General features: G+C 38.5%; 3 protein-coding genes across 7 annotated transcripts; all 3 read right to left on the minus strand.

Moving 5' to 3' along the window:
- Positions 1 to 4,923: 4,923 nt before the first annotated feature.
- TBR1 (T-box brain transcription factor 1) lies at positions 4,924 to 12,713 on the minus strand. 2 transcript variants are annotated; one of them, XM_077181510.1, is made up of 7 exons: positions 11,879 to 12,713; positions 11,283 to 11,437; positions 10,830 to 10,951; positions 10,327 to 10,485; positions 9,412 to 9,473; positions 7,186 to 7,303; positions 4,924 to 7,080 (listed from the first exon to the last, which is right to left on the minus strand). In XM_077181510.1, exons 1-7 carry the CDS (start codon positions 12,568 to 12,570, stop codon positions 6,460 to 6,462), a joined length of 1,929 nt encoding a protein of 642 aa, XP_077037625.1. In that variant the 5' UTR covers positions 12,571 to 12,713; the 3' UTR covers positions 4,924 to 6,459. The 2 variants fall into 2 exon arrangements, with proteins under 2 accessions (XP_077037625.1, XP_054492656.1); XM_054636681.2 differs by having other exon boundaries at positions 4,924 to 7,303.
- Positions 12,714 to 16,758: 4,045 nt separating this feature from the next.
- On the minus strand, positions 16,759 to 63,450 carry PSMD14 (proteasome 26S subunit, non-ATPase 14). Of its 2 annotated transcripts, XM_054636283.2 has the most exons (13): positions 63,301 to 63,450; positions 60,001 to 60,050; positions 58,326 to 58,413; positions 55,395 to 55,446; positions 40,962 to 41,033; positions 40,517 to 40,636; positions 39,316 to 39,386; positions 38,195 to 38,345; positions 26,220 to 26,327; positions 23,018 to 23,092; positions 20,523 to 20,648; positions 19,315 to 19,377; positions 16,760 to 17,127 (listed from the first exon to the last, which is right to left on the minus strand). In XM_054636283.2, exons 4-13 carry the CDS (start codon positions 55,440 to 55,442, stop codon positions 17,029 to 17,031), a joined length of 933 nt encoding a protein of 310 aa, XP_054492258.1. In that variant the 5' UTR covers positions 55,443 to 55,446; positions 58,326 to 58,413; positions 60,001 to 60,050; positions 63,301 to 63,450; the 3' UTR covers positions 16,760 to 17,028. The 2 variants fall into 2 exon arrangements, with proteins under 2 accessions (XP_077037626.1, XP_054492258.1); XM_077181511.1 differs by lacking the exon at positions 63,301 to 63,450 and having other exon boundaries at positions 16,759 to 17,127; positions 60,001 to 60,044.
- A 31,295-nt stretch (positions 63,451 to 94,745) lies between these two features.
- TANK (TRAF family member associated NFKB activator) lies at positions 94,746 to 123,667 on the minus strand. 3 transcript variants are annotated; one of them, XM_054636378.2, is made up of 10 exons: positions 123,384 to 123,531; positions 122,682 to 122,820; positions 118,344 to 118,483; positions 115,178 to 115,286; positions 114,208 to 114,320; positions 106,353 to 106,532; positions 105,074 to 105,144; positions 102,815 to 102,933; positions 100,568 to 101,148; positions 94,746 to 96,251 (listed from the first exon to the last, which is right to left on the minus strand). In XM_054636378.2, exons 3-10 carry the CDS (start codon positions 118,440 to 118,442, stop codon positions 96,084 to 96,086), a joined length of 1,440 nt encoding a protein of 479 aa, XP_054492353.1. In that variant the 5' UTR covers positions 118,443 to 118,483; positions 122,682 to 122,820; positions 123,384 to 123,531; the 3' UTR covers positions 94,746 to 96,083. The 3 variants fall into 3 exon arrangements, with proteins under 3 accessions (XP_054492353.1, XP_077037628.1, XP_077037627.1); XM_077181513.1 differs by lacking the exon at positions 106,353 to 106,532 and having other exon boundaries at positions 123,384 to 123,667; XM_077181512.1 differs by lacking the exon at positions 122,682 to 122,820 and having other exon boundaries at positions 123,384 to 123,505.
- Positions 123,668 to 144,179: the final 20,512 nt, after the last annotated feature.

Raw genomic sequence — 144,179 nt, forward strand, 5'->3', positions numbered from 1 at the left:
CTCTTCCTCAATAGCCTGCATCTAATTCAAGGGAAAGTTTCCCTCTCCTAATGTAAGAGCAAACTGAGCTTCCAGGAAAGAGCTCACACAGAGCTTAAAGTAACACCTGTGTACAAGCCCCTCACGCTTTAGAAGCACAGTGGGAAAGCAGTGGGAATGTGGGGAGAGGGGAGATGCCCCGAGGGTTTGCCGAGGGGGGCTGCAGTGCGGGGAGCGGCTCTGGCTCTGTCACTCAGCTGGTGATGTGCAGGCACCGACCGCAGAGCAAGAGGCAAAACAGGAGCTGCTCCTGCCAGGCCCTCGAGTGGACTTCCCAGACAATGCAGGGTGAGCCACAACTTTCCCCAGGGATAGGGAGCAGCCACCATATTTCTGCAGTGTCTCCAGCAGGAGGTCTGGGACTGAAGGGTGAGAGAGCAACACCGATATTTTTGAGTTGGAAGTCAAAAATGTGACAGCAAACATTTCCACAAAGGGAAATAAGCTTTAATCAGGATGTTGATCAATCATAAAATACATATTTTAGCTTACATTTATGATTTCAGTTTAATTCTTAGTGGGTGGGTGTCTTCATCTAAACTAGGACACCTTTCAGCAGCATAAAATTTCTCTCAACTCAAAATATCCGTGTTGCTCTTTCACCCTTCAGTCCCAGACCACTATCTGCTTTCTGGATAAACAAAAGCAGCCAATGTGTAACCAAATATGGTTAAAGAAAGAAGCTTACTTACAAAACTGAATTTCATAGCATGGCCCACAGAAATTGACATGACTTTTAGAAAGTTTAATTTATGTGCCAGTGCCATCAGTTTAAAAAAAATTACTCAAACAAGCCAAAAAATTACATTTCAAATTACTGAAGTGGGAGCTTGGATGATGTGCTTTGGTAACTCATCAATGTTTCTACTATATTTTTTAAAAAAATCAAATTATTAAGTGTATCCTAAATCAGTCAGTCACTTCAAGGTACACGACTATCACAATTATTGAAAAAGGCCTTGATCCTGAAAACATTTATGTCTGTGAATTTTTAGACAAGTGAATAGTCTTTGTAGGACTGACCTCTTACTTTACGTTGTTCACACATATGAACTCATATGCACGATCAGAGACTAAGGCAGAAATACACATTTACAAGCTATCAACATTTTACCTAAAATGTCTCTTAAAACAGATTCAAAGTCATTATCAGCTGTTTCTTATTTAAAGCTTAATATCTGTGTAATAGTATAGACAGTTTTACACAGAAATATCTGAAGGTTTTCATCTTTTTTGCCTTTGGTTTCAAAAAAAAAATTGGCCTAAAAAGTCATCTTAAGACCAAGATCATTCATACTCATATCAAGCCCTTAGAATTAGAAACACTCCAACTATGAAAAATCACAGTGATAGCATGAATAAAACATCGCTGGCTTTATTGTGTAATATATTTTATAAGGTCAAAAGTTACATCTAATCAGCAATGGCAGCCTTGGATTCTAATGGATTCATAATTATCCTACATCCAAGAAGTAAAATATTACATATGTTCAAAAATTTAAGAGTTAAGTACATATATTTCAAACAATATCTGGCTTTTTCAGGCATAAATCTTTGAACAAATGGGCTTCAAGGGACCATGCTCTGAAATAAGCGATGCTTCTGTCTGCATTTCCAGATTAATACCCATTCTGATAAAAGCATGAAATGTTACCAGTAAGCTGTGTGGCTCTCCAGACCTACCACAAATATATTATCTGGAAAGAGCTGGGTACTGAATGCAAACAGTCTGCTGCCTTCCCTCTACTTATCACTCTGCTGTTTCAATATTTTTTCTTTGACTTTGCCCCCGTATCTTAGCAAGTGACACATTCCCTACTGAAAACCACATTTATGACAAGTTTTAATGCTTGGAAGGAAAACTTGTGTCCATTCTGCACAGAAAGTACCTGGAAAGTGTACTTTCATGCAAAATCCTTTCTTTCTGCTTTTCCCAATACACACACATTCTTTTTTTGCATCACGGAGATTTTAAAATTGTCTTATGCAATTTAAATAAGATTTCCAAAAACAGTAACCTTTTTACAGGGAAAAATCAGAGCATTTCCAGTTGACAAAGTAATTTGTGAGGGCCATGCAAAGCACCTGAAAAAACAGACTGCAATGAAAACCATTTTAACTATAGCAACAGCACTCTGCATAATATTAAAAGGAAAATTATGCAATTAGGTCTCTTATCAGACTTATGAAAATTCAGACTATGCCATTTGGGGGAAAAAAAAAAAAGAAAAATCATTGTTCACCACATCTCCCTTCAGCACTACCTAGAGGAGGGAAGTGATGACCAGACAGTGAAAATTAAGAAGAACGTGTCCCACCTTATGCCTATTCTGCCAATCTGTCTCAGTTGTTCTTCTAGCTCCATAGGTTTACATGATTTTTTTCCCTAATTTTTTTCTTTTTTTTTTCTTTTTTCTTTTTTTTTTTTTTTATGCTGACAAGTAATACAAGACAGATTCTTGCCTTCTTAGGATCTTGCAATCTAGTTTAGACATAGCACGTCAAGTGGTGATGAAAGAAGGTTAGGGTGGGTTTGAAAAGATGAGGATTCCAACAGTAAACGATGCAGAGACATCAGTTTGGTAATGTACACATGTTTTGCATGATTCATTGGACCAAAATGGCCAAAGGAACTTAAAAAGCTGTCAAAGGCATCTTTACCTCTGACCTACCTAGTCATCCATCTGCTTCCTCATACTGTCAATCAAAACCCTCCCATCCTTATCACTATTCTATTACACACATTTTCCACAACCATTTCTCCTCCAGCTCTTAAAAAATATCTTAGCAAACATTTCAATCAGTCATTAAAAACCTTGTTAAAATATGCAATGTGTCATCAAATATGCATAGCGTACTCGTGCAAAATCTGTAGAGAGTAATGTATTACATTTGATATAGTATTAATGTGAAACATCATAGAAAGTATTACCAATAGGAACTTTGAATCACTTTCTACAGATTGAAGCTTGATTTTGTGTTATATTAAATAAAGGAAGGGAAATTTAATAGATTATTTTACACAATAATTAAATTAAAACCCATTCAACATACCTAGAATAATAATACAAACTGCACGTAAAATTCATGCAATTAATTGCTCTTCTAACAAATTCATACACGGGGCTTTGCTTCAACCAAACTGCACGCGCTTCACTTTAAACATGCCGGGTCAGAACCCGCGCATTCACTCCTCAGTGAACGCAAACAATTTAACGGGTTGGTAAACATATGTTTAGCAAATATACAGGTGCACCTCTAAAAATGTTATTCTAAAAAATTATAATAGTAATAAAGTGACCTACCGACAGGAAATAGCCTGTTTAACTTCTGCAGCCCTTATCTCTTCCAGTCTCTTGCACAAATAGTTATGGAATTATCCTGTCGAAATAGTTATGGAATAACATCAGCCACTCACGCACAGGAAAGAATTTTGTTCAGACCTGTCACAGTTACGTATTTATTCCAGACCCGCTGGATAACCCCCGCTAAATAAAACCTGGCGGAGGCTCCCTGAAAAGCGCTCTGTCCGGGGTGACTGCCCGGCGGGCAGCAGCCCCGGCACGGCGGCGGCAGAGGGGACGCGGGCGGGGAACGCCGCGGTGCCTCGGGCCGCTCCCCCTGCCCTCTCGGGGGGCAGCGCAGCGGGACTGGCAGCGGCCGGGGGAGCAGGGGCGGCTTTTGCTGGCCGAGAGCGGGGAAGGAGGGTCGGGAGCACGCCATGGGTTATTTAGGGTGCGGGAAGCCCCGGGCAGGGCGCCGGGACAGCCCCTCACGGCGCCGCGGAGGGGGCAGCTGGGGCCCGCCGGAGGCGGAGAGGTGCGGGCGCTGCGCGGGGGGACGCGTGCGGCGCCCCGGCCCCCGCTCCTGGGAAGAGGCGCTGGGGAAAGGCGCGCACCGCCCGCGCTGCTCCGAGGGGCGGTCCGGGGGCACTGCCCTCACGGCCCCTCTGCGGGTGGGGTCCCGGGGCAGGGCCCTGAGCCCGACGGCACCGCGGGGCGGGCACCGCTCCCCGCAGCTGGCACAGGCCGGCGGCCGCCCGGGCCCTCGAGGGCGGCGGAGGCGCTGGGAGCTCAGGGCCCCGCTCGGGGCCCGCACCTTGGCGGGGGTGGAGGGGACGGAACGCAATTGGGGCTCTCAGGTGTCCCCCGTCAATACCGCGGCAGGACAGAATACCTCTGACGGCTCCACACCGCGCTTTACCCACCGCGGAACCGAGAGCAAGCCCGGCCTGTTACCCCAGCCCCTGCGGACCCGGTCCGCGCAGGTGCCGGGCCGGCGCCTGTCCTAAAGCCCACAGGTGGCTGTCTCTACAGGGGCAGAGTCCCGGGAAGGTCGCCGAGGGAGAGGTGGCGCTGCAGGAGTGGGGGCTCCGCTCCCGCGCATAGGGCAAGCTGCTCCCCGAAAGGGGCCCCGCCTCGGGGGCACTGAGGGGCTCCGCCAGGGCAGCCCCCGCCCGGGCAAGGCGAGGCGAGGCTGCAGGCGGGCAGCGCGGCGTCCCTCGCCTCTGCTCCCACAGCGATGGCACCCCCCGCCCCGCGCCAGGCACCTCTCCCGCCTGCAAAATGCTGTCAGGGTTTTTAAGCGTCAAACACAGGGATAATTATAAACCTCTGAAAACCGACGGGGTTTCATCTCCCTCTTTCACCCACTGCAAACCTCCACGCTTGGCCACGCGGTATAAGCGCTGTCCCCTACGCTCTTCCACCCCCCCAAAAAAGGACAAACGCGGGGCAAGCGGAGCGGCTCCGTCAGGGAGAGCAGCGGCGGGACTCCCGCTCCAGAGCCCCGCGGTGGGCCCAGAGCGAAAGAGCCCCCCAGCCTCTTCCCCCTGGTCCCACCCGAGCCCTTACAAATCGGCGAAGTGCTTTTTCCAACACGACGTTAACGTTTTGCCAGGTTTATTTTACTTGTTATACACAGACGATACAAACGGGCAAAAACCGAAACATTTCTCAATGGAGCATGTACTGGTATAAATTATTCAGTTCCACAGACGTAACAGAACAAATATAAAAATCACAACATTCGATTTACAGAAGAGTCAAAAATATACACACGTTTATGACCCTGAATTTCTATTAGGAAATTTCCCCGTCGAGTGTAATCTAGACTGAATATTTAGCCCGATGCATATTTCAGTTCGTAATTGGTTTGTTTTTTTTTCTTCCATATAAAAATGCGTTAATTGTATAGATTTGCTACTCAAAATTCGAAGACTTATTATTCTGCTTCGCCGGGGAGGGAGTCCTGGAGGGATATTACTTCTCCTTCAATAGTATAATAAGAGATTTACAAGGATGATCACTCTTTCGATGTGCATTTGATTCCCCAGGAAGTCAGATCTCGGTTAGCTACTTTATGAAAAAGTCAATTCCAAAACTAAATGCAGTAAAATATACAACTCACAACTCATCTTCACTGGACTACACTATGGTTACCAACAATTCAGTCGTCTATATCTTTTTTCTTTTTTTTTTTCTTTTTTTTTTTTTTAGATTATTCATTACAAAGATTTACAGCAATATAAAGAAAGACGGGGGAACTGCAAAGAAATTTGAAAATAGTTTGTTAGCATATTTGGCACCTGCAGGGACCAGTAATGGATTTGGCACTTGGGGGCAGGGGAAGGGGGATTCCACAAAAATAATAATATTGCTGATCTCGAGCTGTTCCTTTCAAAGAAAAAATAAGAGGCGGTTAATTTTGTTTCCGGAAGGCGTTATGCCCCTTTAATCGACTTTCCTATGAGACGTATTTCTGTTCTTTTGAAGGGAAAGCTGAGCTATTCCTTAGCTGTGTTAGCCCAGGGCGCCACGTAATTATTTCATGCGAGGAATTGGAGAGAAAGTGAGAAACCCATTACCTGCTGCTACAGCTATGGACCACCGACATTTCCAGAGGCATTTAGGAAGAGTGTTTACCTGGGGAGGGGCACGAGGAAGAGGGAGCAAGGAGCGGGGAATGGGGTAAAGAAATTTAAACAGGATCTAAGTTCTGTGACTTAACAATGAAAACAAAACAAAAAAAAATTCCAAACAAATAAATAAACCGAACCAAAGAAAAGTAATCTGTTACAATAAAATAAATACTATGTACAGGCATTTCACAGGCTGTTTTCCCCACTATTACTGTTTCCCCTAGAATCCATCCGTGGTAAAAGGAAGGAAGCGCTGTACGATTTGAGAGTCTAAGCATCCTACTGATCAGTGGGTTTCGGTGCGGCAGTGCCCCCCGCGCCCCCGGGGCGCCGCCGGACCGGGCCGGGCGGGGAGCGGGGCGGGGAGGCGGCGGCGGCCGCGGCTCAGCCTGCCTGCCTCCCTGCCGGGCCGGGGCACGGATGGGGCAGCTAGGGGCGGGGGTCAGTGCGCTAACGCGGAGGAGTTATTGTGCAAAAGGACGGCGGGCCGGCGGCCGCGCCTAGCTGTGCGAGTAGAAGCCGTAATAGCCGATGTCCTTGGCGCAGGTCTTTTCGCAGTCCCGCTGGGTAAGCACCTCGCTCTTGAGGGGCGAGGAACTCTCGGACACCGGGGTGTCCGAGGGGGAGATCCGCCTCCTTTTGGCCTGCTCGTAAATCCCAGAATCGGAGGAGTCGATGGACTTAATGGACGACGGCGTCTCGATCCAGCTGGAGTCGGACAAATCTTTGGGCTTGGAGTCCTCGGCACCCGGCAAGGGGGACCGCTCGGGGGCCAGGCTCTCCGCCTCCTCCCCCAGGTAGGGGTTGCCGGCGGCCATGCGCGCCGCCGCCGCGCTGTTGGGCCAGCAGGAGAGCACGGAGCCCGACTTGCTGCAGTACTGCGGGGGGCTGCGGGCCCCCCAGCCCGACGGGTCGGCGTAGTAGCCCAGCGGCCGCCCTGCGCAGCCGGCCGCCTGCAGCGGCAGCGCCTTGACGCCCGCGGCCGCGTAGGACAGCAGCGTGGCCGCGTTGCCGGCGAAGTCGGTGGCCGTGTCGTAGGCGGAGGCGGCGAAGTCGAGGCGGTTGTTGGCGGGGGCGACGAACCAGCGCTGCGGCGAGGGGGCCCCCGGGTCCTCGGCTTGCTGTGGGGAGAGCAGCCCGTTGGTGTGGGGCACGCTGCGGTCGGCGCCGGGCCCCGGGCCGGCTCCTGCCCCGGGATGGAAGCGGGACTTGGCGTAGTTACTCACGAACTGGTCCTGGAGGAAGGAGCCGGCCATGGCGTAGCGGGCCCCGGGCACGATCTGCGAGCGGGGCGAGTCGTTGGGGGAAGGCGTCAGCCGGTCCATGTCGCAGCCCGTGTAGATCCTGCCCAAGAGAAGGGGAGAGAGCTGGGTGTCCGCCGCAGCCCGGCGCCCTCCTCGGCGCGGCACCCGGCCGAACGCGGCCCTCGGGGGACGAACGGGACGGCGCCGTCCCAGCGCGCTCCGGCCCTGCCCGGGAGCCTGAGCTCCCCTCCGGGCTTGGCCTCTGGCATCAGCAGCGCCGAGGGCCTTTAACGGGGAAGAGGAAAGACGGGGGCAAGCATGGAGAGCAAATCTTTCGGAACCGGTTGGCCATTCCTTGACGGGGCTGAGATCCCTCTCTCCGGTCCGAACCCACAACCCAAAGGCGTGGAATCCCGCGCGGTGACACGCTGACCGGTCCCAGCACACGTGCAACAGGCAGCCAGCCCGGTCATTTGCCGCGAGCAGCATGAGTGGCAGACTACGGAATTCTATCGGCTGTTTAACACTTATTATTGGGAGTCACAGACGAACCATCAACATTTTACTGAGTTTAAATTAAGCTAATCTTTAAACACCTACTGTAGGAAATGTAAAGCCAGACACTTCCAGTGTTCCCTGCTTGGCCTATATATAATTCTCCCATGCTGGGCTGCAATTTGCGATTATAAAAACTTTAATGGATGAATAACTACTATCTGTATTTAATTCAGGCTAAAACTGTGCTTTAATTAACCCTCCACGCCTCCTGGAATTTCTTATCCAAAATAAACTTGGCCCTTAAACAAATTCAACGTGCTAGACAACATTGAAGCTTCCCCCTCCCCCCCGTCTCCTTTCAAGTAACGCCCTATAAAGTTTTTTTCCTATCAAAAAGGGAAAAGCACTTTTGGCTGGGGCCGAAGGCCTTTCCCAAGGCCTCACATACTCTCGCAGAGCTCCCGGAGAGCAGCCAGGCTCGGCTGCCGCCCTCTGTGGCACCAGAGACCGCCGCTGCCCTCCCGGTGGCGGACCTGCTCTCCGCCACAGCCTCGGCGACCCCTGCCCCTTGGGGAAAGCGACCGCACCACAAGCGGCTCCCTGGGGAGAGCTGGAGCTCGGCCCCGGGCCCCTCTCGCACTAGTTCAGCTCTGGGCGTCGTTTCCACCCTTGCCCTGCAAGCCTGCTGCTGGTGGCTGCCGGACCGCGGTCCAGCGCAGAGGCTCAAGCAGGCGCTCAAGATACGCACGGGACGAGGCGCTCCAGGCCAATTGAGGCCGCTTCCCCCCACAGTTTATAGACGAAAAGGTTTTCCTCCTCAAAGCCGGGGGCCCGTCCCACAGACCAGAGCTTGCAGCGGGATAGCCAAAATCCCTGCCGTCTGCTCCTGCGGATGTACGGGCAGCCCTGCGGCCGCCACGTCCCGCTGCCCCAAGCTGGGCAGAGGGATGCCGGGCGGGTAGTACCCCAGGCCAGGGGAAGCCTGCCTGCAGGGCCTGCAGGCCGGGATTGCCCCATTTTTGTCCCGAGGGCCGCGAAAGGCGGCGGCGGGGGCCGAGTGTTGATGCCGCCCCGCAGCCGCAGTCGGAGGGGCACCGGCCGCCTGCAGCGCGGGCGTCAGGGCCGGGGTCAGACCGCTGGGGACGCCTCGGAGGCGGACGGGCAGAGGCAGAACAGGGACAAACCGCGATTAAAACTTCCGAGGCTTTAGCTCCACCCAGAAGGGAGAAGGAGAAAAAAAATTCAACCCCGGCGAAGAATAAAACGAGACGAAGACATTTCCCTCCGGACCCCGGCTCTGCGGACCTCGGAATGATGCAGACCCGGCGGGTTGCCGGGGACCGAGCCCCTGCTGCTCCGGTGCTTCTTTCGGAGCCCTTACGCGCAAGTGGAACGGAAGCTTGGAAAGAGGCGCCAAGATACGTGCCAGGAAAAACCAACAACAAAACCGCCGCAAGTGCCAAAGCGAAATGCGGACTCGGGTGCGGGCAGCGCGGCCCCGGGCGCGGCAGCGGCCTCAGGGCTGCGCAGGGCCTCGCCGCAGGGACAGCCCCTGTGCGGGAGCGGGCGTGTGCTTCCCTCCCGGAGGGCTCTAGAAAAGCCTGACATTACACATCTCGGTGTGAGATGAGCCAGCCCTCATCCTAAATCTCCCCCCTTTGACATGTGTGTGCAGCCGGCAGAAGGGTAGTAAAAATCCGGTTTACTTACGTGTCATAATTGTCTCGGAATCCTTTTGCGAAAGGGTTGTGATCTATTTTCAGCTGTGTGATCTAGGGAAAGAGAGAAGCAGAGCACACGTTGTGAAAGCCTGAAAAATATACCACACCGCAGCCAACACGTTTTTAAAGGACCAAGCTTTACTCTAGTCAATCATACTGCCTTTAAACCGTGAAAAATCAGCTCTGGCATGCTTATAGACTTCACAGTCTAACTTTAAGATTTACGTTGTTGTAAAAAGTACGAAAAGAATCAATATTTAACCCCATATTTTGAGATGTGTTCAGCATTCCTAGTGCATGGGTATGAATATGCTGAAATCCAGAAATTAGGCAAAACGTACCGCAGAACGATAACTAGGAGTTTGCATTTGCATGGAGCAAAATAATTAAAGCGAGAATGTGGACTGAACATATGTCATTTGAAAAGGGGGCACCAGTCTGTAGCAAAGCCAGACCACTCCGAAACGCATCCAGGCATTAACGAGCTTTTAATTTGAGGAAGTTGCTCCGTCACCCCCGGCGCAATCAATGAGGATGTTAATTGATCTTTGCAGACTTAAAGCTTAAGCTAACAGCTTAACAGCTAACTAAGCTGTTTCCGACTGGGAGATAAACGCTGCGGGCCAGCGCCCAGCCCCGGGCGGAGGGGCAGGATCGCGCCCATCCTGGCGGGAGGGCGATGCCGCTGCGGGCACCCGGAGGGGGCTCCTGAGGCGAAGGCGGCCCGAGCGGCTACGGCCGCCCTGGAGATGGCCAGGGAGGGCTGGCACAAAGCGGGGAACAGGGAGCCCCATCTCCCGGCGCCGGAGACCCGGGGTAGTGGGCAGCAGCCGGGCCATCCCCGGTGGGCTGCCTTGCGGGTAGCGGGGGGACCGCGAGGGGAATAAACCAGGGAGCTCTTTACATCGGTGTTTTGGTAGGCGGTGACGGCAATGAACTGCGTCTCGGGGAACGTGAATGTCTGCACTCTGCCCGGCTGGTTGGTATCCTCCGTCCCGTCTTCGTTCACCTCCACCACATGCAAGCGAGGTTGGTACTTGTGAAGGGACTGCAAAACCACCATCTGTCAGGCATGGCAAAAGGAGGGAGGGGGACGCGGGGAGAAAAGAAGAAATTAGAGCGAGAAGGACGAGGAGAGCGATGCCCGCTGGCCGCCGCCTCCCCGGGACGGTTGCGGACTTCCCCGGCCGCACCGGACAGCGGTGTCAGCTTGGGCAACGCGCTCGGGGCCGACGAGGCCCGTGGCAAAATGAAATGGGAGGACTTTCTCACCACCACCCCCCTTTTATTTTCACCTAACGACACGATCTAAAAAAAAAAAAAAAAATACACGTCCTTTCGGAAACGATAGGATTTTAACTGAAGAAATAAAAATAATTCTGGCAGCGTCTGCGTTCCCCCACTGACCTGCCCGTTGTTGTTTGATGCTCCTTTATTGTTTGTAAGTTTTAGTTTCCCAAAGGAGATTTCCTGACGCATCCAGTGGGCTCCCGTGTTGGGGGAGTCGGGATGCATATACACCCGGTTTCCTAAGCAAAACAACAAAAAACACAACCACATCACAGTTCTAGTCTGTACCCCGGTTCTGCTGCTGCATCCGCACACGAGGGTGAAGAACCTCGTTAAGTGGACAATATTTTACTGCCAAAACTCCCTTAATTTTAAACGAAAAGGATTAAAACAGCTTTTTCCCAACACCTTTTACTTTCTCCTCCACCCTCCTTTTTTTCTATTTTTTAAAAAAAAAATATCGTTGGCCCATTTGCGTTTAAGAAGTCGCCAGAGCCAGTCCGCAAAGGCATTAATTAATCATTCTCACCTACATATGTGTCGGGAAAAGTGTTAATTGGAGGAACTTGCCTTGTACATTGGTGTCCGCCTTGCCGCAAGGAACCCATTTGCCTCCCTGAAATCTCCAGTGATTGGGGTCCGCCAAAATTACATCCACAAAAATATTGTAGTGAGCCGTAGGGTCGAGACCAGAAATATTAAAGCTTAGGAAAGGGAACATGCGCCTATAAAAAAAAAAAAAAAAGAAAAAAAAAAGAAAAGGGAAAAAAAAGAAAAATAAAGGGAAGAAGGAAAGCAAGCCATCGGCAGCGACAGGCACACGCGGAGCACCCAGCCGTTGTGCTTTATCCTCACGGCTCCCGATAGCAACTGGGAAATAAAAATCAAAAGAAGCCCGCTCCCCGGAGTGCCGAGCTTTCCCGCGGGGAAGGGCTGAACGCAGCGGGCGCGGGAACTTGCGGGGAGGCAGAGAGGGCTGCCCCGGTAGGGACCGGCTCCGGCGGGAACGACTCCGGCGGGGACCCGCACCGGAGCTCCCGGCGACCGGGGCAGGGGCCCCGGTGATGGGGGACGGCTCCGCCGGGGCGGCGGAGGCTCCGGGCGGCTCCCCCGGCGAAGTCCGCGGCTCAGCCCCGACACCCAGAAAGGTCCGCGTGGTGGCTTACCTTCCCTGCTTCGTGATGATCATCTCCGTCTGGTGCCGGTGAAATTTCAGCCAGAGTGGCCTGTTGCACAGGTAGACCTGAGCCTTGCCGGGAACCAGCCCCGGCTGGGTGGAGGAGAACTGGTAGAAAGGTGCCCCTTGGTAGGAATGGCCATACTGCTGGGGGTACGGGTAGCCCGCCGTGGGGTAGCCTTGCGGAGAAGAGTTGGACAGGAGGCTGTTATAAGCTCCGTTGGTGATCACAGGATGATGAGCCATGTAGCGGCTGGGGCTGGCGATGGAGAAGGCTGGGTGAGCAGGTCCATGCTGGCTGGGATAAGGGAACATGGTACTAGGAGCAGAGGCAGCAGACTGGGGCTGGCTGGACTGAGAGAGCAGATAGCGATCTGCAGCAGATCCATCGAAACTGTGACGAAGCTCAGAGACCCCGTCCAAGACGGGAGAGAGTTTATTTCTCTGGACGTCCCCTGGTGTGTCCTTGGAGTCAGGAAAATTGTCTGTATCTGACTGATTCGTCATCCCCCTGGTAATTTTTTTCAAAGGTGAACTTCTCTCCAGGTTGTCAGTGGTCGAGATAATGGGATGATCATGCAAGGCAAGCTCAGATCCGCCTGCATGTGGGTAACTGCTGCTCACATTGAGAAATTTCTTGGAGAGCATGATAGAGGGAGAAAGACAATGCTCCAGCTGCATAGCTCTAGCACCACAGTAATAACCCTTCAGTCCCTGGATCTGAAAGGGCTTCCTAGTATCAGAAGCTAGACATCCTGGGACCCACACTAGGCAGAAAGCACTTCATCTACCAAATGCTTCCCAAACGTTTGATTTACTTTTTTTTTTTTTTTTTTTTTTTTTTTTTTTTTTTTTTTTTTTCCTCCCTTCCCAGGGAGAAGAGATTGGCCAATTGACACTATGCAGCAATCAGGAAAGACTCACTTTTGATCTTGCTGCTTGTGGAGAGGATGAAACGGCTTCTGCCATTGGTTAACCGCTGACAGTAATTTAATTAGATAGACATTAATTAGGATAATCACCTGGCTCCTGGTCGCGACGATCATGGCAAATTGAAGGAGATGATTTTATTGTGAGATAGAAGGAAGGGAAAGGGGGAAGGGAATAGTGTGTTTGCTGTGAGAGCTCATTATTGTGTGACCTTTCTAGCTTTTTTTTTTTTGCTTTTTTTTTGACTACGGCTGCAAAATAAATCCGAACCCTGCGATTCCCCAAATATTGCGCGCGTGTACCCCACCTTTGTGCGTCAGGGAGAAGAGCGGGTCCTGGGCGCTTTGGGGAGCGATGGCGAGGGGAGCGCGGGGCTCGGCGGCCGCTGCCCTCAGCTCACCCCCGCGGTTTGTCCCCAGCGGGGCGCAGTCCCTCTCCCCCAGCTCTTCTGAGCGATCCCCGGCGCATCGCCCCCACCCTTCCCACCCGTGCCTGTTTCGCGGGGGAAAATACACCCTCCGTCCCCGCTGACAGTGGCCGCGTATCATCTCTTTTAACTTCTGAAATAATCATAAGCCCCGCAGCCGAAGTGCCCTAATGTATTTGCCGCGATGTTTACGGGTTCTTTAGTAAATAAATATTTTATCTGGGAGCCGTAATGCCTGAGATTATCAGCAAAACAGCGTGGAAGGCGTCCACCTCCCCATCCGTCTCCGGATTTCTTTCCTCTCGGTGCCTGCTTTCCCTCAGTGACTCAGTCCCGCGGGCAGCTCTCGGGAGGGGCAGATTTCTGGCAGCGCCCTTGCCAGGGGCCGCGGCCCGCCCCGGCCGCGGGGTCGATCGGAGCTGAGAAACCCAAACCTCGATGGTGCTGCGGCAGGAGCCGCCGGCACCCTCTGCCCAGGGGGGTCTCCGCGGCCCGGGCTGCGCTCCCAGGCGGGCGGGGGCTCCCGGTGACCGCAGGGACCGGCCGCGGGTCCCGCGGGTGCGCGGCCGAGCCCCCCGCTATTGAGAGCGGGATCCTCCAAGGTGCAAGGATGAGCCTGAAGAGTTCAGGGGGCCCGCTCGCCACCCCGCCTTGGCCAAGCACCAGTCTCAGTTTCTCTTCCTAGGGAAGCCTGCCCGAGAATTTAAAAGCATGGGGTTTGTTTTTCGGCTTTTTTGTGCGTTTGGGGTTTGGGTTTTTTTGACCGGGCAGGAGCTCTCCTGTTCCATTTTTCTTAGTGTTGTCCCCGTAGTGGTTTGGACTTCAGGTATTTTACAGACCACATCTCTTCCCAGGTGACATCAGCAGCCAGCTTCAAATTTCACTGACAGGTAATGCAGCCTGAACCACCACATAATAAACTGAACCACGGCATAACTGCCTGAAGCCAGACTGAAACTTTGCAAACTCAAATCCAGAGAAGACTAGAACCAGGATGACTTGACAGAATGTGTATTTCACTGCTTTCAAATCCCGTGGCCATTTATTTTTCTGTTTCTTAACCGTGAACTACTTTGGTTATTTGGTGTTTCATAGATGCCGACATACACGCACTCTCTGCAAGGAAATTATTCTAATAAGACAATTTATGAAGCAAAAAGCAAGCAGTTCACTGTTCTACTCGAGTGGTTCAGCACATGCAACTTTCCATACACACCTTCTCTCAGTGTTAAGAAAACGGTTTCATTATTATCAGTTCTAACTAATGTTTCCAACACTTGTTTCACCAGTGCTCACCCTTCCCTTTCCCTGTTTGCAACAACAGAACATTAATGGACTTATACAGGCAGGAGATGGACCGAAATGCAGATAAACCCTCGGAAACGCTGCCCTGAATTGCAGAGCTACAGCCATATAGATGCAGAGCTGCAATGAATTCAGTGGTATACTGCCAATCACATGGAAGTGCTAATATATGCCAAAAATCTTCAGTGCACAACTCCTAAACTGGTATAATAGGGGGGATATGGCAGGTGGTGTTACAGAATCGTCATAGAATGGAGTGAGGTTTGCTAATACAATATGCCCGTCCTTCACGCTGACAGGTGACAAGGGGTCATGCTGCTAATGAAGGTCTGCTCCATTGCGGCTGGAGGCTCAGAAGGTGGCTGCTTGAAAATCTCTTTCTTCCTCCAACATCATATATGGGCTGCTGCTTTTCAGGTTACGGCATACACACAATTCTTCCAAATCCGCTGTGTAGCTCCTGAAGCGCTGGACAAAAATAAGGAAGGATGCCCCAAAAACCTGACTTTTTATTATTCATGTAACATCTTGGTAAATGGAAAATTGTGTCTCCAAGTTAAACTGAGGAGTGAATAGAAAGCAGGGTACCACAGCACAAGCTTATACTACGGGAGATCTGCGTCTCCAACAGACTCCCTTCAGCTACCCTCTGCAAGATGTACATTTGTCAAAATTAATTTAGAATATGTAAGACTCACTGGTTTGTCTCCCTGCTTACACCAGCCTCTCACGCATGTATACACTGCAGCACTGCGCTAGCTCCTCTCCTGTTCTGCAGTGCCATGTTACCCACGACCTGCCAAACTCTGTCTCCCTCGTGGTGTTACACGTGTGTGTGGGAGTAGAGAGCGGCAGGGATGCAGAGCCCCCCTGGCAGACGAGCCCCAGGGCAGGTTCCTCGATCAGCTCCTGCCCCGTCTCACCCCGGGCGCGCAGCCGGCAATGCGAGGCCTGACTGCAGCCCTCCTCAACCACCCGCAGGTTTGCAGTGGCAATCTCCAGAAAGAACTTCCATTTAACTACACGCAGGCAAATGTGGTTTGGTATGTCTCCATTTTCCCAGTCTGATATTCCACTGCCTACTGTGGGGGCAGAGGGAAGGCCATAAGGAGGGCAGCTGCAAAAATCTGCATGTTTCCCTCTGAAGTAAGTGCACGCTAAATATACTTTGAGAGAGAGTTAGTCTAAAATAGTAAATTAAAAGGCCTCAATAAGAAATTTCAAACAAAAGAAAAATCTTTGAATGGTAAAGTGTAAGTAAATATGGGCATAAGCCAGAAAATAAGACAATTTAAGTGTTATTTCCTTAGTATGCAAATAAGAAGTGAATTTTAAAAAAATTATCTTCAACAAGAGATAGTTTTGCAGATAGCCTGCCACTACTGTTGCTCTTTATTAAAAAAAGCCCCAAACCAACAGTAAAGAGAAAAAGAAAACTTCTGCCCAGACAAAATAATCAAATCACCATAAGCAACATCCAACACTTGAAAAAAAGAACCCTAACGAAAAATTCCAATCAGTCCCTTCCCAAAACCCAGAGTCACTCTCCAAACCCAGATATTTGGCTTTGCCTGCTTCAAACCAAGCAACCCACCTGCCTTCCTGCAAGTGTTTCCCTCTCCAGTCAGTAGAAATGGTTTAAAATGTCATATTCTAGTTGGGACTCTTTCCACATATTTATATATATGGACATCTCATGTATGTTCTCTCACAGGAGGGTGGGTTCATGTAACCTAGAACAGCCTCTGTCACTTTAATGTTTATTCTCAGAATACTGCTATTTATGACACTGCTTGTGAGAGTTCTGTGATTCAGTTACCAGCAACTGAATTAATTTTCTTAAGGTCAGTTGTCTTGTGTAGATATTAGGGTTTGAATAATATTCAAAGGGAACTGACAGAGGAATTTTCAGCATTTTTGGTTTTCTACATCCTCAGAATTCAGCACTATGATTTTTTTGTTTTAATCTCCATGAGAGTAACTGGCAATCAATGGGAGCCAAATTCCAGTAGAGAATTTTTGCTTTCCTAGCAATTAGTATCTCAGTAGTTTTACAGTGGGGGAAAACGAATGTTTACTAACACTTTTACTAGTTTGTTAATTCCCGCAGTCCTTTCTCAAAAAACACTGTCCAGAACTTAAGACAGATTTGTAAATGTATTTTTATTATGTTGCAACAATCAAAATATATATGTATTACTGATTTCCCCCCCCCTCCCCCCCCAAATATTAAATGAAAAGGTACTCAATTTTTCCCCCACATTGTGTTCTTGAATGCTTTGGAATCTGTGAGGACCTTGACATAAAGAAACTGAAGCAAATGCACAATTAGAGACTGAGAGGTGTTATAGTGCTGCACTTACATTGCAAATGAAGTCAGATGTCTCCGTTTAATCAAATAGAGCCTCAACAGTCTCTGTTTTGTATTAGAAACAATAAACAAATATACACAGAAAGTATCACCAATGGTAAATCAGTTATTTAAATACAACCGTATCCAACATAGCAGCTAAACACTGGACAATGTTTGAGGTCATCAGCACATCCACATGCTCTTCTAAATGACGTTTAGGGTCCTGAAATACAAAGGATGCCATGAGAGGGATGACTGAAACACGTCTCTGAAATATTTTATTTACTTCAAGTCTATTTAAGATGTCTGTGAGTTAATGAACACAGGCCACTAATGCTCCTAAATTTTCCATTCTAGGAAGACCTAGCAAATGACTGAATTCCCACAAACAAAATTTTATTAATTTGTACTAACAGTTAAGTTGAGGATAGGCTTAGGAAGTAAATTTCTATCCAGCATATCAAGAGTAGCTGTGGCAGCTGTTGAGTTAGTTTTAAGGACAACACACAACATGTGAATTTTTCTATACATCTCACTAAGGCCAATATTTTAATCTTAGTTCTGGTATGTTGCAATTTGTTTTCAGATCTTTGCAAATGTGTGTTCTAATCCTGTGAAGATTCAGGCATCATCTAACGCAGTCTTTGAATAGTTGCATTGACTGCAAGAAAATGAGTGTATCCATACCCACAGAAACATGAACAATGCCCTGTCAAATGCTCTTAAGAATTGAATGTTAAGCCTGAGCAGTTTTCTGAAAATACATATTTTTACACACTATTACTCAACTGATGTAGGCATTTGTGGGCATCTGCATGCAACAATAAGATTATTTCTGGTTGAAAATCATACCCATGCACTTCTTCAGTTTCACCACTGATATGAAATAATTAATCTCCAAATACTGCAAAAATATCAGGCATACCTCAAAAAGATGTCTAAACTTTATTATAGTATTATTGTAGTAATTCTTGTGTGTAAAGAAATTAAAAAATGGAAGACAATAATGCATGGGAATTGTAACTTCTTTAAAGATGGAATTATGTCAAAATGTAATGAACCCATCTAAATTTATATAGAAGAGTGCTACTGAATCTGTGTATGCTGCCCTTCTTAAATAACTCCTTTTCAAAGTTTAGACCGTTCTCCAACATTCTTTCGGTTCCTAACAAATTATACACCCAGTAACATAATATCCCTATAGTGTGAGTGGCTGCTTGTTTACAAAGCTTTTAATCTAAGTTGCATAAAAAATTCCACTTGAAAATTACTTCACTGAACCATTTTTTTTAATTTAAAAGCAACTTAAACATTCTATCAGGAAAAAAAATTCTTTTCCTTTTGAAGAACTGCTCCAAAATAGAGTTTTTTCATGTATGCGTAACAACTAGCGAAGCTCAGGTTCTGTTTGAGATGACATCATAACCCTTAAAATACAACTCTTCTTACATACTTATATGTATATATTTATGTATGTGTAGGTGTGCATAAACTCCATTGTTCTGAATGCTACAGAAATACATGAGTGACTGAACAATAGTGCAGATGTGTTATGACATTGCTGCTAGAAGCTGACACATAAGAGCAATCCAGAATCTTTTAAATTCTGCTACTGCTACTAGCAATACAATAAGTACTGGTTCTTTAAGGACACACTTGATATTTTAAAAGCTCTTTCTTGTTTTCATTGCCCTTCTTGAACACAAGCTCTTAAAAATTTCCTTTGCTCTCCCCTTGCTCAGAGGAGCACATTTCCTCAACCTTCCTCAAATCAAATGTAGAAATAGTTTTTTGTTGAGTCTTCAAAAAGACATTATATCCTAACATTGCAAAGGGATGGAATGAATTGAGTGGGTGTTTTCAGTTTCAGCTGTGGTCCTAAACAGTTTTCCACAAACACCAATACAAAGGAACTGAGCCTACCTCCCAAGTGTGTCTGAGAGCTAAGCACTGACAGTGTGTTCATGAACTGAAGACAGGGGTGAGCTGGCTCTTTACATGACAATGTACATGATAATGTACAAACACACCACCCTAACCTCTGTTTCCATGATCACCATTTTTAAGTGTCTCCACAGTTTGGTCTCTCTGACACAGACTTGGATATCTTTATGTCTCTTAGTAGAAGTTAAAACAAATGAAGATGGAAAAGGGAAAACTACTAAATTTCAACACTGTTCCTCAGCATGTAATAAAAACACATACAGAACACGGCTTGCAGACATTCTGCCAATTACCTACAGTCAAAGACCTGTTCATTGCATGACCTCCAACAAAAATAAATTTATCATTTGAAGCACTGAGAATATCATGCATGTAGAACTAAAATCACCTCCGCACATGTAAAGAATTAGTATTTAGAATGAACGAAGCATATCACTCCACCTCACTCTAATTCATCACACCTCACCTGCTTGCCAACATTTTTTATTGCCAGCTGTTCAGGTGTCATCTTATCTTCTTCTTCAACAGCCTGTGAAAGAAACACAGAAAAGGTCAGTGTTTCAGATTTCATTTACTTTTCTCCCAAGCCACAGATTCTCAAAATACAATTCCGTTCCTTAAAAAAAAAAAAAAGGAAAAAAAATCAAACAGCAACACATTTCAGAAAGTCAAAAGGAAAGGTACTTCAGGTTTTCAGCAGACGTGGTTTTAATTACTGAGTGTTAGTGCAAAAGATCAAGGCAAATACTTATGAATGGTTTTATTGTCACACATTCACCAAAATGTTAGTAAGCAAAAATCTTAAATGAGCAGTATCAATAGTTAAAGATAGTTGAAAGCAGTTAAAATAATGGAACTGAACCCAGCATTTCTATATGGTTTCAGCTACTGGAGATTTGATCTCATTTTTTGTACTGTTTAAAGTAATTTATTTTAATATATTTTGATACTGTTATGTTGCCTTCAAATACAGTGTCTTCATGAAGTTCATCCACTAACTTAACTAGTGAATGTGATACTGAATTTTGGTTGTAAGGACTTCTGAGGAGTTAAAAAAATAACACTTGTTAAGAAATACTGACATGATTACTACTCATAGAATGCTTGTTGACATCTAGTATTTGTAAGAAATATTTCTAAGTGTGTCAGTTTTAAAACAGTACAAGCAGCTGTGATCCCTCTTACAACACCAATAACAAATTTCTTCTTCACCAATAACAAATATCTAAACAGAACATTGAATTGGGCTCTGGAATGCATTCTAAATACTTATAGCCTATCTACTAGACTGACACAGATAAATAACCTTTACTCTGCCACAGTGATCAAACAATCCTTGACTGAAGGATTGAAAAATTTGACTGCTCATTTTGATCTACAGAAATCTTATATTCTTGTCAGTAAGTAAAAACACAACATCATTATGATTACTCACATTTCAAAGCAAAGCATGTAACTCAACACTTTGACAAAAGTTTAGGGCAAAAGTCTGGTGGCAGTGCCTGAGGAGCTAATCTGGCAACTTCCCACAGAAACCATACCTAGCTGATTAGTACAAACTACAGTCATTCTGAACAAAGCTTGTGATAACCAATTTGTTCTGAAATTAGGTAACTAATTTCTTCACTTCATAAACACAGCTACACTTATATTATCATTATGGGATATGAATACCTTGTTATAATTCTTAGCTAATTCTAACATCTCCTTCACTACTGTTTCATTGAGTTTGCAATGTTCACTGTAGTCCTGAAGTGTCAAACCTTCCATCCAACTCTTCTTATGCAAATTTAGCAGCATCTGCAAAACAAAACCTCTTTAGAGCATTCACCACAAAATGCTTTCAGAATACTATGAAGATCTCTTTGACAGCCAACTGATTTATAGTAAGAAGAATCTTAAAAAAAAATAGATCTTAAAATGTCAGTGTTTATATAAAGGAAATACAATGATAAACTACTAGAGTGCTCTACTACAGTAGAAGATAGATTTGCATACTTTTAAAAGATCGAACTTCTTGAATCCTAAATATGAAAATGAGGCATGAAAACATGGGTCACATTAACTTTGACAGGAATACATAGATTTGTTTTCTGTGATTTGTTACTTTTGCTGCAGGTTAAGAATGCACAATTGCCTTGTAGCAGAGCTAAGATAAAATTGAATACTTTAGCCACCATATAGTTGAATAGCTGAAGCTTTTGGCCTCTGATGAAGTTGAAAAAGATTTTAATGCTTGGATTAAATTCATAAAGTAGTTACACAGGCTTCACTGATTATCTGATCTGTATGCAAGCAACTGACAGTAAAACAGGCTTTGAAAGTGACCAAAGCATGACTTATGTGTCTTTGCCTCATAAAGAATAAGCAAGCATAAAAAACATAGGATAAAATGTGCAGAGATTTGATGGTGATAAAGGCAGGCACTAATACATATATTTGAAAGGTTTTACTTGACACTTTCATGTCATCTTGAAAGAGCAAAGGAACAGCTACAATAGCAATTTCTTTATTTTCATGAATAAAGGAAGTGTATTTTGTGGATCTCCTGCACACTTGATGACTATAGGGAGGACCCCTTCAGCAAACAGTTTCAGCTTGCCTTCAATTTGTGAACATTTACTAGACATTTCTGAGAACTGGTAATCCCTGTAATTGCTATCACCTGAATAAAAGTACCTGTTTCATCCTCTGTAGAGCTTCCAAAGCAACCTAGCTTTGGAACATGTGAACTGAGAAGAAAGTTTGTGTCATAATTTGTGTTAGCAAGATCTTAGCTGCTGACAGAAGGAGTCGTAGGCAAACTGCATATGGACAGTTTAGCTAGGCTATCTTGATTTTAAAATTAAGGTTTGGTGTGATGAGCTCCTAATCTAATACATGAAGCATGTACTTTTGTTACTACAGATGGAGATAACAGATCACCACCATCATGAGGGGGGTTTGAGATATGTATGAAGCTGCCTCATGAAAGATGTGAGAGAGAGTTGTTACCTCACAGATTAAAGTCTTTCTAACTTGGTCAAGATTATTCTCCTACTTGCAAAGGTAATATCTCACTTTTATAAAGCCATTGATGAAAATACACACTTGGAACTTCAGACAAGACTGGATTTGGCCAATTGTTGCATTTGACTGGAAACAATAACCCCCTGGAAGCCTCATGGACATTTCCTGAGAGAGCTGGTTATGTTCAATCAGTTACTCATTTCAGTAACAGTGAGGTCTTGGAAGTCTGATACTGCACTAAAAATGGTTGTGCATTTCACACATTCTTTCCAACTCCTTAATTTGCACACATATTCCTCCACTATTTAAAACTGGGGTTTTTTTCTTATTACTATTACTATTTTCTTATTTTCTTATTACTCAGAAAGTCTGAATTCTGTAAAAAACTATTCTGATCATTTCATCATAAGCTTTGATATCAATTTATAACCCTAAAAAGGCCATGAAAATGCACAGACATATCAGAGAACATATACAGAGGACAGAATCTGGCTTTTCAAGAATTAACTTCTGTAGATGATACATAAGCTTTGTTCCTTCCTTTTTGTTTTCCTGGTTGAGACTCTCAAGCTAGATTTTGCATGTAACCTGAAGACATTTGATGCAAAAGTAGCAGAATATGTTTGTTGCCAGTAACTCCAAAATATTTCTTCTTGTAAATGCAGGACATCACTACTTCCTGATACTCAGTGACGTCTTGGGGAGTTGCAATCATACCAACTGGAAGTACCTTCTGTCAAAGTGATCACAGCAAGGAAAAACCCAACATCCCTTGGTTATATATTCCATTTTGGAAAACACAGTTAAAATTTCTCCTAGCTTCAGGAATTCCAGCCTGTGAAAACTGAAGGCAGCTAGTATGTCTTTCAGTGTCATCACTGAAAACTTGAAACTTTGCACAAACTTAGGTACAGAGAACAGAATGACAACTTTCAATGAGGTGGACAAAAATGTTGTCAAACTATTAATATGGTCATTAGAATGTGGTTTTGGAAAGTTTTATCACAATGACTGTTCATTCAAGTGCTTTCTGGAAGAGAAGCCACCTATTCTGGGAGAGTTTAAACAATTTCTGAAAGTAACAGCCATTGAAATCAGAATATTGCCACAACATTTTGTATAATGCTTGTGGTACTCTGAATTAAAGCTGAAACAATTACCTTCTGTTCTAGTTCATTCTTCCTGTAGTTGATGGTGATGGAATAGTAATGTCTGTTTAGTCCATGGATTAGTGCCTGCAAAATTTAGGGGAGAAATTGAATTAAAATCACCCACCGCTGAAATGAAGAAATATCAGAAGGGGAAAGCTCATTTCAATATAAACACCTTTAAAGATGACTCAAATAAAGGGAAAAACACCAAGAAAAAAATGCAGAAATTACCAGGAGATATGAAGTAAATATACCTGGTTCTATTTCTCTTTTTGTGTTCATTAACTGACAGTTATGTTTTCTATTTCTAAACCACAGATATTTTTTTTCACACAGTAGCAACTATAATAAGAAAAAATGGTAACTGCCTTCAAACATTTGACCAATACATATGCACAAACATATTTCTCTCAAATCCTTCTTCTCTCAATAAATTTGGTTATCACTCCTATTAAAATATTCTGTTACTAACAAAAGACTATTTGCTATCTATTTATTTATAACCACTGTCAACATCCCCAAGTTAATTCTCCAGGGTACAACATGAAGAGGGATTAACTGAAGCAAGCAAAAACCTCAGTTAGACAATGTGTATCAAATTAACCTTGGATACTGACACTAATTTTATTTTTTAACTGTAAATGAAGGAAAAAACTCCCACCTTTTTCACTACAAGTATGCCCTCTGCAAATACAATCTGATCAACTGAGATTAGTTTTAGTGGTAGCTGTATGCATGTATTTTCTGTTTTGCTCACTTGCATTAGACATTTCCTTTTACATTTATGACTTAAGGGTGAATTGTATTAATATTTGGGGAGGTAAAATTCTTTGATCAATCCTCATCACAACTAATAGAGTCTATTTTCAAATAGAATTTCACATATGAAGTTTACATTTATGAACAAGATAGAATAAATCATACATAAATATGCTGAATTAGTGATAAATCTTCTGTTTCAAGCATTCCATCTATTTAAATTTAATATATATTTACAGCTACACAAAATGAATGTGTATTTGCATCCTGTGCAACTTAATATTTCAGCATTACAGAATTATCTCTATGAAAGCTGAAAATGTTTTCATACATACATTTTAAATAGACTTCTATTGCAAACACATATACAAGGATAAAAAATTACTTGAAAAGTTACGAGAATTAGCACTTACATAAAACCATTACTTGTGCAACTTATTTTAATTAAGCTTGTAAAATACAGATTTTATTATCAATAACAGAATTTATAGTTTAAACTATTAACTGTAAGTAATTTCCACTGCCATTTTCTTATCCCACTCAAAATGACTGCATATGAGGTTTTGGTGTTTGTGTATAAACTCATGTGTAGATATTTAGGAAGTTTCCTCAAGTTCTTAAAGTTTGACAAACAGGTTTGACTTCTCCCACTATCCTCTCCCTTTCCTCCCCCCTTCCAGAAACTACCCTTTAAAAGAGTGGGCAAATGTAAAAGGTAACAACTGTAAAAACTGTAAAAACAACTGTAAAAAAGGCTGCTGATAAGGGAATCAAGAAAAAAACGCACAAACAGGGAGTGAAGCCAAGGCATGTACTACTCTATTATTCTTCTTCCTGAGATTTTAAGTAAGGTCTTCTAAGTAATTCCTGCTTCTAGCCCAGCTGAAATCAGTATTTAGTTTGCTTCTGTCCTCAACTGGGTCAGAATTTTATTCAAGGCTTAAAATAAAAGTAAAACAACACTGCAAGAGCTCTTGCAGCTTTAGAAACAGAGTACCATTTAAAATTATGATTTTTATCATAACAGTGACATTTGCAACAGCTCATTGCCAGCTTGCAAAAAATCAACACAAACAAAAACTATCCATTTTAATAACAGAAACCCAAAATCCCATGGCCAAAATATGCCACGCTGTAGTGACAGTGATCCTAAAATAATGAAGCTGAACAATACTGTAGGGGTTTCCAAGGGAAAGCATTACACATGGTCTAGAAAAGCCCAGTTAGAAAAGCCCTGAAACATGCAAGCATGGGCTTGTCTACATCCAATCAAGAGTATTAGCTGCATATTTCATACTCATTATTGTCTGCAGTTTTGACCAATTCAAAAATCAAAAGTAAAACACAGCCTGAAGCAGATACTCTTTAATTTTAAGATGCCTTTTTGCTAGCATTTTTATTAACAGCAAAGAGTTTCAATGTAGTAGTAAAAAAAAAAACAACTTATCTTTCACTAGATAAGCGTATGGTGGTCTAGGACCTCTCAAAGAATGGCTCTCTCAGAGCACAAATTCAGCCATTATTTCAGTTCTGCTCTGACTAGTGGATGGTCTTTTTTCTTGGATGTTTACCTAGCAAGATATTACTTCTATTGTTCAAGTAATGGAAACAAAAGCAGGAACTGGGCTCCATGGTTTCAAGGACACATGCCTTTAGAATCCATAGTAAGGGGGAAGAGTTTTTAAAGGAAGAAACAGTGAGGAAGAAGAATGACAGGGATAAAAGCATTAATCACTCCAGAGGATACTTATTTCAGGATAGAGGCTATTTCTCAAAATCAAGGCTTGCTTCAGTGAAGCAAGTGTTGGTTTTTTAGCGAAAGTCAACTTCAGAAATCAAATTCTGAATATTTAAGTTTCACAAATGAGTATTCAAAAGAAACATTACAGCAGAAGCCAATCAAGCATCCATTTTATCCATTGAATATCCTCCTCCACCATTTTTTCAGCAAATTACTGCATTACATAAAAATCGAGGATTAATTATTTAAGACACAAGGTTTAATCTAGATTACATAATGAGTAAGAACCTCTAGAAACTTACAGTAAAAAGAAAAGAGAGAACTTTTTCCATAATTTATTTGTGAGTAACTTGAAGAAAGATGAGATGTTGATAAGCATCAGTTTTTCAGCAGGACTGAAAACAGCACTTGTCTTGCATCACATGTTATGTCATCTATTGTCACTTTAAAAAGTTTGCATTTCCATAATTTATACTTCAGTCTTTGCTGTACACATTAAATACATGCATTCACCCTTGGGTAGCTAATTTAGGGCTCAATTTTAAACCCCTCACATACACGTCCATTGATGAATCACATCAATTATAAATGCATGTGGAAAAATGCAACAGGGAGAACAATAAATAATTTGTAACCTACTGTTTTAAGTACCTTTCCCAAAAATTGATAAATAAATCTTGCAATTTACAGGACTAGCAGCACTAGGTTTACCTGGATAGATGGCTTGTTTAGGTGACCCAGATTTGAAGTTGTTTGTCGTGGTTCATGTCCTAAGACCATCATATTAGCATTGATCAATCTGAAGGCATCAATAACAACCTGTAAAAACAAGATGTCAAGTCAATTCTTTTTAGAAAATGCAACTAATAGAGCCAAGCAACAGTGGACAAGGCACAATCAACTCTCATCTGTTTTTGGCCTTTATCCAGAAAATCATTTAATTATAATATTAATAAAAAAGAACCTCCTGCTGGCTATGTGATCAGCACACTACACTGCCTTGTATTGTAAGGTGACACCAATTATTACCTTTTCCATGGAACTGTAAGTTTTATATACATTATATCACCATATAATATTGAATTTTATGTGCACTTACTCTAAGCCTCAAAACTATGCATATGTTTGTCACCTAAATCTTATCCAATCAAAATGAATGACAGAGAGAGACTAAAACTGAAAGTGAGCACAAGCTAAGGGACCAAGTCTAAAGCCCAGTCCTGTCACATCAATTATACTACCACAATACTTGAAATGACAACAAAATTATAGCCAGCAAGGAACTTGCCCCATGTATTCCCTTCTAGTCAGATGCTTTTTGCTTCTTGTGACTACGAAAGGGTCTATAAACTGTCTGATGGATTAAAAAGTCCTTGTCAGTGTCATGCTCAGGAGTAAAAAATAGAGTAAAAGAAAACCAAGGTCATTTATGATTTAAAGGTACACGGTAGGCAGTATTCAGTGCTATTTGATTGCAAATAATGTAAACCCATCACTGATTCTTACTCTGTCCTGTGCTAAATTTGTCTATAAAAATTTTTGCAAAGAGAAATTCATGGTCCCATGCAATAAAACCCTCACTCCTGTCCAAAACCTATAGGAGCTGAGACAGACCTAAGAACCTACCAACAATACACTCAAATCCACTCTTACTGTGTGCTGACCAGCACAGGTTTGTAACTGCAAGAATAATTCTTGTTTAGGTTCCAGTCTTTTAACTGGACCAGTGCAGGTACAGCCTTGCACATCCACTAAAACAGTACCAGGCAGACTTTGCAGGCATCTTGTCTGCATATCTTTGGAGAGTTATTAACTTAAATCTCCTTTTAACAGCTTTTCTATAATAATTTTTATTATTTTCTTCTCTGTGAGTTGGACAACAGAAGCATTTACATGGCTGGTTTGATATTTTGAGGAATTAGATTTGAACCTTGTTTATGCCGAACAAACAAGAAATCAACCACTGTCACTGAAATCTGCAGAGAAAGTGATACAGTCTCCCACCTTGTTCCAGTATTTTCCTCTCCATTTACACAAATATTAATAACTAAATAATGTGTAGTTTTTACGATTAGAAGAAAAAACATTGAGGTCCTTCATGTGGAAATGAAATTAACTGGCAAGTATTTATAACAACAACAATGAAAAAAACAGGTGTAAACAGAAAAAACCCACAAACTTATCATCAGTTGTGATTTACTTTTGAGACCCAAGTGAGACAGTGGTGTTGACTGAGTGCCACTAAGGGCTATTGCTTGGTCTCTCAGCTGCTGGCCAGATCCACCTGCATATGCCATGTTTTCAAACTGCTTGCAGAAATCCTTCCAAAAAAGATCTTCTTTATTAACAATGTTCAGTTGTGACCCAATTATAGTGAGTTACCGGTGATTTTTTTTTCTTGACAAAAAAAACCCCACAATTCAGATTTAGAATGCAGCAGAAGTACGCTATCTGATGGCAATGCTACAGAAAAAGGAATTACATTTAGAATAATTCTCAAAAATACTTAAAACAATCATTACATATCTATACATTACTTCTCAAAAAATAAGAAGTAATTGGGTTGTTTCATTTTTTACAATTTTTCGCTATCTTAGAACACTTGTGACAAGCTTTTGTATGTATCTTTGTATTCCATTTTAACCAGATGCTCTAATTTTTCAACATCTGGAAATGCCCAACCATAACAAACAGGCAGTATAAATTAAAAAGTCAAGCAAAGCAAGGCAAAAAAAAAAACAAACAAAAAAACACCACCAAAAAAAGCATACCAGCAGTTCTCCAGAGACTAGCTAGATAATGGAAAAAAACCTAAGCAAGCAAAAATTTACCCTGAGGAGCAAGAAACATGAACTTGGAAGTATACCAGAATGACAAGGAGTTGCTTTATAGCTTACTAACAGCCCTGCTTCTAGACCTGAATTTAACTGAGAACTTTACTAGACAATGTTGAGCTTATCCAGAAAGAATGGCGTTGTCCAGCATAGATTTGTTTTGGGGCTTGAGCCATGTAAAATAAAAATATTATTAAACTTTTTTTACAAGAAAATTCAACATTTTGGTTAGAGTTTTCAGATTAGTTAAATTTCACATTAAAATATAAGAACAAGTTCCTGAATTAGTTATGAGTGATACTGAATATTGCTCAAACATCTTAATTCTGACTAATTCTTAACTAACTCTCATTGTGTTTTGGGTACAAGCAGCATGGGAATACACTGCACTCTCTATTTCTCTTCCTGAAGGAATGACACGCAAGTATTTCCTAAGTAGAACAAATATAAATCTAACAGAAAGCAGTATGAAAATCTGAAATCACAAATACCAAATATTATGCTTTTAAAAGGGATAAAATTGCAATTCCTACAATCTCAGAGGGGTACAAAAAGTAGATTTGCAAATGCTATTTTTCATCTTAGTTGCACTCTGATGACCAATAGTAACTAAATACTTTAACTACACTAAGATTAAAGGAATTTGCTGCTATCACTATAGCAACCATCTTAAAGAAACTAACATGCTCAGCAACCTGGAGGCTAAATTTAGACCTAATACATAATAAAAACATAAATACCACAATAAATTCTACATATTCATTTCTATGAAATGTAGTTGCTTTTTTCACAGTGAGCATAAATCAGTCCTGCCTTTAGAGGATTACATAAAAATAAATAGACTCATTAATGTCCAGTGTACTAATGAGCAATGGGTGAAGTAGGTGTTAATTATGCCACAGTAAGATCCAAGAAAAAAGCCCCAGTGAGCACTTGGAGGTGTGTACAAGTTAAAGTCTCGTCTCTATGTTTGTGTATTTCGAAGTACAGAATGATGCAGACTGATGACAGAAACATGGTCACCCCCTATTCTATGATGGAAACTTTAGACACAGTATTTTGAACAAAGAACTTCTAGGGATTAATTAAACCCAGCACGAATCACCACTCTGTTGCTTAGATTTTTGTTGTAAAATGTCAGTATTTCCCAACCAAAAAATTTAAGCTTTCATTGTACTTAAATTACCTATATAATACAGCATGTATTCTTCTAGTAAAAATTTGTTTCCAAGCTTCATGCTAAACTCCTTTCCTAAAAAGGCATTAAAAAGTTAACCAGAAGTCTATGTTATTGGGATGCTTTCCAGAAATTTGAAGGTAATTTTTTTTAAATGCACTTCCATAGTGCAACTCTTTCACCACTCTGACCATTTAATTTTTCCTTGTGTAAGTGTCTCCAGACTTTTCAGAGGTCATTTCAACAGCAGACAGCTTATAACAAAACCATTAGCAGTTTGGCTAGCTTAAGGAAACCTCTTACTTTCCTTTTTTGTTTATTATCACTGCATGAATCTGCAGCATATGAGAGTTTATAATTTCTCAGGCTTGTTAAATTCATGTTAAAGGTCTGTTTTCTTGTTGAATAAATTTTGTTCATATAATGCTGCCTATTTCATATACTGAGTCTTTAATAGCACCTTTGGTCTATGCGCAACTCACAGATCAAAACAGAGGACTAAAATAGGGGTTGATGATGCTATTTACATGTGTGATTCCTGCTGTCTTCTTGTTAGTAGCTTTAATATAATAGAAGACCTTGTCTGTTTTGTAATTAACACATCTTTACTGGAGAGATATTTGGAAGTGATTGCTGTGAATATACTGGTTAGTAAAATAAACACAATCACACACCACTTTCTGTTATCAGACAAATTTGTGAATTGTACACATTATACTCCAGATCAACAAACTGTGATATAACAGCCAAGTAGAAGACACATTTATATAACCCTTTATTTTTCTGAAAATATGTATTCAATCTGACCTTGCAAATATAATTAGCTTGTGGGATGTGTGGATTTCAGTACCATGGATGCTTTACTAATTGCAGTTCTTGGAAATAGATACTAAATATTTGGAAGCTGCCAATACAAAATAAAAACTGCATCTTTTTGTACATCTGTCTTAGCTTCAAAATGCATAATAATCTAAAAAACAATAACTATACAGCATTTTTTTTAGCATTTGCCTGGGGTCAACAGCCCACACTAGAGTCCATAGAATCTATTTTTAGGAAGAAAATATACAATTATGTCCTGTGTAAATTTCAGGACAGCTATAATTAATATGATTAAAATTTACTCACAACATAAAATGAGCACTGGACACCTCAATTGCTAGCTAGACAAAAATCTGGCCTCTTAGAGTCTCCACAGTTATTAAAAATAATGGCTTGATGAAAATTTAGGGTTTTTAATTGCCAGATATTTTTAGCTTCTCCTGAAAAGTGTGAATGCTGTCACTCTTTAGTTTCTTACTATCAGATACTGATAATACTTGAATATTATCAGTTACTCTAAAACAGTTGTCATAACTTTGTGGGGCATTTAAAAAAAAAGATTAATTCAAGAGTACTTTACACACTTGATTCTGAAACCCCTCCAATATTAAATATCCAAACAATAGTGAATAAAATAGCTTTATTTTTCAAGTCCCACTATATTTTAGTGGTAAACTTCAGTTAGGCATAAGTCAGCCTTTATTGTTTAAATTAAAATAAAAAAATCTAACATCAATATTTTTCCAGTGAAGAATCTATGGCATATGGTGACTATCTTTAAAAATGCATTGTATCCTTGGAATTCAAATAGTGATGTATTGTTTATGCCATATGTTTATGAACAAACATACCAGTCCTTAAAGACAAATGCAAAGGATATAGTGTGGTTCTGCCAGGTGTGGAAAAAGAAGTAATGTCCCATCTAAAATCTCTTTTATCACCTGCAACTGACCTGTTATCAACTGCTTAGTTTGTTTCTAGATTCTTTAAAAATGAAATGGAACATGTGACCAGAGAAGTGCAGCTCAGGTTTATGACCATTTCGTTATTTATGCTGCCATGCACTGTTAGACAGCTACAAGTGAAGAACATCTTCTGTCCCCTGCAAGCCCACAACATAAAAAATTCAAAGAAATCGTACTTTTTATGCCATTTCCAATGAAAAGCACTAAGAACTGAAACTGACTCATGCCAAATGCATATCACTGAATTGCTGTGATTGTGAGTTTGAAGTTTGCAACATGGAAATTATTTATAAAATATCAATTTTAGCTCTGGAAAACATATTCCTAGGAGTATGTGCATTTTCCTTCTCTATCCTTGGAGAATTATTTACTTGTGGTCAAATCTGCAGTACAACTTCAATATCCATACTGGAAGGGGAAGAGAACTACAGCATAATACATTTATCTTGACAAGTGAGGGCACGCATCCATAACTCCCATGTAGCTGAGCCACAAGTTTTAAAGCTATATGCTTTAATGAAGATAAATGGACTATTCTACATCCACCACAGCAAAAGGAAATTAAACATTTAATACTTTTCAATTAAGTCTTAAAACTTTCTGTTTTAGGGAAGGGCATGAACTCAAGTAACCTATGTAAATGGTTTAATAGGTAAACATACATGACTTAATTAAATCAGAAGTCCAAAGGACATTACAGAACAAATTTTGGAACACTAGGATTGATACTAACAATTTCAGCACTCCAATAAAAAAACAGGAGGTAAAATATGCAAAATATGTGAATCTGGATATGCATCACCACTCCAGAAAATGTAAGAAAACAGTGGTGCACTGGCAGTAATAACACTATGTAGTTTATGCCTAGGTTTCCACAGCCTGAACTGAAAATGCCAAGTGGCCCACACTGTGATGCAGACACAATTCATCTCCCACAAATATGATTCTCCAAGCAAAGGAACATCAATCTTCACTGAATCAACAGTGATCAAATCCAGCACAAACATACAACTTCCTTACTCTCCAAACCAGGCTCCTATGGAAACTCAGTTCTTGCCTAGATCAAACCACAATGTTTCTGTCCAGTCAATGGCAAGAAATCGCACATTACTGAGAGTACCTAAATGTACTACACACTGTGCATAATGTCCAGAAAGGTACTCTTGATACATCAATCAAAATTACATACTGCAAAGGTAGGTTATCCATTTTAGAATTCTTCATTTACAATAGGAAAGTACTAGCAAATCCAGTTCTAACAATGGAAGTTGTTCCAGGTATAAAAGATTCTGATAAAATTGTAGGCATCATGTTTTAAAATACATTTTCCTCTACATGCTATCTGCATAATGATTCACAATAAATAGACACGTTTCCAAAGCAGTGACAATACAGTCAATTTACTGTTTTGTTAAGTTGCTTTTAATTACTAATTTCAACTCTGTTACTTATTTTTAACTGTACCCTGAAGACCATTGAGTTCATTTGTGTCTAGGGAAGAATAAGTCAAACTAAAGATCAAGACAAGTGCATGAAGTGGGAAGGAGGAGTCAGGTATATTAAAAAAGTCTTGTTAGGTGGCTCCAATCTGCTTACACTTCTCACAAACTTTATTCTTAATGAGATATTTTAAATTTCAGGCATTACACTAGTGCCTCCACACATCTTGTTTCAAGGATTGCTCTTTTTCTGCCTTCTTAAAAAACAAAGCCTCTTTAAATCCTGTGGTTAATTCAAACAAAGAAAGGAAAAAGACAAGTTCAAAGGAAAAAGAACAGCACTTTGATAAAAGAGTGGCGTTTTAAAACCATGCAATATTTCAAAAAAATGGTGTAAAACATGCTCAGCTGAAGAAAATCTTGTAGCTAGATGGTAATTCCAATATTCAGGAAATTAATTGTTAAATTGCTGTCTACTACTGGTTTCAGTATTTTAGACTAAGAAGTAATTACCAAATTATGAAACCATTCACACACACGTTTGTCTTGATAAACTAGGAAGATTTGCAGCACAAAAACAGAAGTCACCCATCTGAAACAGTGTAATACACAGGCAATTTAATCTAAACTGGAACATAAAAGTAGCAAGAGATCAAAACTACTTGGAAATCACTATTTTTATGGTCAGCATGCAGCAGAACGACCATCTATTACTCTGAAGAGAAAAAAACCTGAAACCAGCTATTAACAGCCCTGTAATGCTCATAGACATCACTAATTATGCACAGGTTGTCACTTAGATTTACAAGTACCAATGGACAAAAAAGGGGAGAGGTTGCTGCAATAAGTCCTCCAGCTCTCCTCAGGGTTTTCATTTGTATAAGGAGGATAAAAGAAGCATGTATCTTTCTCTCTCTCCAGCATGATAAGAGTAACTTTTTTCATACTTCAAAAATTACTAAAATAACAAATTATAAAGTTCAGCACCTTTTTTACTCCTTTTTGAATAAAATTCTAAAGATCTTATAAGCTGAACAAAAGAAAGCAGTTTTCAACTACCAATAAAAAGAAACCGCATGCACAAAATGGTTTCAGAGTACAGCCCACATTCTGTCTCTTTGAAGTAAAAAACCTTCCAGTTCCTGAAGAGGTTGCTTGGACCACAGGACAAGGTTCTTCAATGATGAATGTGGCAAGAGAGAGTAGTAATAAACTGAAAAGAGCAGCTGCTGACCATATGCATACAAAGGGAAAAAACAAACTGCAAGAAAAATAAAATATTGGAACAGGAATTGGCATGAGGCTGTTGAATCTCAAGACCCAAGTGGACAAAACACTAAGTGACCTGATCTGAACTCAACGTTGAAACTGTGCTCACCACAAAGTTGGGCAAAATGGTCTATAGAGATCAAGTAGAATTACTTTGATTTACCAGGCTACCTAAATGTACATATTTATTTTCTTTTACCATCTGAATGAGTTTAAGATAAGGATAAAGTACCGCAGCAAAATCCTCTCATGAATGTGGCTGGATCTGGTTTTAAGCACAAGATTAAGATGCATAGCAAATTTGTTTCTATCTGTCTGAGGTGACTGAAACAAAATTTATAAAAAAGTTATTGCAAAGACAACTATTTTCCTCAGCAAACAATTAAAAAAAGAATTTTGCCATAAACCAACAGATCTTCCAGACAGTGCCTTGCTAGAAAAAAAACATGGTTTAACAGAAATGAAAGTTTGCTGTATGAGTAGGAGATTTTGCTACCAACCCTGCTAAACACCACAAGTGCCAACAAGTTTCTCAGATGTACAAAATGGACTTCTGACAATTTTGGATATTTTATCGATCCTTATGCAAGCAATTATTAATCAAGGGAAACCAGTTAACTCTCTCAGAAGAACAAAACATTTTAAATGGCGACTTTGTTATAATAAAGATCCAAAGTTTTAAACAGGTCAAAAAAGAAAACACCACCCTTTTATTTTTTTAATATTAATTTAACAATACAGTGAGTGCAATGCAGTAAGTTAATGCTTTTGGAGTTAAAGCTACTATGTTACAGTGGGTTTAGTATAGTTATATTTTCCTTAAGAGGTGATGAACAGCTGCTAAGTTGAGGTCCAAAAAACCACATTTATTTTTAACATTTGGCAAAGGTTTATGGTTCTCTGTACAGACATTTCAAAGTGTATGTTGGAAATAAATATGAAATGTCAATATTTAGCTTTATTCCAGATCTTTAATGAAATTACTGCTTCTGTGAAATATGTATTACTTCTAAATATGTATTACAGCTTCCATTGCACAGACTGGAAAACTGTAGGGGATAAAAGAAAAGTTTATTAATAAGTATAAAATGAAACAACAGCTAGCCAGCTTGCCCCAATGGCCATATTTCAGCATGCTTACTTTGACTTCATTCAAAGAAAGCAAGCTAAAAAAAAAAAGTCAGAACAATGCTTTCCCTTTCTGGGTTCTGAGAACACTGACCTTCAGTTAAAACTCACTGCACTGTTGCAAGTTTATTTTACAGACAACTAGAGCACTATTAGCCTAAATATTGAAAAATATGGTACACAGACATGAAAAAAACCTAATTTGTATGCTAGAATATGTATGTAGAGTAATTTGGAATTACTTGTCCTTCATGTGTCCTACTATATTTATGCAAAAATAACCCAGAAATAAAATAAAATGGTCATTAAAGCAGTTGGCATTTAATCCACAGATCTATATGAGGGGGTTTATTTTTATATAAGGATTTTATATGACTTTTTATTTTTGCTCATTGGCTTTAAGACATAAAATGACTGGTTTGTTTTTTTTAACTGATGAGAATTACAGGTATATTTATTTTTAAACTGCAATCATACATCCCTGTGCTACGCAGAAAATGCGTATGGAGACAAGGTAGTTAACAAAGAAGTTAACAAGTTTTCCTTTTCTATAGTAACAGGGCAAACTGCTTTTTAATGTTTTAGCTAGTCAGGGTGAACCTGAGATTCCTCATCAGAATTCACTGCAACTTCCTGACACATGAAAATAACCTCTGCCCCAGTTATTCTTCACTAGCACAAGCCATGACTGCTTCACTGACCATAAACTATGGCAATTTATATGGGCATGGACCTGCCCTGAGGCAGCTTTAAAATTAGCTAATGTGCTATTTTGGGCTTTGCTTTTAAATACATCTAATCTCAGACAAAACATGCCATATTAAAATCTTCTATGCCACATGTTCACTGTATTTTTTTGCCAGACAGTCCTGCTAGTATAAGGTATAATGAGTAATGATCTCGGACTCACGTAGCTAAAGCTCACCAGCATAATGGTTACTACACCAGCAAAATTACCTCTGCAAGTGGCTCTTCATGCTGGCAAATGCAGATACTTTCCTGAAATAGGCTGAGCTCGGGCTCTGTAACACACAAAGAGGCTCTGGGTGCCATGATAAGTTACCCAGGCACAAGAAGCACTGGAACCTCACCTGAGAAACCCCCCTTGAACAATAACATATCTGCTCTTCTCTCAGGTCATTGACAATCCAAACACTTTTCAGTGTAAGTGATCTTGCCAACCAGGATCACAAAACTCGAACACATTCCACATCTTCCAAACCAAGAAGTTAATTACAAGTGGTATTCATAATTTAGGAGATTCTTTTTATTTCTAAGCTTTAAAGGATGCACTTGCCAGAAACATGACAGATGTAAATTTTTTTTAACATGAAACCTGAGAACGTAATTTAATCTGACTGTAGCAGCTAAAAATGTGTATGAAAAACAAACATTACAAGACTTCCAGTAATCTCAAGTACTGGCAGCAATGCCATAAGAGCAGCTGTAACTGAGAAATGCTTAGATGGACAAAAATTTATTCACATTCAAAATAAATATGCCAAAGATTACTTTATTGAAGATCTCAAAGATCTCAAATCTAGACATCTATGTCAAACAACAGTGGCAATAAAATTATTATAAAAAGAAGCACTTAGTGAGCAAGTGTGCAGTGTGACTTATTAGAAGGCTTTTCCTCCTAATGGATTTAATAGCTAGTGAGGTCTAAATTAATTACTAGTAATAGGCTTGACATTATTTTTCGTCAAAACAAAAAGAATCCTATTTCAACATTTCTATTGGAATGGGAAAATAAAAGTTCTAGGAAAAATAAGTTAGGAATAATTAAGTGTTCTACTGCATCTTACCCCCCCTGCCCCCCAGACTACCTGTATTTTCTTCTACTCTTTAAACAATTTAAAAAGGAACAAAATTTCTACAGATGTCTAATATCTTCCAAACAACCAGAAGCTAACAATTTTTCAATTGCCCGTCACATAAAAGTATTTGCTATAAAATTCAGAATTAAAAAAAATAAACAAAACAACCGAAACAGCAACTGTAGCTTCAGAACATTCTGCTATGAAATTAAGTGAACTCATAGTGTTTGGTATCTTAAATAAGATGTGCCTCACAGGAAATATGATAGTACAGTTTTATAGAAGATGAACACTTTTGAAATATTTATAAATTTACATGAATATCATCCATATATACCATGACGCATTTCAATAATTATTCTACAGTACAATGGGAGTGCATGCTCAAACAAAACACCTCAGCAGTATTTTAAAGCAGTAAACCACCTAGCCAATTTCTGTACGTTCTGTAGTTTTTCTAATCCACTCTCCCTGTGGTTGAGCAAAATCGAATTGCCTCTCACATTTGCAGACAGCTCTGTGAAGGTGATAATAGAGCTGCTCCCTGCTGTCATGAGGCAGGAAATAGGAAAATGGCATATGGGGCTAGAAAGAAATAAAAAGAGAACTAAACAAGAACAAAAGAGATTTCAACAAAGGACAACTATAACCCAATATGCTTTGCAAGTTAAAATCTCTTTTCATAATAATTTAACGTACTTAATCATTTATCTGCATGCTTCCCAAAAATTCAAATGCTTGATATCAACTTCTCTGTAAAGTTTTATTGCCCAAAACATTTGGAATAGAAGTTTTAATAAAAATCGTCATATGCAATGCCTGGAAATCAATGCATTCTTAGTACCCATGTTAAGGGGCTGAACTTATTCCAATCTGTTAGTAATTGATCTCAGAATCTGCAGCTAAAATTTAATATATAAAACAGTGTATACTTGGATTATTAGTTGTAAACCTGTTGAGTGACACCTGAATAGCAAAATATTAAGAGAGGATTATGATTGTTTATGTGTACTGACAATATCAAAGACCTCCAGCCTGTTTAAAGACTACTTATCTAAGCTGCAGAACAAACTGGAAGTGATCTTTTAATTTACAATGAAATTTTGGTTTTAATTTTATTTTTTTTTTATACGCTATGGGCCTCCAAAAATCAAGTACTTATATTTATTTACAGTGCTTCTGTATTAAATCTTACTGAAGTACCTTAAAAACAAAAAGCAAGCCTACTATACCTTTCCTTTTACACTCTGAATGGGATCCACCACCACAGCAACAGCTCTTTCTGATAAGGCTTCAAAGCTCTGCTGAGTATTGATATCTACACCAGACAACCAACAGCCAAAGCCAGGATGACTATGATACCAACCAACTACCATCTCAGGTCTGAAACAAAGAGGACATTGAGATTTTTAAAAACATAAACACTTATCACAAGAAGAAACAGGAACATATCAGGGCATAAATTATGATGAGCTGTGAAAAAAACACCATTAGTAATATTTAAATTACTCACCATAGTATGGTGAAAACATGGACATGAATAAATGAGACAAAAGAGGGCTATCATTAAGGGATACACATTAGCAGTGGTAGATCATGCTTTCAGTTTTTCACCCTGTTACCACACCTTCCCTGAACCAGTTTTTACCCTTTCAGCACTTGAGTAAATATCTACTCTTTAACTCCTTGGCATCGAAGGTTGAATTTTCACGGCAGAAAGTCCATTTCAGACATGGACAACGGGAACCAACGGTGGGAAAGGATTAAATATCAATTAAACCAGCAGTAGAACTAGGAACTCAGTCAAAAAGCAATTTGCACTGTTCTGTTCAGCTGCTGAGCCTTTTGCTAACATTAATTTTGAAGTTTTTCCCACAGTAAAAGAATTTGAGCAAGCAGACGACAACTGTTGAGAGGTAGGAGTGAAATAAAAATTTGTTTAAATACTAGGATCTTTGCAAAATTATTTTCCGTTTCTTTTCATTAAAATGGTTCATGAGTAAGCTATAACTTCAAAAATTTTTAAAATTTTATTTGAAGGGTTAATCAAAAAATCAATCTTTTAAGCAGGTGCTGTGTAGTAATCGCCAATGCTAAACTGAGCAGCATTCTAATCTTTCTGGGTGATAATCAAAGCTGTAGATTTAACAGGAGTGACAATCTCCTGACAATTGAAATGCATGAGGGGGACTGAATTACATGCTATGCTACTCACCTAATTTTTGGGACAATTATTTATTTTTAAACATTATTAATAGCCCTTAGATCACAAGTTTTGCAGAAAGCCAGCCGTTTCTTCTGAAAACCGTGCAGGGAGTGCTTGTGACTGTCAGCCGTCTTTACAGCGCCTTACCTTCCTGTCTGTTTCAGCATATCCAACATTTTTGCTTGAAATACAGGATCAACTGCCTCCACACTGACACCCTGATTTAAAAAACAGACAAAAATCATAGTAGCTGTACGTGAAGCAATATTATTAAAAGACAGACAGAAGCAATATTATTAAAAGACATAGTAGCTGTACATGACGCAATATTATCTTTTAACTTGTAACTTTACACAAACAAAAATATTCATAAGCATCTGTTTAAAAAACAACCTGAATACTTTAGTACTACATGACAGAACACCCTTAAACGCAAAATATAATTTTTAGAAATGTATTTCAATGTGATTTTTTAAATCCTGAAAGATTATTTTGAATTGCTATTTAAGTAATCTTCACTATGAGTAAACATGATTAAATAGGCATAGGAAATCACTTTTTTGTCCTCTGTTTGGTCTGCAAACAGTGGCCTGTTGTTTGTCCCAAGTTCAGCTCTACACGTTTTATTCAAGATAAATATAATATATTTACTTTTTGCAGAATTTTATATTATGCACATGAATAAAGTCAGGACAAAAGAATTTAAAATTTTCATGGAGTGCAGCTCTGAGTAACAAAGAAATTATCCCATGCCTGTTTCAAGCACATTTCATTCCAGTTACATGAAATAAAGCACCATAAATTCCAATTATGCCCCTTGACTCTTCACCTCTTTAATCTGTTAATAAAATGGATATTCTTACTCAAAATTTAAACACTTTTGTTTTTCATATCAAAGAACTATCATTTAAGAGACATGCAACTAAGATCTGTCAAAGAGAACAAGTTTGAAGTATATCACAATTAAGGGCATGATACACTTCTAATCAAACCTCTTACATTTTGAATATTTCTGCTGGCTCATACTACACGAGTTTTGAAAGTTATCAATTTATAAGCCTTATAAGTCATATAATACACTATATTTGTGCATAAAAAAGGATACAATATCTGCATATATTGCTATACACACTTAAGTACTAGCCTTCTCTCAAAAAGAAGTTTTGACTACATTTCTTTTTACTGAAATCCTTTAACCATTAGACTTGTTTGTATTATAACTCACAGCTTATACCTCAGATTGCTTCAATGAGGTAAAGCATAAAAACATTTTTAAAAATATATTTACCTTGAGGAAAAAAACAAACAAGCAATTAAAATTATCGAGCTCTAGATGCGAAGAACTCACCGTTCCAGACTGTGGCATTGCAAAAACATCAATCACTCTCACAGTATAATCATCAACAAATTCCCCAAGCATCAGACCCATAACTTCCATAGGGACACCAGCACGACCATGCTTCAACATCTGGAATTAAGAACAAATGACACCATATGTTTAAACGAAGATTCAAGTCTGATTTGAGGTAGTTTTTTCAGCCTTTGTTGATCTCTAGCTAATTTGCAACTTGTAGCACTTTTGGAAACTGTAGCAAACTATAAAATAGTAAAAACAAACCCAACAAAAGAGAACTAATTAAAGTAAGTTTCTGAGGGTTCCAATCAGTATTAATTTATTTTTAAAATAAGTCTGGCCAGCACTTAGGCAACACAAGTCCATTAACTCTGGACTGCTGCCAGGTGCTCTAACTCCAGCATTATATTCAGACATAGTATGTACACAGAACACTTACTTTCAGCAGTGCAAGGGAAGAGATATAAACCTGTTCCGCTGTATCGACTGCAGGAGCATCTGTTGGTGGCCCCTATAAAAACAATAAACAATTATTTTCATCATCATTGTTATTCTGCAGTTTCTGAATATTTTCTTTTGTTTTGCATATTGCAAAACTTGTAGAAAAATGCATATGTAATTGATTTAATGAGTTAGATGTAGTTGTTACAAACAAAACAAAAAATTGCACATCCAATCCCCAAACCCTTGTTTACAGCACTTTCTGTCACTAACATTATTTTGTAATAGGTCACCCAGCCATCATCCTGTCACCCCCCACACCAAACAACACAGTCTAAAGAGCAATCTTACCAGAGCCAGTCAAATATAAAGCAGGCAAGTGTTACACTGGATACAAACCTGTTACAAGCCATTCAGGCTAAGAGTCAGATAAGTTTCCATTAGTCAGCCTTGCTGCAATGCTAACCTTCGTCAGCTCTAAAATATGGCCAGTTCTCCAATTAACTATGTGTTTCTTACAGTGGTGTGAATGTAAATGCTGCTGGGCTAGCATGATTAACTGGCACCAACACAAACAGCAATTTCCCTTTGCTTCATCAGCTTTCAGCTAAAGAGGACTTGCAGATAAAGGCTATGGGAGTACTTTGCAGATACACTGGTACAGTGAGAGAAAAAACGGACCTCTGATCCCTAGGTGGAAAAGCTGTGAACAAAATACTTTGCTCTTTGCCTTATGAGTAGTTATTCAAAAATTAGCACAACTGTCCCAGGTGTGAATGATTGGTTGAAACAGGTTCTGTGTAATGTTGAAATTGAAAAACACAGGAGGCAGCAGTTTAAATGTCCCTTTCTTGAGGAACAAGAGAAATATGGCTGTTATATACAGAATTCCACATGAGCATCCCTCATTACAGCCAATTAACAGCACATTGATTACTTTATTACCAAATTTCCACTGAAAAGACATAGCTTACTTCTGCATGAGGTGATGCAAACTTAGAGGGGCAACAAAGCAACTATGGGAAAAAAAAAAAAGATACTCAAGTAAAGATATCAAGTTAAAAGAGGAAAACGGTGCCTTTACTGAACCCTTTACAGATTTAGAAATTTGAGTCCACAGTTATAAGGAAAACTGGGGGGAAAAAAACTTTTGAATAAATTCTTAATTTTTCACTTCAAGTGAAAAGATTCAACACAACATGCATCCTCATGACATCAAACAAGACACAGCGATCAACACAAATCCATTACTTCGTGAAGATAAAACTGGATACTTAAAGTAATCAACACATTATTATTTGTACAGGAATTATCCTTTCTGCATACTCTGATTTTCATGCACACAGAAAAACATCAGTCTTCAGAATAAAGCCTTAAAGACAGTAAGAAAATTCAGTTGTGGGGTTTTCCCCCCTTAAAGTCAATGAATCTATGAGTTCTACATCCACTCTTTGTATTGTGAATCCAATCTTTGTACTTTGAAACTCACATATATGCATGGATCTGTCAACCGTACCCACTTCCTAAAAGCTTCAAACCTCTATTTCCAACTTTGATACTGCTGACCATCATCAGTATTTGCCTTTCCTCACTTCTTACTACTCACTCCTAATTCTTCTGTCAGTCTAGTCTTTTCATCCACAAGCTTCCAGCAGGTTTCCCTGCTTTTCACCTTCCATAGTATTCTCACCAAAGGTCCATTTTTCATCAACCTCACCCCTTTATCAAGTATTTCCCTGGCCTGGCCCCAGCCCAGTGAGATGCTCCAGTTGAGATGTACTCCTCTAGCATCCACACTGAAACACACTAAAAGCAGCACTTTAGAACATTGCCCAGAACCAGATGGACAGAGCACCTGCATCACTTATCCCGAATTTTCTGCAATTAAATTGACTGGCAAAGCTTCAAATGCCCAAACATTTTGCAATGCTGTTCCCATGTTTTTTTCTCCATAAACATGTCAGTTTACTTTTTAAACTCTATCTCCTCTACTTGAAGTCTATTCACTTAGAAGTGTTTGCTTAGAATTTGGAAAGCACAAAGACTCATGTTTCCACTTACTCAATGCAAAGAAAAAACCCAGGTAACCTGAGTTTTAATTTAAAAGTAACTTACTAGTTTGTTAACCAAACCATTTTTTCATACATAATGCTCTCCCAATTTTCCACCAGTTGTAGACCAGAAATGGTCTGAAGGGAAGATAAAAATAACTAGTAACTTTGTGCTTTAGGAAGAGCCCTAATACCCATGCTGTGATCACCAAATGCATTCTACATTTGTTCCACGTTTTGTTTAACATTTCACTGTAAGCAACCATCCCATTACACCATTCAGTAATTTTTAAAATAAAGAATAGAGTAATAAAAATCTCCCCAGATTAGCACAAACAGTTCCACGATTTCTGGAAGGCTAATCTTGCTGTTTGACTGAGACTAGCTTCTCCAAGATCAGGAGGCTTGAACTGAAGCTTACTCCACAGACTATGGCTCTTGGATGAGCCTCCTCTATGAAATTTCTAGTGTTTGTTAAAATCACATTGACACCTGTCCTGCAGCTGAGGCATTAATCAAAGCTCTGTCCTCTGTATAGCTGCCTGTGCCCCCAACTTATAAAAGCTTATTATTCAAAACTTTTCTCATTTTAGAGATCAGTCAGTAGATTCACCACTTAGAGGGAGGAAACAAATATGAATACATTTTGTTTCTGTAACAAGGCAGATGAATCACCTTTAGTTTAAGTGAAGGTAGGAACTAAAGCAGGGTGTTCCTTGTATTTCCTTATGATTTCTATATTCCTTGGAGCATCCAAATGCTCATTTACTGTGATCATGGTGCAGAAGAGGGCATACCTAATATGATACTTCATCAAATCTTTAGGCATTCTATGAGATAAAATAGGGGTTTTTTTTCAAAACTTGCGTTGAATACCCGTTGCCAGCACCCACAGTCAACAATTTATTTTCAGCATAGGAAACTCTGTTAATTCATAAAGGAATTCTTCATCAGTGCAAGCCAACTTGATTAACTTTTGTTATCTTTTTTAAAGCCATAGCATTCACTGTGAAGGATTTTACATGCTAAATGTGTTTAAATAGATATAGAAGTTACTACATTAAGGATTAGGAGGGATCAACAGCATACACTACTTCATATTAAGCACATGCAAGACATAGTAAAAATATCAAACATGAGTTTCCACTCTTACTGTGCAGTTCAACCAATTTACCTGAACTTGTAAAAATTAGCTAATGGTAGTACACAAGGCAGGTTTGTTAACTCTCAGTCATCTTATAAATACACAGCACATACCAAGTATTTCCTTGGTCATTGATGCTTCTTTGTGTGACCTCACTATCTCCTTTCCATCTGCTCTGTTCTTCTTATAGATTTTAATTACCAGCTAGATTATGGGAAAACTTAAGTCCTCATTGCACCGTACCAATTATGTGTATTCATTTTCATGTTAATATTCCTTCTTTTGTTTTTAGTATCAATTACAACGAACTGCTCAAAAGAGTACTGAGATTCAGGAATTCTGAGGAGGAAATGATCCATAGGTCAAGTTTCATATTATTTTTCTATCTGAGATAAACTGCATTAGTACATTAGTATTTCTACAGAAAATTCTAAACCAAAGTTCATCAAATTCTTGACATAAAACCTTCAAAGATTTAACAGATAAAGCCAAATGGAACTTGGGTCTTCCAAGTAGTTTACTTGACTTTAGATGATTTGAAAAGAGAGAGCCGTTTGGAAACTGGAACCAATTTCTTCCATCTCTGATCACCTCCATTTCCACAAATGGCTGATAACGTAACAAAGCCCTGGAGTGCCAGCCCCAGCTTCTGTGTGTTAGTTACACAGTATGTGGGAGCCACCTATGAGTTATGTGTTTTGAGATCTCTTTGGCCTGTTTCTGGTTGTCTTTCACAAAAGTTTACGCACTTCTTTCATCAAGCAAAGAAGAAGAAAGATTTTATTAGCTAATCTCTACATGGAGGCAAATATTTTACACTGACCCTCCACAGCATGTGCTATTACCACTGTTCATAAACTTCACTGCCTGCCAACTTTAACAAAGAAGCACCAGCCTTACGAAGCAGAGCACCAAATTAAATTAACTGGTATCAGGAACCCAGACAAGAAAGCGTTTGCATGTGCAATGCAAAAGAGCTGCTGGTGTTTTTGGTTACATTATCATATTCAAAGGACAGCTATGTCATTACATAGTTTTAGAAGACTGTCCATCTCACTGCAAAGCAGCGGATATTGCATACCTACAGCTTTATTGGATTCTTTCTTGGAGAACTGGAGAAAAATTAGATTTGGAAACTGCAAGGACTACTGAACATTCTTTTTCCCAACCATGCATGTATAAGCTAGATACAGTAATTATTAAAATAAAATAACTGCTGTAAAAAATACTGTTATGTGTTACTGAAAAATTGATGCTTCTTCTGAATCAACTTTATGCTTCCAGTCACTAAAATGAGCTGCCTGATGGCCACGTCATAAAACCCAACCAAGCTTTAGGATTGTTTTTGTTTAGAATGGCAGAATTCCAAGGTCAATAATAATTGATAAAATTAGGTTATCACTATTCAAATAATTTTTTTTTTAGTAAGACTTGTAAGGGAAAAAGGATCGCATGCAAGTTATGGACAGAAAATTACACTGTAATATTAAATTATGCATGTTACTATTTTTGTTTCAAACAGTTAAAGAGATGATCCAATATAAAAAGCAGACCTTTACTTGGGTAACCCTTGTTGACGAAGTGTTAAAGGCATTTGCCATTCTTACAGGATAAAAACTAACGCCTTGAAGTGTTACCTACTCAGGCCTTTTAGCAAATTTGTTAACACTTTTAGGTATATTACTTCACCTTTCTCTTAGTGTGAACCGATATAAATTATTTAGCCAATTTTATTATTAAATGTGAACTAAAGTGTCATTTTAGAGCACTGTTCTTTATTTGTACTATTTTAGATTTATTCAAATAGCTAGAGGAAGCAGACTTGATTAATTACACAAGGAACTGAGAAATATTCCACAAATGGATACACTCTCCATTGTTTAAATGGATCTTAAACACTGCTCTGGTTTCATGTTAATAGCACAAAAGATGATTTTGAAATACATCATACCTGTTTCAAAGAAAACCCAGTTTTGCAGTAATAAAAATCCAAAGGCAGTGAACTTAAGTGCTGTAAAGCACATCTCAGCTTTAACGCACCAAACAACATATTACTGTGTAAAATAAAAGAATTATTACTACTTCTATTTATTTTTGTAACTGGAACAATTTAAGCACAAACATAGGACACACAAGCAAACAATGATTGCTATCACGTTTTATTTCTTTCCCAGTAAGCTAAGAAAGAACCTTTTAATAGTTTAATTTTGTGAGTATTAAACAACTAGTGTGAAAAACAAGCTGCATGTAAACTACTTCTACTGCCTCTGCTTCAATGACTAGCTGAGGCAACCTGTTATAGGAGGTGTTAATTGGCAATAGGAGTACAAGTCAGAAGCATGTTCCCCATCGTCCTAACCCAGCAAGGCTAGGTCATTAAAGTGGAAATGAATTCTTTCATGCCGACTTAACCCTTTCACTACATATTTTCAGCTGTTATATCCAAAGACAATTGAGAAAGATTAGCTAAAAAAAAAAAAAAAAGACAAAACCTCCCTTGGATTACTTTTGAGTTTATTAATCCCACCAATTTTTCTTCACTACCCTTCTCTACCTCCTCGAGAACAAGTGTTACAGGTAAAGATGACATTTTATTATATAGGTAAGGGGGAGAAAGGCAACTGAGGTATAAATGCAATGACAATCATTATAAAATAATAATTTATCATATTAAAAGATGCATGGAAGGATGAGACACCTGAAGTGAGCTTAAATCTTCTGTTTTGTGGAGGTAAATTCAACTTTGTGTGTATAAATTGGTACAAGGGAAATAAACCTACAAAATACTATCTGCAGAGAGGACAAACATAAGCAAGTGTGCAAAGGAGGTAAAGGTGTTAATGATAGTAAGGCCTTAAAAGTCCAGAGTACCACTGTTCTTCTCTACTTTTTGCCAGTAAGTGGTACAACCTGCTGATATATGGATATAAAGAATAAGAAATTTCTTAGGTCAGCACAGTGTTTTTTACACATTGTTAAGCCTGAAAATCTAAGCAGAGTTGGGATTGTAGAACCATTTTCTTCCTGTACTGAGACAATACACTTCTGGAAATTACCAACCCATGTTCCATCAGTGGAAGTGGCAAAGGGAGAGAGGCATATTCTGGGATCTCAATGGTTCCAACAACTTTGTCATGACAAGCACTAGAAACCATGTATTGCATTTTCTGCAGTACAGGAAGTTAACATGATCAGTCATGACAGAGAAAATTATTGCAGTCATACAAAAATATTAAAAAATCAGTGAGCTCAATAAAAAAGAGAAAAATATATTACTTGCTTTGTGAATCACACACTAAAACTAGTAGCAATTTGAAATTTTATTGCTATTTTCAAGCTATTACACACACAATTTTGTAGTTAGTTCCACATCAACAGGATTAGATTTTGAAGCTACCATTATGTCTAAACAGTTTGTATGTTTAGGTCCATTTTTATACCAATTATAAACAAGCAAGCATAACAGACCACAAAATACCGTAAGTCTCAACAAACAGCCTAGATTTCTTGAAGGATCACATTGTCTTGTTACACCATATGTCAGATGAAATAAAAATTGCAGTAATATGTTTGGTCTCAGAGACTCCAAAATGGAGTAGGGATACTAAGGAAGTATTGTGGCATCAACTGCTACCTTAAATTGAAAAATTTCTGAAAAAAACCTCACCTTAACAGGCTAGATAAAAACTCTCTCAGTATGTTTTACAAAATTCTGTCTCCTAAAAAAAGCTTACCCAGGTTCACATTTACAACAGAACTCCACGAACAGCAATATAGATGGACTTGAAATATATAACATTTCCCATCTCCCTTCCTCTTCAAAACCAAAATTACAAAACACAGAACTTTGTATAGCTTTGAGCAGTTGGTTAAACGGGTTGGGATCATAAATTTGCCAACACCTCTTTGGTGCAGAGCCAGAATTTCACTGCTTAGCTTTCTGCTTATTTAGGATTTTAGTTTCTGTGGGGCGGTGTTCTGTGGTTTTCTTTTTTAGGGTGTGTGGGGTGGGGTTTGGTTTGGTTTTTTGCTACGGTTTTGGCGGGGGGGGGGGTTGTTTCTGGCTTTTTTGGTTGATTGGTTGTCTTTTTGCCTTTTTTGGGTTTCTTTTGTTGGTTTGTTTGTTATTTGATTGTTTTTAACCAAGCAGAACTTCAAACAAAAATAGTCTCTAGTTTAATGAGACACTTACAGAACATTATTATTAGAAATAAACGTTTACTACTCAATAATAACGTATTCCTGATGTAAAATTAATTATATATATATATAACTTTGATGCAATTTGCAATAGTCAGACTTCCTACAATGCTCCCAACACAACTGTTATATGAAATGGCTGCTTAAGTGTAATCTTCCCTAGGTCAGTGTTTCATTTATCTTTACCCCATTTAATCTGTACATTCATTGAGACACAAAACTCAAAGGGGTAGGTGTGCTTTATTACTGCACTCAAAATTCCTTATCAAGCATAAGGACAATTTGGACTAAATGTTTTTTAAATGTCATTTCCAACACAAACCAATCTATGATTCTATGACAATGTCATAGAAAAAAGCCCTAAGATTAGGGACATAAAACAAGTTCTCAGTAACACTGTACATCTTTTTGAAAAGAGCTCAATCTACTGGAAATAAAAAGAAAATACAGAGGTCAACTTCATTCCAGAAAAAGCCAGGACTAACCTGTTATCTACTCCCATCAGCATTACAGAAGGGATTTAGAACTGAGAGCCTCAATGCAGATGATGAGTCAGCACCTGTAATTTTGTCTGCCTCTTGTAGTCTTGCTTCAATGTAGATTTTTAATTACCTTATTCTAAATACAGTTCTGCCAAGAAGGCAGGATAGCCCTCAGCAGGTTCTGCCTAAGCTCACCCTCAAGTACACTTTGTAGGCAAAGCAGTTAAAGATATCTCCTCAGTATAAAGAACAATGCACTGCGTTCTAGGTATCTGTAGATTCAGTGTTGTGAAGAGCTGCTCCTCTGGATACAAGCAGGTGCACTGGGAGACTCAGTGGCAAGATGCAGCAAGGTCAATTGTTTGCAACACTTGAAAAAACAACTGATCAGCCAACAGCCACTGCCCCCCCAAAACCACACCACTATAACACTTCCATCCAACTTTATAGGAAAACTTAGAGGACTCTCCTACACAGCAGGAAGAAAAGAGAAACCCTCACTCAAAGGTGCTGCATAGTAGCATTGCAACTTAATATTCAATTGCATGGGATTTCAGAAAGAAGATACAATTTCCAAGAGAAATAAATTAAATTGATCGCTATAGGGTGGCTGTTTCCTGCTTGCAGAAAGGAACATTACAAGTGAATAGCTGACATGCCAAATGCACAAAGATATTTCTTCTTCTTTACCCTTTCTTCCCTATGTTCTTTCTCATTATGGCTACACTCATTTCCTTGTCCAAGCTCCTTTGTCTCTTTTGGAGAAAGTCAAAAGTCAGCTGGACTACACTGGCAATTAAATTGAGGAGAAGAGAATCTAATTGCCTAATTATTAGAAATATGGAAGTTTAAGATCTGAGGCCAAGAAGAGGCAGCTAAAAATGTTCTCCAGAGTAAAATAGCAGATCAGAGGAAACTGTAATGCTCAGACACAACCCACTGGCTTTTATAGTTTTAGTTTTATATTTGTTTGTGATTAATAGGTAAGACATGTCTGTAGTGCAGCCATCCTACTTCAAGACAGCCTTTATAACACAAATTACACAGAGGGTTTAAGTAAAATTATGGCTTCTCCTAAACCAATTTTATCAGGTTTCTCTTTTCCTCTCCCAATTAGCTCCTTAGGAGACAAATCACATTACAACAACTCAACTGTACTTCAAATGTATGAGAACTATACTCTGCTTTGCCATCCCCAGCAACTTTCAAACAAGCCTAACATAACCCATGGAGTTACCTTCTCCAGCAAAACCAGACCCTGGCCTGTGACCCTGGCCACACCTGGATCCTAAATTTGATATGAAGCTTTCATTGAACAGCCCTGTACTAAAACACTAATCAATGCAGTAAAACATTCATCCCAGACAGTGAAAGTAAGTGAAACAGCACAGTCTATTATCTCTAAGGTGGTTCTCTTCTCCTTAAAACAAAATCATATATTTTGTATAGAAAAACTGACGCTGAGACTTTCTGTGGAAGATAATGCAAGCAATTAAGTCTTCTGAACTTTCTATGGAATTTCATGTTGGATATTTTTAATGGATGAAATGAAAAATGTTTGTCATTGAGAAAAATTTTTTATTCCTTAAATGGGTTGAGAGCTTTCAGGGGAAAAAAGCAGAACTGGAATAACCCATCCAAATTGTACACCGTCTCATCTACTGGGAATTACATTTGAGTTCCAGAAATAGTAACATTCTTCATACTTGAGAACTTTGCTGGAAAATGTCTCAGAAGCAATGGCACAGAAACGATGCACAATTTTACGAGCTATAATTCAGACTTATTCCCCTGGCAAAATATTCTCCAAAGGTGTATCTGAAGCTTCAAATACTTATGAGAAGCAGACAACAGTGTACCACCACAATTCAAACCACATAAACCACCCAGGAGACACAGAAAGGAGAAAGTCATATAGCTAAACAGATACTGAGATACCAGACACTCTACAGCTTTACAATGAAAAAGGTACTTAATTAAAGACAACACATTTACACCCTTTAAATTAAAACACAAGCTGTTTCAAGAATCAATGAACCAAAATAATTTTCAGTAAGATGGTAAGGTGCTGCAATTTTTCCTGGTTGGGTTGTTGGCGTGGTTTTGGGTTGTTTTATTGTTTTGGTTTTTTTTGGAGAGGAAGGATGGGGGTGTCTGGGTTTGTTTTGGGTTTGAGGTTTTTTATTGTTGGTGGATGTTTTTGTTTACATATGAAAGATGTAAGATGCAAGAAAAAGTCATGTACTCAAATGACACATCAGCTTAATGAAGTAACTCAAGGAAATTTGCATCTAATTGTTAATTGGGGATGATCTACACAGAGCCTGACCCTCCTCTGTCTGCCAGACCATCAACTCCTCTTTGGAAGCCCCACAAAAGAATGCACTGTGCTGTCCTCCAACAACCACCCTGACTAGATTAGCACACAAAGCAGAACTTTAGATCAGCAGCAGGTCTCCCAAGTTCCAATGGTGCCACAGATTTACTAAACAGGAAAAGCATGTTCTAAAAAACCCAAGATCATATGAGGGGAAAAAGGTTCCACAGCACCAAGCAGTGCAGTATTTGAAACCTCCTAATCAAAGTGACAGTTTTCAAGTGCCATTTACAATGCCCTAATCTGGAAACATCCCAGCTAACCCATCTGATCAACTATTTCACAGATGGAAGCACTTGATGGCTAATTGGCAAGTCCATGATTCAAATAAAATAGCTATCTGCACTTCTTTTTCTATATTCCAAGTCAAGGTGTAAACACTCCTTACAAGACACAGGTCAGTTCTCTGTCTCCCCCTCCCTTCCCAGTGGAATTTTCCCCCTTCCCCTCTGTCATCAAACATGTTAATTCAAAATTACAGAATCAGTTTTATTTTTCATTTATTGTATTAGAACAGTTGTCTGCACTAACAGAGCAGTGTAAATGAATATTTTCAAAAATCTAACAAGCAATGAAAAATTACTTTAAAAGCCTCTTTTTAAAGTGTCATTATTTCACTGCTTTCTATCACATCTGGATTCAGAAAAACAGACAGCATGTGCTAGTGTGGACAAGAACTTGCTCAACTTGAATTACTAGTCTGTAAGTGATGAAGAGAAAAGCTTGGCTACAAATGCACTTAATTTGCTCACACCCTTTGCAGTGGGATTGCCTAATAGAGGCATATGTGGAATTGATTTCACCAGCAAACAATAGTTCAGCATACAAAATGAAGAGGAGTGTTGCTCCAAATTCCTGCCTGCTACATAAGCAGAATGCTTTTACGTACCCCACAAACCTGTTCGTTTGTCTGCAGCAAATGTACAATGCAAATCAAAGTACTAAACCACCAGTGAAATTCTGTGGTAGGCAGTATTCCAGAGGGACAAACTGAAAAGAATGATTCAGGAAAAAGAAGATAAGCAGAAAAACCCAACATGACAAGGGGGAGAAGGAGAGAGAAAGGAGACTATGTAAGTGAAGCAGAACAAGGGCATTGCCAAAATCTTAATTCCCATGAACTACAGAAGCAACACTGAAGTCATAAGATTTTCTTTGAGACATCACAACCCTTTCAATTTTTTACATCTTTTCTAAAAGGCTACATTCATTCATATATTCACTCATCTTATGCATTTATCACAAGAACCTTAACTCAAGACAAAACAAGCTTGTGGACCAGGTACAACACCAGTCATGTAAGACACAATTTCTGCATGAAGCAGTGTTCCAAAGGAGGTCTTACTTCTGGCATCAAGTTCAAAACTAAACACAGGTACCTTGCCATAAAAAGAACACACAGTTAATGACCAAGCATACTGCCAGAAAATACAGTGAATGGCTTATGTGATGCCAAAAGTTCTAAGAGTCTCTTCCCTTCTCCTCTCTTGTTCACCTCCTGCCCTACTAAGACAGCCCTTTGTCCACCTATGGTTAAAAGAGAAGAAATGTCTCAAGATTTCTAAGCCACATGTCACTGGAAGGAAAGTTTATTGTTGAAGTATCAGCTTAAGATTACTTCCTTAAAGATTTGGTTATTAGCCATTTGAAGACAGGCTTAAGGTAGATGTGATTTAGCACTGACCACCTCTGGACACCTGCAGGCCAATCAACCCCTCAATAGCATCCTGAAGGAGCAAGAAGTAAGGAAAGAGAACTGCAAATTCAGTGACAGAAGTTCTCAAGTGTAATACACTACACCAAAAGACTTGAAAAGCATATTGCAAACACATGAATTTAAAGTGCATTTGGGATAACATATCTGAGTTTGGAAATTAGGAAGACCAAGAAACCCTAAATGGGACAATAACCAGAAGAGGTAATTTTGCCAAGGGGAAAGAGCCAAATAACTACTGCTGAAGAAGCTCAAGCAGGTCACGGAGAAAGAATGCCTTGGCAGAGATCAAACAGAAACTGTGCTCACCAAGCATCTGCCAGTACTTTAACATCAGTTACAAAGCAAATCAAACAGACCCTTAGCAGACTTTATGTGATGCATTCCTCTTGCTAAGCAGATCCCAAGCTACAAGAAAAAGCAATCTCCAAACTATGGGATAAAATTACTTTGAAAATGCCTCTTTTCCTACCAGACTATATATACAGATGATCCTTATGCTGGCAAGAATGGCTCAATCAGATGTTTTTACTATATTCAACCTTTACAACAACTGTGACACAGCAATAAGAACAAAAAGTTCTGTTGCTTAAAACACTCTAGTACAAACAAATGGTAATAATTTTGCTTTCTAGCATTACAAAATATATCCAAGAAATATCTTCCTCCTCTCTTCTATCTCAAAGACATCTGATTCACTCTGGATTTTCTCTCAATCTCAATTATCATCAATAGATACTCAGAATATAAAGTGACTTTTCAAGGTCCTTTGAAACACATTATTTTAAGGACATAAAAATATCCTATTTGAAAAGCCTTCCTGCTGATTCAATAAACCAAAAGACTACAAATGTAGTCAAGACATCTAGTGCAAGCAGCAACTTGAGTAAAGAGCAATTCAGTTTTATGCTTTTTTTTCAATCTAACATATACTCATCAACTCATTTAAGAGACAATTCCATATTTAAACAAACACAGAGCAGCTTTGCAGGCCAAAGCTACCAGAGGAGTTCAGCAAGCTTCCTCAGAATGTTATGTTCTATTGTCTGCCACAATTTTCTAGCAAGCTTCAAGTTAAAGATGAAAAATTCAGAAAACAGCAGAGAGTTAACAGTAAATTTGAAAAACAGCTTTGATAAGCGTCAAGTTCAGAGAGGACTAAGAAGTGAAAGCTTGAGAGATTAGACTGCACAGATGTTAAAAAAATGAAGAGTCATGAAGCAGGCTGGCAGCTCAGAGGAACAAGAGAAATAACTGTTTAAGAAAGTGAAACTAAAAATAACTGAGGGCGGCTTGAAGATTCACTAAGAGAACGTGAATAGAATTTTAGCTATAAAAAGGGGAAAAAAAAATTATGCACCAAAAGTTACAGCTTATTTGGCAAAACATTTAGAGTCTGTAGATCAGCCTAGAATATTTCACCAAATGCTTCAGTATTAAACTACTCCTGTAGTTATACTGGACACAAACACAATATATACAACCAAAAGAAGCTTTGGGTTTAGCAATTTCAACCCTGGACACACATCCTGAAGCCCAAGACATACAGAACTGATTCCTCCAGCACAAGAGTCTGGATTCTCGACTTAGAAAGAGACCAGGAAGCTACTGCAGCCAACCAAAGGAAAGGACTACAAAGGAAATGAGACTGGAACCAATTCCTTAAGGAAATAATTCTTCCTACAGACCTCAAACAAAGACATTCCTAATTATTTTCCCCCTGTATCCACAGCAATCAGCACAATGTAACAAGATCAACTTGATTTTATTTTTGAAGACTGCTGGCCATGTCAGTTGATCAAGGAAAAAAGCACTATGATTTGCTGTAGAGGTAGGAGAAGCCATACAATGTGAATAGGTCTCTCACTAGAACAGGACAGCTGTCAGGAAGGCCTTCTTGCCGTGAGTAGTTACAGAAGTGAGAACAATCGACAAGAGGAGACACAATAAAACACACATACAGGAAGCTACAACTACCCACAAGTGATAAACTCAATTCAAATTACCTCCTGAAATGTACATATACCTCAGTATCTTATAATGCCCCATTCCCAATGCGATCCAAGAGCTGAAATATGTTATTTATAAAGAGCAGTGGATGTGCTCGGCCATTTACAATAAATACCCTTCATGTACTGGAAATCCATATAATTGAAAACTGTTTTTTAAAAAAATGTATTATGTGTTTCCAATGCTTTTCAATATGAATTTTAAAATGCTCAGACACAAAAATAAAGGTTTATAGACATTCTGTAAACTTAGTGCCAACACACATACTGATTCACAAAAAAAAAAGGCCAGGTTGTAACAAAAATATGCATACACATATAAAATCTCTTGAGTCAGAGATTATTACTATGAACAATGTTTCTTTGATGCTGTTTTAAAATATGATAGCATAATAGAAGAAACACTCCAGAATTTATTAATTTTAAAGAAAAGATTGACAAGCTATATACTAACCTGTCCCAGCCCAGGCATACCTCCTCCCAGTCGCAGAAGTCTATCCATATTTCTAGAAAAACAGAAACAAAGGAAAAATGTTCCCAAGCTCGAAATGTTTACTAAATTGTTATCTATATAATTCACCTTCAGTCACTCAGTATGTCAAAAATATTGGTGGTAATTACAACACAACATCAGACTTCCTGTTAATTAACACCACATATTAATTCAAGAAGCTGTCTTCCATGCTAATTAACAGACTTTGCTTTATTGCTTTGGTTTTGGGTTATCCCCATTTCTGAAGATGAACACTCTTGTCAAACTTCTCAAAACTTTCCAATCAGTCAATTAATTGGGGGATTTTTGTTACTTATGATCAGTACCTACAGCCAGAAAGTTCCTAAAACTTATTAGATATACAACTGAATTTACTGTCGTTTGCTCAGAAATCATCAATAAAAATCTTAAAGTAAAGATTTTAGCATCCTCATTAGTAAGTTCCGCGCTAATTAACTTACAGCTTGTCAGTTATCATCAAAACTACATGTGAAAGACACTAAGCAGATTATGGATCTCTGAATTAGCATCAAAAGCTTTTTTTTAATGAACTCATTATACTAAAAGAAATACTGTAAAGTAAACATTTAATGTGTATATAGTTAGAAGACTAGTGACAGTACAGTCATTTAATACATTCCCAGTCTTGCATGTGTCAGTGCTTTAGTGCAAGATTATTCCAATCAATGAAACGTCTTCCTTAAAAAAAAATAAAAAGCATCAGTTTGTGTGTCTTGTAACTTTCAAGGGGGTGATCCCCAGGAATAAAGGCTGCTAAGGTGCCCAACCAAAAAAATTACACTGCTGTTTCTTTCTCTACAGTTTCATTTTCTGTTGTTGAAAAGACATCTACAATTTCATGGTGGATACCTAGGTACAGGTTCTGCCGAAGCTTTAACAGAACTTTACCACTTGGCTTTTTCAACTTCTTAGCTCTATACAACAAAACTTATCCATAAAATTTTTAAAAGGCCTACTAAATATTAATTTTTAAACAGCTGTTTTCATCAAATCAAGCAATTTCCAAGGTGCATTTGTAGCCAAAATCAGAAAATTTTACTAGCTTATTTTTTTTGTGAAATAGAAGATACAAAGCACAGCATCAAAAATTATGGTCTTAACTGGAGAAGTTTTAATACAACACAACGAAGCCTGTTCAGGCTTTGAAAGCAATTGAGAACACCAAATATGATTTCCAAAATACATTCATCCTCCAAGCAGATGTCACATTACACATAATTACATACATGAGTTCAGATTACATTAACAATACTTATTTAATAGCCTTCTTTTGAAATAATTATGCAAAAGAACTTGAAAAATATATTTGCTTTGTATATGAAAAAATCTTCATGCTGAAGGTGAATGTCACCATCATTTTCATAACTTCTTCTGATATTTGCTAGAATTCTTACTGGCTAAAGACCAACAAGTTTTATTTCAGTATAAGGTTAAAACAAATAGTTTAAGCTGCTAAACACATAAAGAAGCAGCATTTTTCTTCCTACTTCAATAACTTAACAATAGCCAAGATACATTGATCAGAAATACCTGCCTGACTTGTTAAATTCACTTTCCCAGTTCAGTGAACTATCAGGCTATTCATTTAATAGGATTCACTCTCTTGATTTTGTAGAACCTGCAAATCCAACAAGTGCAGCCTCACCTAGCAGTAAGTACTTTCTTAAAACTCCACTGGCACCATATAAATCAAAAAGGAGTTTATTAAAGGGTCAGTGGTTACGCTTAACTTCTTCAGTAAGTCATTGACACCAAGCTTCTTTTTTAGAGGCAAAAGCTGCACACAGTGTATATGCTTTTCTAACCTGAACTACAATAAATTCCAAATCAAGTTGGAGGATTTCCTTGGAAAGGTTAAGTTGCTGTTTAAAGATATTATGTAAGCATATGTTAAATGGCTTCAATAAAACAGTCACAATGTTACCACAAATTAACGCCAACTACAGTTCATGTTACTCCTCTGTGGTAGATACTCCTCCATTGAAACTCACAATGATTCATCTTCTGTGTCACTAAAGAGGGCTGAAGAGTAACTGAGAAGTATGTTTAAGGTCCTCAAACTATTATTTTAATCCATCATGGCTGTTCATTTATTTTAAGAAACTTCTGGTCTCTACACTAGTAACCCTAAAACTGATAGTTCTGACAATTACAGCAACTTCCATCAACTGATGAGGTACATTACCTATGTACATTTAAGAAATAATAAATAAATAACAAATCCTTTAAAAGAAGGGAAAAGCAATAGCTCATACTAATTAATAGTTCATTTACACAGTTTACTCCAGTTTCTAACCCAACAGTATAGTACATCATTTATAAAAGCCATATATTTTGCCATATCAGAGTTGGATGAGATAAAAGTGTTAAACAAACTGACTACTTATCAGCATAACTTTACAACAACATCTCAATTTATTACAGACACCTAACATTTCCCACAGAACAGCCACTGAACTGAGATATTCAGATTTTCAAGACAGCAGAACAGACAGAAAATCTCCAAAACACAGTTCTAGATGCACTGCAAATTATTTCACTAGCTCCATGACAAGATTCTGGTTACAGTTTTGGCAGCTAATGCTTTACCTGCCTATTTGTAACTGAATATGTTTTAGTAGGCTATAGGCTATATGGACCTAAACATGTTTGTTTACTGAGATGTGTAAACATCTGAAAAATTTAAGTTAATGAAATACATTCACCAAAACAGATTTTAATTTTTATTAATCCATCTAAATATTATTTCAGCTATAAATTCCATTTCTCCAACAATGCTTTTGTTAGCCTTACAACAGCTTAAGGGAAATTTTTAGACATTAATGAAGCTAACTTTAGCCTTTACAAATAAAACAACTATACATTTCTGACCTGGTGCTCAGCAAGAGGTGCTCACAGAACAAACTTGGCAGCTGCTCCCACTTTTTGACTGTAAAGATGACACCAGTAGGTCTCTTTCCTGTAGAAGGAAATAGAAAGGAGAAAGGCAGAAACCTAGTAAAATTTAGAAACCATGGCACATGTAAAAAGGAAATGTTACATTGATAAGCTGAAAAAGGACAAGGCACCATTGAAGAATAACCCAAAGAATGTTTACTGGGCTTTTTTTTTCCCCTTTACCATACAATTCCTAGAAGTGGTACAAGCCATGTCTCACTCAAGTATCCATAATCCTGCAAGAAGCTTCCAATTTTCTCAACATTTTTAATATTAAATTCCCAAAATATTTTAATAATTCATTTAAGCAATTTAAAGCTAACTGATCATTTTAAATGCTGTTAGAAACTGAAACCATGGTGTTTTTTTACTATTTTTGAAGCTCTTGCTGTAGCTAAGATGCCCTAAGCACCAAGGGTAAGAGCAGTCTGCAGGTACAGAAAGCTTTCCTGTTTATTTCTACAGGAGTGGTTGGTGTGACTGGAAAAGTGACAAAGATCTTTAGATTTGCCCAAATTCAGGTAGAGAAAGGCTGCTTCACATTCAATTTAGGAGTTAAAATTCATGTTATCCTCTTCCCTGAGAAGACTGCCCATTAATTGCCTCCACTCAATCATTCATAGAGCAGTGTTTTGAAACAGATCTGTGAAATGATCTGTGGCTGTGATTTGATAGACTTTTTTTCAATGTCAGTGTTAACATAAGGAGCAATGAGGAAGCTGCTGCTGCTCACCAACTTGATGCTGCTTTCTCAGTACTGCCAGGACAGCCATTTGTGCAGCCCTGCAGCAAACTGAGAGGCTATCAAAAACGCTGGGTTTAACCCTGTTCACTTCTCTGAGAGGCTTCACGTTGCATCCCAGAAATAGTTGTCTTGGCATAACAGAAAAAGAGGTCTTGGAAAAGCTGATTGCTTTTAACACTAATACAGGCTCCAGAAGACATTTCTGTCAAATCATTCTTTAAGCTAAAGCTGCTCAAAGAATGTTTGTGGGTTTTGGGGGTTTGTTTCAGTTTTTTGTTTGGGTGGGGGGGATTTTTTTGTTTTTTACTAACTGTGGCAATTTAACAGAGACCCTTTTGAAGCTTATCTCAAAGTAGCACAAGAGCAAAGGAGGATGTGTTCACCTTCCCAGAAAGTTGGAAGAGAAAGAGCAAGTCAGAGTTTCTCAGTGCTGACAGTGGAAATCACTGACAAGTGGAATGGAAAGTTATCCTCCTGCCAGCTTTGCAGAAGGAAATGATCCAGGAGAGACCACAAGAGCCAGTAGCACAGGCTACAGTAGAACTGCAGCTACTATTTCAACTGGGCCTGGGTTATTCACCTTTAGCCACCTGACCACCCAGAGGTCTTGCATTCCCTTCCCCACTAACTACAAAGACATGAAAGAAACAAATCTCTGTGAGCTTGGTCTGTTTCCCAGTGAGGCACAAAAGGTAACCTACAGCTGAGAATCTTATCTGTGCAACAAAGTGCAAAAAGCTAGGCTGATTAGCAACTTCTCTGTTGGTTTTACCCTATATTCTTGCACACACACATATACTTACATTATATATACATACAAAAAAAAGCCAGAAAAGTAAACAAACAGTTCACAGTAAATCTCACCTCTTTTCCTTCCAAAGTTGGCAAAAGGTATTTTGATTGTTTCCTTCTATCTGTAAGGAAGAGTTAACAGTCTCTGTTTAAAGTGTAACTTTAAGGAAGTAACTGTATCAAATAGTTCTGTATCAGAAAAAATACAGAAGGACAATTATCATAATTAACTTGCATTTTGGTGCATTGCGGGATTTGGATGACATGCACTCATCGCTGAAATTAATACAATAACTAATGGTTAAAAAAAAGAATTAAATAGCTTCTCTGTGTATATGTGTCCATGATTCAAAACACCATAACTAAAATAAGCTTGGTCATTGGATGTTGTTTAAAAATCCAGACTTCCATTAATGCAATTTTTATTTAATTACCTCAAAAGGGAAAAATAGTTAATACTAATAATGCAGTGAGAGTATACAGACAGCATCTCAAAACTGATCGGGAAACAGAAATTTTAAAACCCATGTCTAATATTTGCTCCTAATACTGCTGTTAGGTAACTGTAATAATTGGAAAGAGTTGCCCATTTGGAGAGCTCTGGTTCACCACTCAGTTGTTCATTGGTATCTTCTAGTCACTTAAATTCAGACTTTTAATAATGAAAACATTTTTTCTTAGGTAGCATAGGGATGAAGTTATTTAAAGGTCATGCACAAATGTGTATGCACATATAGCTATAAACCAATAGCTACTGTGTTTATACTTGGCATGTTGCAGCATGTATTTTGAAATCAACTTGAAACAGTCTTAAATTACTCTATCTCCTTGCATGAGACACATGAGTTTCACACTACAGTGCACTATTTTTATCTAGCATTAACACTCCACGATGTGATCCCTCAATGAAAGAGGGCTCTCCTGGTTTGGCAACTTCTGAGTTAGTAGAGAAATAAATATCAAAATCAGCTTTGACATACATAGAAAACAATGGCTACTAAACTGCCCTATTAGTGGAGGGAGTATCAGGCTACACACAGGTGACAGCAATTTACTTTGCAATTTGTACACTGAGAGACTTGATGCAAATCATTTCATCTTCGGTAACTCAGTTTCTCCACCTGAGACTACACAACAAGCTTTGTACAAGCACTTCCACATCTCCTATTGAGGAGTTACACACAGCAGATGATAAACAATTTTATTAACAGTGCTCAGAAATGGCTCAAGGTTTTTTGTGCAACTGCAACCATTTCAGCTTCACTTGGGATGATAAACAGCTAGAGAGGTAAATCAGCTGAGAAAGTGCACATTGCAGAAAAATGTTATTTCACCAAGAAAAAAACCTCATTGCAGTTAAAGTCATCAGACCTGAACAGAGACTTCACATGTGAAAAGGTGGAGGAGGGGGTAGGCTAGTCTATCTTCCTATATATTTTGTAGGAAAAGAAGAAAAAAATATACATGTTACCATCAATTCTAAGTAATCTGTTCATTAAAGCTTGAGTTTAATCATGTTATGCATGAATGCAGTCTCAGTAGTGCAAGCCCAGAGTTACATGACTCTTGCTTTGCTTCCATAATGTGCTCAGCTCTGTAAACCCAGGCCCTATTTCATACAGACCTGAATCTCAGTAGACCCAAGCTGGATTAGGTGGTTTGCAGGTCAGCTTCCCAGGCTCTGCTGTCTGACTTCCAAAAGTACAGCAAACCTAATTCTACTACATTCATTGCTGAGCTGGAGTTACTTCAGTAACACAGATTCAAACTGCTTTAAAGCTACTGAAGTACATTCACATAAAACTTACAGATAAGCAAAGTTTCATTAACAACTGCACCGCCATAGAAACCAACAGAAATAATTTTAATTTTATGCAGTACATGAAGTAATGGCTTTCTCTGAATTCTGCAGAAAGGCAAGCAGACACACAACTATTGTGCAACTATGCAGTAGTCCAGCAAGTACTCATCATACCAGCTATTATTCAGTGTCCTTAACACCTGCCCTATCCCATCATCCTAGATGTTACAAGGTACTTACAGGAACCACTAGTTTATACTCCAAAATTTTTGTCAGGAGTGAATCACTTCCAAGAAAGTTGACAAACTAATTTATATACTGGTATTATTTACAAACTGATTTATATGCTGGTATTATTTAATACTATTTTTAAAGTATTCACTAACTTACAATGTTCTAAATCATAGTTTTCAAATGAGTATCACTGAAATGGCATGTTACAACAGATGATGGAACTCAACATTTCCCACTAAGCTACAGGTTAAACCCTGCCATTCATGTCACACTAAGTGGTTCAGAAGCAATTTATATGCTAGCCAATTTCTGAATTTCTTCACAAATAGATATTTTTCATTGTCTCAATATGGTCACAAACAGTGAATGCTCTGCTCCACAGAATCTTCTTCCAAGTTTACTCCCCACCTGAGGCATACAGGACATCTTGGACTCCCAGGGCTGACAGCTTTTAGATGAACACAAATCTATCAGACTTTTCAGCTTGCCTAGTACCATTTCAGTTCTATATAGCTTTGATATATATTTACATAAAACTTCTTTTTAAAAAGTAAATCTCAATCCCTGTTGGCTTGCTGTTTTTCCACGGCATACAGAAAACAACTGCAACTTTAAGACATGACGCCACCACACTGTTTACAAGTATCCAACTACATGACACAAATTTGTTACACAAACATTACTTAAGTCAGCTGCATACTAGAAACAGCGCTGTTAATTTTTGATTATTGCTTCTTCTCTACTTAATTCTGCTTCTTCCCCCTTCACGTATCCCAACCAGTGCTTTGCCTCCACTTCCCCCCGTGCCCCTCTAACTTCAGCTGCACTGCCGGGGATCGGGGCAATACTGCACCCCGGGAGCAGCAGCGCTGCCGCCCGTGAGGTGCCTCTGGCAGGGCACAGAGCACAGAGCCCCGCTCTGCCCGCAGCACGAACCCGCGCCGGGCGCTGCCGAACAAGGGCGGCCGCAGCGGGCCGGGCGGAGGCGGCCGGGCCCTGGGGCCCGTGCGGCGCCGAGGCCCGTCCGGCTCCAGCGGCTGGACCCCCGCCCGGCGCCGCTCCCCGGCCCCTCTCGCCGCCTCTCCCCAGCCCGTTCGCAGCTGTCCCCGCTACCCCGAAGCGCTCGGACTTCCCAGCGGAAAGGCCAGGGGCCCAGCGCGATCCCTGCCCGCCAGACCCGCCCCGTCCCGCTCCCGTCCGCACCGCCCGCGGCCCTGCCCGGCGCTCGGGCCGACTCCCGGGCCGCGCAGAGGCCGCCGCCGCGCAGAGGCCGCCGCCGCGCAGAGGCCGCCGCGGGGCCCCTCAGCACCCTGGCGCGGAGGCGGCCGGGCCCTCACCTGGGCCAGAGCCGCACGGGCCGCGGTGAATCAGCCGGATCTCATTCAAACCGAGCCCTTCCCGGTTCACAGGGCACCCGGCAGCGGCTTCCGGCCCCGCGGCCGGCGGGGAGGAGCTTCTGAGCGTGGAGAGCTCCGAGGGGCGCGGCCTGTGGGTGGAACGGGCCGAAGTCGAACGTCGTGGTCTGCTTTGCTGTAAAGTGCTGCGGGTTAATTTTGTCCCTTTGCGGACCAATGCCACCAGTGCTGAAGCAACGACGCCATAGGATGGCAGAAGAACCAACAACTGAGTCATCAAATCAATAAAACAATGATTACTGTAATAGGAACAGTATCACATGCACTCCTCTCAAAAACAGTGTTATAGAAAATAGGAGGATTTAGAGAAGAGAAATATGAGTGACCATATGTGTAAAATCAGCACAAGCAGAAATGGAGAAGCATGGGAATTGTGGCCAAACAATAGGGACATAATTACATTAAAGCATACATGCTGATGAGTGGTGCAAACAGAGAAGCAAATTGGAATTTCTATTACCCTTATGTTAACCCTGGAGCAAAAACTGTTGTAAATTAAAAGAGGAAAACACAAAGCCAAAGGAGTACATTACCCGACAGCACGTGAACAAGTTAGAGATCTCCGTATCCCTTGTGAACTTATTATGCCTAATGCAATAAAAATTCTTAGAAGTTGATTTATAGGTAGTTACTGAAATACTGCAAGTATTTTAGGAAGTATTGGGACAGCTTAAGAACCTACACAAGCAATTTATTAGGACTCTCTACAGAGTTTCTGCCATGAATGACCCAGAAGAGTGTCATGATTTATTTGAAAGCTCCTTTAAACACCAAGAATCTAATATTAGAAGATGATCAGCATTTTCTGCTCATAGACCAACTACAAGGAGCAGGTGAAAAGGTACTAAATTGTAAATTACATGGGAATAACCTCAGACAGCTATAGTCACCACTTCCACAACACTGCAGCAGACACAGAAATCTTAGGTTTTTTATACCATGAAGTATAAATTAATCCCAAGAAAGAGAAAGGGAATTACCATTATATGGTATTCTGCTTTTTAAGAGGGGCAATGTTTTTGAAAAGCAAAATAATTTTCTCTTCCATTTTGTTTTTGGGCTAGGCTGAGGGAATCTCAAGAGTCAAAATTTCCAAAAGATTCTTTAAAAGCTAAAGATTTAAAACGTGGTTTAAATTGTGGGTCAGTAATTTCTTTCTCACGTTACTTAAACCTATTAGCATAATTTATTGGTGCACTCACAACCAAATTACTCAGAAACAAAGAGTAAAACATATGTGTGTCTGTATGTATGTATATGTTTATCTGGGTATGCTTGTCTCAAACAGAAGAAATCTTGCACCCTGCTTCAAACAGGCTGTTACAGTCCTTCCTCTTTTACCCTGGCAAAGCTTAGCTCCTATAGTCTTAAGACTGTACTTTGAGACTTGTGCATGTCTTAATGTTCTCAGAAGTCATTGTAATAATTATGTGGTCAAAGATTTTTCTTTTGGATTAAATTAATGAGGCCAAGTATTAATTCAGTGGATTGAAATGCATTATGTGTTTTGCTGGTTTTTGCCATGGTTTTGAGAACAATCCATTTATTCCTCCATATTCACTAGAATTCTGACACCTTAAGGAGCAATACCCATTATATTTGGGTTCTCATTCTGCAGTCATGTGTCTTTAAAGTACCCTGCATTTCTGAAAAAAGAAAGAAACACAAGTATTTATTTGTGAAAAGTGAGTATTTCTCTGGGTTGATGTGTATAATAAGGAAAAACAACATAGTTAAATCTTTATAATATGCCTATACCCACTGATTTAAATGAGCAATGGCATTTCAAACCATTTGAAGATTTGGCCCTTCTTTGAAATACAAAGTGAAACAGACTTTCATTGTTATTCCTAATTACATTTCAAGTCATAGTATTGACTTTTTAAATATATACATTTATTGAAATTTTATAAATAAATATAGTTACAGAAAAAGAAAAATGAGAAAATAGGAGAAATATTTACACTAGAAAGTATAGTGAATTAATTGGATATATAGAGGCAGTATCATGGTTGGAACTTATGACAGATGGTATTTTATATTTTTATATAAAAATGATATATTCTTAATCGTATATGTCAAAGAAAAGAGACCATATGTTGTTAAACACTTCCAAATTGTCATTTAATCTGAAGGGCACTCTCTCGCATGCTACCGAATCCCTCATTGTTTTGGTCTAACCAGTGCTAATCTATAGAAGATTTTATTTATTGATTTGCAGTAATGCAGTGCAAGAAAATGTTCAAGGTTTGTTCCCTTTTTTATTACTTGGATGGCTCTTATAAGTGGTAAAAACTAGCTTTGATTGGACCCTTACATTTTTCCTGGTTTCCACATGCTAACCTGTCCTTGTTTGTAGTGAAGTGATCAACAGAGATCAGACTTGCTAAGAGATCACATCATTTTTTTCCTATCTCCTGGTATATAATTTTCCCTTCAAATCTGTTTGTGATTGGATTAAAGCAGCAATATTTCTTAGGCTCTGTAATTAAATAATGCAATTTCACATGGCTAAGTGGCAAAATTTAAGAATGGCGTGTAGAATGTGAAGAATGCTTTGAGAGATTGGACACAATTTTCTGGCACATCATTTGTGTAGAGAGTGCTGTTTGTGCTAGGACAGGAGGAATTCTCCAGGATTGAGTTATAATATTAAAAAAACCAAAATCATCAACACCAAAAATCCCAAACAAACCCAACAGAAGATACGGTTTCAGAAAGCCTGGTGTTAGAATACCTGATGCACTGTGGGCTGAACAAAACATTGGACTTGTGGATATTTTTGTTTTCTATGTTTAAACATGAAGAACAGAGCATGGGAAATGACTATACTTCAAGGAGTGGAAGAGCTGACATCCTGTTTGTGAGAGGGTAGTAGAGCCAGAAGCACACTATTTTATTGATTGATTTAGAATTATGTTTGGTAGTTATACACTGAAAATGCAATGAAGGAATAATAGTGTTTTAAACTGCATCCTTTCACCCTGGGAATGGACTGGAACTCTGTCTTGGCAAACCTGTAAATGGGGAAATGGTTTCTTCTGTTATCCTTGGCAAGCACTCACTCCGTTAGAAGTGCTGATGGTGACCTTTGTGACATCCCCAACAGCTTGTACAATGCTTGATCAACTCCTTGCTGCACGCAGAGTAATAGCAAGTCTTGTCACAAACAATGAATAAAATTTTACAGGATTAGTTAAAGATAGTATATGAGTGAGATTACTTTTTTTAGACTCCTCAACAATTCTACAATCAGCTGCAGAAGGCTGTTAGAGGCTCGAAAGAGGCTTCATTAATCATGAAACATATGATTATTGAAAACCTGCAAACAAAACTATTTGCATCTCTTGCAGAGCACAGACCTGCCCATTAAAGTATGACAAGTATAAAGTCAGTTTGAGTGAGAAGAATGGTAACAATGTATTTGGATATAATCCATCCCATTTAAGAAGGGAGAGGATATTAAGAAAGCAAACATTCCTTACAGTGAGCCATACACAGCCCCAGCCCCCCTCCAGTTGGTGCCAAAAGATCTTGTTTATATTGGAAATTTCACCAGCCACAAGTTGCACATGCAGTCCTAAAGGAAACTGGACTTTTGTCTTTTTAAGTCTATTTAAAGTGATGGCTGAGTTGTGAGAACTATCTACAAACCATCTGGAGAAGATAAGGCCAAGAAAAAAATCAGTCTTGCTGGAAATGCTTGTGTTGGGGGTGTCTATGGAAAATTTTTATGAGGAAACAGAGAAGTGGGTTTGTGTCCCTGGCAATTGCAAAGGTGCTACTCTGTGAGAGACAGTTTATTTAAATAACTGTGTAGAAGACTGTAAATTGAAAACTGTAAATTAAGAGAAAGGTGGTATGTAAAGTGGACATACTGTGGGTTTTTTCTGGATTGCTGTGGGATGCAATCCCACTACACCTTTTTTTTTCCTGTCCCCTTTATTCAGTGGGTGATTTCCCCCTTATTTGTGGCACAATAAAAATTAATTTTGTACTTCCTTTAGTACTTAAGATATTTCTGATTGGGCTGAAACATTACTTTTATAGAAGTGCTGTGTAATTGGTATAATGCTTTTCACCAATTTCAGGTAGTGAGAGCAAACCAACAAAGACAATTTCAATTATTTCTTTGGTTATGTCTGTGTTAGGGAGTAGTACAGACTAGGAGTAAATGTGTGGGGCTAAATTGGCATGATACATTTCTGTTAGCATTTTCTACTTTGGATAGCTCTATTTGTGTCCCAAGGATGAATGCCCATTTACAACCAAATTGTATGAAGCATGTTTCTGCTCTGCCATATTTCAATGAGAGAATCTACTTTCAGCACTCCCAAACTTTAGTTTGCTTCTTGGAAGGTTTTGCTTTAAAGGCACACTCTGGATGCAAACTTAAACAATCATGTAGATGCATGATACGTATAATTTTTTTTACAAAAATTAACCAACAATGTGTAAAGATAACATGGCAGAAAGCTGGAGAAGAGTGAAATAAAATTGAAGAAGGTGAAGTCCTCTACATTGCTACACATGGCATGCCCAAAGCTCTGGGTATATACAATATGTTCTATGGAGAGCCTGAGGGACCTGTAAACTGCTAGATAAAAACCCATTCAGTGAATATTTTGATCCTCACAAGAATGTCACTTGGGAAAGGCACATTTTTTACAAGAAACCAGCTGCCAGATGAGACCATTGACCATTGTTAAGATCTTTAAAATAAAGCCAAGTAATGTGAATTGGAGCAGTTAACAGATGGATGAATTACTTGTGATATAAGTGATAACCAAGTCAAAGCAAGGTGAGAAAAGGACTTGACATTGCAAAGAACAGCGGATATTTGCAGGGCTAGTAAAGACTGCTTCCCAAATAAAAGTGTTAGCTAGTGGTGAAAGAACTGGAGTGTATCTAATTAAAAATGCATACCAAAGCATAAAGAGAGAATACAAGGGTAAACAAATGGCAGAGACCAGACTTGTTTTCAATAGATGTAAAATCAATCACAACATGGTGAAAAGGTCCTACACAAGAGGTTCGGTGTCCTGTATACAATGAAAGCAGCCATTTTGCCAAAATTAAATTGCTTTCAACTCAACTTATAAAGATCTGCCTAAGCAAAGCTTCTGTGACTGCGCTGCTGGAGGACATAACGGGTGACAACGGTGATTACAATGGCTGATTTAAAGGATGGTAGGGATGATGCTATTCTATAAAATCAGATTTTCTGCTGGGCCAGAACATTTACCTTTGAAATTGCCTCACAAACAGGATTGCAATTTTCAGATTTTGAAAATTCTCTGATGATACAAAAGTAATAAAGAATTCCTAAATAGCTTCATTCTACAGAATTCTGCATAAATCAAATAAATCTGAGATTTAGAGATTACATTACTCTACTAATCACAGAAATATAGCAGAGAATAAAGTATTTGCAGTCTTGGTACCTCTACAAAATAAGGTGTGTTCATCATTTGTAATTTACCCTGTTATTTGGGATGTGAGGAACCTGTAGTCTCTACTTAAATAGAACCTGGAGGTAAATACAAAATAATGTATTTAACTTAGACATTAAATTTGTGACTACTATATAGTCTTCATAATTATGAAAGTTATCAATCAGATATATTGACTCTTATCTTTAGGATGGTTTCACTTCTTGCAGCCCCTCAAGATACACACAGTGGCATTTTTTCCTCTTCATTCCCCTGGCTGTTTTTTCTGTCATCCTTTATAGAATTCTCTACTGTCCTTATAAACATTAAGTCATTATGGAGCCCAGTTATATTTGGAATTTTTTTGAGATAATACAACTTATTAATAGCTAGCTAAGATAAATTAGATATTTCTCCTCCTTGATTGGTTTAGAAAAACAGCTATTTTATTGATTAAACATATATGTTATACTTCATCCAGTTCAGCTTTCTGAAACACAAGGCATTGGTAGAAGGAAAAGCAAAATAAAATATAATTGTTTTTTGACTGTGCACAGTCTGTGGAGTTGTGATTGTATCTTTTTCTCTGTGTTGATCACAGAAAAAATACTAGAAGTAGATAGAAAAGGTTACTTTCATTCTTGTAGTACCCAAATTATCAGAAATGTAGCTCTTCCTGACTTTATTACACTGGATATACAAGCTTCTTACAAACACTGAGAGAAATGTAATTTGGATAGGCACAGTACTTGCAATTGGCAATAAACTATTCAGGTAAGGCTACATCCTTATTTTAGTTATATTGGCTATGTGCCATAAATAAATACAGTAGTGATTTCTCATCTCACTAGCTTACTTGATTATGTCGATTAAAGGCTATAAACTGACTTTAATTATGTGTTGTAACAGTTGGTATTTGGAGACCTAAATATTTGGGTCCATGTGGTGGCAGTTTTAGTCTCCATTGTAGAAGGGATCTGGAGAAGCTTTTAGTACTGCCCAGATTTCTAATTTCAACTTTTTTTTTTTTAATTAATATGCCTCCAGGGTTTTTTATTCATTTAGGAGGTCATGGTTCTTTTAGTTTGACTACTAAATACTTTTTTTTCCTGTCTTATTCCAGGTCCAGAGATCATTTCAAGCACCAATTGAACCTAAGCCTTTTCTCTGCAAAGGTAGGATGTGAAAAATGCTATGCATTCCAGATTTTTTTTGCTAAGATGATCAAAGAGTGAGACACTTTATCCATGCAGAAAAGGTGGATGCAAATATTACACTTGCACATGCTATTGTTTTATAAAATGATTTGCAAATTTTTTTCAAATTCCTGAGAACTGATGAGGCAGCTGTCAGTATCAGGTGCTTAAGGCATCATTGATTTGTTCTTTGAATACTTTATTAAATTAAATTTAATTAATTTTTTAAAATTAAATTTCAACTTTATTTTATTTCTATTTAATATTTAGTTACTCTGTTAAAAAGAGTAAGTGCACTTCCCTTGTTTATGCTTACTGTTTAACTGTTAATCTGCACAGCACTAAGTTATTATATTTTATTTCACGGATAAAAATGAGTCTAAATTCAAGTAAGAACAATATTCAAGGCAAAAGTAAATACAAAAGCTTGTTGTAATTAAATAAAAATATTGAAACCAGGTAATGAAAAAGGAGTATTCATTAGACCTTTTAAACTGTTGTATTACTGGTATTTAGGTGGCTGGGTTGTTAAAATGTAATACAATACACATTCTTTAATTTTGAAGAAAGTGGATTTGAATTATTACAGTAGAGAAATATCTTGAATTGTCTTGAGACTACTGACTTTTCTACCCACCTGATTAAGTCAATGTAACTGGTTTGATACCCAGATAACTTAATCCAATAACATGAATGGCCAATTACTGAAGTCCAAGAAACTGCTTCAGGATCTGCTACCTAGTTTTGGTCATATTCAAACTTGATACTAGCTCAAATCTTAAAGTTTGCTTTGGCTCTTGTTTTAGTCCCCACTATGTATGTCAGTATATGGCAGTAGTTTTCAATCTCTTTTGAGTCGGAAAGTCATCAAAATTTCAGTGGACAAGGAGTTGCATCAGAAACATAGTTTGAGGACAAAGAATACTCCACAGACACTTTTTTACTGTAGTCCACAGGTCACAAAGTTAATGTCAGCACTTTAAAAATCCTTTGGAGTATTTGACTAGTTTTCACATATGTTTAATATATCTGAAATATAATGTGATTATCCATATGGCATACTTGCAGTAGGGAATTTAGGGTGGAATAAATGCAATGGTGATGATCCCGAGAATCTTTTTGTAACAGCAATTTTACTCCCTAGTAACTACCTCATGCCACAGAACCTGATACTACTTTTGTGTATTTTAGGAACTTGGAGTTTTTGAGTAGTGTTTGTATACTTAAAATTTACACTCTTGTCCTTTTGTCATACCCTTCTCAGTATTAGTCCAACAAGCCAATAAACTATTTGCTCCTTTCAGCTTAATTTTACACTCATTGTTGAGAACCTTTCCTTTCTCCACAAAACTTGGATATAGAAATTAATTAAATTGCACATTTTCAGTTTACCTGAAAAATATGTTTAAGCAAGAGCCAGAATCTCCTCCAGCTAACAATTACATATATATTTGTTATTTATATTTATAACAATTTTATATTCAACATCCTTCACTTGTTATTTTCAGGCACTGTGGATAGCCTCTAAGAAATCATCAATCCTTTGTTGCATATTTCTTTATGAGCACAGATGCTTACAACGTCTATCGAGTGACTGTAAATAACATCATTTTTAATTAGAAATGTGCTGATTTAAAACTGCCTGCTCATCTTAGCTCCATCTTTCAGGTAACTGGAGCTGCTAATTACTTTCAAAAACCCAGGTCAAATGGTCAGTGTCTGAATTCATTAACCACTCAGCAAAATATCTCTCTCCCTCTAGAAAAGAGGAAAACTTTACAAATATTTTTAAAGGTCAAATGTGCTCCACTTTACCCATTGACTTTGTTCTCAGTAATAGATATGGGATTTTGTAGTAGCAGTAATATACAAATAGTTAATATTGTTTAAATAAGTGGTAGGTAAACCAGCTCTGTTCCTTTGTAATGGAAGACAGCAAAATATACTGTTAATGGTGTACATAAGCAGTAACCTTTTAAGATCTCCATCCCACTGAAAAACATTCAAATCCAGTTCATTCAAATTTTCTTTATGCAATCTTTTATGGTTTTATTTCTCAAGTAAGTAAGAGAAAAATAATTACCAGTAATGATCATCACATACAGACTATCAAATAATGTGTTCAAATAAGCATAAAAATTGGGTCTAAAGCCCAGGTGTTTTAAATAATTTCTTCTGACCACCTGTGTGGGACACAATTTTTAAGGGAATGTTTTCTACTTGTAATTTTTGAGAAAACAGTTTGAAGCTTTCATAACTTTTATTTTGCTGACAATATGGAAATTGTCCAGTCTAGATCTCTACTTTTATGTGACTGATATTGTTATGCACACAAATATTTAAGGAACAATTTTAAAAATGCAAGCCATTCCAACTGTCTTGAAACATAAGAATAGGGTCTCTCACTCTGTGAAAAGTAATTGTGGTTTGAATTCCTTGAAAATACTTTTGATATTGCAGTTAGTTTTCAAACAATCATTATACTTAAAGCTGGTAAGCTATTTATATTATTAACATGGTGTGGGCCTTCTAATTTTTTGGTGCTTCTTTCAGGTCTTCATTTCCTGAACATTTGTTAAACTTTCTTCACTGCTTACCAGTAAAGTTCTTGCTAGTTTAGATACTTCTCTTGTAATGGAAACTTGGTTTTAGATATACTGGGCTGATGTGGATTATATTCATGTCATCAATACGATAGTGTAAGGGTTTTTTTAACTCATGTGTTGTTATAATTATGTGCTGTTATGGTGTAGTTAAGTTTTGTTTCTCATTGGTTCTAGCATTTTTACTACACAAATAGGAAAAAAAACTTAACATCAAGTTTTTCTTGTGACAGAAGAAGGAGTTATCTTTAATATTTTGAATGAAGTGGTATTTTTATGGAGGAAGAATGCACTCTACCTAAATTTGGACATTCAGATATTTTGCCCTTTGAAGTCTTTTTCATCTTAGTGTAGTTGATGAAAGACGGTGCTTTTTTTTCCCCAGAAGCTAAGAGTGCTAAATATACTCTTTCCTAGAGCTTACTGAAGAACAATAGTTTTGGGGTTTTTTACATTGCCAGTAGGAGGGGAAGGCATGTATTATTACACAGTATTGCACACAAATTTATTTCATGTTTTCATTAAATAAATGAAAACATGAAATATAAATATATATTTACATTTCTTTAGAAAAAAATTGTTCAGGTACATCTTCAAAAACAAGGAAACACTGTGAGTAATGCTTTCTTTCCCCTCTGAATTACAACATGTTCTATGTGACTGAAGCCATCCTTGCATAAATCATTCTACAATGCCCAAGGAACAAGAATCACAGAATCATTTATGTTGGAGAAGACCCCTAATATTGAGCCCAACAGCTAACCTAACACCTTCAACCCTAAAACGTGTCCTCGAGTACTACATCAACATGATTTTTCATCAGTGATTCCACCAATGCCCTGGGCATCCTATTTCAGTGCTTGGCCACACTTTCAGTGATGACTAGTCTAAACCTTCCTTGGCATAACATGAGACCAGTGTTTGGTCTTATTGGTCTATATTTGGTCACTATTGGTATTTAAATCTTAGGTCTTCCAGAGTGGCATGATCATGTCAGCTGGCAGTCCTCTAATTTTAGACCAGAAAAGTGCCACTGCCTTTCAGAAGAGCACACAGTAAAGGTCTTGATTTCAAATAGTCATCAAAATTTTATGGCATTTGGTGTAGTAGCTGAACACAAAATTCTGCTTTAGTTAATTCTTCATCTTTAGTTAATTCTTCATCATTCTTCATATGAAGAAATTACTCATTTCAACTAACAGCAAGAACTTTTTGGATACATTTTCCTTTTTATTCATTAATCTATTGCAGATAATGGCTGCTGGACAGGTGTGCATCTATATAGACAAAACCATCCATCTATAGAGCAGCATGTAAAAAACCCCAAATTGATGGACTTTATCTTCAATTTGGATTAAAAAAAAGAGATTGTAAATTCACTAGTATTTATTACCATTTACATTAAATATCTATGCTAGCTGCATGCATTTGTTCTGCAAATGTTGGTGGAAAATAAGGCCATGCATATTCCTACAACAAAGCTGTTCATTGTATAATTTAGTTTTTAGCTGACTCTGAACTTACTGCAGGTGAAAATAAGATGATCCAGATCTGTCAGCACTGATATACATGTAGGTGGTTCCATTATTATAATTTGTGAAAAGCTCACAAGCTGTCTTTGTGAGGGTGCTTATATAGAGTAATGTATTAAAAAGAGGCAAGATGTTCTACCTTATGATGGCATTGCAGCTGTGTGGTTTGTGTAAAGTAATCAAGTCTTTCTTAAACACACATGAAAAGTATTTGAAGAGGAGAATTGATTAATATTTTTATATGGTTTTGTGTGTAATGTAATGCTTCATACTTTAAGAAAGATTTTCCTGCTTTTTATGGGACAGATATGTTCCAATCAAATGAACTGATAAGTATTTATAAACTAGATGCTCTTTTCATGAGTTGTGAGTACTACAAGAATAACACCACTATTCTTATAGAGAACATAGATGTTAGAACTGCCCCTCTCTTGAATGAAGAGTTGTTGCATTATTACTGGTGAAATTTCTGGACTTTTACCACTGTTTTGAGAAGACCCCCCTGCTTTTTTCTATCTTTTCTTAAATTTTGCTTTCAGTTTTTGTTTAAATTTCCTGTGATGAGCTTGTATAGCGTGTGTAATAGGTATTATAACCAGTCTTCAACTGATGAAAATAATTTATTGTGGGGGAAAATTACTTCAAACATCTACTTCTGATAAGCTTATTAAAACATTTTTAATGTATAAAAATAAAAAAAATAATGTAGCTGGATATAATCCAGTGCTTTGTAAGATGAATTTCGGTTCTCCCTCCTTCCTCCCCTCTATGTTCAGAACAGTATCAAAATGATATTATGAGGTTTTATTGAGACTGGCTGATATACTTAGAAAGAAATAGAGGAGCTTTTGGACTCATGGTGATTTCATAAAGTAATTCTGCTTCACTTACTTTCAGTGAAGCAAAAAGAAAGAAAAATTCTGAAATTACACCAATTTAAGCTTGTGATCTTGTAACTCAATAGGTATGTAATTTTGGGGCTCTCTGTGGGATTCACATATGAATCCATGTTTGAGCTTAAATAATAGAAAATTACTGGCTCTCTGATGCAATTTTTTTTTTTTTTTGTGAAAAGAAAGGGTTCACCTAAAATGTGCTAATCCTGTGAATGCTTGACCATATTGTCTACTTCAGCCACATGATTACAGACAGCTTCAGAAGAATAGAGCATTCCTAATCTGAAGAAATCACTTGATGGGCACTTGAACAAGCAGGGTATTCCTTCTTATGTGAAATGAAGGACAAAAGTGTATTTTTTCTATTCCTGAAAACAAAATTCCTGCCCTCAAGCATAGTCAACTATGTAAAAACCTAAGTATTGTGCAGCCCACTTTATCTATTGGAAATCTGAGCATTGGAACCATCAAATTTTTGTCTAAGTAGCAGCTCTGCTTTTCTCTTCTTAAGTTCTGGCCAGTGTGCCATTTTTGAAATATTCAAACAAAGAAACCACAAACCGCTAGTCACACCACAATACCAGCTTGTGTTTACATTTTCAGCTCTCCAGATCATGATCCTATTGAGTGCACATAGAGCGAGTGCGTGTACACGCGCCCATCCACCATCAGGAGAAACGAAACTGTAAACACAAGCTGGTATTTTGGTGGGGGCACACTAATATGGCGGTTGGTGGGGTCGGAAGGTGGAGGGTGAATTATGGATCCAGAATTTCCTTGTATTTTTAAGTCAGGCTGCTTGCAGTATCTGCTTTTCAAAGTGAAATGTTCGGTTGTTTTATAAGACTAAGGCCTAGTTTCATTAATTCTGAACTACGCGCTCAGACTTGAAAGATGATGGATGAAAGCGCTAATGCATGACAGATTTAAACTGGACAATGACTTACAAACTGCATTACAGGGATTCCTGATTGCTTGAGTGGAGGGTGGGCAAGAGTGATCTCACAGTTATTACCATTTATGGAATTCTTTGCTGAACTAACTAGTGAATCATCTTGCTTAATATTAAACTAAACACTAAAGACATTGTTAAAAATAATGTGGTGAGACCAAAGTGACTATCTTTAAATTTGCAGAATCTAAGATACATATTTAAATATAAACTCTTAAAATATAGAGCACTTGATGGGTAAACTGAGGAGATGAAACATATTCAATTAGATACTTCTCAAAACTTCTACATTTTATTTTTTGCTTAATTTAAATATGCCTGCAAGTCCCTAAACTTTTTTTTTTTATCAATTAAGTGGCATTATTTAGTTAAAACTAGAGTGCCTGAACAAGGCTTTTATCTGGAGAAGACTTGGTTTTGCTGCTTACAGATCAGCTGTTCCCATTAATTTTTATGGAATTCCCCTATTTGTGCCTATCTAAAGTTGACAGGTCTTCCTTACTGGCCATTTGCAGCCACTTTCTCTTGTCTGCTCCTCCAAGAAGAGAATTGTTGAAAGAGTTAAATTGCTATTTTGAGAAAACAGGATGCTGGAATGCATGATCAAGTCATGGCCTTAAGGAATAGAAGAGAGACAAGAACAAAAGGGAGACTGTTGGCTTCATAAGGAAAATAATCTTCCTCTAAAATCTAAACAGTTCAATAGCTTCTCCCAGTGTGAAACAGCATGGCCTAATTTTCAGTCCTGCTCTTGTATTAGCACATTGTGTTAACAACAGACTTTCTGAGCTCACTCCTTTACGTGCTATGTGTTGTTCTTTCCTCCATAGTAGACATTCTAAAGCACTACTAATTAAATCACAATCACAGATACTAAAATAGTTCCTATATAAACTAATAGAAAATTTAAACCTTAAAAATAATAAAACGCAGACATAATATTTTTATCTCAAAAGCCATGACTCCGTATTTTAGCTGCAAACTTGATTACTTAGCACACAGTGCCCATATTTATCTGATCCTTAAAAAAAAAAAAAGTATGTAAGAGGGAACAACACAGTACTGAAAAAAAACATATCATAGGCTTTGTTGTGAACTGTCTACACTTTATGGAAATTACATAACATCTTAGTTCTTAGTACAAGTCTGGTTAAATAGAATAGAAGAAGACTATTCTTGAAGACTGTGTACCTGAACTTAAAGAACTTCTGAAATTTGCTATGTATGTATTTTGAGCATTTGAAATTACTAACTGAGGGAGACCAAACATAATAATTGCTTATCCTTATAACTAATGTGGTCATTTTGGAACAATAATATTTGGAAGACCGCAATTCAACCACAAGATCTGGAATGATATCACAAAGTTTTGAAAAATATATCAAACATCATGCTGCTTAATGGAATTAAGTCTGAAACTGAGATATTTTCATCTACCCCTTTAGATAGTTCACAGAATATCAGAGAGCGATTAGAGAAAGTGCCAAAAAGGGATACATTTTTGTTCTTACTGCTGTCACATTTGTACTATTAAATCACTGATATTTTTTAAAGGTAAGCTTAAAGTTATTTGTGTGAAAAATCATGTTTTGATTTGATTTAATGGAAGCTGAGATTCTCAATGAAATCCATCACACAATATTGAGAAATTTTCAGTAAAATCATGAGTGTTAGCAAACAGCTGAAAGCTTAGTGAACTAAAGCTGAAGTGGAATATCTTGGTAGGTGATGGGAGGTCTCATCTCACACTCTTACCCAAACAAATGGATGATAATCTATTGTTTTAGCAAGGTTTTTGCTGTGGGGTTGTTTTTTTTGTTGTTGTTGTTTTGTTTTGTTTTGGCTTGGTTCAGGTTTTTTTACATTTAGATCCCCTTTCTTTCATGCTGAAAGGCAACAAGATATGCCCACCTAGACTTGCTACTTATTTCTGTGGACCTTTCATCTCACTCTCTATTCATGGCCAGGAAACTCATCCAACAGCAAGAAAAGAACTAACCTTTCAAAAAAGCTACATAGCTTCAAAATTACTATATTATTATGGTGTCATATGAATGAAAATTAGACTAATACATTAGTACAGCTGAAATAGTAACTATAACTACATCTCTAATGAGTCTTTAATAGTTGCAGTCCTGTCTTGTAATAGTTCTGTTTCAATACAGAGGAGAAAAAAATTAAATTAGGAAGATTCCATTTCTGAACGCCACATCTAAGAAAACTGGAAGAGATCAGTCAGGCTTTAATTCCAGTTTAAAATGCAGAGAGATGAAAAACCTAATAGTCAGCTAATAAGAAGAAAATTCCTAGAACTGATATGCAATTGAATGATTGGTGTAAATAGGAACAGTGTAGCCAAATCCCACCTGTACACACTTCTGACTTCTGTCAACATACTGCTATGACAATTTTGCTTTATTTATTAATATTAACAATTATTAGCATAATTTTAAAGTGTCAAACAGTGGATTATTTTTCCTATTTACTATATATATGTGTATTGCATATACTTTCATGCAATGTAAAGAAAATAGCTTGAAAGTTTTATCTCTTTACATAATTTCAAAATCTATATTAAAATTAAACAGTAGTACAGAAAACATTAATGAAGTATATAAATAGTATATAGTAAATAGTTTTATAATGTATAAACTGATTTTAACATCATGCCCCCCAATAGAGGATTTCTTTCTTCATTGCTTAAATGGAAAATTTATTCCAGAGAGAGCTATTCTTTTAAGAGGCTTTTACTGACATTTCAAAGTAATGTGATGCATATTTACACATAGTAAAGAGTAAAAAACTTTTAAAATGCATAGCTTTGCATTTACAGTTAATGTTTTTAAAATATTCTTTGAAGGGTCAGATTAAATCTTGCATTGGTAAAACTCAGTTCAGCATCAAGTATAATCAACTAGTAGACTCACATGTTGTATGCCAAGTGGCTGAAAATACATTATGTGAAGTAAGTTACTATTACTATTACTATCACTGTAAATGATGTGCTTGTTGGGTTTCTTTTTCTTGGAGGAGGAGTATGAAATGACTCGCCTTATGTTTGTTTTGAGGAAGTTCCTTCAGAATTAGATCTTATTTACAGTAAATCCAAGCCTGTGGTTCCACTGAAGCTGAAGCCAATCTAAATGTTGATTGCTGCAAACCCTACTTTTGGCCATATGTTACCACCGCTTTCCCTTGAGCTCTCTTTGCTGTGCTCTTCTCCAGCATTTTCACTGGCACCTTCATTCATCTGACTTTAAACCGAACGTCTTGCAGCTCAGGGGCTTTCTTCTAGTATAGTGAAGTATATTTTATAAGTTTTTTTTATGTCTCTTTGACTTCTCCGTGGGGTCAGATCATAACCTCTGCCAGGGAGGATGGAGCCAGGTTTGAGAATGAAAGAGAAGCTGGATAATTTCTTTTTATAGCGGATTGATTTTAGACCAGCCTAGTTGTATTGTCAAGCTTCACCCTGAATAGAATTCTGTCATGAAACATCTCATCTCTGTGGGGAGACAGTGGCCTCCATGCTCTGTGACAAGAGAGAAGCCAGAAACACTTGGCACAAAGCACAGTGGCAGCTCAGATGCAGAGCAGTTCAAAGTGTCATGAAACTGCAGCTTTAACTAATGAAATTGTATAGTTGGCTACATCATGCAAAGGATATGTTAGCTTTTAATTTAAAACAATGTCATGTTTAGAATTAAGCAGAAATAGTGTAGTAATGTTTAAATGTGTTAATTTAGGATGACACATTAGAACAATTTGAAACCAGTTGTAACATCATTCAGATTTTAAATTATTGTACAATAATCACTATTATTATAAATAATGTTTTGTAAATATTTAAGAATGGAGCTCTGAACCTGTCTTCCTTCAAATCCATGGAAGTTCTGTTTCCCAGAGTAGGATTAGACAAACTCACAAATTCCCTAAAACTCATGAGTGACAGCATCTTACTATAGACACCTAACTATATGTTATAGCAGTATACCCCCTCAGATTCTAAACATTTAGATCTGTCTTCCATCAAAGCTATCTTCTTATTTAAGAATGTCCTGTTATTGCATCAATTGTTCCTAGACTAACAGTGCTTCTAAAGTGATACACAGAGCCTTTTAAAATTTTTATTATTAAAGACTTATTTCCAAAGTATGACAAGAAATAGAAAAGTCACTGGCTTAAATTGTATCGTATTAGATGTGCAGTATTTAATCATTTAAATTATCCTTTAGCATTGTATCTAAATAGTATTAATGAGGTTAATATCCATAAGAAGACAGATTTAGAATCTCATTGCTAAAACTGGTCAAATAATTCATAATGAATTATTCACCTTGTTTTTTTCATGAACTCTTGGTGAACAGATTGTGATTTTCTCAGAAGGATTAATTATTCAAAGTTATTCACCAAAAAACTTAATAGTTCTTGGGCTCAGTTTCTTGGTGAGCAATATATTGTGAACATCTGACCAGCTCCAGTATTTCAGATTATACAAAAGTGGATTTTTCCTGCTATGACCTTTCCCGATCAGTTAAGGTCTCTCTGAAATGAAATGTTTATGATACTTTTTTTCTCATATGGAGCTGTCCCTTTAAATCTGACAGAGACAAACAGTAGCAGTCCTACAAGTAATACAATATTGTTCTTGCCTTTTAGTTAGTAAGTACTGTATGCTGTATCATGCCTTTTCCTAATTTCCCATTACTTATTCTTGGAGGGTTGATTCATTGTCAGTAATGTTTTGTATGGATGATGTGGGTTTATATATTGAATTGAACATTCAAAATTTTATTAGAATTATTTCTGAAAATGTTCTGTATGAGTGAATAATATTGCAAATCGCTTATACAAACCAAGTGAATTAATTTTAATGTTTTAAAGTTTTAATATTATATTATCTAATTTGCTTAGTATTCAGAGGATTCCCCCCCCCCCCCCAACCCCGTAGTGGTTTATATCCATAGACATTGCTTTCTTCATCTCTCAAATATGGAAGTTATCAATCTCCACTGTGATCTCTTCACTTTCTGCAAAAGCATCTTCAGTGAAATGGCTACAGTTGCTGGAATAGCCACAGATTAGCCAGGGTTAGTAAAGTTTTGCAAATATTATTTAGAAATGTTGGTTCTGTCCTCCTGAATTGCTTTCCTGTAGAGTTTGTTCATTCTTTTTTTTCTTCTTTCTTTCTTTCTTTCTTTCTTTCTTTCTTTCTTTCTTTCTTTCTTTCTTTCTTTCTTTCTTTCTTTCTTTCTTTCTTTCTTTCTTTCTTTCTTTCTTTCTTTCTTTCTTTCTTTCTTTCTTTTTCTTTCTTTCTCTTTCTTTCTTTCTTTCTTTCTTTCTTTCTTTCTTTCTTTCTTTCTTTCTTTCTTTCTTTCTTTCTTTCTTTCTTTCTTTCTTTCTTTCTTTCTTTCTTTCTTTCTTTTTCTTTCTCTTTTTCTTTTTCTTTTTCTTTCGTCTCTCTCTTTCTCAAGAAAAATCCGATTCTGAAGTTTACTCTGTCTCACTGAAGAGCAACTCAGCCTTTCCAGAAGGCAATATCCTAGAGAATGCCTTGTGGCTCTTCTTTTACAGAATTCTCCCATCTTTTTTTCTTTTGTTTTAACTTTAATAAGCAATTTAGTCTACAGTGTTCAAATCACATCCTTCAAGTGCAACAATATCCCTTCACCCTTTGACATTAGATTATATTACTAAAATGCGTAAATATTGTAAGAAAAGCAAAAGGAAGAAAACAGTCTTTTCCATTGGTCTCTCATATTGAATGGAAATAGCCAGCATAAGAGCCTGCTGGCTTTGTGACTCTTCTTTTACCATCACATTTAATGGACTTATTTTCTTCTTCAATATTTGCTCTTCACCACTTCTCTTTAGTAATGTCTGGGGAATGTATTTGTAAAAGTGCATCCAATTTTCTCCTGCCCCTATGAACAGCTGTAAAAGTTGAAGGATTGCTTTCTGCAGCACAAAAATTGATACAGCACAAAAATTTGATGGATAAAGTTCTGAAATTCACTGTGAATTTCTTTCCTATTGTCTCAGAACCATGGAAAACAGTCCAATAATGAAATATTACATTACTTAAAGTGAAAAGCTGTTGAATTAACATTAAAACTGGTTTGTTATAGTTCTGTTTCCTGTATTGCCCTACCTACTCCCCTCTCTTCAGTATCCCAAGTTATCCTTAGGTTAGTTCTATATCTTAAGACCTCCAAGACAGGTTCTGTTCCTTTAATGGAACATCCCCAGAATGTTTCTGGTTTTTCCCTTAACCTCTAGTTTTGAATTCTGGCCTTCTAGCTAGGTAAGAGACATCACATGGTGAGGCAGGTCCAGGAGCTTATGCAGGTTTTTTGATCAATCAACTGCTGCCTAATAAAGGTTGGCTTCTTTATACCTTTCGCATAGTAGTAACAAAGCTTGTTCTTATTTATAAAAATAAAAAAATAAATCAATAAATATTTTTCAATTGGTTGAACTTTGCTAACAAATTCAAAAATTATCAAGCAATAGGCCATAAACCCACTTTTTCCTTTTTTATCTGGAGACGAGAATTAAAAAAAAACCCACAACATTGTCTCCTCAAATGAGATAAATGAGCATATAAAAATGTATGACCGGAGTACTCAGAAATTTTTTTTAAAATCCTGTTTGGACAGTTGTGTGTGTGTGTGTATCTGATGCAAGTGTTGCCAGATGCCAATTATGTGGAAACCATACCCGAAGTTGAGAGAGAGGTTGTGTTCTGCAAGTCCAGATGTCACCCAACTCTCAAAGCAGTGCATGCAGTTGTACAGCACCACATGTTTTCCAGTATGCAGTTTTAATTAAGTGAACACAGGATGAAGGTCCAAACCCTGTTCTCCTTAATAATTAAAATAACCACATTATTTTTGTTCTGAATTTCCTGGATGCAGTAGATTAACATGACACTGTAAACATCAGAATTATTTTGATTAGGTTATGCTTTAAATGGTTTGAAATTATGTGTTCAATATTATCTATGCCTTGTGTTTTAAATTTAGCTGATTAATGAGATTTGTGTTATCATTAAAACAGAAGCAGCAAAGGATTTGTGAAGGCAAAAGGATTTGTGTGAAGGCAAAATTTTAAAATTATATATACACAACCATCTATATTCATGAGTAAAGTTGAAGGCAATTCCTTATTCAATCTGAAACTTGAAAAGCAAATTACTTTATGGGAAAGTATTGGGTCCTATTATATTTTTTTATAAACTTTGGCATATTGGCATGGCTTAATGCCTAATAGTAGGAAACTTTAAAACAAACTAAAGCACTTTTGAAGGATGACTATATTCTATGTGTTTATGAGACACTGGAGAAAATAAAGGAGTGAATTGACAAAGGTGTTGCAATCTGGAAAAAGGCATCACAAATGATAATCCAAACAAGAAGGGAGATGGTAACCCATCTGAATGAAAATACTGCTTGATGAATACCCTACACACGGATTTTTCTGTCTGTGTCCGATTGAATTGATGTTTTAGTCAAGCTAGTCTTCCTTTTGCTATAGTGGACTTCAGGTGAGGATTTGTGTCGTTCTGCTTTTGGAACCCTGGTATTTCAGGGCAGATCGTCCTTCTCAAAGATCTGACTTTTTAAGGATCTGTGAATATAAATGGAATATCTTCCAGTTCCTGCTGAAAACCAGAACGTATGGATCTTTTTATAGCCCAGCTTTCCTCTAAGTTGTGTGCGATGTTGATAATGGAAGAGAACGGTGAAGAATTAGCGTCTAAATCTAAACGTACATTGTTTGTCGGAATGCCCGGGCGCTGCTTGGAAAGCCGCGGAGGAGCTGGCAGGGAAAGGAGGGATGGAGGGAGGGCCGGAGGAAGGAGGGAGGGAGGCGCAGCCGGGCGCGGGGCTGTGGCGCGCCCCTCGCGCGGCTCGAGCGGCGCCGCTTGCGGCTCCGTCGGCAGCGGCCGCCGAGCAGCGCCGGGAGCCGGCGGAGCCGAGCGGCGAGTCCCCGCTGCCACGGGAATTACCGAGCCAGGGAGTGGAGAGGGATCGGGACGGGAGCGCTCGCGGCCGCGGGAAAAGACGGCAGAAGTGGCGGTGCTCGGAGGCAGGCTCCCGCCGCACGGCAGGCGCCGCGCAAACCGCGCCACGCAAATCCCTTCCCGAGGCTCCTACTCCAGAGAGGAGCAAACTTTCTGGCCTGCCTTCGTGGAGAATCCTAATCCTAAAGACGCTGAGATATTTAATTGTGAAAAAAAGACTATTAAGAATTCACAGATTATTGAAAACATCAGTTAATCACCCCACGCCTGTCCTAGAAGAGACAGACAGACGCTGGGGAAAGCGCTGGGGACGGGCTGGTGTGAAATGCAGCAGCCTTGCGAAGTCTTTCCAGCTCCAGCCTGCTATTACAAGAAAAGGATCATGTGAGGATCCTTTGAAAGGCAATGTTCTGACTTAAGCAAGCAACTGCATTAATTGGAAGTCTTGTATTCATACATGCTGGGCTAAATAAAGCAAGCTGGTTTGCTGCGGCAGCCTGGGGAAAATATTTAAAACTAACCCTTCAATTATTTTGTCGCTGATTAGAGTATCCATAACAAATGTAAGAGTCCCATGTAGCACAGAACATCTTTTCAAGGAACAGGACAAGCGTCCTAAACAAAAACCAAAACGACCTAAGTTTTTGGGAGGGTTTTTTTTTGACATTTGGTGGGGGGCGGAGGGAAGCACGAATCGCCACGATTCCCTACTTTCGAGAGTTGCAGCTACAAGGTATCCCCCTTTTTTTTTTTTTTTTTTTTAAATCCCTGAAGTTAACTTTCATGATGGAGAAAAACTCGGCAGGACAACAAAGCTTTGATCTTTGTGTGAAGAAAGAAAGTAATAGAGTGAAAGTCTCTCCAGAGGATAATTATTCTTTGGCCGCTCAGGCAAGAAGTTCCTTGTCACTCTTAAGGTTAATATTAAGGTAGCTCGGCTATACTTTCCCATATTAAAAAAAAAAAAAAAAAAAACAAAACAAAAAAAACAAACCCAAACCAACCCTCCCCAGAATGTTATACTATTAATTGCCAATTTGCATATGTGTGCAGCTGCTGTTTTGGCTCCGATCTTCCATCCGATAAGCTTGCTGGAGGTATCACAGAGCACTTGGCAGCTTTCCTATTTGAAAAGAAAGCCTTCCTAACTACAGAACAGCTGATAGTCTATCAGTGATAGACCCTGATGGCGTGAATTACAATTACACTACTTTTCACACTAAATCTGGGTGATAGCTACTTGGAAAGAAGTTTCATCATTTTTTACCACAAACTGGAAAAAGAATTACATGGTCATGCTGTGCTTTTAAAGGCAGTTTGGTTCACTTTTGTCTATTTAACACCTAATTCCGAGGAGTCCATAGGCATCTGGAGATCTGAACGTCGCGTAATGAATTCACTGTTTAGATGGGAGATTTTTTAAATCTACCTCAAATTACATTTATTAACAAGGAGAGCAGGAAGTGTTAGAGTTGTTAGACGCTTCATTTATTAAATAATTTGTGGATATTTTCAGTTGTCATATCCAGAGTCATGGGGGTTTACTTGTTTTTTAATTAGCAATTCCAAAACAATGCTACCACAATTTAACAATTCATCACGTAATCTCGGGCTGTTCAGTTCAGCCACTAATGCTAGATAATTCAGATTGTTATTTTGATCTGTTGATAACTCATTTTGTTGTGATAAGAGAACTGCTGCCTTGAAATTAAATGGCATGTTTTCCTATGGACCTTGTTGCGACCTAGAAACCAACTATATAATCTTTGTCTACCTATTTCTTAACATTATGTCTGGTATAGCAAAGCAATAGTAATTTTAAAATGTCACTTATTTGTTTTCTCACTTCATGATTAGTCTTTATTTTGCATTAATGTGTTTTCATATACCACTGTGGAGGAGGAGGAGGTGGGGAGAAATGCAAGTGTCAAAGTAAATTTAATTGTACAAGTAAGTAACCCACATTGATGCCGAGGTCATGATGTCTAAACTTTTTCCTTTATATGTCAGAAAGTTAATTTAGTGAGGTGCTACCCTGATAGTAAAATGTAGCTGCTTAAATATCTTATAAAGGCATGGTGGAAAGCCTGACTCCTGACGTAGCTAACCTAACAGAAAATAGACTTTGTTTTCCTTTTTTAGTTTCTTGCTTTATTAGATTTCTCACTCTCACAGATTATCCAAAAACTACCCATTGATTGATCGCCCGTAGAGCTGCATTTGGTGTAAAGAAAAACTTCACAGCTTTATTGGCTCCCAGGAGACAAAACAAACATAACAAGATATTCGTATTAATACAAACAATGCAACAAATGAGAAAACCATCACATTTAAATAAGATGGTAAAATCAGTCCAGTGTACATCCCAGCCTCTGATATAGCAGACATGGAAGTTCAGCTATTCACCAGTGCTCTCCGGCACGGGTCCCTCTGGGAGCTGCGTTATTGCTCACAGCACCTCATCACCATGAACAGTTAACCTCAGGAAATGCCACCAAGTGAAACTTTCAGAACCCAGTTGAATGGAATTTCACTACAGCTTTGCAACTGTAAATATAAAGGTTGAGATTAGTCTATTTCTTAAAAAATATTTAAATATTTTGAACAAGGGGTGGTTGGGGTTTTTTTGTTCTTTTTTTTGTTTGTTTGTTTTTTTGTGTGTGTGTGTGCTTGGACCTGGAAGCTGTTGCTTATTTATTTTAGGGCATCATGTATCTGATCTTAATAAGGCATTTATTTTGGGAAGAGAAAGCGTGAACGTTCAAACTTTCTGAAGACAAAGAAAGGGATGTGTCCTTTAGCCTAGGCTAAAAAAAACCAACCCAATGAACAGTTTTATTTTTAAAGAAAGAAACTTTCCCTCCCAGCACAAATACACCCACGCATGCCACGAGTATTTTTTTTAAAGGAAAGCTAATGCCCTCTTAGCTTCTGTACCAGTTTTGAGGAAAGGTACCAGTTTTGAGGAAAGCAAGCTGGCAAGTTCACTCTCGGTGTTCTTTCCTCCAGAGTCTTCATCAGAAGATGCAACCAGCCTGTTACACAGTAACATTTTCTTCACATTTTCTTATAATAACTATTTTAATAGAAAAGTCACTTAGGCCCAGTGGGAAATATGGACCTTCTGAAATGCAGTGGGAGTCTTATAATCCTTATCATCTTGCTACCCTCACGCAAAGGCTAGGAAATTTCTGTTCTGCCATTCTGGTGATAGTCTTTTCTGGTGATCTCTGTGATGGGCTACTAAATCAAAGTGAAGCTGAACTTGGTGACCATGTGATTCTTTTGAGGCCCATAAGAGATCTGACGGGTCTCCATTTTCCACTGGATGGTGAGGTCGAAAAAGGCTGAGGGGACTGCCTTTTCATTCTGTGTAGTGTTCAACGGGCATTTCTTGGCATTCTGCTATTCTACAAGAAAGAAAAAACAAGACTAACTTATAAATGGTTGCTGCAGTTGCACTGGTCACATTTCAATGGGTTTGTGATCTTGCATGCATCACTACAGGCTCTCTGCCAATGACATCTATGTTGGTCTTTTTGCACACTTGACCGTCGATCACCCCACATGCTACGATAACAGAGCTTTGTGTGGAACATTGAGGATTGTCTTTGTGGGTGCTGTTTAGATCACCTCTTTCATGGGTAGGCCAGTGAGACACATAAAGGGGCAACACACACTTAATAATAAAATTTAGAAAGTAGAACTGAACTAACTTTAAAAGAATTTGTGAAGCATACAGCATTTTCTTCTCCTAGAGGAGGCATTCACAGGTTACTACACGTCTTCAAAGAGTTGCACTTGCAGTCATGGCATATAATGCCAAGTTATCACTACACAAAGTAAATTTTAAAATGATGACTCTTAATTTCTTGCTAAGGTGTAGGAAGATATTTCATAACCAGCTGATATAACATTTCATATTACTTTCCAGCTGCGTATTCTTCTCAGTATTACTTGCCTGAAATGCCTGTGTGTGTGCATAGAATTATATGGAATAAAAACTTTGGAAAAATGCAAGGAGTAGTGTACTGAAAGAGATTTCAGAAATGATACATAGGAATGAGAAAAGTATGTTAGAAGTAATGGTAGAAGTATGGAAGAAGTAAATTAAAGATAGGAACAGACCTGCTGTTCCTCTTCCCCGGGCAGAAGGAGGTCCAAACCTAGCAGCTTTAATCTGGAAGATTTTTATCATTCTTTGAATACTTAGGGACACTAAACTCCCTGAATAAAGAAATCAGATGAATCCATTCTAATTAGGGATATTCCTGTTGCTGCTGTCTTGTATCACTTGAGGCAACTGGGAATCTATAAGTAACAAGCTTATTTGATTTGTATTAACTGCAGTTAAATGGACACATGGATAAGAACTCTATTAAAAAATCAGTGTATGCGATTTTGGCTGCTGAGTCTCTGTGGGCTTTCACATCTCGGATGGCATGGAGCCCGAGGTTTCTCTCCCGTGATCCTATTGAGCTTGGACGTGGCTTTTTCTACGCCCCCACCCTTATGTCCAGAGTTATGTACATGTTTCCACATATTAAAAATGCAGTCTATACTGCTCAGATTTACAACGCTAAGCCTCTCCAGACATACCCATCACCAGGTCTATGTACACTCTGAATGGTACCATTCCAGCCAGCTAGTTCCTCTGGGCTGGTTCTGTACTGGCAGAGAACTTGCATAAAACTAGTGATATTTTTTCCTGCTCACTTCACGTTCTATACCTCCTCCTACAATTGCTGTAATCCCTTTAACCCCACAGAAACCTCCAGCACTCTACTGTTGATAAATTGGTAGGTCGGATGGCCTTTCACCTGGTTGTCACCGCTGGAAAAGTGCTAATGGACATTTGTAGATAGGATTGTGACCTGACCAGAGGCTCAGTTTCTGCTGTGCAGGCATGGGCTTGTCGCACAAAGCCTCTAATCCACACCCAGTCTGTCCGTATATTCTTTTGCATGCACACTGACCCCAGGAATAGTTTCTGTGGTTTTTTCAGGGCAACTGTTATAAGCAGATGTTCTTATAAGAACATCTTATAATCCATGAACTCAAAGACTTGTTTTATTCTGTTGCCCTGTGTATGTGGAGTAACCCTTGTGATGGTGAGAAAGGATGTTGATCAATTAAAAACAAACAAACAAAAACTCACAACAAACTACACCCCTCCCCAAAAAGAAAAAAAGCCCAAACCAAAAAACAAACCCCAACCGTTATTTGTCAATTATAAAGAAGAAACTTTGAAAGACTGCATGTCAGCAAGGATAGGAGGGGCAGCAGTGCAGATGTACTGCCTGGGTTCATCCATCATTACCTAGCAAATAAGCCGACTAGCTTGTGGGCAGGTACAGAAGCCCTGGCAGGCAAGCAAGAGAAGAGATTATTTTTGCACATCTTCTGTGAATCTCCAGGGAATTCAGTGGCGTTCCTTATCTCAAAAGCTTGTAATTAAGAGGATGGCATCTTTGGGCTGGAGAATTCCGGAGAAAATCATTTTCACAGCACCTAGAGGGCTCGATGTTGTGCTTGATGACAGATGGGAAACCTTTATGAAGGCTCCATAACCTCTTGCCCTCAGAGACTGTACTTTTGACACTGCAGAAATTGGGAGGATATAGATGTTTTTACTCGGGTGATCGTATGGTGATTTTTTAAAACAACGAGTCATTTATTAAAGTATTTTAATGAACTATACAAACAGTGAAAACCTGGCAAAGCTTGTGTCATTGCTGAGAGCGAAAACATAACTATTAACTATAGAGTGTTTTGCTTATGGAGACTTTTCTATTGCACGCAAATAAGATATAGGAAAAGACTAGCAGATAGAGTTTCATGTTTCATCTTTTCAGATCGTGACCTTAGGAGTGTCATGACACTTCCATTAATCCTTTTCTCGACTTAAAGATCCCTGTGAATATGAATAAAGTTGTATTTTAAAAACGAAAGAAAAAGAGAAAGAGAAAACAAAACTCATTCACATTCCGAGTCTGCTTTCTGTCTCACACGTATTACATTTCACAAAACAGATAGAAACAATAGAGCTTATTAAGAAAAACTTGTTTTGAATGGCAAATTAAGCATAATGAAAATACACACGTTTTTACAAGTAGTTATTTTTTACACCAATTGAATATTTTAAACCTTTTTAAACTATGTACTTGTCTCTGCAAAATGTTTTTCTTTTAGCTCATTTGCACCCTATCACCCTGCTATATATTTTATTTAAAATTTTAATTTGGTCACTTCAGAAATGTGGATAAGCACAGCACCTTGTCTGCGGCCAGGCAGTAACCAATAGGATGCCCTACCCTGGATATTTATGAGCAATATCAGTGCTGGTTTCTGGGCTGAACAGGCTGATGCATGGATTGCTCCACATTATGTCTTCTTAGGCAGGGAAAAACTTATTATATTAGAGAAAATATCTTGGCATTCGTCTTTGATCCAAATACCTTTTTGGTGCAGTGTAAATCATCAAAATAGATATAATAGTTTGTTTCCAGCTTGAAAAACTATATGAAATCAAGAAATAATCCAAGAATCTTTTAATGGAAAGTAAACTTGACCTAATGAAAACTTATTTCTGCCTTTTATCCTTACATACAAATGTATTGGTTTGGCACGGCCTGGTTTTTGGTAGCAGGGCGCCACAAACAAACCATGACAACAGTTAAAAAAAAATACAGATAATAGCAAAGGCAAGTTTTTATCTCCATCCCCCATATCTCTAAATTCAGAAGCACATAAAGAAGGGTGCAGAGTTTATCTCAAATTTTGCTTTATACTGTAAATGTCTTCCTAATATGCAGAAACTTATGTATCTAGTATATAAAATCTCTTAAAGCATAAAGAACTAAAATGTGGAGCATTAAGGTGGACTGCAATTTTCTATTTCTTAGGTATTACAGCGATCTGGGAATTTATTTTTACAGCCTGAGATGTCAGTATGCCACAGAAGCATGAAAATCTCACCATCTGTATGCTCATGGACAATCTCATCAAGTACACTCAACGACAGACTTAGAATAACAAAATTTAAACGCTATTACTACCGCCTAGCTGTACATGCACTCAAATCTACTTTAAATAGCATTCAACCTGAGTTATCATGCTGCTTACCTCAGGCCTAAACCAGTTTATTCCCTTTCAGTGTTTTCTTATCCCCATGAATCCTGCTGTAAACCAGACACATGCTATTTGAAATAACATTTGTTTAATTAAATGTGAGGTTACACACAGACTTACATGATTTAATTTGGCCAAGTGCTGATCCATAACCCACTGAAGGTTCAGGAGCTGAGCAATGGCTTCACCTGGCAGTTTAGCTAATGTGCTGGGCAATGTCCTTCTGGATACGTGTTTCTTGTCAATGCCAGAAAGCAAGGATATGTTTTAGTTGGAACTCTGTTATAACAGACACTACATAGTTTAGATTAACTCCTTTCAGTAGTACAGCATCAATGTGTTATTGCCTTAACATAAAACATACAGATTATGTAAATCTGTAATAAATACTATTTTGAAGTGTATAGTAATCAAAAATCTTTCAGGGCAGGATGGAATGGAAACTGAGAAATATTGGAGAGTAAACATTCCAACGCTCATTCCTCTGCTTCTCCCTGGCAGAGTGGAGCACTTACAGTAGCTGGGCTGCTAATGCTCCAGCCCCGGGGCTTGCCCTGTGAGTGCTGCCGAGCATGGGCTTCCCGGGAAAGCTAGGGCCAAGAGATCCCTCAGGAGGCATTTCTGCTGTCTCTGCAGACCCTGCTGCACTGTTTGTGAAAGGGAATGGTGGTTCCTGGTCTGAGAGAAGGCCAGACCTTTTAGTACCTCCTCACAAGGTACACACTGTGTACATGCACAGTCATTCAGGCTTGCAAGGCCAAGCAATCCGAGAGGCAAAAGGCAGTGGTGAAGAGAGGCCACTTGCTTATTGCATGTTTTAGCATTCTGGTCTCTAGTTCCCGTGCAGAGCTGAGAGGGCAATGGAGCCCCTGGAGTCCATCAGTAATTGGCACAGCTCTGCATTTCCCCCATCTCGGCGGCCTGGTCTGGGCTGCGGCAATAGATGGTCTCTCACTGGGCAACCTGCGGCGCTGCCGGCTGTGGCCGGGCCTCTGGCGGGAGGGCGCCGGGAGCTCACCCGCAGAACCCGCAGGACTCGCACGAAGAGCTCCTCGCCTCTGCCCCTTGCGGGGAGCGCACTGACGGGCTACTGCCAGCCCGGGCGCCGAGGGCGAGCTCTGAAATCTACCACTGATACCCAGCAGCCTGCCAGGTCCCCCGGGCGCCGCCAGCCCCGCTGCGCGGCCCCGCCGGAACTCTCTCTGGGTTACCACCTATGCCGGGTGCGGTGCCGCCTGCTGCGGAGGGGCCGGGTAGCGCTGGGCTTGCCATGCGGCCAGCGAGAAGGAGGGATCGCGGCAGGCAGGCAGGCGGAGGGAAGGAAGGAAGGAAGGAGGCCGGGCTGATTAGCATGCAGCAGCGCTCGCAAGCCCGGCTCCATTGTTTTAACACCTCCCCTCTCCTCCGCGCCAATCTGTCACCGTTCAGCAGGCGAACGCTGCTGCCTCGAATGCTGCTCTTCTCAAATGAGACGGATAATTAGCTGCCCCGCACGAATGGCGCACTCTTCTCACCCCTGATTGCTATCACCTTCTTGCTCCTGGCAGTTTTGACACCTCGTAATCAGCCTGCTGCTTTTTCTCTTTTCTTTCCCTATTTCTGATTTTTTTCTCCCCCTTCCTTCTTTTTTTTTTTTCTTTTTCTTTTTTTTTTCTTTTTTTTTTTCCTTTTTTTTTAATGCAATCCCAGTTGCCATTTGGATTGAGACTCCTCTGTTGAGTTAACCTTGTATGATTGCGGGGGAAAGGGGAATGTACGGTAGGGAGGGGAAGAAATCGCCTCCTCTGAGTCTCATCTGCTGAGAGAACCATGGGGTGGGGGTAGCAGCATCTCGACTTGATCCTCCACTGCTTTTGTTCGTAAGGGGTAACAGCCTCTCCTGAGCATCCTCTGAATTAATATTATCTCGGATGGGGAAGGATGTGTTGAGCGTGTTGTGTGTTGAGCGACTCCTCCGCTCAGTTAATGAAGAAAAGACTGCATTTCTATTATCTGGTTAGATACAGCCATACGGGGAAGGGATTTTAAAAACAAGTTCACAAGGCCGGGAAGCTCCCTCTTTCTCCCGGGTAGGCAGGGGAAGGAAGGTAACTTCCTCAAGCCTCTTAGAGCGAATTCAATTTCATGGGAGTCGGAAAAAAGATCTCACTGGAGTGCAAGACCGGAGAGGGAACTTCCCTTCTGATTCTAGAGAAATAAGAAATCTCAGTTAATGCTCTGCTGATTTCTGCGAGATTTTTTAAAAAAACAGAGGTCTCGTGGAATCTGTCATAGGAGCGTTTTCCTCTCCTCTAACAAGCAGTGACAGTCTAATTACTGGAGCTACGAGCAGCTGTCGAGTTAGCCGGAGAGACAGAGGAGCTACATGTGTTCTACCCGGCCGCCGGCACCGAGCCCTCGCAGCAGGCTGAGGCAGCCGTAGCGCCGCAGTGTCCCTCGGAGAGCTCCCGATAGGAAACGGGAGCAGTTTGTTTCCCTGCGAGGGCTGCCTGTGAGCGCGGGGGGCTCACGCGTCGCGCACCGTCAGCGCGGGGCGGGGTGACAATGAACTCGTACGGGAGCCCTGAAACTGCTCCAGCCCCGGGGCTGCCCTGGCGAGGGCTCCGCTGGCCCTGGCGGAGTTGGAATTCGGTAGAACACCTTGGCACGAGTTTGCTGCTCTTCCTGTCCTCTCAAGTTCCTTCCACCATATTTATGATTTTTAATGACATTCTACTTCCCATTTGGATTCAACCTCCTCTGCCGGGTTGAGCTTGTGTGGAAGAGGGAGGGAAGGGGAGGACTACTGAGCCTCCTCTGGTGAGTGTAATAAAGCAGATGTCCCTGCTGGCAGCAGCAGCCGCCTCCAGGAAAGCTGTATAAGGGGGGCCCGTTCAGGGACCGCACTCGCCTCCCACTTCGAGTCGCTCACAACTGCTTAGCGTGAGATTTATTTATTTATTTATTGTTTATTTAAAAACTAAACTAGTACTCCTCGCAGTGGTTTGATCGGTGAGCCTATGTGGATGCCCTCAGGCAGCAACAGTTTTACGCACGCAGTATTAAACAGCTTCCTAAAACGCAGCACTAGGCAGGAGCTCTCACAGTGGGAGATGGATGGGTTCGGCCGGTCGGCGAGACTTTGGGCAACCGTGTTCCTCCCACCTCCTGCCGCCCTCCCCGCTGCCCCGGGCAGCCTCCAGCAACAAAGAGCCTTGTCCCCGTGCGGGGACTCGGGCTCGGTGCGGGGCTCCCGGCTCTGCCGGCTCAAGGGCTCCCGGGGAACCGCATCCACGCCTGGGGGCGGGGGGCAGAAACAGATGACTTTATTTTCTTCAAAGGTGATTCGCAGTTTGTGCATCCCTTAATAACGCGAGCTTCTGAGCTCGAATTTCACGGTTGAGAGCACGAGTCGGTGCTGCGTGTCGGGCCGGCTGGAGATGTGCGAATCCCCTTCTCTCCTCCCAAGGCTGGAACTTGTGCCTCTCCCGGGCACCACCCCCAGCCGTGCTCTCCGGGGAGGTGCTTCACACTCCGCACGGCGTGGCCGCGGCCGAGCATCGCCTCTTCAGCGCTGCGCACCGGCCGGCTGAGAGCTCCGAAGAGTAACAAACTCTTCCTCCAGGTCACGGAGCAGACGTGCACTGTACAGTGCTGTTTATTACAGTACACTCTGTTGACAGCCCGTCACAAACATGACATGTTCAAAATAGAGAAAATAATTGCAGAAAAATCCATTTCTAAAAATTACACAGGTGTTAATTCTTCCAGAAATTTGTCACCTGCAAACAAATCTTTAAAAAGAAAAGGTGTTTTGCTTTGCTGCTATGAAAATATTAATGCTAATTATCAATATCAGGGCTAAACTCTATATTCAGTTCAAATGCAAAAAGCAAGCACCCTTTATCATTAATTTAAAATACTTGGCAACACCCCTATTTATAAATTTGATATCAGTAAATCCAGAAAACGTGCAAACTTTATCAGACTTCAATGTTTCAACTAAACACAAATTTTAATTGCATTGAGAAAGCCACTATATTCAGGATAAAAATAAATTCACTGAGATTTGGATGATTAAGTTTTCCCCTTTCCTTTCTAGTCTGTACCAGACTTGGGCAATCCATCATAGCAGACCAGAAGGGAAGGCAAATAATCTTCGGTATTATTAGTTTTGGGGAAAGTTTAACCTTTTCTATCCTTCATACCTGTTCCCCAAAAGCATTTTTAGTAATTATTAATGCTATAAAGGTAGATGAACAAGATAATAATTATTTTTTTATAACATGTAACAGATATTCATAAAATCATTACTGCTGCATTTTGGCAAAAGGGTCATTTATATGTTACTTTTGATTACTCGCTTCAGTAAAAAATTCATCTGGGAAAGTCAACCATTCATTTATGTTACTAGTGTACAAGCCTATCCTAATTCTGGCACACCTGGATTCAGCTATAATGATAATTTTACAGGAATCTGAATTAAGAGGTTCACTATTTGGAAATTATATAATATAAATGAAAAATGAGGGCCTATTTCTTTCCTGTTTACTTCAGGGAGAACATAATCACATCACTGGATATTGTCAAAAAAATCCTTGCATTACTCCAATTTTTGCCAGCCAGATTAAGGCATTAATCCTGCAAGTCTATATTCATAAATATAGTCACAACTTCAGGCCTATTCAGGCAAAGATTAATTGGGAAAAAAAAGTGTTTGACATCACTCTCAAAGTTAATAGTGAAGCATAACAAGCAATAATGTGAATTACAGTACTGAGTGACTTAGTTTCATTTTGCCTTGTCAAAATACAACTAAAAATGTGCTTATCTGACAAACAATTTCAGTCATGAGTTCTTGTTACAAGAAGTCTTAATTCTTAAACTCTTATCGTATCTATTGAATAAAAAAATGTATAAATGTATGCAAAAACAGTGAACCATTGAATTCTCATACATTAAGACTGTACTTTAAAGTGGGAATTGAGATGCCGAAGAAAATCTTCCTTAGATGTTAGAGATGGTGGGAAAACTTCTCGACAGAATTCACATATTCCACACTGATTCAGTTCAGAGTCTGCATATGCTTGTGCCAGCAAATCATTGTCTTGAGGCTGCCAAATGGGCTAAAAGAAACAGAAAATTATTATTGCTGAGGTATACATTATGCTGTAGTTTATATTTATATTAAAAAAATACCTGCCTCTTTAAATTAGGATTCCTTTACACCTGCCTGGCCAGAGACGTTAACTAGAGAGTTCTCATTTAAGAAAAGCAAGATAAGACTTTGTTTTTTTTTTAAAGTTCTATAAACGCACTATCCTTGCAAATATTTAAAAATATCTTGGTATCTATTAACGATAAATATTGCTATATTGCTATCAGCAGAAGTCTGCAATATCAGTCTGGTACATACAAAAGATTTTCTTTAACTTTGCATTTCAGTATTTTACTGAAGAAGTCATAGTACACAATAGCCATTTAGCAGAAATGAGAAAATATATTTTTACCTTAGAATAAAATGTTTCTTGTACAGAGTTAATATGATTCATATTTTATTTCCATTCTTATTCACATATAACTTGTTTTCAGTTTATTTCCAAAATAACTACCATGTCACGGCTTAAGGTACGTATTTGCCCTGGCTGCCTTTTAGTATAATGTGTCACAAATACTCTTGTCTGGGATTCCTCCTGCCATGACAGTGTCAAACTCACCGGAATCATTCTGAATATCTATCCATGCATTCTATCCATATAAACTACGTTGTATTTCGTTCAGCAGCTGCACTGCTCTTGGTCCCTGAGCTAGTTAGTTTCACCCAGCAAGTCTGTTTATTCAACATTGGAATTCAAGGCACTTAAGCCCAGAGTCTAAGTGTATACTATTTTGAATCGTACCAACTAGGAATCAAAAAGTCTTCTCTCAGTCTTCCAAGTTAAAACTTTAGTTTCATAACTTTAGTATTAGCAACACAAGATCAAATAGTTACATTATATGGCCAGGACAATCAGGTTTTGAGTCAAATAAAAACCAAATGCATCCTGTGGTGAGAACGAAGTAGAAAGAATGGCAGCAAGCTGCTGTGAGCTCTATGTAGGAATGGAACGTAGAAGAGAGTGTGTCCTACAGGGTTTTTTTTGGCTCAGTTTCTTCCTCTTTTTTCACTCATACATGGGTTGGAAGGCAAGGAAGAATACAAAGTAATTTCTTTAGAAGTTTTAAATTTCTTGCTACTGATACCCAAGATTTTTAATTTTGAGCACTTCTTTAAATTTCATCACGCCAAATAGCTAGAATCTATTGTTTATTTCTCCCACAGCAACCCACTGTACAACTAAGCTGACTTTCACAGAAGTTAAACCTTCTGTTTAAACCACCCTGAACTTCTTGGGAGTCAATTTCCTGGCCCATTCTGTATTTAAACAGTGTTTAGCTTATCACATAGCAATAGCAGACTTACTGTCTTTCATTATGGTCAGCAATCCATATAATTAAATTGACTAATTAGTAATTAAGTGCAATCACACCACTTTTTTCAGCTCAAAGAGCCTACTTATTGTATGTTGCTGGTGTAAATTGCATATTAAATCTATCTAGACACTGACACACTTAAACAAGTTAACACACTTAAACACACTACATAAATGTGTTTAGAATTATTTGTTTCTGATATGATGTAAAGCACTGTTTGAAAAAAAGATAAAATAGTATTGTAAAAACTATTTGGCATCTTGGAAACATAACAAGGGGAGGTACCCATCCAGCAACCCACACACGCAGGCACTTAACTTCCATTTCTTGAGTGCTAAGCTTGTGCTTAATATCCTTGTCAGAACAGAGATTTATTTAAACACACATTCCATTTCAAAGACATTAATATTGAGATTAATAGACTACTGAATTGCTTTTAAAATCATGAACAGACTTAGAAGTATTTTTGGTGGAAACAACTCCCTCAAACTGCAAATACCAATAAACATGCGCATCTATATGAAAGTCTCAGCTAAATGTAGTCTGTAAAATCCTAGGTTCACTAATATCCGTGTTTATTTTAATCTACTGCTCTTTTCAGTCACGTTTTTTTTTTAAAGTTACATTCTAAGAAAATAGTACTGAGTTTTTAGATTTAGTATCCACATAGAAGGAAAGAGCTAAATTTATTACACCAACTGAGAGCAGTTCCAAGAACTTGCTGTTGCCAAATCTATTGCATTTATGGGGTTTTCCATTTTATAAGTTAACATATGTAGTAAATACTTGAAAGTTTTATCTACACTAGGAAAAAAAAATTAGGTATATAATTCTCTCTTTTTTGGCTTTTCCTTCATTTTTGGAAGGGATGATAGAAGCTGCAAGCAGCATAATCACCTCCTAGAAAGGTGGTAAAAATACTAAGAACAAGTTTATACATAAATTTTGCTAAGGTTAACACAGTGAAAAGGGCATGTATACAAGTAAGTTAAAAAAAATTACTCTTTTAATCTACATATATATTATCTGTGACCAAATCTTTAGCAAAACTTACAGTCAGAGAAAACCTCTAGAGCTGAGTCCAATTAATTGGGAAAAATACTTAAAACCTAGTTTGAAAACAGCTGAATAAAGGTGATGGACATTTAAATATACTGATATACACAGATGTATATTTAACGGATTCTCAAGCAATACTGGCTTGTTTTAAGCAAACTTCTGAATAAGAAATAACATTTTAATCAATGCAGTGCTATTGTAGATATGACTTTCAAATACTTAACAGTTCACCATTAGCTTTCTTTTTCTCTGTGTGCTAGCATTAGTACGTTTTTCTCCACAAAACAGATCATTCACATTTTAAATGCTGGCTCCAAATTAATTTCCTTATTTTGCAGAAATACCAGTGGTCAAAGGCTTGCTGCTATTCAACCACTGTTCTGTACTTTTTTAAGCTGCAGACTCCCCTATCAATTTATAACCACATACCAGCTGTTTCACTTGCTGTAATGTACAATGCAGGGTGCCATCTATTGAAAAATGAATACACAGACTAACTAGTAAAAGAACAGGCTGGAGAGGGAATACAAAAAAGGAGGATAGTAACAAGCAATGGAGTGAATTCTTTGCAGTTCCACAGGAATTCTACTAGCCGTAAAATAAATGTGGTAATTTGTTTAACTTAGTCACAACTTTAACGGGGGACCCAATGAAAAATACAATAAAAACTGTAATTAATAAGTTGCTAAAGAATTGAGATCTCCTACATTACAAATAGATATTTAAAATAGCTTTTGAAAAAATCAAGCTTATAGCAGCAGTCTTTCAACGCTTTAAAATTTTCACTCAAAAAGTGGTTTGCAATAGAAAATTAAACTAGATTGGGTAAATTTTAGGAGAAGAAAACATTCAAGCTATAATGGCCTACAACACTTTCTAAATGCTGGTTTTGCAGGTCATGCAGTGACCAAATGGAGAGGTAAAGCTCTTCTGCTGCATGTACCTTGCCATTAGGAAAGAACATAAACTTCATCCATATAAGTGGTTAAAATAGGTTAATTCCACCCTCAGAGAATTCCAAATTATCACTATTTGCTTATTCTTGAAAATCTGTCCTTTCACAAGGTACCAGAAAATAAAAAACCAACAGAAATAAAAAACCCACCAAAATAAAAAACCAAACAAACACAAAATCAGTCTATAAAGCTCCATAATTTTGCAAGCTTTCATCTGAGACAGGATGTTTCACAAAAGAGGCAAAGTATTCAGAGACATGAGTGTCAGAACACACCAATATGTTTTACTGCATTACAGCTACTGGGCCTTGTTTTCAGAAGCTCCCATGGACTTCAGTCTATAAGTGAAATTTAAGCCCAAATTACATACGTAAACCTAAAATAAAGTATTTTAGCGATCTTTCCTTAATTAAAAAAAATAATTATGTTTTTTTCCTACAATGAAAAAAATTTAAGCTTTTTTGAGCAGAGGAATAGGATGTTGTTGATACCTCAGATTGAGACAAAAAGTAGCTTTTTTTTCATAGTGGAAGTATTTATCTGTTTAGCTTTTTAATTGGTTTATTTTTCCAATTCTCTGCTGTACATGAAAAACAATTAAAACAAATGTGTGCCCTATACAACTGAGATCAAGGGTAGAAAGAAAGCAATCTAGGGGGCAATTTAGGATTAATGACAGCTTTGAAATAGATATAGAAGCAATTAATATCTAGATGAACTGAAATTTGTAAAAACATCCAGTGCTTATGTCTGCTTATATTCCTGATGTTTCACTGGGAAAGCATCTTGAACACATTCTGCAGTATTAGGAAGAAAAAATGATGAGAGATAGTCTTAAAAAAAGACTGATCAGCTTTCTTAGAGAATATATTAATCCAGTCTCAAAGATCTTTGCAAAATATGTGTCTGAATCATTATAATTTTTTGAAATGTAGAATATTATAGAAAGATACCTGATGAGGACCTCTGACGGTTGTTCCAGCAGCTTCTAAAGAAAAAATTACTTCAGGTACACTCTGGTTTGTGTGCTTAGGTACAAATGTCAAACCACTGTCTGTTGTTTTTAAACATGGTTTGTCACAGATATTTTCTATGGGCATCTTTGCATGATCTGAGGGGTTTGTTTTGTCAACAGTAGTTAAACTTTGTAAAGCTGAGGTCATGAGATCAATGCCATGAGCTTCAAATGAGTTAGGTTCCAATTTACTGAGGTTAACAGCACGGTCTCTGTGCTCCAGGTTAAAATGATGATCTTGAAGCATGTTTTCAGATATACCAGTACAAGGAACTGTTGGTTTTTCCTGAGTGCTCTGCAAGAAAGCAGAGTCATTGTCTGTAGGTGGAAACTTGACATTAAATTTAGAAAGTGATTCTACAGAGTTGTTGTCCTCATCTTGGCCCACTCCTCTTGGTGTGATAGATGTGATGCATGATGCACCTCTATTTATATCCGTTATAACCCGAGGCTTAAAAAGCTCTTCTGCTTGTTCATCAGTTTTATCTGTGCACTGTATCGGCATGGAAAACTGTATTTCTGTGAAGAAAGAATGAAGAAAATATTAAATAGTCCATTGAAATACAGTTATTAAAAATGTGGTGTTGGTGTATTTTTTTTCTTACTTCCCTGCTTTTTTAACTGTTTATTTTCTCTTTAAAATCAGATTGAGTTGTAGTTCTCTTTCACAAACATTAGTTCTGACACGAAAACTATCAGAACAGAAATAGAAGGAAATACTCCCTTCCAGTAATTATATTTCTCTTTGATTTAAGGCTATAAACATTTTCATTTTATTGAAAATTATGTTGTCCCATACTCTTAACACATACTTGCATATTCACTGAAGTGTTCTGGCAGAAATAGAAGCTGGAACCCAAACCACTTCACATAGTGCCAAGAACATGCTAGGCACCATGAGCACAATTTTAGAAGGTATTCAGGTACCCAACTCCCACTGGTTTCCAAATTAGTTAAATATTTAAACTGAATAGCTATTCAGAAATGGGACCATGTTTTCCCTTTGTTTTGAGAATTCACCCTTCATTTTTTGCACTATATTAATAAAAACGGTAATAGTTACCCCTAACCAGGTCAGAGAGTAACTTAGGTAAAAAACTGATTGTACAGCAGCCTTTTGGTAGTGGAACATGGAAGTAACAAATCAAATATTAAATCTATATAGCTTTTGTCATGTATACCTTTACACACAGGTGATTTAAGCACTTCTTTTATTATCTATAATGCTTACGTCATGTATGGATTATCACACAGTGGAGTTAGGCACTTTGCTGGGAATCAAAACCACTCTTGTAAAGTAAGTTGCCAAACACACTTCCCCCAAAATCCCCACCCCCAAATAATAAAGTTATTAGCATACAATCAGACTACCACAGTATAGTTCAGAGCAATTTGAAGCAATGCTAACACTTCATGTAACAAAACTTCAGTAATGGATGACCTAAATTAAAATCAAGTGCTGTAATCAGCATCTTTTACTTCAGCTGTGTGCATTTGGCAGGTGTTTATTGAAATCACTTATATTGAGTCTGATCCTACTATTAAGGAAAGTTAGTAGAGAATACCCATAGTATTACATTGTATTACCCATAGCTTACATTTTATTAAAGGTAAGCATTAGCAGAACTGGACATTCGGGATCTTTCACAGTTCCAAAAAAATCAAGCCTTCCTTATGTCTTCAAGAAGTATTGGATTAAGCTCTTGTCCCATATAAGAAAAGAGTATTTAAAAGTCTGCACAAGGAAGTCTAGAAACTAAGTCCTCTGACTCTCCTCAGTCCTGCAGTTTTCCTCTAACAGATATGGGGCTAGAGACTTTCATAGCAGACATCTTTTGAACTGACAGCTAAATTAAAAGCAAGCAAGTGCTGTCATTCACACAGTATGATGGGATATCACATGTAGTAAGTGCCTGCCTCTCACTCCAAGGGACAAAACAATTACAAGAGCCATTGATGTGATGACTGTCTTTTATAGCATGTGATTTGGAGCATTCGTCATAGAATGCCAAAACTGGCGGTGCGTTTTCTTGGTGAAATACTGAGCACCATGTGAACAGACTTGAAAAAGGCAGATGGTAAACAGTGGAAGTACTTCTATGTATGTGTAATTTGCAGTATTTTCAAATATAAAGCAAAGCTTTCAAACAGTTGAATCACAATAAGAGCTTAAGTATGATATTACCAGTTTCAGGTTCTGGCTTTATCTTAAATATACTCAGTTGGTCTGTTTGTTCTCTGGCTAGCATACATATTCGATGACACTCTTCTTTCATGTCCTGGAAAATAGTCTCCAGATTCTCTCTGGAAGATCAAAATGGTAAATTAAAGAGTCAACCAATTCAGCTTGTTGTGACCTTTAATCTAGTCACACCCACAAACCAGAGAAAAACAATAGTATAAGCTACTTTTCTTGGATATCTTGCTCCTCAACATATGTATACATATTTTTTGTTCTCAGTAAAAGCAAGCAGAAAAATGAAAAGGAAATGTTGTCAAAGAGTTGTTTAGTCATATCATACACATACATATTTGAACATAGGAACTGACCCTGCAAGGACCACCCCCAAAAATCCAGCCTTTCAGTTCTTTCAGTCTTTCAGGTATTTTGTGGAAGTTTATCTTTCCCAAGGGTCCTGTTTCCACCTCAGTTCTAGGGAAAATAAGATGCTGCCACTATGAACATTGTTTGCTGTCGGTGCCACTGCACTCCAGACTGCAGAAGAAGGAACCACAAGCATTTGTTATGACTCTTTCCTTCTCTCTCTACCTGGCATTTTGTCAGTTGAAAAACCTGGAGTTTGTCAACTCATGCCCTCTGGTTTCATACAATATGATATAACTTTTCTTTTTATTCTGAGACATTTATTGTATTATATATTTTCCAGAGTATCATATGGGAATCTGATATTTAGTTATCTGCACTGAGAATGGTAAAAATAGTTCATGCTGGTGTGAGTTTATTTCTGCAAAGGCACTGTTATTTAGTTACTGATGCTTCCAAAAAATTCCACTGTGGAATTTTGATAAACTTGCTGAGTAATTTATATTTTTAAACACAATATAATGGATTTTATAAAATGAACTTCAAAGATGAAAAAGTGAAGTTGGATTTGCGTTCTCTTTTGCATCTTTTCATCAAAAGATCTCAAAAGGGATTTTTCTTTAATCCAGTGAATTGCTTTCTTTTTTATTGCTTATTCATACAGCAATCTGACTGTGTTCCTACTTCTGTTGTGTTTCTCTTTCTGAAGACACAAATGTCTATTTGTATCTCATTTGAAAAAAAAGATCTACAGAAGTAGTTAAAATTATTACTGTTAACACATTCTGATGATTTTCCAGAAGTTTTGATAAATAAGAAATAAAAAAAAAATAAAGTTTCTATTCAGAACTTTAAAATATAGCTATGATTAGATGAAGCAGTCTTAATTTGCTAGACATTTGTGATACTATAATCTTAATCTATAAGATTACCAGCAATCTTACCAGTCACATACCTCCTTCCAAGAAAACAGTAAAGTAAGGAAGCTATTTGAGAGCAGAGGGACAGAAGACAGGTGAAAGTTTTTCATTTTTTAGATATAAATCAAAAAGACAAATCTTTCTCACATTACAGTCTTATTTCCTCTCTTTCTTATCACAAAAGAGTAGTGAGCCAGACTAAAGATCCATGTGGTTCACCTAGCCTAAATATGGGAGTGGTCAAAAGCAGATGCCTAGGCAAGAGAATAAAAAGAAAGCAAGAAATCGATATTTTCTCTTAATAACTCCCCTAATCTCACCTTAGAGAATCTTCTATTTGGCCCCAGAAAAGTTGTTAAAAGTGGCATTACTGGCTGTCCTATGAAAAATACAAACCTGAGACTTTGTTCAATATTTTCCTGAAATCACTGGCAGAAGGGAAATCTACTGCTTTTGACACCTTGGTCATAGCAGGGGCTTGCTGCCTTCAGCTTACAGATAAATTTGGTTTCAAACTATCTCATTTGGGATGGATCAGGCCAAGAATTATTTCTTCATGCTGCCTATCAGAGCGCTTCCTGGCAGCACAGCAGGCTCCTGTGCTGTGCTGCCATCAGTTAATCCATAGTGGCTGTACATTCCTGCCCAGAAGAGTTAATGCAAGGCAGTGAATGCTTATCCAAACCCCAGCATTAATACCCACACCGTTTCCTGGAGTTTAACCTCCTGCTGAACTGAGTGGATACCTTCCTCCCTCCCAGCTTAGCCCTCCATACTTGTAAAGCCCCAGCTATGCTTCCACATAGCTGTTGGCTCTACTATCTTCCTGCATTAACTCTTTGACCTTTGATGCTGCCCCCTCCCGACTCCCTGCCCAGCCAGTTCTTGATGCACTGTGCAGAAAAGAGGGCAATAGCTGGCCTTACTCAATTGCAGAAAAGCCAAAAGCAAATTTGAAAAATGCTGCAGAAGTATTTACCTTTCAGGTGAAATACCAGAGATCCCTAGAGATAATTCAGGCTTATCTGGAACAACTTTCTTACTTTTCACCTTGAAGTAAAAGATGAAAATATTGAGCACGTTAGCATATTAATTTTGCACCTTGATATGAATGAAAATGTCATGGGGTCCTTCACCTAGTCCTGTTGAAAGCTCTCAAAGCATTGTCAAAATGACAAAAGCAGTTTGTGTGAAATTCCTAGTTCCTTTCAGGTTAACTTATTAACTCAGTGTGGCATTTCTCTGCTCATACTCCCTTGAAACGGAACTAGTTCTAAGAATATTGCTTGATTGTAATTAGCTTTCAGTCATGTATAAGGTAAGATTCTGTCTTTTGTATAAGCTTGTTACCAAGCTATTTTACCTCTTAAAAATCAATTTATTCACTGAAAATTTCAATGAACACATCGGAAGGTAATATGTTAGGAGTTCTAGCAGTTTTTAAAATAAGTTATTAACTTTGACTACCACCGTGTGGTTCACTCCAGTATTACATAGTTTTACATCTGCCAGGCATTAAGGGAAGTTTTCATAATAACCAGTCACTAAGCTGCAGTTCCACTAGAGCTACATTACCAGATGGCCTGAGTAGTTCATATGTGCTCCAAGTCAGACACGAACTTGAGCACGCCTGCCAAATCAGCTGATTTCAAAGATGTGTAAGCTCAGAAATCTGTATAAGCTGATCCATTGCCTATAACCACAGGCATGTCTTACCTGTAAGGCTGAAGTGCAGCTGCAGCTCCTGTAGATTCGTTTGAGCTGCCTAACACCCAGCAACCCAGGATATAAGTCCTTGCTACAGCAAACTAAGCAATGCTTAGGAGGTCTAATAGCAACAAGTTCTGTGCTGCTGCGCTCTTATGCTTACCTGTGTTCACTTTAAATTAGGTAGCTAATATGTGTATACGTGGTTAGTCACATCAGTGACTGCACTCTAGCTATCCCACAATGACAGAACAGCACCCTGGATGCTATTCTGCAATAAAAATAGGGAGCTAATCTGGAGTTTTGACAAATATGATAATTTTCAATACATACCATAAAATAATTAACATACTAACTAACCAATAAGTATTTAATGGTGTTCCCTATGTGCTTTGTATAATTTGAAAATTTCCTAGTAATTATAGAATGATGACATTTAAAATAAATTTATCAGAATAATTAGTATGAATTCCAAACATTTCATGTTTGAAAGAAGTAATAATTTACAAATGTTTGTCTTTATTTTATCTCTCCTTGGTTTCTTATCTTACCTCCCTTTTATACGTTGGCTTCTGTATACCCTTTTGTGCTTCATTTAATTCTTGCAATTTGCTTTCCAGATTTCTTATTTTATCATCTTGATTGGAAATAATAGATAAAAGCTTCCTTTCCTTTTGATTGCTTTTGTCCTCAAGTTGCTTCAATTTCATGCTCTCACTGTCTAACTGTTCCTAAAAAATAATTTTAGAAACACCAGTACAATTAATAAATTTGAGGCTTGTGGAATATCACTATTCAGCAGTCTATAATAAGCTAAATGTAGGTTTTGCATCGCAAGTAAGGGTCAGTCTTGATTATTACATTAATAATTTTCAATTGATAGTGAAGATCTTCTACCTCTACACATAGCTGTAACTCATCATAGGTGATTACTCAAAACAACTGTATCTTTCTCAAAGTCATATTAGTGTTTATAGAAAATCAACATACTTTCTTGATTCACTTACTATATCATTTATATTAACATTTTATGTATAATATTTTGCATATATGATACATAAAATAGTATTTAATTAATTTCAATCTTATACCATTTTGAACATGTTGATAATTCTGCAAATTGAGCAAACCCAAGAACACAATCACACAATCACAGAATCTTAGAATACCTTCAATTGGAAGGGACCCATAAGGATCATTGAGTCCAGCTCCCTGCTCCTCGCAGGACTACCTAAACCACAGAAGTTAGAGCATTGTCCAGAGAGGCTCAGTGCCATGACAGCTCCCCTGGAGAGCCTGTTCCAGTGACCAACAATGGTCTCAGTGAAGGAGAGACCATTTTCCTAATGTCCAACCTGAGCTTCCCCTGATGTGACTTCATTCTGTGTCCTCGTGTCCTGTGGCTGCTCACCAGGGAGAGGAGAGGAGAGGAGAGGAGAGGAGAGGAGAGGAGAGGAGAGGAGAGGAGAGGAGAGGAGAGGAGAGGAGAGGAGAGGAGAGGAGAGGAGAGGAGAGGAGAGGAGAGGAGAGGAGAGGAGAGGAGAGGAGAGGAGAGGAGAGGAGAGGAGAGGAGAGGAGAGGAGAGGAGAGGAGAGGAGAGGAGAGGAGAGGAGAGGAGAGGAGAGGAGAGGAGAGGAGAGGAGAGGAGAGGAGAGGAGAGGAGAGGAGAGGAGAGGAGAGGAGAGGAGAGCAGCACCTCCCCGTCCACCGCTGCCCTTGAGGGAGTCTACTGTGATGAGGTCACCCCTGAGCCTTCTCTTTTCCAGGCTCAACAAACAAGTGACCTCAGCTGCTCCTCCTAATTCTTGCCTTCAAAACTTTTCACCATCTTGGTCACCCTCCTCTGGACATGCTCTAATAGTTTGATGTCCTTTTTGTGGCACCCAGAACTGCAGACAGTGTTCGAGGTGGGGCTACAGCATTGCAGAGCAGAGCGGGACAATCCCATCCCTTGCCTGGCTGGCGATGCTGTGCCTGATGCCTTCCAGGACAGAGTTGGTCCTTTTGGCTGCCAAGGGATACTGTGGACTCCTATCAACTTGCCAGCAACCCAAACTGCAGGTCTCTTTCTGTAGGGCTGCTCTCCAGCCTCTCATCCTCCAATCTTTATGTATAACCAGGATTGTATTGCAAATATTTCAGTCCTATAAAGACTGATTTGTGGAATAAAAAGCCCTGGCTGCTCTCACTTCGATGATCCATCTAGGAATTCATGGAACTTTTAACTATGTGGGATTTTTGTGGAAAAAAGAAGAAAATAACAAACAAAATTTTTTAATATGTTCAAAGATAGTAGCTGCAAAAATTTTCAAGAAACAACCAACAGTTAAAAACTGCTACTATGAAAAGGTTATGCTTGTTAGTTTATGCAATTTAGGGAACTGTATCAAGTGTCACAGAAAGTGTCCCCAAGCCCCATGATTGTCTCTGCAAGAGAAGTAAGCCCAAAGGATTAACTCTTAAAGAAGAATGTATGAGAATATAGTCTGTAGACAGGTAGGGTAAGATGAAGAGGAAAGGAGCAACCATGTGCTTTCTCAAGAACTTCTGTTTTATTTTCAAATGGAACTTACATAGGGTGAGGTTGTGCATTTGAAGATCAGGTGGGTAGGGGCTACCCTGCTAGACAAAGACAGCCATGCAGTCTTTACAGTAAGACCTTCAATGCAACTCCAGACTTGGGTGGCATCTTAAAGATCCAGATTAAGCCTCTTCTGCTCAGCGACTTCAAAACATTGTCTAAAAATGGCATGTTTCAATCCCAGCAAAACTCCTTAATCCTAACTCTACTATGCTTTGCATTTCTGACAGGTCAAATTCAATTTCCCATTTAAATATAAAGTAAGGGGATACAGCTTCTCCTGTGTTTTCCTTCATAATTTGCTGGAAATCCAAACACCTAGGAAAAAGCTTTCATCAAAGATAGTACTTGCCCTTGAGGAACAATTGTATCTTAAGGACAGTAAAATAACTCACTGAGCCTGTGATACAGCATAATTTATCTCTGTGAGACTATTACAGCTCCAATTCACATGTGGGTTTTCAAAGGCCCTCAGATAACTGGAGACCCTGCAGAAATGGCCAGTAGTTCTCCTTCATTTCTCCTACATCTGCAGGAAGCAAGGACAAGATTTAAGCAAGCAGGGAAGAAAGCCACATGAGAAGAGCCGTGTTACAGTGAAGACATATCAGTACATGCTGATGGAAATCATCATTCCTGTGCACCATCGGGATACCAGGAAAAACCCTGGAGAAGCAATTACACCTTTTGGGATCTTTCAATAACACAACCCTTCATAGCTTGATGATCTTAAGAGTTTCTGTGCCTGGCAGTTTGCAATGATGTGGTAACCCTTCTAAACTGGCTGAAGATTACAAAGCTAATGCTTGATAAGCTTCATAAACTTTATACATTTTATAAATATGTCACACAGGTCTTTTAAGTATGCTGGTATTAGCTGTCAGCAAAGTGGTCATGTATATATTATGAACAGATAGGTATCTTTTCTTTTGCAGAGACTTCATAGGATCAGAGGATAACTGAAATTGGAAGGGACTTCCAGGATTCTCTAGCTTCTAATCAAATCAGGGTCAGTTACAATGTCTGATCAGGTTACTCAATTTAACCTTGAATTTCTCAAGGATGAAGACTGCACTTTTCCCATGCCTGGCTGTCCTCATGGTGAAATGTTTTCCCCTATGTTCAGTCTGAACCTTTCCTGTTTCATCTGTCCGTTGTCTCTTATCCTCCTGCCATGCACTGATGCCTTAAGTTTTAGCTTTCATATTTTCCAGATTCTGCACTGTATTAATATGTAGCTTTGAACTTCATATAAAGTGTTAGCAAGTTCTCTTCACAGTTTTGTTAGACAAAACAATCCTTTTCCAGCCTGAGAACCAAGGACACCGTTGTGGCTTCAGGCCCAAAAAGTGTAAACAATGGCAAATTGAGGAGAGCAATCTGGGAGGATGCGACTTCATAACCTGAAGCTGTAATTGGACAATTAACCCAAATATGTAAACGGACCAAAACTTATAAAAGTGTGAAAACTCGTGGTTAGGGTGCATCTTGGGTGGAGCCACAGCCAGGCTCTTGGACTGCCCAAGGTGTATCCTTTAAAGGCCTTTTAATAAGCACCTACTTTATTCCTTTAACACTGTCTAGCCTCTGGCCTAGGCAGCCTCTCTAGGCATCAACAACAACATTAAGAGCCTGGCTCCATCTGCCTGATAACCTGAATGTAGGTATTGGAATGCTATTCGCTTTCCCCGAAGCCACCTTTGGGGAAAGGTTGGACAAGAGCAGATTTTGTACCTTCTCATGGAATATGTACTCCAGCCCCCAGTTAGCTCAGTGGGGCTTCTGCTGAACTCACTGTAGTTTGTCAATGCTTTTTCCGTACTGGAGGTCCCTAAGCCCAGTTTATTATTCCAGATGCAGTCCAGTGAACACTGAATAGAGGGAGATACCCTCTTCCCTGGGTGTGCTAGCTGTGCTCCTGTTAATACAACACAGGGAGCTGTTACCCTTCTTTTTTGTCAGGACACGCTGCTGGCTCATGCTCAGCTTGCTAACAAGATCCCAGCCCTTTTCCAGCAGAGCTGCTCCACAGCCAGTCAGCCCCCAGACTGTACTGCAGCAAAGGCAGGTTCCTTTATTTTTCCCTGAAGTGTGCTATAATGGCCTGTTTCCGTGGCTTCCTAAAACAAACAAATGGTCAGGTAGTTTCAAGGAAAAACACAATTCAACTGAGGAACTATTCAACTGATGACCACTATAAGTGGTCTCAAGGAATATTAACTGTGACTTTTAACAGTTTCCCCACAAACTCTTCTTTATTATTGGGTAGAGATAGATTAAGCAGATGAAGCAATAGGAGAAAAGGCTTTCAATACCAGAATTTCTTATATCTTAGATTACGGCCTAATCCTGCTGCATACATTGTATCAGCAGCAAATAACAGCTACATGCACAATATTATCAGCCACCAAAAAATCAAGTCCAGCTTTCTTTGCATTAAAGACAGGAAACAAAGTGACACTAGTGAAGCTGGTATGGACTGGAACATGGAACTCCACAAGACTGCTGCAGTAGTTGCTCTTGGTTACATAAGTAATTTTAGCCCTATAATTTAAAACATAAAGATGGCTATTATATGTCTGCCATTCCTCTGCCTATGTTCTGCACAAAAGAGCTAAACATTTATTGTAGGATGAAGAGTTTTGAAATATGTAACATTTGCATCATTCATCCCTGACATACAGTTTCTTCCTCCTTTTCATGGCACAAGACACTCTTGATGAACCAATTCCAGACAGTGTTTAATACTGAGGTTCTTGAACCAGCAAAATGGGATCATAAGCATGTTTTCTAGTCACAGGAGCTGACTTTAGCTTCATGTCTTATTAAGTTCACAAGGATTCTGATATCTGACTGTTCTAAAAAGTAGAAGCTTGACATCATCTCATCTCTAAGGTTTTTGGTTTGCTGCACAGCTTTGGCTCTGAGACAGTGGTTGGATCCCAGTTCTTCCTACTTAATAAAGTTTAGCCAGGGTCTCAAAACTAGGCAGCAATACAGGCACCTTTGGTCTTCTCAGGCAGAGGGCTGAAAAATTCTGGTAATGATGTATATAATTGGGTACTGACCACCAAGCCAATCTGGCCACTCACTTCTTTCAGTGAAGACAAATGGGAACAAAAGAAATCTCAAAGCATTTTATGACACACAGGCAAGAGACCTTGACAATAGCATATAAAATACACATGTATGACCACCTACTAGAAAACAAAGAAAAGATAGCTCCTCCCTCATTTTAAACCTCTGAAATTCAAGCTCTAATCATGCACCTATTACAATCAATTCAGGATTTCTATTGACTTTACTGCAGGACAGAATACAGTCCACTGAAAAATCCCACTGGACTTAGCAAATGAGAGTTTCAAAAGGTTTCAATAAATCCAAGCATCTTCTGCCATGGGAGACTGAATTTCAAGGACAGTGTAGAGGACAATGGCTGTAGGAGTAATTTATTTGGTTTAGAGCAGACTGTGGATAGAATATTATTAGAAAAATACAGGCTTTCAAAATAGAATATTCAAACTTCCAAATTTCAATACCTGAAAAAGCCAATACTTTATTGAATTACCCACAAGAAAACTATACTGGGTCAGTGACAGGATGGTGGATTTTCAGTTTAAGAGATGTCAAAATATGACATCTGAGGAAAAAAAAGTACAAGAAAACAGGAGACATTCATGATATATCCGTTAATAAATTCCCAGATCTTAGTTATAGTTTCCATCTATTTATTAACTCTCAACAGATGTCTCTTCCACAGAGTTGTCCAATTTTCCCTTGAAGCATGAATTCCACTGGGTTACTGTGGTTTTTTTTTTTTTTTGTTCAATCAAAAGATAGCTTGTGTAGAGACACTGCTGTATATCTTCCCTCGTAGCCATGAATTGCATGGCCAAGACACAGCCAGGGCCAGTACAAGTGTGTGTGCCTCTGCTGTGCTGTCTGGACATTTTTGTATCACTCTTGCCAGATCAGTGCAAGTTTACTAGACACAATGCCAAACATTAGGGTCCTCCTTGTATTGGAAGGATGGTGCAAATATATCCATGTGCCTCTGTAGAAGGCAGCCTTTGTCCAGTCAAACATACTTTCTGAAGCTCCATGCTTTTTCCCAGTAACGGGAACAGAGAATAGGCTGGGTCAACCCAACTTTGCATGGGTTTAAATCTCTACACATCCCCTCTAAAAAGACCCTATTTGAATAGCAGTGTGCCTGGGTTTAAATGCACCACCACACAGACAGACTTATATAGTTCATTCTGCATGGAGGTATCTCAGAAATATTTCTGTTCATGGAATAGAAGAAGCAAAATCAGATGAAATACCTGTTGCTGAGAGGTAACTGCAGCAATGGGCTACACAAAACAAATATGCAGATAAAGAAAATAACCTACATTCCATTAGGAAAATAGCTCCAGAAATGATGATTCCAGCTTCTCATGCATTGCCTATAATCTCCTGTAGAGATCACATTATTTCAGTGTTTCCCCATAAGATGAGCAGGTAACACATCTTCCTTTCATTCCTAACTTATTATATGAGTAAGTTGCTTAAAACTATTGTTTTGTAGTAAGCATTCAGAAAGAAGACTATGAAATACTAGACTTGGTCAGATCTTCATGTGCAACCATAAGACATAATTTTTATCCAACTCAAGACAGCAAACTGCAAAAATAGGCAAAGATGTTCCATCAAAGAATTAACCCTTCAGCTGTGTTTTAATGCAAGGAAGTGCAAAGACAAGGAAAGAAATTATATCTTATAATTACAGATTCTGGTGTAGAAAAAATATAAAAAGACTATTTTAAATAGAAAAGGAGTGTATAGAAATATTTGCTGGCAGTATGTTTAAAATGTTTGCAAAGGCTTAGTCTCATATAAGATTCCTTCAGGATAACTAAGCAAGCACCAGTAATTCAATGAAATTATTTTTGGATCTAATGGAATTGCATTTCTGATAAAAAAATGTGTTTCTGTGAATTTATCACAATTAATTTGTTTGTAGCTTAGGAAATAAATCCTGAAATTGACTCTTTAATTCTAATGCCTGATTTCTCATAAGGGTCTTTTAAAGACCCTTAGGAAGTCTCTACTATGGAGATTCACATTCAAAAATAAGAGACTTTATGTTACAAGACAGCTCTCAAACACCACAGTGAGATGACTTACAATAAGAACAATGCCACTTTGTGCATTTCTGTCACTGTCTCTTCTCAATATGTAAAATCTATTCAAGGCATTTCCCAGCTATTCTGGGCTATTACTTTATTCTCATTGCTGTTATGCTTAATAGGCTGTAGTGAAAATCTTAATGTTACTTCAATGAGGAGAGGTAGAAAAGACATCATCTTAACACTGGCTATTTAAAAAACCCAAACAAATCAGCATCTCCCGAGCAATGGATTGTTCACTTCCCACTCCACAACTTTTGGAGTGCAGATTCTCCATTTCTTGCAAAAACACAGAGACCGTTTGCAATGTGAAATGCTCTTGTAAGAAAGAAAAAGCCCTTTTATGGGTTTTGGCAAGTTAAGAAATAAATAATCAACTAAGCTCCTGCTTTATGGTCAAAACTGTTCTAGAGAGCTTGATGGCCAAACAGAGATTTCACTGGGAAGGACCAAAGATAATGCTTAGTTCACCTAAACAGGCTGCAGTGGCACAACACTCATGCACTTCATGTGTGGTGTCTTATCTTCTTTTTGCCAGGGTCAGGATAAATGCACGTGATGGTATTTCTTGTTCTGTTCATAGGCACCCGTAAATATCTCACTTATCTTTTAGGTTCCCACAGCACAAAAGTGAACTTACTGCAGGTGACATACCTTTAGGAGTTTTTCTCTTTGCTTTGCTATATTCAGTTTTTCAGAGAGCTGCCTGAAAGGCAAGTTGGATGTTTCAATGTCTTCACGAATCAGAATGTAAGGATGTGCATTGCCTTAAAGAAAAAAAAAAAAAAAAGCCACTGACTCTTGCTGCATTTTTCACGGTCAGCTTCTAAGTAAAAGCAAAATTAAAAGAAGCTAGACTTATAGCTTCTTTATAGACTTCTTTATGTTCTTTGAGCAAGCCTTCATATTAAACAAGCAAGAAATGCTAAATTCTGTGTTTAGAGACAATGCAAGACTAAATCGGCAATAAAGAAATGTACATGTACTCTTAGAAATAAAAGTCAGCCACTTTGCTAGTATTTATGAAAACCAGGAGTGTTAGGCTAGTGTGAATAAATATTTAATGAGCATGGCAGATTAACACATGGTTACTTTGACTCTTTTCTCTTATTTGTGTAATACAGTCAAACAGTGAAAAATATCCATCAATGACTATTTGATCTGAAAGAGAATTACCTGCTTATAAAGTTCTGCTTATGCAGTAAGATTAGCATCACAAGATTCATCTAACATAAAAGACATATAATCATAGTACTCACATCTAGAACAACCCGAGATATACTTTTTAACAGGTAAATGTAAAAATAATTATGTAACAATTAAAAAAAATGTAGCAAATGATTTGAATCCATATTTTCATAACTTTTATTGGCTTCAGTGTAAGCAGATTCTACCTCTATAGAAAATCTCACCATTTCTTGAAGAGGATAAAGAGAGACCCCAGAAGTGTTGAATTTTATAAATAGATCTTGAAACGGCACATTTGTGTTAACTCTCACATTCACAGGAAAGTATGATACTCATTTGAAATATGTATATTGTAAAAACTGAAGCAACAAAGTCAGAACTATTCATCAGTGCAACACAGCATAAAAAGCAATCATGTGCAAACTGGAGTACATACCTCTATTAGCATTCAGAGCAGCCAACTGTGATTTCAGTTTTGCAATAATGCTGTTTTGAAGCTCTATCTTTTCCTGCTGTTCACGTATTTGCTGCATGTAGTTTTCTGTCTGCAAATATAATTTAATTAGCATTAATCTTATTCTGTTTTGACTAGGGGTCTCCTATTTGGCATATAAAAAGCAGCTCTGATTTTTAAAGATAACAGTAGTTGTGGTCATCTGAGTAAAAACCTTTGGCAAGTCCATCTTTTTGGGACTGTACTGATTAGAAAAGGTATTATAGGAAACAACCTCTGAGTTTTAATAACTATTTCAGCTGTGGCAGTTGTAAAGGGTAACTTTTAAGTTAGGATTCTTCATTTACAGATGTAGAATACATTGTGCTCAAATTAAAATTTTAGTATTCTTCAGAATGCTTGTCAGTTAATCTATAGAAAAAAGTAATTTTCCCCTGGATATTTTCTAACAAATAATATAAAAATAGGCTTTTAAAAATGTAGATTTTAGACGGAAAAAAACAACATTGTTTATTCCATACCACAGATACTCTGTAAACCATTTTGACTGCCTATGAACAGTTTTGTACATTTCTTTGAATGTAGTGGACTAGTTTTCCTAACCTACATAATGGGGCTGGGGAGGAAGGTAAGTAAAAAGCCCCATCCTTTGTCTCCAATACTACAACTCATGCTATAAAAGGCCACTCCTTTAATAATACTGCTTGTATTTCATCCAACTGTAAATTTTGCTAGACAGTCCATTAATTGAATGAATGGCCAGGTGGCAGGAAGTTGCTAATATTCAAAACCATTATTTCATTAGCACATGCCTAATGCTGCAGTTACAGCAGTGCTAAAAACAAGCAAGAAAACTTGTGAAATCCCAACAAGAAAACTTTCAGGAATGCACTGAATTTTTCTGCAATTAGGAATATGTCTATTACTGAAGAGGTCACCACCTGCCACCATCTGGGACAAGACTCAGCATTGTTTTCATGTCTATTCATAGTTTAGCCATAGTGCTATCTAATTCTCAAATCTCAGACACATTTAAATTCTATACCCTCCTACTGTCCGCTGTGTTTGTCTGTAAAGCAGGCAGGAAAAAAAATCTACAAGCAAAATTGATTTTAAAAGGCCAGGTAGTAGCTGTGCTATGGGATGATTTTTTTTTTTGTTGTGTTTAAAAAAAAAAAAAAAAAGTGATCAAAGAGCAGTACACTCCAGCAGCTATAAGAGACCTCATGAAGCAGAAAAATCACTGAGAACCAAATTGAAAATGTACAACAGCAATGTCTTGTCAACACTTCTGTACAGAGCACAGACATGACAGCTAAAACAGACAGAAGAGAAGATGCTTTTGACAGCCAGTGTGCACAAATTATTCCTTGAGTCAGATGGCAGCAACAAGTTACCAACTAGAAGATCTGCATGACAACCAACCATCCATCTGTATCAAACACCATCTGGCCGAGATGACTCTGGCTTCTGTGTGCTTGACATGGCTCCCAGCTCTAGAGACTGGCAAAACAAGTGGCCTATCGGTAACTTAAGTAGTAAACTGTTAACAACAGCATGGTGGACAATCCAACAGTGTGTGGAGGCCACACAATGAACAGAGGAAGTTACTAGAGTAAAGCACTGTACAAAGGTCATTCAAAAAACAGAGGAGTTTGGTTCAAAAAAAGCAACACAAATAATAAAACCCAAGTAATTTTAGTATCAACTCTTCTTGAAAAAAATACTTTTGTTCTCTTTTGAAATCATAAAATTCAACTACTGAAAGTTCGATTAGGACAAAGATTTAAACTGGTAGTAATCCTTTATCAAAGGCTTTAGATTTTTAATTTCTGAACCAGTAAAAATGCAGAGCATTGCAAGCATTTAGCTCACTTAGCACTGATGATCTCACACTCCTGTGGCTTTCTTGTATGGACCTTGGAAGGACTATCTCATCTTGCACTCAGTGCCTTGTTTCTTGGTCAGAAGATTCTTTCATGTAGTTTTAGTTTATTCAAGGGCATTAACTTAACTGCTTTTCTTCAAATAGTTAATAGCTCACCCTAAGAGACAGAATTTAAAAGATCCCTAAACATTCTAAAATGTCTTGCCTTTTGTTAATTAGTTGTAATTTCAGCACAAAAATCACACTACTTATACTTGTTATGTAAAGAGACCTCTACAGATTTACACCAGCACTGCTGCAAGACTATGAATAGAGACAGACTGTACAGTGGATGATTGCACACATGACTGACTTGAAATGTGTTTGTTCTGTGATGCCTTGGCTAGTTTACTTTGCCATGCAAGGAGATAGCAAGATTGGGCCCAGATATCAGAATATTCTCTATTAGATCCTTCCCTGCTTCCAATTCTACTACTGCTCCATAACTTGACATGGAATATGGTTCATTGGCCTCTGAGCTAAGTCCCAGCCTACCAGCTCTACTGAGTATCAGAAAATCCTGTAGTAATGAAAACATTCAAACCTTCCTGTAACAGAGGTTCCGTTGCTGGGCAGAATATGTATGATAAAAAAACTATGACAAAGCCCAAACCTGATAGCTTTGAAATATGCTGTCCTATTTGAGAAGTTCCAGAGGAGTTTTGACTGAACTAATGTTTTCTGCAACAGACTAACTAAAACTTCAAATGTGCTTCTTAGTGGTCAGAATGCCTCCAGAAACTTTCTGTTACTCCATTAACGAATAAAAGAGAATACTTATTCTAGCAACTTTCAGGTACATTTGTCACAAAGATTGTTTAATTTAAGCTATTTATATTAATAATATAAAAATATTTTTAAGAATGCAAATTAAATTCCAAAATGTACTTTGTTAAAGTAAGGAAAATTTTATATACATTTTTGTTGTGTTTACATTAGAAGACTTCATTAACCCTCCAAAACAGACAACACTTTTCCAACCTTTAGAACTATTAAAAATACAAAAAGAAATTCTAAGGTCAAAAACCAGAAACCCACCTACTAAATTCATAGCCTAGTAACTTGCTTTGCTGTGCATTGACATGGTTTCATAATGGCAATCTTCAACTTTAACAGATGCACTAAAGTGTCCATAGTTAAAGTGAAACTGGCATCTACATATACTATCATCCCCCATGGGAAGGAGGGCTTTAAAGATAGAATTCAGCTTCCAACACCTACTTTTTGCTGTAGTTCTTTCACAGCATGGTCCCTCTCCATGCATGCTTGTCGATAGGCTTCATAAGCTTTGTTAAGCTGTTCTCCAATGTTTTTGTCCATAATTCCCAATGTTGTTTCATCATATGGTCAAGTTAACAGACCTGAAAAGTAATCAGAAGGAAAAAGAGAGAACACTAAGAAACAGCAGTATATAACTAAAAGTTGTATATACAAGTCATATATAGCATGACTTGTACCACTGTTGTATTCAAGTGATACGTGCAGTATATCTGACCATTAACAGCATAACTTGAACTATAGCTCTGTTCACCTCAATGTTTAATTTTATGTCCAGGGATAGGTTTAAACAGCAGACAAACAAAAGTAGCTTAACTCTTAATCCAATTCTGAATGTATAGAATGTATAAATGTATCTTTAGTTACAGTGTTTAAGATTAAGACTTAAAATTGGTGCAGATTACCAGTTACCAGATTTTATATGATCTCCAAAAGTTTAACATTTGCATAATTGTGAAATAAAGACAGCATTAATGACCAAAGCTAAACTCAGCTTTTGGCATTGTGTGGAAAAATCATGCTATAAAAAGCCAGTGTCCAGAGACAGAGTCCTGGAACCTGATTGGAATAAAGGGAGGGAGAGTCTCCTGGGGCACACATCCGTGGGGTTTTCTCTCTGTTTTGGAGAGTGCAGCCTCCTTTGATCCTGAACTCCTGGCTGCATGATGCCCTCTTCCTTACCCCATGGCTGAAGTACTAGGAAGGTACAGCCTTCCCAGACTCTCTACCACATATTCCCCCTTGAACCTGTCATTTTACCCCAAAGTTCAGAAACTCAAGCTTGTAAGGACCCATTTATCTGTTTTAGGAGTCAAACTGTCTGGGCTGTGCAACAAACTTGCTGCTTGAAGTTGGTAAAGACATTAAGATCTATTTCAAAGATCTTAACATCCATATCCTCATCCATGGAACTGTTTGTAAAAACATTAGCACACATCTTTCCCATCAGCATTAAGAAATAAAAAGATAAAAACTCAATTAGGTCACAACCTATCCCATTCTGTGCCAAATTTGAAAATGTCAACACAAGCTACCCTAAGGTAGAGTTAAAACATCTTTTATCTAAAAATCAATGATACCAACCAGTACAAATTATCAAGACTTGGACCTTTTTATCCAATATTATGAACTTTTTACACTTTGTGTACAATTTCAGTAACAACTGCCAAAACTACAGCTATCAACTTTGACACATAAGACTAGAACACTACTAAATGTCAGACTCCAATTTCAAGAACTTTGCAAACACTGGTCATTTACTTCTATAGTAATATATGATACTAATTTTAAGATCAAAATTTAGCATAATACAAGTACAATAGAGAACAAGTTAGTCAAGTCTCAACCCCCACCCCAGAGCAAAAAAAAAATAGCAATTTCATCTCTCATCTATTTCTTATTTAAAACAGTGTGGACTGCCACTATCATCTCTCACTATCTCCTGGGATTATGCATAAACCACAAATACTACTAAAGAAAGTGACATGAGGATAAACCCGGCAAGAAGAGGATAGGGTAACTTGCCTTGGACATTGCTCAAAATTCTGAAGATTGCAGCTTGATGATTTTGTTCATGTTTCCCTGTTTTCGAATATATTCCCTATCATAGGGCTTGAATACACAAATGTGCTCCAACTTTTCTAAAAGGCTCAAAAGACTACTGTATGAACATCACACTTTTTTGTCCTGCAAATTTTATTTTACTGGTATGTTCTGACAGGAAAAGCAATTGTATCTCACCTCTGGCTTGGCTGTACTTCAATAGCAGCAAAGCAAATTCTTTAACGACTTGGAATTTTTTAGGGATCCTTTGATGTCATAAATGTTACTGAAATCCAAGTTTACAAATTTTGCATAAAAGGCCTACATTGTTTCACATGAAAGGCTTTGTTTGTTTGACTTGTTTTGTTCAGTAGTTTATAATCCCCGACAGTGCATAGTGTCTCAAAGCTTTGTTAGTAACACAGGCTACTTCATCCACCTCCTTCCTCCTCCAAATGGTATTCCTTCAATGAATGGAATATTCATGCTCATATCTGGGGCACACCTTTGACTAAATGAGTAGGCTTTCTTTCCTTTTCAGATGGAGGACTGCTCTGTGTAGTTCAATGAATAAAATCAGATATTATATCTGCCTTCAGGGACAGTGCTAAACTGCAGAGAGCATTGTTATAGCTGAAAGTGACTGAAAGCGTGTTCTCACAATCTTCAAAAGCTTGTGAAGTTTGCATCAGTATTGATTTTGTACTCGCCTGAAATCCTCCAATGTTAACAACTTGCCTAGTAAATGGCATGTCCTGTACATATGAGATAACTTCAAAAAATGAGTACAATGGGATCTAAAAAACTATGTTCAGCTTCTAATGGAGAGAATAGGGCTTAGTTCCATGTGACTCACAGTTCACAGAAAATGAAGGTTTTAATTTCATTCATGCAAATTCAAATCTCCATTTGAACTGCAGTATTTAAAACTTATACCTGATTTCCAGCCTTTTAGTCATTCATTGTAAATGGGAATATTAACAAACAGTGATTCTGTCATTTGGACTGATGGTATCAAAAGTAATTGATCCAACAGGCAGAACTGTAGCACAGTGCCTGATTTTCTACTTTGGATGGAAAAATAATTTACTGGTAGCCCCCTAAACTTCAGACTCCATGCAAAGAAAGGTCAATGAAAGTCATTACTAGTGACACTTTAAGATGGCACTGTAACTAGAAGAATTGGTCCTACATTTGCCCCATACCCTAGACATTCTTCTTTGACCTTACCCTTCCCTTTCTTCCAGCCCGAGCAACCTTTCTGTAAACTGTACCGGTAAACCAATCCAGTTTAAAACTAAACACTAAATGCATTTTTGCCGCATTAGTTTTAATGCAGGTCAGATCCACAGACCACTTCAAATGGCACGGTAACACAAGGAAGCCTGCACAGGGACAGAAATCAGCAATAGGCAGACAGAACTGTGTTCAACAGCAGCACTGTTTTATGTGTTTGAATTGTAACATGAAGTCACAGTTGTGTAACAGTGTCACAAGTCTGCACTGAGAAGGATAGGCCAGCCTTCCCACACCTCTGGCCGCACATTTTTGCTGCTTACTGGTACCGCTATCAGTACTTCTATGCTACACAGCTGAGTATGCCAAAGTAGCTCCTTACTTCCTCAAAAAAGCAACAACAAACCCCCTAAAAAAACCAACCTCGGAATTAAAACTGGAGCTAGCTCACTGCAAGGCTGCTGGAGCACTACTACCAGCACAAGGAGGCAGTGGGAACATGCGACTAGCCGTGGGCAGGACTGCCGCAGTCTAGATTTAGATTGGATTAAACTACTCTGTAGTCACACCCCAGGTTGCCTGCTGCTGGAATAAATAACTGCTTCTTATGTTATCTGTCTCATATCCAGAACTCCTTGCAGTTAGAAAAACTGGCTCATTTTCCTGCTTCTCCTCCATAGGCATCAATATTTATCAGGGAATTTGCCAACTGTTCCTTGTCATTTACCCTTCTCCCTGCATCCAATGAAGAGGAAAAAACTCCCTCCCAACAGCCCTAAAAAAACCCCCCAAAACCCAACAAACCAAAAAAACCTAACCCAAATATCCCCACTATTTTAATCAGTTATGATTAGTTATGCTGTATCCAAATGGCAGCTGGAACATAATTCAGCTCAAAGCTGACAATCCTGATCTTCAGCAACTTACATTGTGGATATTCATTAGATCCTAAAGGCTTTCACAATCATTAACAGCAATATATAGTCAGCAGAAAAGCAGCACTATAAAATGCTGCATTTATTCTAAGAGGGTCAGAATTAAGAGATTAGTTACAGAAGTTGTCCTGCAAGTGTGAATACCTGTCAGTGCTATGCTGCTGGAGCTATGGCAATGACAACTGGAATTTCATATTTGAGTAAAGACTTGTACACTGGATAACCACTGAGTACAGCTAATGTTGTAAGACAAACTTCTAAGTAAACAACAAATGAAACCTGAAAATTATATTAAAACACTTGCTTAAAATCAGAAATATTTTGCTGATATAGGTGGTGGGAAGAAAAGTAGTAATATGCATTTTCGTAGTCAAATGCCAAAAAAGCTCCAACACAAAGATTAGCAACATATTTTTGCTGCAATCCCAGCTCACAGCTCACTAAAGTTTTCATACTAGTTTTCATATTGCCTCTATTGCCATACTATTTTCATATTGCCATTAAATTATGAAAGAAAGGTTTTAGCTAATTGTGTATATGCACATTAATTCATAATACACTTTCCTACCTCTCATAGTTTCATGAGAGATGAGAACACAGGTGCCATCCAACCGAAAGTACTTCTCTACATATTTCTGCTCTCAAAACAGATGTTTCGATTGCTATATTTTTTAAGTTACACTGTCATCATCTTGGGAACTGGAAGCCTGTTGAGGTAATCATTTGTGAGAGACTGAGAGCTCATTGAACTTTTTTGTGTTTTGTTTTTTCCCTTATTTTTTTCTGAGTAGACACCATTCCTGCTTTGCCCGACGGCGGGACGCGTCGTTAACGCATCAGAAGCCCCTGATGGCACAGCAGGGTTAGAGCTGGGCAGCCCCGGTGCGCTCAGGGCTCGGGACGGCGATTCCCGCAGCGCTGGGGTTCGCTCCCCCCGCCGCGCTGCCCTGCCCGCGGGGGCAGCCGCCTTCTTCCTGCTCCTGGGCTCGCCGCCCGGGCCATCGCCTCCCGGCAGCGAGCCCGCTGATCCCGTCCCCCGATTCCCCGCTCCCGGAGCGCCTCCGCACGCAAACGACGCGCCCCCGGCTCCGCTCCCGAGCCGGGCCGAGCGGCGCCGAGGGGGAAGCGGCGCCGCCGGGAGCGGGGAGCGGAAGCGCGGCCCGGGAGCCCCGGCTCGGGATCCCCTGGCGCGCACTGCGGCCCCGGGCCGAGCCCCGCCGCTCCCGCGGCAGCGCCGGAGCGCGTGGTTTCCAAAGCGACTCAGACTTACGAGCGCCGCACGGAGCCCGCGGCCGCTCCCGGCACAGGGCACTCGCTCCTGCCCAGGCGCCTTAACCCAGGAACCAGAACCGACTTCCTGCCGTGCCTCTCCCCGCCCTGTGACGGGGCGCTGCCCGCGTCGGCCCCGGGTCGGGGCAGGGCAGGGCAGGGCAGCGGGTGCCGGAGCGGCCGGGTTCGCGCAGGGATGGCACCTTCCTCGTCCGCCCCGCGCCAGGGTGGGAGCCTGTCCGCTCGCCCCCGGCTGTCGGGCAGTGCCTCTTCTGTCTGGCTGCAGAAGGCTTCTCAAGCAGCCTCTGTGCTGCTCCCGACGTCCCCAGGCCTTTCCTATTTCTGTCTTTCCATGACTTAGAGTGATTTGTAAATAACAGTAGTTACATTTGTAATATACTTTTCATGCTCACGGTAGTTTTCTCTCTGAAGGGTCTGTTGTAGGTTACTAGAGAGGCATTTCCCTGCCTGCGTTTATTTCATGCAGGCAATGAATACTATAAGTAAGAATATAATGGAAACAAACAGTTTTAATTTTGCTACTGCCTGAAGCCCTTCTCTCTTTAGGTCACATGTATAAGTACAACTTTCTTTCCTGACGGTGTGTAGGAGGATGGGAGCTGATGGGAGAACATGAGGCATTTGCTACATACTTGTGCAGGATACCATCACAGAGCCAGCGGCAGAGAAGCACTACAGATTTTGAATTGATCTCTCCTGTCTCTGTACCCCAGTGAACATACCAATGCAGCCGAGCCGTGGTGTTTGTTCTAGGGCAGAGCTTTTTGCTTTGCCCACTCACAGATCAGAACTTGCATTCCGGCTATTACAACCTATCTACCCTGGGCGCCTGCCCTTGGAAGCTTGAGGACTGAGCTCAAACATAGCCACAGAAAAAGTAGCCAGGTGTTGCTCTCTATGCTCTTTTGAAGATTATTTCTCTTACAATTTATCTTTCCTGCAAAGACTTTAGCAACTCTTTTGGTCTGTTTTGGCCTGTGCTAAGGCTAAGGAGACTTACAGGCAGATAGCTTAATGAGCCTATACATATACTTCCTGTTTGGCCATTTTTAAGAATTTCAGGTGAGGTCCTAATGAACTATTAAGATTCAGAGAGAGTTTGCTCTTTTAGCACATTTTCAAGAAAGGGGAATTCAATTTCCTTTTTCAGAGACAGTGCTTGAGATGTCCAAGTTAAGGTTTCATTCAATGGGGTCTTAAAAAATAAAATAGGGTGTAGGGAAAAAAGTCTGTTGTTTCTCTTTTAATTCAACATGCTAAATTTTTAGTCAGTTTTGGCAAGTTATGCTCTTAAAATTATAATGGATATTCAGCTGAAATATAACCTGCATTTCTTAAATTCAGATCAATAAATGCAATATAATTTAACTGCTGCTGTATTTTAAATGGATAATGTGCAGAAAAGTACCAGTAGGTGTTGTCTGATGATAAACATGCCTCAACTAAAATTATGGCTACCTGAATTCAAATAGCCATAACATGTATACCACCTCTGAAATACTGTCGTTGCATGTTAGTTGTTTTAGGGGGAAAAATTGTTTATTTAATTCTAGGAATGTGCTTAATGTAAATTTGCTGTGAAGGTCTTAAACTCAGCAACTCAAAACTGGCGACTGTCTACAAACATGACTTTTCAAATCACATGCATTAATCTCTTAGTGCTTTTTCAGTAATATTCTTTCAGAGTAAAACATGGGAGAAGCTGTTTTTTCCTCTCTCTTCATTATTTAGTGCCTTCTTTCTTTACATTTCCTCCCCCCAAAACAATAAGGTATATTTTACAAGCTTTACAGTAACCCAGCTTGATAATCTTAGAGACTTCAAACCTTTGAATAAATTAAATAGAAGAAAATAAAAATACCCATGAAAATAATACAAAACCTCTATTTCATAGCTAACTTGATCTCTGATCTTTTTGAGCATTTTCTGCTCTACGGTCAATGACTAAATTACTTTTTGTCCTTTTCTTCCTCATCTTGCTTTCTTTTTCTTTGTTTTTCTGCTCCTTCCTCTTCCGTCTCTGTACTCCTTTCCCTACAGCTATTTCAGGAACAGTTTTCTGTATTTCTGCCCCACATCAATATTTCACACTTTTATGTCATTGTCAAGGCAGGATTGCTTTCCTGTATGTAATCCTCACAAGATAGCTGGAAAGAGGCAGCACATATCAGTGTATTTAAAAAAGATTTAGGATTTTAGGAATCTACTGATCTTAAAAGCAGTTGCAAACCATTTATCTGGGGTTTGGGAGTGGTGGCGCAGGGCTTCTTGTATTTTAATACTTTATTTCCCTTTGTGTTCAGAGTCAGAGAAAGTCTTACTTTGACTACTTATGCTTAGAAATTTAGAGTGAGAGGGTTTTTTTTGGTTGTTGTTGGTAGGGCGTTTTGTTTGGGTTTTTTTGTTTGTTTTGTTCTTGGTGATTGGGAATAAGCAAGTTGATACTTTTTTCATCATGAAAATTCGAGTTTGTGCTCAGTGGGTCAAACAGCCTATTTAAATACTTACATCATGCATATCCAGTTTACTGTTTTACATTACTTCTCAAATGGTATTTTAACAGGAGTTTTCCTTAGTCTGTGCTGATGTGTTAACACTTCTCGTTGGTTACACTGCGCTGAGGTCTGGGGAGGAACTCACTGCTTTCGGGAGATGCTGCTGCTGGAGCAGCTGGCAAAGGGCTGTAGTTCATCAAAGGTTTCATCTGATTCCTTTTTATGATTCTCTAAGCTTATAAATGCAAATTGGCTTCTGCTAGAAAGAGGTTAAAATATTTGTTGCAAGTTTAATGTAGCCATTCGTTCAGACGCTAGGTGGCTCACGTCAGATGTTAAACCTTTTCTAGAACTTAGAGACTGTGGTCCCAAAGGAGTGTGCTAGGTGCTGAGTCTCTGTTGCTCTGGGCTGTTTCACCGTTCTTTTAATCTGTTGCTGCTTTAACAAAATGTGCTTTAACAAACGCGTTTTGATCTTGAAATGCCTTTCCTGGTCAGAAAATGAGAACTGTGGATTAATTTAGACCAAATGCTGTCATTCCTTAGTGTGAAGGAAGTTGAGGCTGATTATTTTTTTCCCAGCATCAAGAATAGTGGTTGATGAGCCTGTGTAAACCTTAGTATGTCATTTGCCTATAGGTTGTAACAGACAAAATTAGTTTCTGTATTCCAGAAACTAAAGGATATTTAACCAAAATGCAGACACAGAGATTTGGAGCACTATAAGCAACATAAAAGTAATGTCGAATACTTTTTCTATGTATCTGAATGCTGAAGCTGAAAAGTCTAATTTACTCATTATCTTTGCAAAGTGTAGGAACAAAAAGTTTGGATTCCCTTTTCTCATTTCTTTAGTAACAGTATAGGCAATCTTTATGTTGCCTGGAGGAGTATCAACAGGATTATGAAATGTGGTTTTGTGCTTCTTATGACTAATATTAGCTGGGAACTTCCACTGAGAAATACCCAACTGAAGAACTTCCTTAAATGCAACAGTGTGCAGAAAGTCATTCTCTGAAACAGAGACCTTAGCAGAAACAGCCTGCAAACCGGTTTTGGACCCAGTGCAACATTCTTTATTTCAGTAAGTGACGTCAATGATTTCTGGAGGCTCCCTACCCTGGAGAAAGGTTACCCTGCATGAAAAAGGAGCAGTGCATGAACAGGCAACCCTGCATGCATGGGAACAGCTAACATACAGAGCAACTGTTGGACCAAATATAATGCATGCTTTTTAATATGTTGTGAAGAAAAAGCCCATGATGATAATGACACCAAAAGAAAGTAGCAATAGCTTTGGAAAACAAATGCTATTCCTCTATATAGAATATAACCTGTGTTACACATACAGGGAGTAAAAATGGGGAGTGTAATACTCCTGTGAGAAGAATTGCCAATCCACTGATTCTTAGTTAAGCTCCAAATAAACTTTATTAGGCAGACCCTTAAGCTCTGTTTTATTGTAATTGTGTCTCTCCCCACTTCCCCTCAAACCACCGAAACTGAGTTCTGTAGAGCAATGTAGGGAAAACACCTTGAAAAATTAATGTTCTAGTATGAGTGCCTTATTGCCATAGAGGCAAGTATTCAGGAAATTTAACATGTAATCATTAATTCCCTAGATCTGTCAATGTGAAAAAGTGAGATATCATGGCATTAACTACATTATGTATGCCTTTTTCCTTTGTTCCATGCTAAAATTCATTAAATTTTGATAACTCATTTGTATAGAACTACATTATATACAGTATCTAATATAAGAAAACATGATTGATAAACAGAGCCTTTGCACTATTTATTGAATGTTTCTTGATCCCAAGCCTGTATTTAGGTTTTCAGTGTGGAGTAAGAGTGGAAGAAGTCAAGGAAGATGTATTTGAATTGAAACATACAATTTCTGGAATCTTATGACCTCTTTTGCTCTTCTACAAAAAGGGGAGCTGTGTCCTGCAGCAAGACCACAGATTCCACAGGATTGTTTTTGTTTCTGTAGTGTCATAGAATTCCGAAGTTTGGGAAGAAGGAGGAGACAGCTGTTGATGCAAAGTCATTACATTAATGGACCTGTGTTAGTATACCTCTGGAATTTCTTGTCAGAACTGTTCAGGATGTGAAAATTTTGGTGTTCAGGGGGAGATTGGACAAGTAAATACTTGAGAGATTCAATGAGGGAAACTAAAGAGACAGGCAGCATCAATCTCAGGAAGTTCTCTGACCTGAAAATAGCTGGCAGCTGGGAGAAGACTCTGAGGAAGTATTACATATGCTTGCCCTGTTCTCATTCTTCCCAGGGCATTGATTTCTAGCCACTGCTGAAGAGAAGATGGGTCTGAACCAATGTGGCATATGTTCTTACGTTAATGACTTCATGCTGATAAAAATGTGTAGGAATTTCTCTACATTAAACAACCTCCTGTAAAAGACCAGATTCTGTAGAAGTATAGGGAACATTACTATTGCAGAAGCTCCAAAAGATCTTAGAAAATCCATTCATAATTATTTCTGAATATTTTGAGAATATCCATTTGAAAGATAGAACCTTTGGGCAAGTTTTTAAAAGATATTTAATCTGGTTTCTCTCAAATATGCTGTGTATAATTTGTCTGCGTTTCTAACTGAATTATGATGACCAACAGATCAGCTGCATAATATCATTGTAACTGCTCACAAGGATTAACAGAAGGTTTGTCTGTGTAAATACACAGGTGACCTTCTTCTCCTGTGTAACCTTTTAACAAAACCACTATAGTGAAAAAAAGTTTTTGGAATTATTCACCTCTGTAATCTTTTTTTTTTTTTTGTGATGTAGTTTAACTCCTCATTTTAATTTTTAAATCTTTGTATAAATGAAAAGGTGGTTTTGTGACTTCAACAAAGCACTTTTCTTGATTCTCACTCATAATCTTCCTGTGAGAGTTTGGTGGGTCTGAGCTTGACTACTTAGAGTGGCAAGACAAAATAAGAATCTCAGATTAATGTTTCTATAAGTCTCAAAATGTATCATTGCAATGAAGTTCTAAACTGAACAAACAAACAAAAAAAAAAACCACAAAAAAACCCCAAAAAACCCCAAAACCAAACCAAAATAAAAATAAATAAAATTGAGCAGTCATTGAGCAGTCAGGCTGCTCAAGTTTTAACTAAAATTTCTTGATATCTGCATGCACCAAGGAGAAATCAGCAGCTGTGCCTGCTGAATTTTGTGGTAAATCTTTCCCAACTAAGCAAAGAAAGCTTGAAGCCATGTGCTGTGTAGCTCATCGTGTTTTGACACTGTGCTGGGTTGAATAAAGTCTCATCATCTGTGAAGCTAAGAGGAGTTAATGATAATAAAAATTCAGCCCAGCTTCTTGCAAATGATATTTGTTCTTACCATGCAGTAAACAGGAATATATGTACAAAACATAAAGAAAAGAAAATATTATTCATTGTGCGTTGTCAGTTCTAATACAGAAATTACATCAATGGTAATAACTCTGACTTTCTAGATGAGCTATCACACTTCAAGATTTATTCCTGGTGAAGTAGGGAGAGAAACACATGATCAATGGGTTTGGGCCTTTTTGCATAATTAGTGGCAAAACGCATGTGCACACACACATGCACACACTCACTTCGTCTGGCACAGCTTCAGTCTTCTGATACATCAGCTGCTAAGACATTTTCCTATCCGTAGTTGCTTCCTCTGAGGGAAAACACACCTGCTCTTCTAGCATTGTATCTACTTATTGTTGGCTTTCTGGAAGCAAAAATGTAAGAGAATTTTGGCTTGTAGCAGAGATCTGAATAAGAATGGGACAATTCCAGTCTTATAAAAGCAATTATACATTAATTTGTATTTATTAATTACCAATTTACTTCTTTAGATACATACCAAGGGTCTAGAATGGCATGTTCAAAGTGGCATTTTGCTCATATTATTTTCTTCCTTCAAATACTCTTATTTGAACAGGTTTTGGCCATTTTGGCAGCTCTTAATATGAGGGATAAAACCAGGAAAGATAAAATCATACATGTCAGGTTGGTTGGGAGTAAGAAAATGAAGTACCAGAGGAACTCCTTCCCTGGTGCTTGGCCTTACTTTCTGTCCATACTCTGAAGTACTGAGAACTGTCTCTAAACCTCTCTTCTAAAAGATGTGACCTACACGATGGCCTGGAACTTCAAGAAGTGTTCTCAAGATTTTTCTCCAAATTCTTCAGAGGCAATGGACAGATAAAGTATTGTTCTATCATTCCCACCCCTCACACACTTGTATCTTCCAACCTATCCCTTCCTACTTTGTTGACAGATGGTAGAGTAGCTAAAGACAAGAATCAGAAAAGGAGTTTATGGTTATGGTACCGGTGGCTTCACGGAGGCTGCTACAGCCTCTGGTACAAAACTTTGCTACACAGAATGTAGAGCTTGCTGAAAAGCAGTGTTTTAAGTATAGCTGCTGTCTCTGGGTAATACTCTGTAGCTCTGAATCCTTTCTAGTCACATCTCCTGGAGATGAGAATTAGATTTTGCATGGACTAATTGGGAGAGATCACAGAGACTATATTTCTCTCTTGGCTACAACAATCTTTGGGTTCCAGTCTCCTTTTAACAATGTTTACATGTTTTTTTGGCACAGTAGGCAGTAGGTCATTCCCACTTTTCTGCTTTTGACAATCAGTTTTACTGACTGATTTTGTACTTTACTGGTGCCTAGAACAGCCCTCTGAAGATACCATCCTTGCCAAAGGCAGCATCAGCTTTACCTAAACCATTTCTAACATATGTTTGCCTGTTTTGAAGATCTATATTGGTGATAAAGATTTCACAGCCTCCCAAGGGACCTTCTGTTCTTTCTTACAGATTTTTTTTTCTAAATCTCTAATTATTCTTCAGTTGAACCACATTTTCCACAAGGTACAATGAACAAACTGGACTACATGATCCAGCTGACGTTCCACCATAGTTTTCAACAAATACATGCTGACTGTTTTATATCTGTAAAATGGGACAAAAACTTAAGTTTTTAAGGAAACTTGTTCAATTATTTGCTCCAGTATTTTTCTCAGGAAGAAAGACAGAACAGTATGTAATTTCCTGATCTCTTCTCTGCTCTTAAAGATAAATATGACATCTGTCCTTTTTCATTCTTTTAGAAGCTCATCTGTTCTTCACAAGTTCTCAAAGATTTATTGCTAATGACTCCAAAATGTTTTTATTCTGTACTCTAAGTATCCTGAAAGGAATTTGTTCGAACTCAGCTGGTTTGAAAATATTTTATCTAAGTTATTGCCCTGTCCTGTGTTCTCTTTCCTTGTCTCTGAGACTACTTAGCCAGCTGATTGAGGCTGACCCTTCTAGTGAGAAAAAGTAAAAGAGGTATGAACTTTTTTGACATCATCTCTAATAATATTTTTTCTCCACTGAGTAGCAGACCTCACTTTCCTTTGTCTTTGTCTTGCTATGAATGTATTACAGGAATACATCCTTCTTCTGCATTGCTATTTATCCCATTTTGACTTTTCCTATTTTGCCATTTTTTACATTCTTTTACACTCATTAGTAACTTTATTGAGCTTAATTTATCTAGAAAAACCTTCTTATTGTTATTTAGCATGTTGGTATCTTTTGAAGTGTATTTATTGCTTTGTTCCTTGCATTAGGGGGGTTTGTTTTATCTCCTCTTTCTCTAAAGGAGGTGGAAAATCTCATAAACTCCTTCATTTATTTTTTTCAAGGATCATGATGATATCTAAATACTAGGTTTACTAGGTTTACTAGGAGCTAAAATATCTGTGTAGATGTAGTCCTGACTAACTTGCCAGAAATCACACTGTGCATTTATGTTAGAGATGGGTCTGAAGCATAGAAACATCTTGCTCACATCAGTGGCTTCTGTTCCTACTTAATGTTTGATCTTGTTAAAGCAGTATTTGGCTATTATCTGATTTCTGTAGGTTTGTTTTATGCTAGCAAATTTCCTTACTTATCAGTTCTTCTTTGCGTGCCCTTCATTGTCCTTGATTATTTCTACATTGTATTGTGGGAAAGAAAAAAAGTTTCAGTACGTATTTTTCCCATCTGGTTAGTCCAGCACTCTTCTTAATTAGTAAAATGCCATCCTGTCAGATTCTCTCCTGCCAGGAAGTCATTCAGCTCCGAAATCACTTCTTCACCTCCATCATATATTTTAACATTTGAAAAAAGCAAAAGTCTAAGATATGGTATTCTTCCTTACAGCAGAAAAAGCAAAATCAACTATAGCAATGCTAATTAAGTGTAGTTTAGGATTAATTTGTATTTAAACAAGGCCTCATGGGATTTCAGAACGTGTACTCAGAATGCCGTAAAATATGTAACAGCACTTCTTAATTAATATTCCTTCATTTGGGAACAATGAAAAGCAGCAAAACAGGTACAACCTTTTCCTTACTCTTTCCCCAGAGTTTATGCAATGCCCATTCTGCTTTCCCAATTCCAAAGGTCAGCTCCTTCTTAGTTTTGGGCAATACCAGACTGGATCAAGCATAATTTTATTCTCTTTCTTGAGTATTAAACCTCTTTTTCCACTATAAACCCACTTACAGACAATGTGTTGTGTATTAACTCATAACCCAAATGTCTGGCTACAGCAGTTGTGTTGCAAAGACATAATTATTCTGTTTCTTTTCCATTGTGTCAAGAGAAAAGTCAGCCATTTAAAAACTGATGTATGGTTTAATTATTTTATTTTTAAAATGATTGTCATTTCAATAAAATGCTTAAATCAGTCAGTACAATTACACTGATTTAGATAACAAAGTAAATAATTGTTAAAATAGCATTCTTTCAAAAAAAAATTCTCAAGGAAAAACCTAAACCACATCTGTATTCAAAATAGCTAAAAATATAACTAAACATATTTGAATAGTTTGTAAATAATTGGGAAATAGGAAAAAGCCACAAAGTTACAAACCTTCATAAAATTCCAATTTTAGGTGGAATTTGCTGTAGAGGAATTAAATAGGAGATAATTATTCATATAATTTTAAAGTAGATTATAGCATTTTTCTATATTTAATTTTCTTTGTAACTGCTATAGAATATATAATTTTTCTTTTAATTTCTGTAGGAATTTTTCCTTTTACATGGAAATAATCTGAAAATAACTATCAACAGTAATTACACCCACTAGGTATTTCTCCCAGAATATTTCTCCTGTATTTTGACTCCTCTGTGGTGGGGGCTGTGCTATGTTTTCTGGGCAGCTGGCAGGAGTGTTTAGGCCAGCTTTAAATAAAATGTAGCAGAAGTAGGAAAGGTAAAGTTAACTACTCAGAGAATCTTCTATGCATAAAACTCACTTCCCTAGGCAACATCAGTTTCTAGTTGGTGTTGGGATCTCTGGATCAATTAGGGATTTTTGCCATGCAGGAACTTCTACTTTTGTGGAAGAAAGCAAGGGAAAAAGAGATGACAAAACCAATACTCAGTTCTGTAGATGTGACTGTTCCAAGGTGTGAAAAAGCTGGGTAAGATCATTCTATATACCAGGTTTTAGGTTTTACCACTAATATCTTAGCAGAGGGGGAAAGCAGTTATGGTTTTTGTTCCATAGGGTAGCTTGTGAAAATTGGTGTTAATTGAATGATACAAATTCTTGTTGAGTAAAGGCCATATCCATAGTGTGGAGCTAGGCTAAAATGTTATGCAAATGAAATGCAAAATGTAATGCTAGTTCAACATAATTCTTATTTATGCTTCTACCCCAGCTAAAGAAACAGAAGACACCCAGGCATCACTTTGGTAGTTAAGCAAATCTTTCTTCTTATTTCCAGCAACATACCATGTAAGATGTCAGCATTTCAGCCAGTAGGCAGCGACTCAGTGAATATTCCTTGGTTTCCTGAAGCTCTCCCTAGCATGCTTACACTCTTTTCTCATACTGGAGTCACTCCAAAAAATAAGTATATCAAAGCCAGTATTTAAGAACATGGAAACAACACCCCCCCCACTGGTCTTTATTAATCACTGTCTCTTTGGACAGCATTTTGCTTCCCTAAGTGTTTGTCAGATTTGTGCCCCAGGCATGCATACTTGAGAAATAGAGTTTTATTTGGGTATTAAATAACATAATACATCTCATTAGTAATAAGCTGCTTTTTCTGACAGAACATAAGTCTTATTAAACATGACTGTTGGGTTCATTCAGTGTCTAAACAGGACCTTGCTGCAAATCCCAGTCCACTTGAGCAGACATGCAATAAAATGCCATGAGTAATACCTCATCATATCATTAGGAATAATGATAATAAACAGTGATAATGAATCTCTTGGCCACTTTTATATTAAAAGAAATGAGAGGATATATCTCACTACAGGAAAAAACAGCAGTTGATGAAAGGTTAATATGGATATATAATATAATGAAAAAAATTAATTATGGAGAGATGTCAGCGGTTATTTCATCTATAACAGTAGTATTTTGCTACATTACAAATACAGTTTTCACTTGTATTCCTACCTTTGGTGACCAATTAATATGCAAAGGGTATTTTAGGAAGAGTACTCTATATTGGGATTTTTTTGCCAACAAAGCTGGGCAATGCTAGGTAAAGCTTTCTTTCTTTCAGCATGCATTGATATTTCTTTGTTTTTTCTTTTCCCATTAGAATCCCTTCCATTCCTTTTAGATCCTCCTGTCTTCATCTCTGCTGCCTCTGCATGTCTTATAAGAGCTTCTCAGTTTTTGCTCTGCCTTTACTCAGACTCCACCAACTCTCTCTAACTCAGTCATTCCTTCCTATTCTGCTTCTTGTACCTCAGAAACCCCCCAGCCTTTGAATGGTATAGCTACTGCAACTTCTCTGATTTTTCAACCAGCAACCTGAAGGAGCTGTGATTGTTGTTAGCTTTATGTTCTTTCTAAAGAGTGGCTGCAGTTGTAATAAGACAAATTCTATTTGCCAAGATGCTCTCTTGCTCTTGACTATTAAAATAACAAAGGACACTGGATTGTGGAAAATAAAAGGGAATATGTTGAAGCAGATTCTAGAAGTGATAGCAAGTAAAGACAGGATTTCTTGGGTTCTAGCCTGCATAGCGCTCGTTATTTCTCTGCCATCTTTGCCTTTTCTCTGTAGTGCAAATTTTTCACTGTCTGATCTCACTGCCTTCACAACCTCCAGTGTAATGTTCAAACTGAACTTTTAAATCCACTCAGCATTCAGAATATACTAGATGGGGATTTGAACCAAATTGTTCTTGTTGTTGTTTAAAATGGTAAGTTTTCAAAATGAATTTATTTGAAAGCAAATATCTATTTACATTTTTTCAATGTTTGAGAGCCCTGCAAATGTTGGCCTGGCAGCAAGGGTAATGAATATACAATTGTTATACTATCGAATTTATTTATTTTACCAAATTTACTTATTTTAGCAGATTTCTTTATCTTTTTTATCTCTCCCCCTGTTTCATTTTGACATCTGGCTGTCTTTAGTGGTAGGGGAATGTTAAAAATAACCCAAACAAGCAGCTTGCCTGAGGTTGAGTAAAGGGCTTCTAGAAAACAAAAACTGACTTGAAGTTTGGGGGGGATTAATTTAGAAAAATGACATTTACCTTAAGCTTATCCAGTTCTTGGATTTTTCCTCTGTGCTTCAGGTCCCATTTCCCTATTATTTTTAACTTTTTTCTTGCTAATCCTCGAGGATGAGCATGCATACATTGCTAGTAAGGAAGTATTCATGTCTATATGAATAATGCAAAGGATATAAATAGGCTGCTGGAAAATACAAAAGCACTAAAAGATTTGAAATGCTGTTAAATAGAAAAGGTGTTTTTGGAAATTATTAAAAGTGCTGCCTTCTTATGATCTTAATTTTCATAATTTTTGTGTGTATATCATAAAACAGCATGATTCATTAAATGCCTAGTTTGGCATTTGGGTTCATCATATGTTTCTCAATATCAAAACAATAGACATATTACCTCAAAGTTTTTTTTCCTTATAATAGGCTTTTAAGAGAATATTACAGATGGTGCTTCTTGATTGCTCACAAAATTTCAGGTTTGTAGTTTTCCCAATAATTTTCTTATATATAATGGATTTCAAGACTTTGTGTTAGGCCATTGAGACAGTGGTGAACTTCTAGATGAAACCCAGAGTTATTAGGGAAGGAATAATACAGAGTACTTAAATTTTATCTCTGGATGGTGCTCTCAGATTAATCAGATTTTGCGTCAATACAGTCTTGAAACTTGGATTGTCTCTTGGTCATTCGCAATGTCACATAATTACCATTCACATTCTGATAATTTCCTCTTGGCCACTCAAGTACAAAAAGGCAGTGTACAGTAGGTATGAACACGGACAGGCTATCAAGAAGGAAAATGGAAGCATTGCTTGGGCATGCAAGGATGGAATTAGGAAGACCAGAGCTAGAGCTGGAACTGAAACTGAAAGAAATGTGGGCAGCAAAAAAAAGCTGAACAAACTTGTGGGGGTACACTGGCAAGAGATCTCAGAAAATGGGTCCCCTTGATGAGTGGGGCAGGCAGTCTAATACTGAGGATGACACCAAGGACATCTTGTTTCTTTCTGTCTTCATTGGCAAGGTCTGCTCTCAGGCCCTACAGATCTCTGTTCCCAGCAGCAGAGTTCATGGCAGAAAGTTACTGTCCACAACAGACAACTGAACCAGAATCAGCTTGAGAAACAGGGCATGTGTTAACACCATAGGATTTATCTGGTATTGCCGATGGAGCTGGTTGGTTTTCTTCAATGTAAAGTGTCTCTAAAAAATAGTTTGAAAAGTCATGATTATTAAGGAAAATTCCTGCTGACTAGCAAAACCCCCAAATATTATGCCCATCTTCTGAAAAGGAATGGAGGAGAATCTGGTAAACTACAGATCTGTATTCCTACCTGAAGTATAAGAATGAGGTATTTACAAACCCATAATTTCTAAAGAGGATGGTGTGATCTAGACAAACATTTTCATAAGGCTTTTTTATTGCATTTTCATAAATAGGTTTGGACTCTTGATTTTCTTCCTGTCATAATTCTTCCTGAAAAAAATATTTTGAAAATATTTCCATATGACAGCTGGCTTCCACACTGAGTCTATTCCACAGAATATTGATGACAAGGACTACAAACTAAATACTATTAGATGTCCATCAGCTTGGATATAACTTGCTCTTTGAATTATGGATTCAACTCCTGACATTGTTCAGTCAATCACTTGCCAGGTCTAGAAGCAGGTTGATTTCATTTTAGAATTTGGTGTAATATTAACAAAGCAGAGCTAGCAAGGAGAGAGAGTAGGTTTTATTTTGGTTTTAAATGAGTTCCATTTTACCTTCTGCTAAAGAGATGACCAACCCTGGTCTACATTGTCTCCTTTTCTTCTTTTTCACCAGCCACAGATGGATAGAGTACTACCTGCAACCTCTTTTTATCTTTCTTTCCTTTTGGCAACAATCTGTGAGATTTTTCATCAGAACTAAGATAGCCTTGCTAGGTCCTTTATAGTGAGTATCACATTACCAAGCTTGATAATGTCTTAAATTAAGTTTTTTAAAAAAAATCTTTGAACAGATATTCTAAATTTCTCAAAACCAGGTAGTTCTTAGCAAAAGGCTTTATTATTGCTCCCTGACCCAAGCAAACAGCCAGTGATTTGAGACCTTTTATGATAACATGAAGAAGTTAATTAATGGTTGAGAATGTTTTGGGGTTCTTTTTTTTTGTTTTCTGGTCAGGTAATACAAAGTCTTTTTCAGTACATACTTTATGAATAAACAACAACAGATAGTTTGCTAACAGTGTCTCTGTCTGACTTTCCAGTTACTCCTGCTCCCCAGGGGAGCTGCTTTGACTCCCTTCAAAGGTCTAGCACATGACTGTCTCACTCTTTGCCCTTTTAAAATTTGCAGCCACTCCAAAGAGGAACCTTGGCTTAGAGCATTACTGTTTATCAGATCTGTGTACAATCTAGTGCCATTTGTTTCCATGATAGTTTCTAGCTGTCTCATTAAAATGTTTCTTCCAATTAGGATAACCAAGAATTACCTGACTCTAATTAGGTTTCTGTTTGCTTGCAGATCAAACACAGACTTGATGGCATAATGGTTTCCAGTATAAATATATCCTAAACCTTTCTAGTGCACAGAAATGTACATAGATTCCACTTCTTCACAGCAAAAACAGAAGCTCTTTATTCCTCTTCACTTCTTCTGGTTTCTTTTTTTTTTCAACTCTTTAATTTAGTATGCAACAGCAGATGGGTATAACCCCTGTTTTGTACTACACTCTGTCTTGATGCTTACTACATTTTCTGCTCTCTTTGCCTATACCCAGTGTACCAGTATCAATGATGACAACTTCTTTACCTGGGCACACTTTGAGAGGAAGCTCTGTGGTTTATTCACAAGGGAATGAAAACATTCTGAACATTCTGTTCATCATTTGCCATTGACTTTCTAACCTGCTCAAAAGTAGGCATTTTTTCACCAAGTTTTTCCATCATTGCTATCATCTGACCTGTACTTTTGGTACTAGCAGGGGAACCTCCAGGCAGATCAGCAATCAGGCTTTGTGATTTGCTCAGGTCTTTTTGCCCTGCACCAGTGAAGAATACTCAAAAGACTCCATCAACACAGTGCTGTAAATCAATGTTCAAGCGAGAATGATTGACTTCACAAGATATCTGATGAAGGTGTAAATTTATTGTGTGATAAGTTTGCCTGCTATGTGTAATCTCTTGGTGACTGACTAAGCTGCTTTTGAAAACATTTCCTTTACATTCATCAAGCCTCAGTTTCATCTATTAAATAGTAATTATTCTATAGAGAGAAATTTAGAGAAATCTAAATCAGTTTATAATTTCTCTTCAGTACAGCAATTTGCGTTATCATTTTATATGTTGACATTTTGAGAACTTTTTTGTTATTTGCAGATTATAATACAGGCTGGAGACTTCAGTGGGAAGTCAGGTTTGTGGGTATATGCTGAAAAGAACTTCTGAAGGAAAAGGAGCAATAGCAAGAAAACATTTATTCCAAACATATTTGCACAAAGATAATCATTAGTACATAAAAGTTTTACTATCAACTATGGATTTTATAAGAAGCTAACTTATTTATTCACAAATTCCATGGCTTTAAGTACCTTTTTCTCTATAGTTCCAATGGGATAAAGAAGCTAATATCTTGAATACAAAAACCACAAACAAACAACAACAAACTCCCCCAACCCAGGAAGAGCAAGAAGAACTGAAGTCCTGTAACATATGATAAAGAAAATAATCTGTGTCTGACAAAAGGAGTGAAGATAAAAAATCATACATGGTTTGGTGAAAATCAAGTTTCATATGGTCAGGGTCTCTTTTTTTCCCAGTGATGTGTTCAGGTCAGGCCAAAATAGCTACATTTCTTGGCATTTCACTTGGTATAATAAAATGCTACAGGATCTCCCCCCTTTTCTCCCATAGCACACTTACTAGATTAGTCCAAATTCCTTTACTCAAATCTGGTAGTTCTGGCATATGGGCTACCAGCTGCCCATAAAACCGTGGTTATCTTCATTTTACAACAGGAAGAAAGCCTTTTTAGTGAAACACTACATATATATTTTATCGCATGCCTATTTTTATTTGAGTTTCTTTCCTCTCTTATCTCTCAACACATTTAGATTTCAGATCATGAGTTTTGAATTGTTTTGAACTAAACAAAACAGAAATGTCTTTGCAGCAATATGCTGCAGCTTTAAGTGTCATATTCTGACCTATGAGAGAGATAGGAGGAGAGCACCATATCTATCCCATAGCTTTCATCTCAGGCAACCAGGGGTGCTTCTCAAACACTGCGTGAGGAGAGGTAAATTCAGGAAAAGTTGTCTTCTTCAGTGATGACCATCCACAGAGTCACTTAGAAGCTTATTACCATTTCTGGAGTACACCAGACACAATGAGTAATTTTAATACATTTTCAGTCTTCCAGTACTGCGGAAATCAGTCACTACAGATATAAAACTGCAAGCTCTGGGTTCTTTGGTAGTGTGATGCTCTCGTTTGTGCTACGGATATAAAACTTTTAGTTACATTTCCTGCTCAGAGACTGTTTAAAGTTTCAGAATGGCAGACGGGTGGTTTTTTGGCCTTACAATGACAAGTAAAAAGCAGCAGTACAACACTCACTAACAGGTTTTTGTATTTTTTTACTGAGATAGCAACTATTGAAATGTCAATATCTATTAATCTGATTTGTTCATCAGCATCTCCACAGGCCGTGGATGTCCCTGGCCTCTTTTTTTTTTTAATCAGATGGCAGTCACAACTGCTTTTTCACATGTTCTGTTTTTATAAATTATACACAGATTTTAAATGGATCTCATGCACAGTGCGATCATTTAAAACATTTATATCAAACCCCCCTACTTTTTTTAGGGGAAATATATTAGGATATATATTCTCCCCAACCCAACCATTTTAGGCAAGTAGAAGTAAAACATTTTTCCTTAGCTAATACATTCTTATACTTTTTTTTTCTCTGTATTTCTGCGAGAGGGATTTTTCAGGAAATTATTGTTGAGATATCAGATCTTTAGAGATACATGGGCTGGAAATTAAGAACAGAACTGATAGAGTAAACTCTCAGGTTCCTATTTTCTCCTCTAGGGGCAGGAATATTGATGAAGCAGACCTAGACAAAAAGATGAGATACAATGATGAGAAAAGATGCACCTCTGTAGCATTATATTTACAATCAGAGGGTTGTTTAGGTTAGAAGAGGTCTCTGTTTAGGTTAGAAGAGGTTAGAAGATTATTTAGCCCAACATCATGTTCAGAAAAGAGTCAGCTTCAAAGTTGAATGCAGTTCATGAGGAACTCACCCGTCTAAGTTCCAAAAATTTCAAAAAAGTGGCAATTCCCTAACTTCTCTGAGCAGCAATGCTACATTGCTTTTCCAAATGTCCTTGCTAATACAGCCTTTGTCCCCACAAATGCCCAGCTGCTGATTCATGTTCCATGTTCAGCAGGATCCCAGATCCTTTCCTGCAGAGATGCTGTTGGTCTCATGTTCTTTCTCCCCTCCGCTCCCAGCTTCTCCCTTCCTTTCCCAATAACATTTCAGGCATTTTCTTGGTACTTGCTGTTTTGTTTGGGTAAGGTCTATGGGTTCTGTAAATATAAACTTATCCTGTATGCCCTTTCTTTGCAATAAAACTTCCTATTCAGCCTGTGGGGTTGGGAAAGAGTGCAAGGCCTGTGCATTAGTTTTCCCTTGGTGAAGCTGCTGATCTGAAGGAGCTCGGCCACTTCCCTGAGGATTGAATGAAAGCCCTCATGTCCTCATGAAGAATTCCTGAAAAGTTCTCCAGATGTAAAACTTATTTTTTATTTGAGAGGTTAGCACTATTTGAGTAGATTCCAAAACTAGTCCTTGGCTTCCTCTCTCACATTTCACCACGTATGTATTTTTCATATGTAGTTTCTAGAGGTTAACAGGTTAAGGTTTAGGAGATTAATCTCAGAAACTACACAGGAAGTACATGCAGCATACCAATAAAACCTTGAAAACAGATTTACTTATGGATTGTATAATGTGGACAGTGAAAATATTATAGGAATAAGACAGTTTCATGTTGCAGTGGTAGCAAAAGACCAGAAAGGTTATTGAACTAATTGTATAATAAGTTATTAAAAGAACTGCTATGGTGACAGATGGAAATAAACACTGCTGCATGAATAATAATCATGTTTTTCCCTACCAGAGATCAACTCTAGACATTCTGTCTGAATTAATTTTCCTTTAAGTTAAAAGAAAAAAAGAAACAGAAAACAAAAGAATTAAATCCCTACATATGTCTCCTCTGTAATGTACTTTCTGTGCACTGTAATACAATATTCCCTCAAAAACGAAAGCTATCTTTGAGCACAAGGCATTTAGAAATGTATGTGTATAAGACATGAAAAGCAGTGGCAATAACATACCTCATTGCATTAGTAAGGATTCAAACAGTAATTGCAACTAAAAACCCTACAGAAACAACTCAAACAAAAAACAACCACAAAAGTTGCCCAAAAAATTTTTTGTCCATCACAATAAATTAATTACAAAAACCAGGCATACATTCTGCATAGAAATTATAAGCATATGAAAATAGAAACCACATTCTGATACCTTTATGTATACTAATACTCCACTTCTCCCTGCATAAAAAAATTACTCCTCATTTTTCTCTTCCCGTCTTCACATTTTCTTCAAATCAAAGTAAAATTTTCAGGACGGTCAGCAATGTTTTCAGTGTATTTGTACAGTATGTGAACTCTCAAAGTCTGAGACCTCTGCTGTACTGTCACAACAAAGATAAGAACTGAAGTAGTAATTGTGGAACAAAGCAGGGGTGTAATTTTGTGATTTTTATGTGAGTGTAATTCACATTGGTTTTGAGATAAGTTTTGCCAAATGTTATGAATACAGGATTAGAGAGGTGGTAGTTCAAATCTCTGTATTAACTCTGTTTTCCAGTAGCCAAGGTTTGTCTGTTGCCTATTTCAAAGTAGGGCCTCTTTTATTTTCCATTTTGTAAAGCACTAAGCATAATCTTTGGCTTAAATAAATGATGAGTTTTAAAAAAGAAATATCCCTCAGACCTTGGCTTTCAGACCCATACACTAATCTTGTTTGTATTGCTAGATGGTTCAACTCTGATTTCATATGTTTTAAGCATGTTGAGTTAAATACTTGAGTTGTGTACTCATCTTGCACAAGTCTTGCTCTTTAATGTAAGTTTTCTTCAGAAGGCAGCAGGGAGCTCTGGCAGTGCTTTTGTTCATTGCAAGGTTCAAATGTTGTCTTTTTTACTTGGTATCTCTTATTTCAGTGAGATTTTCAGAAGAAAAAAGCAGTCTGTCTTTAAGAAGATTTAGTTAGGTAGCCCAACAGAATTTTGTGGGTACTTTTTATAGATATTTAGACATGCTAGAGATGTAATGCTGAGAAACCAAGAGCTTAGATAGTCACACTGTCACCACAAGCTATAAATAATCTCTCTCTTTTTTTTTTAATATGAAGAGTTTTCATTGCCACCTAGCACCAGGATAAAATTTTCATGTGACCCTGTAAAAACCACTTTTTCTTCCTGATCTTTCTTTTCTTCTGCTTTTCCTTTGGCTAATGCTTCATGCTTGAGCTCTTGATTTAATTTAGATAGATAAATCTTCAGTAGCAAATAATTCACTCTGAACTACAATGTTCTATTTACAGCACATACAAATGATGAATAATAGCATCATCTCTCAATGAACAACAGACTTCTAGTTTGTACACATAGTGCAAACCAATTTTTATCTAGATTTTATATTCATATCAAAGGGAAGAAATAGACTTTTTGATCTACTTTAAAAAGTAAAGAGAGAAATCTCCTGCCCCTGCAATAGCTCTAGAAAAGAAAATATTCTGGTTTGGCTTCAACTACTGTGAGCAAACCCTTGACTAAAGCTTTGAGTGGTGGAACATCAGTATACTTCAGGAGAACTTGTATACCTTGTCTCCTCCTTTGGAAAATCCCAATGACATACATTTTGATCCCTTCAAAATGTAATATAGGAAACACATATATTTTAAAGGTAGATCTGATGATCTTCAGACACCTAGAAGCTCAAGAGAAGGTTGAGCTGTAAGCAATTAATCAATTTGTTGAGGGTATCTTGTTTGTTTTATGTGTCTGTGAGTGTGAACGCCAGGGAGGAAGAAACCAGCAGAGAAGAACAACCTGATGACCACCATGATTTCTGTTAAAAAATTATGATCCCTTGACATCCTGTAGACACATTTGACACCCACTCATTTTAGGATTATCCCACATTTAGCACTGCTACTTTCTTCGGTTCCTTAAGCCTCCCATTGCTATTTTCTGCACAATACAAAATTGTGTATCTGTAAAGGCACTGTGACTTGAGTGATCCATTTGAAATTAAAGTAGAACTATAATGCATTTTCCCCACCTCCCACGTGCCTATTTTTACCACTTCTCTTATTCTGACTCACAGAAGATGTGAAGGGAAGTGCTGAGGCCTTGCCTAACATTCAGTGTCCCAGGAAACCACTGCCCTCCCACTCAGTTTGCCTCTGCACAGGCAGTGCTGTGTGAGCAAGCTGCTGCCATCGCGTGCTGAGCACCAGAGTGTGGCTGCAGCCAGCATCCAGCTCCAAAGAGCAGCACTGAGTCCTCAGGACTCAGCGTGTTGCTGCTGATCCAGGAGTTTGTGCTAACGTATTGCATCTGCTAGGCAGCTCAATTCTCAGAGGGCTCT

Source organism: Agelaius phoeniceus, chromosome 7, assembly GCF_051311805.1.
Source record: "Agelaius phoeniceus isolate bAgePho1 chromosome 7, bAgePho1.hap1, whole genome shotgun sequence".
NCBI classification, from domain to species: domain Eukaryota; kingdom Metazoa; phylum Chordata; class Aves; order Passeriformes; family Icteridae; genus Agelaius; species Agelaius phoeniceus.

Bases quoted from the DNA above. Each gene is read 5' to 3' on its own strand.
- PSMD14 (XM_077181511.1), bottom strand. From the start codon at position 55,442: ATGGATAGACTTCTGCGACTGGGAGGAGGTATGCCTGGGCTGGGACAG. The intron at 38,346-39,315 runs GTAAGGCGCTGT...TCTTTGTTTCAG, and splicing joins ATGCTGAAACAGACAGGAAG to ACCTGAGATGGTAGTTGGTT. The intron at 19,378-20,522 runs GTATTCATATCC...TTTCTTTCACAG, and splicing joins TAGCTAAGAATTATAACAAG to GCTGTTGAAGAAGAAGATAA.
- TBR1 (XM_054636681.2), bottom strand. From the start codon at position 12,570: ATGCAGCTGGAGCATTGTCTTTCTCCCTCTATCATGCTCTCCAAGAAA. The intron at 11,438-11,878 runs GTAAGCCACCAC...TTTTTTTTATAG, and splicing joins ATCATCACGAAGCAGGGAAG to GCGCATGTTCCCTTTCCTAA. The intron at 7,304-9,411 runs GTAAGTAAACCG...TCTCTTGGGCAG, and splicing joins TTCCGAGACAATTATGACAC to GATCTACACGGGCTGCGACA.
- TANK (XM_054636378.2), bottom strand. From the start codon at position 118,442: ATGGACAAAAACATTGGAGAACAGCTTAACAAAGCTTATGAAGCCTAT. The intron at 115,287-118,343 runs GTAGGTGTTGGA...TTATATTTGCAG, and splicing joins TGAAAGAACTACAGCAAAAA to ACAGAAAACTACATGCAGCA. The intron at 102,934-105,073 runs GTAAATACTTCT...TTGATCTTCCAG, and splicing joins TCTGGTATTTCACCTGAAAG to AGAGAATCTGGAGACTATTT.